Consider the following 144179-nt stretch of genomic DNA (forward strand, 5'->3'; position numbering starts at 1 on the left):
CCAAAATTGGAAAGTTCATCTTCTCTCGATTTCGATGATATATAATATCACCTATTTTGCTTACTGGAAACCCACTAAAAATCATTTTAAAAACGACCCCTCTGGTATAAAAATTATGTCTGCACATCCTTGATTTTAAATTGTCAAAAATTTAAATGAACCTAAAGCTTGGACTTCATATTAAAACCTTTTTTGAATTTAAAACCTATGGCGTGCATTCAAAAATAATAATAAAATATTATTATTTTTATCCTTCAATATTGCCATTACCCTATACTCTGGGTCAATTTGACCAACTGCCATGTGTCACTTTTTGATTGGCCAAGCCTTCTGCATCATCTGCCATGTCAGCGCCATTGAGACCCGCACCACATGGCACTTGCCCTCTTTCCTGCATTATTTATCTACCTTGCATCTTCTTTTTGTGAGAATGTAGGCACTGCAGGATCTACCACGTGGTAGCATCTTGTGCATCGATCTTAGACTGCTATTTTGCACCACCTCGCTGCCAGTCGAGACTTACTTGCCACATGGAAACAACCTGCTTTCTCACAATATTTATCTCGTGCACATCTTATTAATGTGGGGAAGCGAGCACCGTTCAATCTGCCACGTGTCTTCATCTCCTCGCATCTGGGCATCTTCACCACATTAGCATTTGCGTACATTTGATTAAAATTTTGCTTTGCCTATGCTGACGTCACTTACTTCCAGCTAGCATTTGGGTCTGGTCCCACGTGGGCTTTGCTTTGACAAAAGCCATATGCCTTATAGACATTATTATTTGTGCATGGAATTGTATTTAAATACATTAAACACCCATCACACGAAAAATATGGGATTAAACAACGTCCCCTTCTATAGCTCTATTTGATGCATGGATGACCCTGCTACATGGACTGTGATGCTATCTTGGCTCAGGCTTCTTTATGTGCAGTGGCTTGTTTTTTATTTCATCCCTTGACAGCGAGTTTTTGTGTTCAATGTGTGGTCTCTATTCTTATTTTAAGTGCAGGGTTGCTTTTTTAAAAAAATGCTAGGTTTTAAACTCCTTTTCCTCTGTACATGCCTGCAACTTGACTTAAGATGTGTTCTCTTTGCATCTATGCATGGGAAAGCTTCTTTTGTTGTGTTGCATCTTCAGCTCTTTTCAAAATTTTATTTTCTATTAATCTTTTGTCCATTCCTAATACTATGTTGATTTCACACATTGTCAATACAAGGTTAACAACTGACAAAACCTTAAGAGCTTCCATGACTTTTCCAACGCTTCTATACTCATTTACATCTGTTGTGCCTTCATTCTTCATTTAACACCCCTGTTAGAAAGGCATTTTTTTTTTTTGACTGTAGCCTCTACTTGTTAACAGTGTGTGGGAGCTTTTTTATTTGCTATGGCTTTTGGATTGGTGCACTGTTCTACTTGCAAGATCCCCTATTCATGCGTGGAGTTGCCCACTCTGTCTGACTACGGCTAATGCTTGTTTCTTAAGAATGGGGTGTTGTTGGCATTGCAAAGCTCCTCCTTCAGGATGAATTTTCTTCCTTTGAATGCATGGGTGGCTGTCATGCCCCATCATACAAGTTATGGCCTTTTTGTGTGGGAATTGCTTGACTGTTGCCATGGAACTTCCTATTCTCAATGGGGCGGCTTTTGTATATGAAAATTATGTGAGAAAGATCATTCTCAACCCCAAATTTGATTCAAGGTTCAATCTTGTGTAGAAGAAACTTGTGAACATTAGCCCAAGCACAAGAGTTGTTGTCAAATCATTGTATTGAACACAATGGGCATGACACATTTGATAGACTAATCAGGAGGGCTGAAGAGGAAAGGAAACCTTTGTTGACTGCGTGAGTTGCATGAGCTCTTCTAAGTGTGAGCTACTCTCGCTCATCTGGAGACTTTCTTGCAGTAATGAAAACCTTTTCATTTATTTAACTACCCATTTCATCCTCAATGCTTTCACATGTTTTCACGTGGGCTTTGAATTGACTCTTTCCCTTTTCCAATGCAATCCCTCCTTTAATCACACAATGAGTTGCCCCAAAGCCTCCATAAAGCATCATCTTGGTTTCAATAAGGAAGGGAAACTTAGAGAAGTCCTATAGTACAACCATACTCTAAATTGGCAAAATGCCAATCCATAACCCTCCTTTCTATTCAATCGGATGTAATTAGTCGGGTCCCCAAAGTGGGTCCGACTAGAAAAATTTTGTTTCTAAACAAGTGAATTCTAAAATTGGTCCATTGATCATCTCAAAATAATTAGAATCAGAATCAAGCATTGAACCATCAATTAAAACTGACTTTATCACTAATTTGCAAGCTATCAAATTGGTGCCAGAAGGTCAATTGATTGGCCTTAAAAATTGATCCAAACTTCTGACCAGGCTCTAAAAACTAGCACATTAAATCTCTATTTCGCACTCTTGCACCCTATCAGATTTTATCTTATGAAAAATTTTCAGTTAAAAGATATTGACTGTCAAAGTTGCCTTCCCATAATTACCTACAAGTAAACATATTAGAAAACAATAAACTGGGTTTGGATTTGGCTTGGAAAACTAGGCAAATGGACACTTCGGAAAATGAAAACTGGCATGCTTGTTCTCTGTCATGAGGACAGTATGAATCTGTGATTTGGGTTCATTATGAATAACAGGACGCAAATAGTGATCAGTCAAAGTGGGCTACTTGGATTTTGCAGATTGAAGCAATGGCAGAAAAGTGATTTTGGCAAATGGAATGGACTTGGAAAAGTGTGTATATGGATTCGTCAAGTTCTAAAAATTGGCACACTTGTAGTATTTTTAGAGGAAAATACAGGGGTACAATCCATTTGACTTGACCTATCCAAGATCTCAGGTTATAACACCACGAACAAGGGTACTGACAAATCTATAAATGCTGACACCTTGCATTTGGAATCGCATTTGAAAACTAATCAAACAGATTCATCAAGAGCTGAAAATTGAAACATAACAAGTCTATGATGTCTATAATGCAACGCAAAAGGAATTTTAGCATTGTGATCAACTGGGTCAAACTTATAGCACATCAAACATGGCTTCCCAGAATTATGTACAAATTGCAAAAGCATGAAAACAGTAACTGACCAACTTTGAGGGATTCAAAAACTAGTCAAACAGACTCAAAATGACTCAAAATCTGAAACATAGATTCTTGGGTATGGATACTAGACACTCTCAAAGTGGTGAGTCCTAAAACATTTCTGGGCATGAGATAATCAGATGCAAACATAGCCTCCCGTCACTGTTTGACACTTGGGTGAAAATGCAGATTTGACAATTTCTCAAAATGAGACTTCACCTAATGACCCGTGATATCAATTTAACACCATGGAACACTTAGACGCACTGAATGGAGGGTGTTAGAAACATTAAACACCTTAGGGGCTCAAATGGACAACCGGGTACACAAGCATTTATGGGACTTGATTTCTCAAAATTTTGAAATGGGACTAAAAAATGAAGCATGCAATTTTTCCTCCTAACATGTGGTTGATTAGGGAACACATCAGGACAAAGAATACAAATAAATTTTGACTTAAAAGAGTTGAGGATAAAATTGATAAAACTGAATCAAGGATTGAAGTTGATAGGTACTGCCCCCTTGTGATCAAAATCAAAATGAGATAGAGGAGAAACAACAAATTGATAAATTTGATCAAATTGAACAAAAGATAAAGTTCTTGATGTAAGATGAAAGATATAAGAATCATAGAACCAAGGTAGATCATCTATCATGAAATATGATGCCCCAAATTTGAATTAGAAAAAAAAAAAGGGTAAAAGAAAATAGAAGATAGAAGTTTGGAAGAGATGAAAAGAAATAGAAAGAAGAAAATAATTTTTTTCATAAGAAATAGAATGCTCCAAAATCAATCAACTGTATAAGATAGAAATTTTGATTGAGATCATGAAAAAAGATAAGGAAATGAAGATCAAAACATGACCATAGTTAATTAAAAGTCCACAATAAAGATGAAGGGAAAAACCCTTTCAAACTTATAATGCAGCCTAAAAATGCATACTAGCATGAAATCTAATAATGCAAGCTACATGAAAATAAAAAGGTGTACTTGCAAAAGAGCAACTATAACATAGGATTTGATGTTCATCATTCATTAGAGAATGTAAAGGAACTTATTCTCATCATTGGGCCATTATTAATAGGCATCAAAAAATCACACAATCATCACTATCACAAGCACAACTATGAAAATATGAATGTGATTTATATCAGATCAAAATGTGGAAGGATTCTAACATAAGCATCAAAGACATAAAGGTCAAGATGACTGCGATGTTAACTTACCCAATTTAATGTAGCAAAACCATGCTCACATCAAGGCATAGATGCCAGGATGACTGGAAGAATAGTTGTGCAAAAATAGTCAAGGATGATGCCTCAAATCTTCTAAGTGTTTCAAGGGGACAACAAGAGGCACTCTAGAGTTTCAAGACCACATCCACAAGTAGAAAACAAATAAGAACATGCCCCATGCCCCAAGTCCTCTAGCTATGCATCTCAGAGAGACCTATTAGACAAGGACACTCAACAAGAATCAATAACAGTTAGCACACAAAGAAAAGGTCATGACATAAGTCAAGCATAAAAACAAAATTTAAGTGTGTTAACTGATATTAAGTTTCGAGGATAAGGATCAAATGCATGCAAGTAGGTAAGATTGCACGACAAAATTGAGTAAGACCAAACCAATAAGTGTTGAAAAACAATCAATGATAGGGGTCCTATTGAAAAATACAATCGGGATGGTGTTGAAAAACACTGGTTGTGAGGTGTCCTAAAGACTAATGCAGCTAAGAGATCAAAGCTAACACAGTTATGCCCCTTAGACAAAGACCAATTCCAAACCAAGGCAACAAGGGCAAAGCATGATGGAGAAAGGCTAACTGTCAAGGATGCATGCTAAGAAACAAGGGTGCAAATGCCTCAAGTAGTGCTTGTTTCCAGGTTTTCACCACTTAATTTTTTTTAATTTTTTTTTTAGGACTTTTTATAATTGTTTTTTTTGTATTTTTGCTACTAAGGTGCCATTTCCAGGTTTTCACCAAGGAACTTTTTCTATTTTTTTTGTATTTTTGGAATATATAATTTTCTTTTTGGAGATACATCAAAGTGCTTATTACTAAGACGGTCATTTTTCAGGACATTTTTCAATTTTTAAAATTTTCACAATATATCATTTTTTTGTATTTTTTTAGGATCAATAAATATGTATAAATAATATACAATGCCCCTAGATAGAAACAAGGATCAAACTCTCAAGCAAGATCACATCATGCAATCCCAATGTCTAGCAAGGTGGAGGACATGAGTGATTAGCAACCTGGTGGAAGAAATGAAAGACAAGAGAATGAAGGAGAATAAAGGGAAGAAATCCTCAAGGGAAAACTCCTCAATAGTACCCAAGCTAGGAAAAAATTGTCATGTAAAGCACATTTGGACAAGAAATTAAAGGTCAAAATAAGATAATTCATGAAAGCATAATGTAAAAATGGGAAAGATGCAATCCAAAGGAGTAGACATGTCAAGAGGCTCCATAGCATCATATTTTACTCTTTTTTATTAGATCAAGATCAAAGCGGTAAATGGGAAAAGGGTAGCGAAAGACTAGAATGAATGGAGGAAAATAGATATGAAGGCTAAACATGAAAGGAATGAAAACAAGATCATCATAAGATAGCTCACAAGGTAACCAAATGTTTGTGTATAGATCATTATGTCAAGATCAAAAAAGAATGGATGAGAGATGTAGAAGAACTATGCATGATGTCTTATTGTCAAGATTTCATCATGGTACTTATCCAAGGAACCACAAGGGAGTGGTTTTCACCATAGGAAAAATTTATTTCTCTTTACTTTTGCTACCAAGGTGCCTGATTACCAGGTTTTCACCAAGGCACATTTTCATTTTTTGAAATTTTTAATTTTATTTTCAAATTTTTTCAAAAAAAAAATTTGAATTTTTTTTTGTAAGAAGTCAAGCTTTTTAGATAATTCTCCTTTTAAGTTTAAATCATGACATGCAAAGGAGTTGAAATGATATGCTCAAAGATGATAATAGGGAAAGGAAGATGGAAGACAAAAATGGAGGATATGGCTTTATGCAAAGTGAGTGAGATTAGAAGATGGAAATGAAGGCAAGATCAATGTCAAGACACACCTTGAAGGGTGAGAAAAGGATGGAGAAAACATGAATGAAGGAATATGTGAAGGAATATGGTGAGTGGCTAGAAGAGGTTGTGGTTTCGGTGCATGGAATGGAAGAATTCTTTTGGAAGAAGATGAAGTGGAATTATTTGGAAGCTTGAATGTCAAATTCAATTGTTGTTAAAAATTAGACTCTCTCAAGAGAGACTTTGGAATCCATATAGCCATAGGCCTCTTTTCATTTTTTTTTGATGATTTAGAGATAATATCTTCAATGATGAATTTTGGAACCCATACTTGTCTTATAATTTTTTTCTTAGATATCTCTTTTGACTTTATGTCCCTATGTTGATTAGAGGAGACATGGTGGTCTTCTTTTTTATATGGATTCTTGAATTGCTTTTTTTTCTTATATTGAACATTTAGGTTACTTCGAAAAGACTTGAGACTTGTGGAAGAAGAAGGATGATATGACTGGTTTAGGTAAGTGGATGGATGAAAAGGATTCAAGGATATGCATCTACGTTGATCTTGAGGAAAGATAGGAGAGGGAGGGACGTAAGGACCCAAGATGGATGATGAATTAGGAGAGTTGGGAGGGGAAAGTCAAGGGACATAAGGACCCAAGATGGAAAAAAAATGTGAAGCATTTAGTATTGGTGGGGGAGGTCCAAGGATGGATGTGGAAGATGTGAAAGGGTAATGAATAAGTTCATCAACATTTATATGACAATCAAGGACATCAACATCTTTAGAGTGAGCATTATGATTTTCAATAGGATCATGAACAACTTAAATAGGATGAACTTCTTTGATAGGAGTACTTGAAGCTTGAGAAGACTTAGAAAGAGTAGAAAGTGGAAGGGAACATGGAGTAGTAGAACAAGAAGATGGAAGACTTTGATCTTGACAAGGATCTTTGGATAGCATAAGTGTAGAGTTTTTCTCTTGATTTCTAATAGGCTCAACATTGGAAGTAACAACACCATTTTAAAAAACCTTAATGGAAGTATCATCTTTGAAAGATACAACTATATTAATGTTATTTTGATTGTCAATAAGCTCAGTGGTGTAAGCAGTAGCTTGATCTTGCTTAGGAGAAGACTTAAGAAATGGTGGAATGAATGAGGAAGGGCATGAAGGATCAAAAGGACCATGAAATGGATTAGAGACATCATGAAAATAATTGGATAACATGGAGGGTTATTGATCTTGATCTTTCTTTATATTCTTTTCTTTATCATTTTTAGAGTCCTCTTGACATGAAGCCACTCCTAAGGAGAAGGAAGCATGTTGGGATTGTATGGAAGACTTTGGAATAGATGATGAAGGACTAGCTTAAGTAGGCATTATAGCAGATGAAGGCTTAGGCTCTTTAGGTTTAGCATTATCAAAAGTATTTGCATCTAAGTGAACGTTAGCTTGAGTTTTTTTAACAGGTAGCCTTCAAGGATAACTATAGGGAACCACATGAAAAGCATTAGGATCTTTGTTGGATGAAGGATTGGTAGAAGATTTGAGAGACTTAGAATCTTTAGGGGATGTATGGATAGTAGAGGAAGTAGAAGATGGAAGGGGAGCATTAGAAGACAAAGGTTCAACATTAACATGATCTTGCTCAAGAGTGTAATCTTTATTTTTAGCATGAGGGTTCTTAGAAGAGAGACTCTATGCCATTGATGTTTTATTTTAGCACAAAAAATGCTTTCTTTTCCTCAAAAAATGTAGATTTATCATTTAGGTATTTTTCACAAAATTTATCAATACTTTTTTCAAGATTCAAGTCATATGGATTACCCTCAATATCTATCCGTGACTCATCCCCTTTAACCACAAGCATAGAACTAGGAGGACTTTTAGGACTCATAGAAATATAATAGTCATCATCATCATAATCATTGTCAATATAGGCATTATAGATAGGCATATCACAAGACTTTTCATGTTGTTCATTATGGTATGTCTTAATAAGAGGAATAAGACTCTTGGTATAAGTAGAAGAAGAATGATATCGTGAAGAAGAAGTAGGTAAAGACCTAGACAAATAATATTTAGAAGAATCATGGTAAGACTTGGAATATGAAGAATATGAATGATATTTAGAAGAATCATGGTAAGACTTGGAAGATGAAGAATTTGAATGATATTTAGAAGAATCATGATAAGACTTAGAAGATGAATAATCTGAATGATATTTAGAAGAATCATGATAAGACTTAGAAGATAAGGAATATTTGGAAGAGGGATATTGTGATATGATATTGTGTATGATCCTATCAAGAACATCTAATTTCTTTCCTTTTTTCATCATTTTTGTCACAAGGTTGGCATCCATATATCTATTGGAGTAACAACACTTCAAATTCAATCAGGAGGTTGAGTTCATCTATGCTCAAACGATGGTCCTTAAGAAGATATTGCAGATCCATGGTTCTAGAAGAAGAAGAATCAAGAATGGAAGAAGAGAAAGGATGAATAGAAGAAGGTAGACTATATGATAATATAAGGAAAAGAATCAAGAAGACATGAAGAAGAGGAAGAATGGAAATAGGAGATTAGAAAGACATGGAAGATGAAGAAGAAAGAAGACTAAGAGTCATTTTGGAAAATTTGATACCATTTAAATTCATTTGAATGTTGAGAAACATGTAATAACACTTGTAACCAACATGAAAGAAAAGGTACTAGTTGATAAGATAACCCTAAAAAATGTTAGTACCAAACTAGGATAGAAAAATCACTCACTTCTCCAAGAAAGAGATGATAAGATAAAATATTACAATAGGTGTAAACCAACACTACCACAGAGGTGCCCACAATTTTGGGTGAATACCCTAGCACATATGGACTAGGAGGAAGATTTACCAAAAATTTAATTAATTAAAATTCAATTTTGATAAAAGTGGATGGACAAGAGATTACTAAGACTCTCCAAGTGTAATATCAAAGAATCCAAGGTATATCTTTCTCAACAAGGACGATCTCTAACTCACCAACTCCAAACAAGGTCTCTTGTGAAATCAATGATTACTAATTTAAGAGGTCAAAGCACAATAACCCAAGGTGCAAACAAGCTTCTAATAATGGGGTAAGTAGCCTAATCTAAACTAGATCAACCTAGGGAGATTGCAAATAATAGAACAAAAAAGTAGTTTGATCATAAAGTCTCAACTTAGCAACTTAGATTTTGTTCATTTTAAATTTCCAACTAGGTGTATCAATAGATTTTTAATCATGAACTAGGCACACAAGATAGAAATCATGGATTTCAAGAAAATTTCTTCAAATAATAAGCAAGGGACAAAGCAACCTTGTACATGAACAAGAATAGTGTCATAGTATCAATCTAATCCCTAGAACCACTACTATGTATGTTCTCAAAATATTTTTCAATCATGCAAAAAGTCCTAAAAAAGAAAAATTGGTAGCACTATGGTTCTTAGTAATGTTCAACTTTGTAGCTTTTGCAATCTAGAGTGGGCAAAATCCAATCCCAGTGCACTAGGGTTTTGACATATTCTAAGAATTTAATCAATCAGAGATACTGAGGGGATTTGACAGCCCAAAAAAATACTACACTTGTGAAAATTTCCCCCACAAGGACATTTATATAGCGATTGCTACTACCACATCAAAAATGGCTATTACCACTTGAGGTTTTGTCCACATGGTTGACCCAATAAAGAAAATTTTGACTACAGTTTAACCCTCTCTAATCAAGGAAGACTCATAAAGTTGTACCATATGGGGACTTGATTTGGATTCAAGGGTTCTAAGTTTCTAATGTGCCCAAAAGGGAACAAAGCATACTCCTCTAGCCTCTTCACCTTACCCAAACAGAGCGAATAAGATTCTTTGACATGCTAATCTAAAATCACCTCACCAACTATTTGGAAAATCCAACAAAAAATATTATCAATCTCAAAAGAGAAAGGACTAATGGATGTTGAGGACAAATCTAAGTGGAATAGTGAGATAATAAAAAATATCCTTCCCTACTTACAAGGGGGTCTGTCATCCAAAGGAGCTTCACATATAAAGCAAGCAAATGAAGCTCAGTCTCTCAAGATTTCCCAAATAGTGTTCATAGGGCCTAATTATTTTGTAAAACATAGATGCGTGAAAGAAAATCTAAATCCAATTTTAGAGCACAAAATGAACTATGAATCTATGAAAGCATATAAAAGCACTCAAGCCAAACAAATGAGATGTTAATTTTAGTTCCAAATTTAGATGTTATAGAGATCCAAAAAAATACCTGATAGTCCTTGCAACGCATCTTATCTCTAGTGTACTTTTCATTTACGCTTGAACACTCGCTTGCAATGAACAAAGCAACAACCAAAACAAGCAAACACAAGATATGCAATATATATCCAACTTATGCAAAACTAGGGTTAGATCTAAAATTATGATTTTTAAAAGTGATAATAATCAAAAAATAACTCAAATAAAATCTCACATCATGCATTGATCCATTTTGAAAATTAAATGCAAGCTATTCATTAAATGCCATTTTTTTATTGATTTTTTGACCTAGTCATCAAGATTAGACCTATATGATATGAATTCGGATCCAAAACCCTAAATGCAAAAAATTGACCCCTATCAAAAATTAGAGAGCTCTCCAAAAGTGTAAAAATTTTGAAAATATTTTTTCATTTGTGCCCTAGGGAGTCATTTTGTCAAAATAGGCCAGTTTTTACAAATTGAATTATTGAGTCCTAATATGATCTCTAAAATCAAAACACAAAGAACCAACCCTATTTACAATTTAGAACACTTTCAAAAAATGTAGACTTTTAAAAAAAAAAATTGTTGATTTGCTCAAAATAATTTTTCATTACAAATAATTTTTTTATAAAAAATAAAAAATACCTTAGAAAAATCTAAAAATTGGACTGAAGCTTGTCTGATATGTTGCCACTTGTAAAAAAAATTTAGATCAAAATACCTAGTCATTTGGGAGATATGATCAAATCTTTCAGATTTAGGGTTTTTTGTCTCCAAACAAATCTGCACAAGGGGGTTAGATCTAAAAATGTCTAAACCCAACAACTAAAGGTGGATTGCCCCACAGTGGGTACAAAAAATGTATGCCTAAAATGTGAGCACACTTCATGGAGTGCAAGGGTTTGTAATGGAGGCCCTCAGTTTGACCTAGTTTGTGCCCATTCAAGTACACCATGAAACAAGAGATTCAAGGATCCAAAATGCATGCAAATGGAGATGAAAACTAATCTATATGATAACAATGCAAAACAATGCAAGAAAGAAAATGTAATAACAATGCAGTACAATCTATAAAAACAAATTCTAATCTATCAATGCAAGATCTAAGCTAATATGAAAATGTAAGGATGAAACCTCATGATGGAAGCCATGGATGCATGAGAGAAGAAGACAAGAAGATAGAAGTTCTCCACAAAAAGCTTTAGTATTCAAACTCCTTCAAAACTTGTCTCCAAACCTTTAGTATCTTGTATCTTGGATATTATTGTAGGATGGTCTTTGGGATGAGATCTTCTATTAGAGGTCATAGCCTAGGCCATGGTAGAGGTCATGGTCGAGGTAGAAACACTAGTGTACATGAGTCTATCTAGGAAGGGAATAAGGAAGAGCATGTCAGTGAGCATCAGGAAGAGAACCATAAAGAGCAACAGGCCAACTTTGAGAAGGTTCACCTGAGGCAGATGATCAAAACCATCATTGATCGCCTACCTCTTGTTTGTGACTAGGATGGGAAACATCAATTAGGACTTGAGCATAGACCTAGGAGCTATCGTAACTATCACAATGTCCAGTGCAATAAGAGTAATCAATATGACTGGCCATCTTGGAGCATACCTTCTTATGTCAATGGGGGTAGTGTTCATCAGTCTAGTGCACCTAGGGTGCAGAGGAGTTTTGATGGAGAGTGTTTCTCATGTGAAAAACATGGACACAAGTTGTCTTATTGCCCTCAATGGAAATCAAAATTCTCAGACCAGAGACCCGCAGCTTCAGAACCTACGATTGGAGACATGGGTAAGTCCTAGAGAGTGTTCTCAGTGGAGTTATATCCTCCTACAGGGGGAAAGGGTCCAATGGGACCCACACATTGAGTTCCTTAGTTTTACCATTCTTGTAAGCTTCTAGGAGTAAGCCTAAGTCTTCAGGGGTGGATGTAGTGCCTACCCCTAGTTTACATTTTTTTTTTTATTGCCAAACTCTTCTAGGCTAGTTATGCTTGATGGTTAGTAGCACTATTTTGTGATTATCAGATATTGTTTTATATTCAGTTGATTTTATAATGAGATTACTTGGTACTCTATACTTCATGATGCATGATGATTATTACAGTATTTTCAATTATTGATGATTATTAGTTAGATGGATTATAATGTGGGTTTCTTATCGATACTTACCCCATACTACATGTGTATGGTGTGCATGTATGTTTTCTTTATGTATGGCATTTCTAATGTATTTAAGGAAGGGAATCATAGTGACCTGCTAGTCGAGATCTACACGATGTGCCACTTCTTTCCATTGCCTATTAGGCTTAGTATATATGTGTTTGTACATGTGTGGATTTTATGCATATTGCAAGTATCGGCTATTGACTTCCTTGAATTGCCAGGATGAGCGTACCCTATTGCATTATCTCAATAATAAGAGAGGGAAGATAAATTCTTGAGTCCGAATCCTAAACCTTTAAGCCATTTGCCTAGAAAAATTAGGGCATGTATCTGAGTTAATTACCTTTATGATTGTGTCATATGACCTTAATTCATGATTATAACCCTTTAGTTTGATCTTGTATGTGTTTTTCTATGATGGGTTTTTGTATTTTATTTTATAAGTCTTTGGTGGTTTTTTTCTATTAATTAAGTCAAATTAAATTATTAAATTAATGATTTAATTTAATAGAAATTTATTATGGTATTTTTAATATTTAATTATATTACTTAATTAGGAAATTAATTAAATAAAAAGAATTAAATTTAAAGATAAAAGTTATAAGTTTAATTTTAGAATGTGATAATATTTGTTTAATTGAATAATAATATATTTAGAGTTCATTTTTAAATAAATGCTAAATACCATTATTATTTAAGTTAATAAATATTTCTTCAACTAACGTTTCAAAAATAAATTAAAAAGTGAAAAGATATTAATTTTTTAAAAAAATTAAGATTGCATGAAGTATACATGAGATTAAAATTTAATAAATTAATTGAAAAGAGAAGTCAAGTGAAAATTAAATAAAATTATTTTATAATTCAATAATTGAGCATGGAAAAGATAAAGAAAATATAATAAAGAGTAAAGTCTGGTGAGGAAGGAGTTCTCTCAGGTAATCGCACAATTAGTGCCTCAATTTTAGGAGAGAACTCCATATCACCAATTAAGGGTTCATTTTCGAAGGACCGCAAATTTCGGAAGAGGAAAGGATTTCAAAAGAGAGAAGGTTTTGGGAGGAAAAATTTCTCTCGTAATTTTCTTGGGCATCGTGATTAGCATTAGAGTCCAGGTAGATGTTTGTGATTATTTTGATAGTTTATTATGCTCTTTTCTTTCTTATCTTCATTATGACTATCAAATGGTTATTTGAATAAGTCTTGTGACAAGTGCTTTCAATATTATGAATTTCTAGTATGCATATTAATTCTTCTATATATGTAGAGATTGAAATATCTTAGAAAACCTCATCCAATAATTTTGTAAACTAGATATTAAATTGGGGAGGGTTTTGAAATTTAAAAGAAAATTTAAAGAGAAAATTCAATTGGTTGGTCATATTTTCTCTATCAAATTATTGTTGAAACTGTTATTAAAAAAAATATCTTTTATTGAAGAAAAAGGAATTTGTTTTATATAAATTTTAGATTTATAAAATTTAATAAAATAAAATAAATTAAAAAAAGGTGATATCATTTTTATACAATTTTTCAAAAATATAAAAAAATTATTGAGGGAGGGGGTTTTATCCCACCTCCCCCTTCTCGTATTCCAAGTGATCACTGTCACTAATGTAGGTACTATGACAGTGACAGTACTAAGTACTATCGTGGTCACAAGCCCTACAATAGCCACAGTGAGCTCGCGATCTACTTTAAAAGCTGACAAGCTTATATAAATGCCCAACTTATTAAAGTTTTAAATTTTATTTCATTTATTAAACTTAATCTTATTTAAAATTCTAAATTAATATTTATTATTAATTTTAAATAATTTTTTTATTAATGAAATTTATAAATAGTTTTAAATTTTAATAATTAATTAAATGTTTTTGATTAGGAAAACAGGTTTTACAGGGATCTTGAAACCCAAATTTTTACAGCATAAAACAACTTAAAGCAGAAAAGACAAAAAAAGCTGCCTCAAAAGGCTAGAAACAAAAAGGCCCGAAGCCTAAGAAACAAAGGCCAGGAACAGAGCCTGGCGGGCAGACTAGTGTCCATTCTTTTCCATTGCCTGTAGGGTTTTTGCAACGTCACTTTCCTTTCGATTGGCCTCTTCCTCCTGGATCGTGGGGAGGAAATGCATCTGGTCCCCCTGACTTTCCTAGATTCTAATCTCTTTCTAAGGATCTTCCCAGTTGGTTCTGTGCTCTGTACTCTACTCCATGTTCCCCACAATAATGACATTGGTTAGATAGTCCCCCAGATTAACAATGTTTTCATTCAAGGTATGGAGGGTATCCACAATCTGTTTAGTCACAACCTGGTGGATGGAATCTAGCCTTTGGACCTTCTGCTCAAGCCAGGTGATTCCGTCCTCCTGATTGTCTCTGGGGTCTTGGCTTCTGTCTTTTTCCTGGCTGCCCACCTAGTCTTTACTACCTCTGGCCTCATGATCTTTGACATCCCCCCTGTTGTTGGTCTGGTTGGACCTATCCTTCAGAGTCTCAATTTCTTGAAAAAGCCACTTAATGGAGCGGAAATTGTCAATCAGGTTGTTCTTTGCATTGTTGAGAAAGTTGAAACCCATTTCACGAACATTCTCAAAGAGAACCAGAAGAGTCAGGTCAAGGAGCTCGTCATAGTGGGTGCTATTGTTGAGATCCCCCAACACCTAGATTTTAGCAGGTTCTCTAACAATGCCCATACTGACACTATCCATATTGAAATTCCTCTAGGCTCTTCTCTTATTTTTCCTAATGGCCTCCCCCCCCTTTTCAACCATGATTTCTATCATCTCTTCTGGGGGCGAAATGGGGACCTCCAGGGGGGAGGTGGGCATGGTAGGACTAGGGGAAAATCACCGTGGTCACTGAGATGATCATGGGTTGGAGTTTGGTCCAATTTTCTTTTCTTGGGGTTATCCTGGGTTACCAAGGGGGTCACCTCCTTCTTGTCATTATCTTTCTCCTTGTCATCTTCCAACTCACTTTCCTTCTTTGCCACTGAATCCACCTCCTCTGACTTTGTATCTGACTCATCACTAGACTCCTTAGGATGAGGGGAAGGGGGGTTAGGGGGAGGGCACTTGGGGCTCTTCTTGCTAGGGAAGCAGGGAGAGGGATTGGCTTTTGGGGTTTCAGACCTGACAGATTTCAAACGCGCACTTCCCTTGAGTCTGAGCTAGCAGTGTCCTTCGAGGAGCCACTCGAAACCCCAATGGACTTGACTCTTGTCTGGGTTTTCAGAAACTCAAAAATGAGGAGCAGAAGACCTTCGTGAAGGGCGGGGTTCTTGACAGGACATTTCTTGTAACTCTCTATATTCTTAGTCATAGAAGTATAAATATAGAAAGGAAAGGAGATTTTCACTTTATGTCTAAAATGATTAAGCAGAATAAAATGATGGTCCTGACTCTATCAAACCTAGGCTCCAAAGTGACATACTCTATTATGATCCTTAGAACAAGCCCCCATAACTTCTTGATGGACTCAATGTCATAGTATGTGTCAATCTTTACTAGTTTTCTTTTCTCCTTGTCATTCTTGATGAAAGCATTGACAGCATTGGTGGACATCTTCGTATCCCTAAAGAAGCTCATGCCTTCCTGGGAGAAGCCTGTCACCTCCGCAATGAGACCCTATGTGATTTGGTGGGAGACACCATAAATTTTGACCTTTCCATTGTGCCAGGTTTCAACCATAATCTTGGTAACCCCCGCGTCGAAACCATGGAGCCTCTCCATGAAGCTGGTTATGCCACCCTTCTAGAGTTTTTTCCAAACCTTCCCTTTTTCTTTCTAGCTCTCCATTTCTCCCCATGGCTCTCTTCTAATCCTTTCTCCCACCATTGCAATATTGTGCCTCTCTAACCCTAAACCCTTAACAGAATTGCAGAGCTCAAAGATGAAAAAATTTCTAAGGATAAGAGCTTTAATGCACGTGTTATTGGGTTTAACTCTGGCTTTCTTCTGCTCATGTAATCTGTACACATTATTATGAAACGGTGGGAGTTCCGCATAACTCCAAATGATTCTCTTTTTAAAACATGATTTAGCATGTCTCATCATCATTAAAATATTTTGAGTTGGTACCTTGAATTTTCTCCTTTCGGATGAGCTCCATAGCCGCTGCCAGAAAATGATTATTGTTTCCTCACGTCATCATCAAATTGAATGTGACCACTATGTTTGTGAACCAATCAGCAACCACGTTAGCTTCACTGTAGACATGGCTGACGTGGTAATTTTTAAATTTTCTCAAGTCCATTTTTAGGTCCTCAATTATGCTTTCAATGGTCCATGATGGTTTGGTTACTCCTAAAATACAATTTATTATATTTAGGGAGTCTCCTTCAATCCACAGTTGTTCGATCCCTGAGTCCAGGGCCATCTTAACAGTGAGTCTGGCCACACTGGCTTCAGCCAAATCGTTGGTTTGGTGACCAATAGGGGAGGAGATAGCAGCAATGCCCCCTCCCAAGCTGTTTCTTATGATTCCACCACATCCGGCGGGACCAAGGTTCCCCTTAGCCGCTCCATCGAAATTGGCTTTATGCCAATTTTTGGGGGGGAAGGACCAAGTAGCCTATTGTCTTCTTTTGATCCTGTCTTCTTTCCTGGTCTTAATTTTCCCTCCGTCCTTTATGTTTCCATCTCTAGTTGTGGAATAGTTCTCTTTCATGAGGCCATCAATTTTCTCTGCTATAATACCCTCAGGAGCTTCTCTGTCTCTGAATATCCTATTGTTGCGCTCCTTCCAGATTCCCCAGCAAAAGTGTGGGATAATCCAGGAACTCAAAATTTGGGATTCCAGGCCTTTGTGGTTGCTACTCCACTATATGAAGAAATCCTAGATACTGGCTAGTGGGCACCAGTAGAAGTTCATGTTGGAAGTCAGAAGACTCCACACTCTAGAGGAAAAGGGGCAGTGAATGAAAATGTGATTAACCATTTCTAGGTCATGCTTACAGAGGCAGCATCTACTGGGAATAATTTGGCCTCTCTTGGCTAAATTATCCAGGGTAAGAATTTTGTCTTGCAAGAGGAGCCAAAAGAAAATGTTGATTTTGGGCGTTAATCTAGGGGTCTAGGCCTTGGCCCAAATATGTTTCTCCCTTGTGCCCACAAAGGAAAGATAGCCTGAGGCTACAGTATAATGGCCTCCAGAAGAGTCTCCCCAGACTAAGGCATCACCTATCTGGTTGATGTTGATAGCATTCAAAGAGACCATCAAAGGCTCAAGAACCTGCAAAAGCTCCGATAGATTGTGCCATTCATTCCCATTTCTATAGTTTCTAACCAACATACCATATCTTCCTATTGCCTGATTAGCCCACCTGTCAAATGAAGGATGGTTATTGAGAGGTTTCTGGAAAAGCCAGCTGTCCTGCCAAAAAAGGATTTTGTCTCCCATTTGAGCTTTCCATTTGGCCTTGGATTTAGCAAGGGGAAAAGCCTTCAAGATACCATTCCAAATGTTAGAACCCAACGGTAGCTCAGCCCCCTGGAAAATGGAGGAGAGAGACAGGCCTCCCAAGTACTTCTCAGCCAAGATGTCCTTCCAAACCCCTATGCCTTAGAAGATGTGCCAAGGGATTTTAGCTAAGAGGGATTGATTAAGGTGAGAAATTTTCTTGATTCCAAGACCTCCCTAGCTTTTGGGAAAGCAAACCTGGTCCCAAGCTACCAGGTGGTATCTCTTGTAGTCATCAGTTCCAGTCCAGAGAAAATCCCTTTGAATCCTCTCCATTCTGGCTGCAAACCTAACTAGAATCCCAAAGAGACTGAGGGCATAGGTGGGGAGGTTCTGGAGAATCGAGTTAACCAGGGTGCATTTACTTGCCTGACTGAGGGTGGCCCCTTTCCAACCAGCAAGTTTCTTGATTAAGTTGTCGATAATGCTTGTCCAAAAGGAGTCCAGGGGTTTGGAACCTAGAGGAAGCCCAAGATAAGTTGCCGGCAGGGACCCAATGCCACAACATTTAATAATTAATTAAATGTTATTTATATAGTTATTTTATATATACTTATTAATTAGTTTAATTAAAATAAATTTGATTAATCTATTTAATAATGAAAATTATTTTAATAATTTAATTAAATAAAGGATTATCTTTCGAGTATTTTAGGGAAATTGACTTAAAATATAATGGGGGTAATTCTACATTTTATTCAAATAAATGAATGGGTTAACTTGTAGGGTAAACTAAGAATCTCTTTACTTGAAACATACATTGAACGAAAACTAAAAACCTTACACTTAACTCATCATTATGTTTTCAAAATCAAACCAAACAATGAAACCTACACTTTGTTTATATTTATGTTGTCTATGTTTTGGGGCTTTGGGGTTTGACCTAGTTTTAACTAGTCTTAGGATGTTACTAGAGGCTCAAGAGTTCTATTTTTGTGATGTCATGATAATGTATTGATCTTGATCTTTTAAACCCAACCATGGTAATTTGTTTGGCATACTCTATGATGAGTTTGTATTTATTGTTTGTTATTTCTTTCTAGTGTTCTCGTGTGAAGCCGAGGTGAATGTTATGACATACTTGACTTAACCTTTTTGATTCCTCGATCAGTTATATTTGGATTGCTTTCTAATCACTTTTATAGGACTTAGGTGTTTGGTATGATTTTTTATTGGTTATGTCATGTTATGACATATTAGACTTAACCATTTTGAATCTTCGATCAGTATTTTGGGATGATTTTCAATTGCTCATAGAGAATTGATGTGTTATTGTGAATTATCTTTTGATGCTTTCCAGTCACTTGTATAGGACTAAGGTGATTTTATATGATTCTTTGATTTATACTTTTATGAGCCTATGGTAGCTTATCTATATGTAATGTTGGGAAGTGGCTTGCAATGGAGGTCAGGCCCTAAGTGGCTACCAAGGTAACCCATTGTAAGTTGTTTAATAAGTGAAAAAACTACACCAAATGAGAGTAAAATGAACCTAATAAGAGTCTTTGTATGTTCTCACACATGTCTTGAGTGCTAGTACAGACTAGGATGTGAGTAGAGAGAATGCTTGGTTTCGACCATGCATCATTAGTATGCTTTGTCAGTACAAGAGGATACTAGTGCCACATATGGATCACTTGGGGGCCAGGGTCTTGAGAGACTGCCATGGTAACTCTAGCATTGATTCATGTGATGGCACTTGCCTTCTTACATAGTAGGTTTCCTACATGTCTTTGTGTGCCTCTGGGTCTAGATGTCGAGTTTTTTTGTAACCTTTGAGTTAGATTACTTTTAGGATTTCCTAGACTTAGAGAGTACTTTTGATTTTTGTATTGATATCTTTTTTGGGACTTGAGACTATCTCCTTAGCACGGTGGGAGTGGGCCTTTTTGGGTTACCATGCTGTCGGGTGGTAGTGCTTTTTATTCTTACCATTGAGATCCATCCGTTGATATTGTGGTTGGAGTTTCCTTATCTGCATTTCCTTTCATTCTATCTTTGCATCATTATTATGGATGGTTATATCTTTTATGATGGATAGTTTCATTTATTATATTGTACTTTGTATCATGGATCCGAGGAGGATGATGTAATTCTATTATTTTATAAATGTATATTCTTTTAGCCTTTCATACCCTATGACATGTATAGTGGATGATTGAGCATTCATAATTTTATTTGCCAAGTGGCATTTGGAACAAATGTATATTATTTTAATGGACTTTGGACTTTTAATTATTCTTTCATATGGATGTAGTATTTATTAGACTTATTATTAATTAAATTTAAATGTGATTCAACATCTTGGGATCCTTAAGGAATGTAACTTGTTATGCATGTTTATAGATGATTGTATGTTATTGCTTCCACTACTTTATGTTTGATGTGTATCTTATTCTTTCCTTCTTCTTTTTTAAATGTTTGGCAAGCTTAGCAAGACTTTAGGTTAATTATTTTGGATGCCTTGTCGAGACTTTACACTATTACCTTTCATAATGTTTATAAAGGAGCATTGCATGGAGTTATTAACCCACTCTTTGAAGAATACATTGAATTTTTGGATTTGGTTGGTCTTGATTTCAATGATGATACATTATCATACTACTATGGGAGATTAGATTGCTTTTCTTCTAGATATGACAATGATTATGATGAGGATGTGGGATTTGATGAGTTTGATAATGAAATATTTGATGAATTGATTGTTGATGATCAACCAACACTTTGTAATAAGTTTAATGGTTTTTTCTCTCATGAGATTGCTAATCAGCTATTTGATTGTAAAGATACATTGGAAGATCTTGAATTTTTTTTTGACTTTGATGTTGATGACATTTGTGAATACAAGTTTGATTTCTTATTTGAATGCCAACCGGTTGCACATAAAAAGACACAAATTCAAGGCATGTGTGATGTCCTTCATCAAGTAGAGTATGAATACTTATCTTTCAAGATTGATAGCATGAATGAATCACATTATGAAGATGATTCTTAGTTTGGGTATAAGTTTTTAGAGCATGTTGATCCACTTATTCATAGTGAGCATTATGTTGAAGTTTGTATATGCACTATGACAATGAAGATGATGGTTATGTTTGGCCTAATATGCTGGGTAAAAATGTTGATATGGTTGGTGAAACTAATATGGATGATACTTTTAGCTCACCTCAGAAATAAAGAAATGAAAACTAGGTGTTTGACAGTGATAAGAAGTTTCTTTGAAGTTTTGGTGGCCTTGGGCCATCATTTGTATAGTTAAAAGTAGTGGTTTCTTGCTTTCAATAAAGTTGTTCAAAGCAAGTTTGTTGGAGTGCATTTCTTCATCTAAATATATGAATCCTTGTCATGCCCACAAGGGACATGCATCCCTAGATAGAGCCACTATTGGGACTCAAAAATTTCCATAGGATTTTGAGTACCATTTTGTGATTTTTTCTAAATTGAGGCCCTATAAATGCTTGGCATGCATATGTACCTAGCTATCATTTCAAGGTCTAGGAGGTTTTTTAGTTATCCCACACCATTAATTAAGTATATGCATGTGTTCCATGATGGTAAGTTGAAATTCTAGGTCATTTGGTGCAGTGTTGTTTTGAGCACTTACCAAATCTGCCTTTTCCTTCTAAGTGTCAAACAAAGGTCAGAAGGCTAGTTTGCATCTAAAATATCTTACACCTGGTTGAGTGTCATGATTTTCCACTTTGGGATTGTCTAGTATGCATATTAGAGAGTCAATATTTTAGATTTCAAGTCATTTCAAAATGTTTTGATAAGGTTTTGAGTTCCCCGAAGTTGGTTGTTTACTATAATCCCATCGAGGCACATTATTTAGAATTCTAGGAAGCCATGTTTGACAACAAATATTTTGTCACCTAAGTATTTTGGACAAATGGTCATACCACCATGGTATAGTCATAAATGAAATCCTATGTTTGCAAATTTAAGGTCTGATGATTTTTTTTGATGAGTTTCCCAAGTTGATTCCATTTGCAAACATTCAAAATTGCTCAGTTGTCTTTTATGACAGTTTATGAGTAGCCATGTTTGACTGATCATAACTTTGACCTAGTTGACCATATTGAGAAAAATATTTTCCCGTTGTATTCTAGGGGTTAGAGACATTTTATGTTTAATATTTGAGAGAATGAAAATCTGTTTGATTAGTTTTCAAACATGATTCCAAATGCATTTTTTAAGGTTTTAATAATGTTTAGTTTCACAAATTGATAGGTAGCCCTATTCAGGATGCTATAACTTTAAAACCATGATAGATGTGACCAAATGGATTTCACCACTATGTTTTAGACTAAAAATAATTCAAGTATGCCAATTTTCAAGTCTTGACAAATTTGTGTGCACACTTTCCCAGACTCATTCCCTTTGTAAAAATTACTTTTCTACTATTGTACCTAGTTCCATAATTCTTAGAAGCCAACTTTGCATGCCAGCCAAATTCACCTAGTTATTCATCTTGAGCCCAAAATTCACATTCTTATTCTCCATGTGAGAATGAATCAATACCCTAGACCTAATTTCCCCAAGTTTCCATTTGACTCATCTTTGAAGTTGATTGTAGATGTGATTTCCTTATTTCTAACAAGTTGTTTGCAAGATAAATGTAAATGTGCAACTTTAGATATTGATATCTTTTGATTGGAGAATTTTCATGAGATGAGAATTTGCACAATATATGATTGGGGAAAAATAATGACTATGCCAAGTGTCGGCTCTTGATCATGTGTTTTTGTCAATTTTTGAAGATAATTTTGAGGCCTCTAGACACAAAAATGATAGTTTACAGAAAAGGTAAAAAAGTGGTTTTAAATGACCAATCGGTTATCAATTTTTAATCCACTTAGTATGAGGAATGCTATGGATCTATTTGACTTCCACTTGTTTGAATTTGAAAAAAAAATTTAAGGTCGGGTCACTTGGTGATCAGACTTGACTTACTACAATAGGTCCTTCTTATAAAGAATATTGCATCTTATCATTTAAATCATCTCAATTTGAATAATAAGTATTGTAGTTAAGTAAAGTTAGGTTTTGAAAAGGGGTAAATTTTCTTTTGAGATTTCATGGATTGGTCAATTTAGGTAGTAAATGGAAGGAAATCCCAATTTTGAACACTATGAAGTAATATAGAAACCACGAGTGACTTGTGGGCTTGTTAGTAAACTCATAGACCAAGGATTTTTCTAATCTTGGACTTGTAGTTTTTCACTCAGGACAATCCAAGAATCAGGCACAGATCATCTAATATTGGGATGTAATGCACTTGTATAACTGACATATTATTTTATCCTCATATTGGAAATCTTAGTGACGACAAAAAAATCATGAGTTTAAACACTTTTTGAATAAGAAATATGGATTTATCAAATGATAGGAAGATCTCACTGAAACAGTTTACAAAGATGAGGAGATCAATTTGAACGTAAATAGAATCAAAGTGCAAGTGCCCATGTTAAACCATTACAATGTTTGCACTTTCCAGCATTTCAGAGGTGGGAACCATTCTAGAGAATTTGGTTTTCATAGTCAATATAGATTGGATTGGGTACTTGTTGAGTTTTCATTTTGCATGATACTTAATGGTAGGAATCCTTTCAAACTCCTCTCTTGAAAATTTTATCTAGGACCAACTCCAAGGTTTTGAGCAATCTTGTGACCTACTAGAATTTGCTCAGTTGAAGATAAATGTATTTGTTCACAAAGAGGCCCTTTCTAGTTTGTACCAATTCTAGAAAAGATGATCAATCTGCTTCTTGTTTCAAAATTAACCACACAAAAAAAGAGATATGTTTTTTAGTATTTTCTTTTTTCAAATGAATGCAATCTAACAATGCAACTATATGAATTTCTAACTTAACCAAGGGTTAGCAAAGTAAAAAACAAAGATAAAGTAATGAGAGATGAAAGTAAATAGCATAAAAGGGAAATTCCTAATGGACATACACTATGGTAACAATATGTCTGTTGGAAAATGAAGATGGGGTAACTGAGAGGGGAGGGGTGAATCAGTTACCACAAAAACATTTTCTAAAGTCCCAAAGATGCCTTAAACTTAGTTGCTGCTTCTACTCGATAAACACAAAAATTACTGCTTAAAACTTGATAGATGTTTAGTTAATTTATGAAGCATTTACTAAAATAAGCGACTATACAAAAGAAAGTAATCATTAACACAGTAGACACCAGATTTACGTGGAAACCCAATATGGGAAAAACCACCAACAACTAGTCACCAATTTTCACTCTTCTAAAGTGAGCCCTGTTAGGAGCCAACCCTGTTAAAGGTTACAAAACACACTGTTAGGTGTGACCCTGTTAGAGGATTTAATCACCCTGTTAGGAGTGGCCTTGTAAGAGGTCTTTTGAACAATTCAACTGAATTGCCACCCTGTTAAAGGATTTATGAAATGGCTGTTAAACCAACTCTGTTAGGAGATTTTGGAATCACTATTACAATGGTTAGAAAGCAACAATGAATGATCTGAAAATACATGCAACTTATCTTGCTGAATACAGATCTTAGTTTAGCTCCACAAGATCCTTACTGATCAAATATATCTCTGCAGCTCCAAGATTTCCCTCTGCTCAATTCTGCTTAGGCACACGCAAGTCTCTTCCTTGCACTTCCTTGCACTTTTCGTACATACTCTCAATCCTCTCTTTTTTTTGCATCTTGAGCACCTCTTTATATATTATTCATAATACTAGGTCGGCCCAACCAACTTGTCAAAACAATTCCAAAGTCGGCTAGCCCAACCAACTTGACGAAACATATTCCAAAGTCGGCTTGAACTAAAAACAAAATTCTTCATTGGCCGACGTTGTTCGGTCAATACAGAACAAAAAATTCCTTCCTGTTTTAACCGGCAGAACTCGATAAAAACTACAATTACCGGGGAATTCGATAAACCTGCCACTTCCTTTGGAAACCGACTGGACTTGGTAAAAGCTGTCTTCGACTACCGAGTGAGCTCGGTGAAAACTCAGCTTTCCTTAGCTTACCGTGCGAACTCGGTTAACACTAACCGTTCGCTACAAAATCCTTTGATACCCGAGTGATCTTGGTAAGAACTAAACTTTCCTTAGCTTACCGAGTGAACTCGGTTAACACTAACTCACTGTGTGACATACAGGAACGCTCGGTATACACTGCAAAAGGCTTTTACTGACCGACTGAGCTCGGTAGACTTTGTAAACTGTTTTCCTGGTTGATAGAACTCGGTAGACTCTGTCTGATAACTGATATGACATTTGTGTAACATCAAAGACAATACAAAATTATTTAATTGTATCCAACAATCTCCCTCTTTGGCATTGATGGCAACACAACATGTCATAGCAGAAATAAAATTTGAAAGCAAGTCTACTGCAACACAACACAATTAACAATTCTCCCTCTAAGATAGAGAACTCTCCCTCTTACAGTAATCTCCCTTTGTGAAGAAATTACTTAATCAAATTTCAGATTTCGGAAAAGATATGACAGTAAAACTCTCCCTCTTTGACAACACATGCTAAAGACCATCTAATTTCAAATGAATTTCATTGTACCTTTAGTACTGATTCATATGCAATATTTCCTTGATTTGCTGCATCAACTGATGATTGTTCAATTTTGTAAGAGCTGATGCATCACTAAAACTTATTTTAGTGAACTTCAAATAGGGGAATAACCCCTAACTTACCTCTGAGATACAAAAATGCATCCTTAGGTAAAGGCTTTGTGAATATGTCAGCAATCTGTTCCTTTGTATGTACATATTCCAATTTGATTTCCTTGTCCTGCACCAATTCTCTGACAAAGTGATACTTGATTGCAATGTGCTTAGTCTTAGAATGCATTACTGGATTTTTAGATATATTGATTGCACTTGTGTTATCACAAAACATGACGACTGGTTCCTTGATTTCCATCTTCATGCCTTGTAGCAATTGCTTGAACCAAACAATATTAGAACAGTTTACTGCTGCAACAACATACTCTGCCTCTGCTGTTGATTGAGCTGTACAGTTTTGCTTTTTGCTTATCCAAGAAACCAACCTCTTTCCAAGAAAGAATGCACCTCCACTTGTGCTTTTTCTGTCGTCAAGGTTTCCTGCCCAATCAGCATCAGTAAACACTTTTAAGTCTAGGTTTCCTCCAAGTTTATACCATAATCCATAATCTTCAGTTCCTTTCAGATATCTCATTATTCTCTTGATTGCCATCATGTGATTTTCTCTTGGTTTGGCTGAAAATCTTGCCACAATTCCAACTGCAAGAGCAATATCTGGCCTAGTATGAACTACATATTGCAACTTTCCAATCATAGATCTGTACAATGTCTGATCTATTTCCTTTGAATCATCTTCTTTGGTAAGTTTTAGTCCAGTACACATGGGAGTTCCAACTGGTTTACAGTCTTCCATACCAAACTTTTTCAATATCTCTTTGATATATTTTGCTTGAGTGATGTAGATGCCATTCTTGTTCTGCTGAATTTGAAGTCCCACAAAGAATTTGATTTTACTGAACATTGACATTTCAAATTCCTTGCTCATTTGTTCTAAAAATTCTTTGCAAAGATCATCATTCCCTGTGAAAATAGTATCATCTACAAATATTTCTGCCAGGACAATCTTATTTTCTGGTCCTTCCTTGATATACAAACTACTGTTATCATTATTTCTTTGAAATCCAATTTGAATAAGATAGCTATGCAATCTTTCATACCATGCTCTAGGGGCTTGTTTCAGACCATACAATGCCTTGTGCAATTTGCAAACCATGTTCTTTTTATCTGGATCAATAAAACCTTCAGGTTGTTCAATGTAGACCTCTTCATCCAGTATACCATTTAGAAATGCTGACTTGACATCCATCTGATAAACTTTAAATCCTTTGTAGGCAGCATATGCTAATAAGGTTCTAACACCTTCCATTCTAGCAATGGGAGCAAAAGTTTCTCCATAATCTATGCCTTCTTCTTGAGAATATCCTTTGCACACTAATCTAGCTTTGTTTCTTGATACTTTACCATTTTCATCCAACTTATTTCTGAAAACCCACTTTGTACCGATTACATTTTTGTCTTTAGGCCTGGGTATAAGAGTCCATGTTTTGTTTTTCTCTATCTGCTCTATTTCTTCATTCATTGCTTCAATCCAATTATCATTTCCTAATGCATCTTTGACAGTTCTAGGTTCAAAATCAGCAAGTAAACAAGTACCTTTCAACTTATTTCTTGTGATGGTTCCATCAGATTTATTTCCAATGATCTGATCTGCTGAATGATGTCTCTTGACATATTTGGCTAGAACAGGTTCTTTTTCTTTTGGATGAATTTTTTCGTTATCTTCTTGCATTTCTCCTCCTTGCTTGGTTTGGTCTGGCTCGGTATCAACTGGCACGGTATGTACCTGCTCGGTTACCTCAGGCTCGGTAATCTCTAACTTGATATTTTCTGACTCGGTAGACGTTGGCTCGGTAGATGTTGGCTCGGTAGATGTTTCCTGCAACTCGGTTAGTGATGACTTGGTAGAAGAAGATTTTTGATTCTCAGATGCAGTTGATATTATAGCTGAATCACTGAAGATGAATCTTTTGTAATCTTCTGGTTCTTTTTTTCTTTCTTCTTCAGTCTTTTCTGCAAATTCATCAACTTTCACATGTATACTTTCTATGACTTTGTGAGTAGATAAGTTCAAGCATCTATATGCTTTACTCTTGCATGAGTATCCAAGAAATATACCTTCATCACCTTTTACATCAAATTTACCTTTTCTAGATTCTTTCAAGATATAACATTTGCTTCCAAATACTTTCAGATAACTTACATTGGGTTTATAGCCATACCATATTTCGTAGGGAGTTTTGAATGAGTCCTTTTTTAACTGTACTCGGTTTAAGGTATGAACTGCTATACTGATAGCCTCCTTCCAGTATTTGATAGCAACATTCTTTTCTATCATCAAGGTTCTTGCACAATCCATGATGGATCTGTTCCTTCTTTCAGCTATGCCATTTTGTTCAGGAGTACCTGGTGCTGAAACCTATCTTTTGATTCCTCTTTCAATACAAAAGTTATTAAATTCATGTGAAATAAATTCACCACCTCTGTCTGACCTTAGGCATTTCAATCTTTTCCCTGTTTCTTTCTCTACTCTTGCCAAATACCATTTGAACTTTTCAAATGCTTCTGATTTGTTCCTTAGGTACATGATGGTCATCATTCTTGAATAATCATCAACAAAAAGAATAAAATATTTTTCACCAGTATAGCTTTCAGTTTCCATAGGTCCACATAAGTCAGTATGCACAATTTCTAATAAATCTTCAGACTGATAATTTTTGCTTTTGAAACTAGACTTACCCATCTTTCCAATTTGACAATTCTTGCATAAACCGACCTCTGGTTTCTTTAAATCAAGAATGCCTCTCACTTTCTTGAATTTGCTTATCTTTACCAGATTGTCAAAATTCACATGACATAATCTTTTATACCATAACCAACTCTCTTCTATTTGAACAATAAAACATGAATGTTCATCAAGTTCAAGATAGAACAAGTTACCTTTAGTTTGAATACCAGATCCAATCAGCTTTCCTTTACCGTTCCGCAGTCTTGCTTTGCCTTGGATGAATTCTACTTTGAGTCCATTGTTGAGTAACTGTGCCACACTCAATAAATTGTGTTTTAGTCCTTCTACCCAATAAGCATTATCACATACAAGTTCCTGGGTTAGAGTGATTCTTCCTTTTCCTTTGATGCAACAAGGTTCATTGTTTCCAAATCTTACACTGCCACCATCATACTCTTCAAATTGATCAAACTTTGTTTTATCTCCAGTCATATGATGTGAGCAGCCACTATCAATGATCCATGTATCATTCTTACTTATGTGAGAGATGAGTGCCATTTCTTCATTGTCAGATTCATCTTTTACAGCAATGTAAACAATCTCATCCTCTTCTTCATCATTAGAATCATTAGAATCTTTAGCCATAAAACATGATTTCTTACTTTTATCCTTAAATGATTTGAAATCTTTCTTACTGTTCCATTTATTATCTTTCTTTTCATCTTTATCTTTCTTGTTTGGACACCTTGCAGCAATATGACCAACTTCTTCACATGAAAAGCAGATTAGAGGTACTTTACCTCTGTATTTACCTCTTCCTCTTGAATATTTCTTTGCAAGTAGGGCTTCAATTACTTCAAGGTCACTGTCAGAGCTCTGATCTGATTGATCTTCACTCTCTGACTGAGATTCCTTCTTCTTTTTGCCTTTGTCCTTGAGTGAAAGCCTGGCTTCAAATACAGACTCAATGTTCTTTGCAGCTGGAACATAATTATCAAAATTATCTAATTCAAATGCTGTCAATCTTCCAACTATGGCCTCTAGGTTTATCTTGTGATTGGCCTCACACCTTCTTTCTTGAATGGCTGATACCCTGATGGCATAAATTGAAAGTAGAGTTCTAAGAACTTTACTTATGACTGTCTCTTCACTGATACTTCCTCTAGAAGCTTTGATAGCACTAACACATGCTTTAATTCTTTCAACATATTTGGCAATATTTTCATCTTCTTTCATTTTCATCTAATCGAACTGTCCTCTTAGACTTTCAGCTTTGGCTCTTCTGACATTGTCATCTCCACCATAGATCTCTTTCAATCTTTTCCACATTTCATAGGCAGTAGTGCAGTCCTTGACATCATCAAACTATTCATAACTCAAGGCAGATGCAATATCAATCATCATAATGTTATGAGTCTTCTTTATAGCAATGTCATTGACTGATAATGTACCTGATGGTTCTACATATTTCTCATCAAGATATTTCAGACCAGTGTTACCAATGGAAGCTAGATGAAGTCTCATTAATCCCTGCCATGCTGAGAAGTTGTTTCGGTTAAGCCTTGGGATTTCCCTCTTATAAGACATCTTGATCTTTGGCTTAGATCTTTGAAATCTTCTCCTGCAAGCACCAAAAGCTCTGATACCAATTGTTGGAAAATGAAGATGGGGTAACTGAGAGGGGAGGGGTGAATCAGTTACCACAAAAACATTTTCTAAAGTCCCAAAGATGCCTTAAACTTAGTTGCTGCTTCTACTCGATAAACACAAAAATTACTGCTTAAAACTTGATAGATGTTTAGTTAATTTATGAAGCATTTACTGAAATAAGAGACTATGCAAAAGAAAGTAATCATTAACACAGTAGACACCAAATTTACGTGGAAACCCAATATGGGAAAAACCACCAGCAACTAGTCACCAATTTTCACTCTTCTGAAGTGAGCCCTGTTAGGAGCCAACCCTGTTAAAGGTTACAAAACACACTGTTAGGTGTGACCCTGTTAGAGGATTTAATCACCCTATTAGGAGTGGCCTTGTAAGAGGTCTTTTGAACAATTCAACTGAATTGCCACCCTGTTAAAGGATTTATGAAATGGCTGTTAAACCAACTCTGTTAGGAGATTTTGGAATCACTGTTACAATGGTTAGAAAGCAACAATGAATGATCTGAAAATACATGCAACTTATCTTGCTAAATACAGATCTCAGTTTAGCTCCACAAGATCCTTATTGATCAAATATATCTCTACAGCTCCAAGATTTCCCTCTGCTCAATTCTGCTTAGGCACACGCAAGTCTCTTCCTTGCACTTCCTTGCACTTTTCGTACATACTCTCAATCCTCTTTTTTTTTCGCATCTTGAGCACCTCTTTATATATTATTCATAATACCAGGTCGGCCCAACCAACTTGTCAAAACAATTCCAAAGTCGGCTAGCCCAACCAACTTGATGAAACATATTCCAAAGTCGGCTTGAACTAAAAACAAAATTCTTCACTGGCCGACGCTATTCGGTCAATACAGAACAAAAACTTCCTTCCTGTGTTAACCGGTAGAACTTGGTAAAAAATATAATTACCGAGGAATTCGATAAACCTACCACTTCCTTTGAAAACCAACTGGACTCGGTAAAAGCTATCTTCGACTACCGAGTGAGCTCGGTGAAAACTCAACTTTCCTTAGCTTACCGTGCGAACTCGGTTAACACTAACCGTTCGCTACAAAATCCTTTGATACCCGAGTGATCTTGGTAAGAACTAAACTTTCCTTAGCTTACCGAGTGAACTCGGTTAACACTAACTCACTGTGTGACATACAGGAACGCTCGGTATACACTGCAAAAGGCTTTTACTGACCGACTGAGCTCGGTAGACTCTGTAAACTGTTTTCCTGGTTGATAGAACTCGGTAGACTCTGTTTGATAACTGATATGATATTTGTGTAACATCAAAGACAATACACAATTATTTAATTGTATCCAACAATGTCTACGAGTTAAATCATTGAAAACATCAGGTAGGAAACCACTGAAAGTAGTAGTGCTTCTTCAAATCCACTGATGTAGTTGTCAATGAAATTTAGTAAAAAATGAAAGATGTTTCAGTCCTTATTAAATTGCAAGGCCACGAAAAGTGTGCTCATGTGAGACGAGAAGGTATATAGGAACAAAAGGGCATTGATCTCTTCTCCAACTCTATATGTCAGTGGAATTTGTTAACACGTGGAAAACACCAAAACTAAAATATTGCACAAACAAATCAACACAATAAAAATATTGGCTCCATTATTATCATGAACAAGAATCCACAAAAATAACACACTCTAGCAAGAATAACTACACTCAAAATGAGAGCACCAAAATCATATATTATTTCATCAAAATAATGGCTTGGAATACATGTTACATTCCTCAATTTGTGTTGAGAGTGAGGGATCTCTTCATGCAAATATGTGCTCCAAAACTAATAAAAAAAATCTAATTATGTACAAATTGACTCTCTAAATCGTGCTAAAATAGGATTCTATCCTTGTTTATATCAATTAATGGATGCATGAGCTTTTACATGTCTTAAAACAAAGAAATAAGTAGTAGATAAGAAGAAGGAAGTTGTAAGAGGATCTAGGAGTCACTGGAAGTTCTAAAAATGGAAGCTTGGCCTTCTTTGAATGTTTCTATGAGTTAAACTATCATCAAAATGCATTTTCAGTGCATGGAAAGCTTTGAATTTGGAACTGGCAGATAACTATCATTGCACCTCTGAATTCTTCAAAAAATTTGATGTGCCTCAGAAGCAATGCACTTGCATAGCAGGTTCAAAAAATCCAAAAAATTTCTAAGTGTCAAAACTTCTAGCTTCTAGGTTTTCTTCCCCTTTATACTAGAGCGATGTCTGAATGTTTGCTCTTGAATTTCTCTATAATCTCCATCACTTGGGAATATTTTGGAATATATAAAGCCTCATATTTATACCTGACTATTTGCCAATAGTTTCTATTATCCATTTGAGTTTCTGCAAAATCATCAAGTCTACCATCAAGTCTCAACAATACCTCTTTAGTCTTGAATGCTTACCAAATATCTTCATCAAATGAAGCATCCTCAAAAGTTCTTTAGAATTTTTTAACTACATCTTGTACTGACTTGAGCTTCATATTCAACTCATCTTCAAATATCTCAAGGGAAATAACATCATAATACGTATCTAAATCCAAAATTTGCTCCTAAGACTGGCCCTTTAACTTCTGAATATCTTAATGAAGTCCTTCCATGACTTTATTTCCAATAGCTATCTTCTCAATCCAATCTTCAAGTTTATCAATCTCATCAATTGTATACACTTTTGCGAGTATATGATACCTTTGACCTTTTATTGTTTGGAGTTCTTGAAGGTCTTTTCCCCAGGTATGTACATCATCCATAAGCCCAAAATCCTAGACTACTACAGATACTAGTTTCTCTACACTAGAATTAACATTATGCAATAGGTTCAAATTGGCTTGTGTTATCTCTACACCCTTCTACTCAAAATTGTCATGTCATTGCTGACATGCTCCCAAAAATGAATCAACTTAGATACTCCCCTTATCTCTCCTTTCTAATGTCATAGTGAGAGTAACCTTTGGGTGGTCTTGATCCAATGGACCTATAATTCCATGTAGATATCCTCTTAATATCTCATTTTCTCTATGCAACTTTAGTAATTCATTTTCATTATCATCAAAATGCATGAACACCTCCCTAGCAATTGTAGTGACCATTATTTTAGCTGCATCTATTGTGGGCTTTTCTAATAGGACTTTTGTAATCAAATAGTCCTTAGGAATCAAATATTTAGTTGTAGCATGTGGAGGAGGAATGACTATGTGAGCAAGTAGGTCTTGATATCTATTGTTCATTATGAAGGTCAATTTTTATGCATCACCCATAGGTGGCTCACACCTCTTGATGACTTCTACAAGTGCATCCATACTCTCCTCTTCATTCAGGTTCAACTATTACTATTTTGAAACCATGACTTCCCTTTTCAACCACACTAGTACAGTGCCCATTAGAGACATATATTTGGTTGACAAGGATGATTTCCCTATAGGCCCTTTTCCCTTGTCCCTCCTTTATGGAGTCTTCTCCTTCTACCAGAGATCTAAATTTGGTGTCCCTATATTTGTTGTGTCAAAATTCCTAGCCTGTATATCCTAAGAAGTTTTCTAAGGTTCTTCAGGTATCTATCCATCCTCAGATACTTCATCATCTAGTCTCTTATTAATCTCTTCTTCATGCACTTATCTCTCTTCTTTAGTGATAGGAGGGAGGGGAGTGGCTGATCCTTTCTCCAAAAATGAAAAATCCTACAATGGTGGTGTCGAGGTATGCAAAGATCCTTGTGGTAGAGGTGACATTTGATTCCAATCCTCTCCCAAAGGTTGGTTTGTGGGTGTATCTCATATTTTATCACCCACCATTTTAGTCCCTACTAGCATAAAGTCAAAATCAAACATCTTGAAAATATCATATCTCTCCCTCTCTTTTTCATCCATCCATTGCCATTGCTCATCCTCTAAAGTTGTAACCTCAATAGGCTACCTAGGAATAGATGGCAGCATAATGGTTGACCTTTTCCTCCTCTCTTCCTAAATGACCCTTGCCAAGAATTTTCTTCGACTCAATGGGAGATTATCTTCTTTATCCTCTTTAGAGATGGTTTCAGGGACTAGAGGAAAAGGTATAAACCTTCTTTGTATCTTCTTACTTCTAAGCCTTTTGACAGCACAGGTCCAACTATAGCTTTCTTAGCTAATGAAGGAGAAGCTTGTTCTTTTGGAGTAGGTGATGACACCTCCTGCAGTTCCTTTTCTAGCAGAGGCACTTGTGAAATATCCTAAGTTTGAGCCACTCCTTCATTTTGAGGCTCTTGGTTCTCATGTGCTTGAGCTACCTCTTGGGCTTGAGTCACCTCTTGTTGTTGCAATTCTTTAGCTTTAGGATTAGCTTGCTTGGGAGAAGCTCTTTTCCTCTTATTCATCCCATTTTTCACCTTAAAGTAACCAACTTCCCTGTCATGCTTATATATCATTTCCAACCTTATTGGAGATTATCCAGGGAAAGTTGGTACTATTACTTTTGCACCTTTACCCTTAATTGGGTGTGTTTTTTCTTAGAGGGTGATTATCTTAGGAACTTGGTCTAACTTAAAGGGCTTCTTGATCCAATCTCTTGTTAGTTGAATTGCATGTCTTTCCCTATGATTGATATATGCATTATCTTCCCTATCCACCTCTGCATTCATAATCAGTCTATCAAATATCTTATCCTGATTGTACAAGGAATCTAAGACCTCTTGAGTTCCTTGTTGAATGACCTTTAGTGGGATATTTATCTTCAAGGCACTTCCTACTAGATATAGAGTCATCCTAAAATAATCCCTAATTTGGATATTGTAGTCATCTATTACATTTATCCAATGATCCTCTACTACATCTTCATGAACAAATTGTGTTCCTGCTAAAGTTTAACTCTACTAATATTGTCAAAGAATGGGTAAGGGTAGTTGTAATCTTCCAAGGGATATTAATCCCATTCTATATCAAAGGTCATGATATCCTATTTTTTCTCAGCTTCAAATGGACCTATATTGATAGGCCACACCAAGGTCTTCTGATGATATTTCCTCACTCTGTCATATGAAGATGTGAGTTGTCTTGCAATCTCTAGTAAAATGAGCCTATTTAATGGATATCTTGGGAGTTTCTTTGGATTCACTATTGTACCTACTACCCTTAGGTAGGTGGATGTCTTGAATTGCATGTTGCAGGCACCCATCTCTGCAATCTTGCCGCTACATCTATTAACATCCTCTTGGCATAATCACCCTCAATGAACTAGATGATTGCAAAAATGAAAGAATCATTCATTATTATGTACTCCTTGCTCTGATCTAAGAGCTTCTTCTTCACAAGTTGGGGATATACCACATAAGGTCAAGTGTTAGCATCTTGCATGCTTCCATTCTTATACAATCCTAGATAGTTGGTTGCCCTTGCCGCCAATAAATACACTAAGTATGATGTCATGTAGAACTTGGGATTGGCTTTGACTCCTACCAATTTCTCATATAAGTTTTCACTTATTATTGTGGCCCAATCAATTGGCATTTTAGTTGTTCTGATGGTCTTGATGAAATGTACCATCTAGATATTCAAGTGCCTAGTTGCTGGTAGACCTGTTACCCTACTCAAAAGCACAATGAAGTATCCAATATCATCCTTCATATATCCTTTGGTCATATCTTCCTTGCCTTCTCTCCTTCCCACTAGTGTTCTCTCAGTAAAGAATGATGATTGCATGATATCTTTAGCTTCCTATTCATGTTCCCTATGCCATCTTTCAGCTTGATGATAAGTAATTTACACATATTGATCTACTCTTGAAATATGGAAGACTTTCTCAATGTTCTTTGGTCTTAAGTTCAGGACTATATCCCCTATTATAGTATTCACAACTCTTTCTTCTGAAGCATAGTTCTCTACCAAGGCCATCATCAGCTTTGAAGATTGCATTGATGTGGGAGGTGAGGCTGCACTAACCAAGCTTTATTTGATAAGTGATGAGACCATCAGGGACCTCTCCTTCATCTTGTTGTAAAGTACCAAGAACACATTCCAATCTATATGTCCCAACTTAATATGTCTAACCTCTGAATGTGCATTTTGAAATCGTAATTTGTTTGGTACACCTTGAAACTTGAAAATGACTAGTTTTGGAGCCATCTTCTCCACAAGTGAGGATGAGGAGGAAGCCATTTTATCTACACAAAATATACATACATTAGTCTAGAGAGGTGAAAATTAATCCCTAACAAAACCATAATTTCTAAAAAACTAGACCCAAAACTCAATACCTCGCAAAACTAGTCAAATCACTCTCTTTTAACTTTGTTTATGCAATTTAGCATACTAGCACACCTTGATAGGTGCACTAAGTGTGCTAAATGACTCAAGAGTATTCATTAAGAATGGTTGTGCACCATGTAGGTGTGTACCTAGATAGGGTGCACACATATTCATATGCACTACTATGTAAGTGCACACCCATATAGGGTGCATACATGCACATGTGTGCGACTATGCACATTTCATGTGCAATGAGACTTGGTCAAATTTTTTAGGATATGCACCTAAACACCTTAATGGGATGCACATATGCACATCCTTACCTATGTTTTGGTTGAAAGGTCAAAAAATGGTGCGCATATGCACACCTTGACTAGGTGTACATATGTACACTATTGCCTAGGTTCTTAGTTTAGGTTTTGTGAAAGGTGTGCACTTGTGCCCCTTGGATAGATGTGCACCTTTCCCTAAGGAGTTAGTGCTTTTTAAGTTTTTTAAGATGCAAATAAAGGTTCACACCTGTGCACCTGCATACCTTTCTTATGCAGGAGAGGAGGAATTTAGCACACCTATATAGGTGTGAAGGTGCACTCACAAACACTCTATGGAGAAAAATGAATAAGGATAGTGGTGGTCTTAGGTATTTATAGACCCAAGACCATGCACACCTCTATGGATGTGTGTACCTATGAAAGTGTGTAGGTTTGTACTTGTGTACCCATGATAGGTGCACTAGTAAGTACCTTAACCTCTTAAACACATTTATGGTCCAAATAACTTAAATCTGACAACTGGGTTTTTCAGGTAGAGGACCAAGCATGACCCACACTCTAGGTAGAGTCCCAAAAATGACTTAGACCCTAGACTAGGGGTTCGGGAAAGCAAATAATTTTCTAGGGGGTCCCCATTTCTTCTAGAAATGGAGCATACATTATGAAACCATAGCAGTACTACAATATTTTTCCCACTCTCAAACAATATCATTAAATCCATATGTCATAAAAGGCTTATGTTGGAATTGCAACATTACAAAACTGAGGCATACCTAAGAATTTATCCTCTTATCTAGAGATTTATATCTCATAAAGGGTGTGTAGATATGAAGGAGGATTTTAAGAACATGTGGGAGTTTCCCAAGGATCATGCAAGTGTTTTCCATCCTTACCAATGATCTTTCCTCAAATTATTGCATAAATATTTTCTCCTAAAATAATATAGTTTGTGTTATTCTCTAGTTGGGCAAGATTTGAATCCACAAGGTGTATTTAGCATGTGTGGATTGGGGAGATGTGATGTAAAATTCTTGAGTGGATGTTAGATGAGATGGAGAAAGGGACATGATGAGGTGAATAGATTTGATGACAAATGGAAGGGTGCCATGTGGCACAAGGAGTAGAGGCAAATGTGACTTCACAAGTGAGTATGCACAGTTAGGTGAGATGGTTGTTATCTCATGCACAAGTAGATGAATAGTTAAGTGTGACATTGCTAATTAAAGAAGAAGTTAGAGGAAGAGGTTTGTGAGGTTTCAATTAAGTCAATGTGTGACATCTTAGAATTTCTTAGAGGTTAGTGGCTAGTAGTTGAGATGTCGAGACTAACTACTAGTGGTTAGTCACAAGATCTATGCAATTTTATGAAGCTTAGCGATAGGTTGTTCAAAGTCGCATGGTAGTGACATGTGGCATGTGGGTCCCACATGATGATGATGTGGAAAATAATGGAAATTCAAGAGCCAATTAGATTGTGACAAGTGGAGCTCACAAGGAGATTTACCAAATGAGTAAATAAAAGGGAAAGTATGTTAAGTTGAAAATTAATATTCTCCCTCATGAGTTTCAACGTGCACACTTGGAGAGAAGTTTTAATAAAATTGCAGTATGTTATAAAGTTGAAACTTTACAATAAAGTGATTTTTTTTTCAAATATTTTAAATTCTCTATTCATTCTAAAGGCCTATAACTTAAGATGGGCACCTAGGGCACCACTTTTGGCCAAAGTGGAAAGAATCCTATACTATTGGAAAGATCTTGAGATGAAATTTCTATTTTTACAATTAGATTGTGTGCGGGTCCAACTAGACAATAGTTATTCACAATTTTGCAAAACAGGGGCATTCTAAAAAAAACTATCTCATTTTTACCTCGGAGGTTTGGTTTTAGTTTCTAGGCAAACCATCAAATGGGTTTCTTCTTCCAAATTTGGCATGGATGACTCTAGTAGTTATGTTTTGTTATTGAAGTTGTTTAGTGAGCTTTTTTTAGAAATTTTGAATACTAGGGGGGGGGTTGTGAATCAGTAATCTACAAACTTTTTTTGCCAACTAGATATTATTTATTACTTTGAACCATGCATAAGAAAGTAAACAAGTAATGTTGAACAGTAAAAGTAACCATGCATAGAGAGAACTCATAACACAATTTTTTTTTAACTAGGGAAACCCTGGCCAAGGAAAAACCTCAGTGGGGATGATACCCACAAGATGATGTATTAACATAAATGTTCCTTGTTATAGGATGGACCCTGTTAGGAGTCTATAAACTCATTTAGTATATATGAGTCCCTATTAGGAGACTTTGAATCCCTCTTAGGAGATTCCAACCCTATTAGGAGTTGTGGTACAATGTATGCAAGAAGAGCTCACTACCCAAACAAGTAATTAAAGTTCCTTGAATACATAAGTATGGATGCTATACCTTCTTTCATCTGATCTCTAGCCTCAACTCAATCTCAGATCACAAAATTAGGTTATCAAAATTTGCTTCTACATATGATACAAAACTTCACATACACAACTTTTACATGTTACAAAATCACTTCACAATAATCTCGTAACATGTCTTTCCATAAATAGCATGTCTTTTCCAACTTAGAGTAAACATATAGGATGTTGGCCCTAATTTGTCAAGTAATTATTTTGTAAACAAAATAATTCCTTTACCTTCTATTCTAATGTTTTGTACATATTAGATATCTCTTTTTTGTACTATCCATAATGATGTCTAAGGTTATACACATCATCATCAATGTGTATATTGTTTCCATATATCTTCTCTCTCAAGAATAGCATCATATAAACAAGTTATACATTAAAAAATACACTATTGTAAACCATTTCCATACTTAGACATTTTTTTGAGTACCAAAAAGCTAAGAATATTTCTAAGGTTTACTACAAGTATGTACATCATGTGTTGTCATTAATGACAATATTTACATATCTACATATAGGCAATTGTCAATAGTTTTTTTATCAAGGGTTCAGCAACAAATTTTTCTTTTGAAAGAAGTTGGTTTTCTTCATCATTGAGAAGTTTCAGGTGTACTTTTAAAATGATGGGGATTTTATTTTTAGTTGGAAGAGGAAATATGAGAGATACTTTACATAAAAATATGGATAAGATTCAAGTGGAAAAGTGGAAACTTTAGATCAGATCCGATATTCTTCCTCTTCTATATCTTTCTTCTTTCTTCTATTGTATGGGGTTGGCTGGTTCCAATCTATGGAGCAAGGCTCTAGTTGTTATTCTACCATTCTCTCAGTATTATCTCTTGCATGAACAACAATAATGAAGTCATATTGGTTAGTTCTTATCTATTATGTGTTTTATGAGTTGTGTTTGTGCATCTTGATTGTATTTGCTTCAAAGAAATGAATACAAAGGTAACAAGTGAATAGTCTCATTCTGACTCTTGTATAGTATCTTTTTTGTTTGTAACTTTTTATATTTATGGACAAAGAACATAGATCTTAGTTTTAACTCATTTTGGGTTATATATTTTGATGTGTTTTTGCATTGATTCAAAGAACCAAGTAAGTGTTTGATGTATCTTGATATGGTTGCAGATTTCATGGAAGGATTTGATGAGCATGAGATTTAGTTTGAACATAGATGTTTGATTCACAAAGTGAATGGACCAATCACTAATATCTTTATGTATGTTGTGATTTTTGGAATACACAATGGATAGGGTGCTAATTAGTCATAGGATCTATATGCTTCTTATTGTTTCATATGTGGGTTATGCTGGTATCAATTTATAGTCAACATCATTTTTCCTTTCATGTTGTAGATCTAAAAAGGATACTCCCACTTAGCTTGTAAATTTCAATGGTTGTATTAGTAGTCATGTCATTCCTTTTTCATTTCACAAGTGTAGAAGAATTTGTGGTTTTCATCTTCTTAATATATATAGATTATGATTTATGGTTTTTGTAGTGTTAACATACAAGAATCTATGGCCCACTCGCTTAGGTTTTGCAAACCCTGAAGTGAAGAAAGAGTTTAGCCGTATAGTTGGCCCCAATTTTTAAATAGGTTTGTCAAATATGGGAAGTAGCTACACCCTAGATGTGTTTTTTCTTATCATTGGGTTATTTAAAATCAATTAAATACAGAGCCAACACACTCAATATGATTATTTTTAGTTTCTACACTATTCATTCTTGGTTGAGGGTATGTGCAGGATCATGGTGTACCAAACTATGGCCTTAAGTGGCAGTGAAAAACCAGAAAATTAGGGTTATGTAAACTTGACACATAATTTAGAGTGGTTCTAGAATTTATATCAAAAAGTTGTAAGAATATAATCTGTAGGAAATTGAATCTAGCTTCTAAACTTCAAGGCCTTATCTAGAGAAAACATTATTTGATTGGTCAAAAGTTTGGATTTTAATGCAGTACTACAAAAATTTCAGGGCGAAAATAAAAAGTAGGTGTATGTCTGACCACCTTAATCATAATCAAATGATAATATTTTTAAATATAATTTTAGATATAAAAAGTATACTCGTGCCTGGATGTGACGCATATTTTTGGGAATTTTTATTCCAAATAAATAATTAATTATGAATTTTCTACTATACTATTTCCAGAATTAAAAAACTCTCGTGTCTGACCACATTAACTAGTTCAAAAAAAATCAAAATTAAGTTTTTTTTTTTTTTTCTTATACTAGTCAAAGCATAGAAGGTGACGCATCTCTTGGATTTCACAAATATTATACGGTTTGAAAGTTATAGCTATTTTTGAACCAGTATGTCAATCAGCACTTTGTAGCTAACTCCATTAGAAAATAAGTAATAATTACTTACTGAACTCATAATTTGACAAACCTTATATTTATGAAAAGCTATGAACATTCTTAAGAAACCCTTTTCATTACATCAAATTTTGGTTTTAAAAAAGTCGTCAGCTACATGCTTGAAGTAAAAAACACATAAGAACATGCGAAAAACACATTTTTGGGATGTTTTAAAGATGACCATATAAGGTTGGTATCGAAAGATATAGTAGGAATTATAAAGGTATTAATTTTTTTCATTTAGTATCAAGATGGGTGGTAAAAAGGTTGGAATAGATTTTAAAATTCTTTGAGGCATTTCAGAACTACATATTTTTCAGATCGCCACTTTTTGGCACACCATGATCCTGCACATACCCTTGAATTGAATGCCAAAATTTAAGAGCCATATAGAGTTATTAGATTGAGAAAAGGAAGTCTATATCTTTTTATGAAAAATAAACTTGCATGTTGTAAGGGTACATTGGTGTATTAATTAATGCTACATTTTAATTTATTATGGACAATGGTGATGTGACTCTAAGGCCGATTACAAATATAAGGCCCTAGAATGTTTCTTGTAGCATGAAATAGGTACACTTATTTATGTTGTTTTCTCCATATTTTAATAATATTGTCTAGGAGGACCTATTCCAAATTTTTTTTAAAGTTTTCCTTTTTTTGGTTTGGGGCGATGGGCTTATATTGACTCTAGCCAAGTCAAGATGGTGAATAAGTTAGGAGTTGTTAGGTAGAAGTGTGTGGTGGGTTTTTAAGTTTTGGTTTGTAGTTTAAAAGGCATAGGTATAGGAACTTGAGAAGTGTAAAGAAGGTGTTAATTTAATCCACCTTTTTCATAAATGGTGTGATTTCAAGCTCTTTATGGATAAGGACTCATAGGATGTCATGGAGGAGTTAGGAAGTGAAAAGATGTAAAAGATGTCAAGTCGTGCAACATTTGTGAAAGTTGTCCAACATGCACAATGGCCTTAAAACATGAGTGTTAGTATTTTAGGGTTACGCTCATGTGTTTGCATCAATTTTGACTCAATCTAGATTGGTCAAGGAGAAAATTTGCTCACAAAATCCAAAGTTGTCAAGTTTCAAAAGTTGCTTGACAATTTTTTTGGGTAAAAAGTTACAAAGCGCAAGTTTGAACTTGGTAGTTATGCCAACCTCCTACAACCTCTTTAGGAGATTATATATCCATCTTACAAACACATCCCAAGGGTTGGGAATTGTAATAAGTTACATTGAGCAAGTGAATGCATGTGTTTCTAGACAATTTTTTGTATTTACATTACTTGTACACAAAATTGGATTGACCTGATCAATCTAGTGTTGGATTTGGTTTATTCATTCTTGTAAATTACTTTTCTCTTTAATTTTCTTGATTGTAAGTTTTCATCTACTAGGGTTTTTAAAATCTTTTCTAATTAGGTAGTGTGTTGTCCTAGTTTTGTGTTTTTGAGCAAAAATGGCTTTCACATGAATTTATACCATCAGCTCCTAATGGTTTCAAGAGGCATGGTAGAATACCCTATGTACATAATTTATTTTAGGTTTTGGGCCTTGAGAAGCATAGAAAATATTTTTAAGATGATGGCCTAGGCAAGTATGTGCACTTGGTTAGGAGATCATAGATTAAGAAGAGAAGTTTTGAGGTTTGAAAGTGTGTGGATACTTCAAATCTATTGGTGCAAAAGGAGGAGGAATTTGTTAGGTAAAATCCTACTAATGAAAAAGTTTCTAAGATTATTTTTTGAGGGTGAAATATCATACCCCATCTAGGTCAGTCAACATTGTCTTGAAACCCTTTAAAGTAGGCTAAAAAGTTTATTTTGTGTGTATAGATACCTTGAGGATCACATATCAACAAAATCTTCAATTTTTCCCAAAAGGGTATCTGAATATCCAATTTTTTTGCCACCTCCTTTGGAGCAATTTGGAGATAAAGTCCAAAAACTTAGTTTGGAGGGGTAATTCTAGTAGCCTTGGTTTGAGTGATTTTGAATTGTAGGTAAGAAACTTGGTTCCAACTTGCAATTTTAGTGTCCAAAATTTTAAGGGGAGTCAAAGACCATTGATGAAAATCATCATACTACATGGATGGAAGATTTGGTCAGGGAACCAGATGAGAAAGATGAGCAATGAGGTGTAAAGAAGTATTTGTGTAAGCAAATAAACCTAACTATTGGTGTGACTAGATTGGAGTATGATTGGATGATAGAATAAAGGTCCTCTAGGGATTAGGGCATCAATGAACCCTAATAGGCTAGTGATAAGCCTGAGTGAAACTTCAAAAAGTGAAGAACTTGGTAGCAAGACCTAGTTTTACATCAAAATAGGTTTCATTCAATCCAATTGAATTTGTTAGGGTATTTTAGTGTTTACCAATTAAATTTTTTAGGCTATTTTACTATTTACCAATCATTTGATCAAATTAAATTTGTTAGAGTATTTATCTATTTATCATATGAATTGGATTTTTGAGGTTTGTGTGATTTCTCTTAGATCAAACCTTAATTTTGTAGAAATTTTCTTTAAGGTAATTATTTGCTAAGAATGAATTTGTAGAAATGGGAGCTACTCTGATTATTTTGAAGATCTTGGAGGTCATAGTACTAAATTTAGTTCATTATAAGCAAATTGTACGCATTTCATTTGAGAAAGTAGAAATTTGAATGTTCTTATATTTCAAATCATTGATTCCTTTGATTTCTATAGAAATTACCTCATTCTGTGACTATAATAGTCTTGAGTTTCATTGCACATAAATTGTGCATGTTACATTTGGGAAACTAGAAATTTTAATTTTTTTTATATTTCAAATCATTGATTACTTTGATTGTTGCCAAAATTCTCTCACTTTGTGACTGTAATATTCTTGAGTTTGAAAGTGTTACCTTTTTCTACATTTGCATTGTCAATATAAAAAAGGAAATAAGTTTAGAATGCCACCATAAAATAAATAAAATGAACATAAAATTAAAAAAATAGTACTAAAATGTTAGTTAGAAAAATTAAAATTTATGACACATATTCATTGTTTTACATTAAAATAATAATTTCAGCAATCAACATCTTGTAAGAAGATATCGATATCACTGACATAAAATGATTTAAGAAGATTAGAAGAACTACAAATTATTAGAAAATCCACAGATAATTCCATATGAATTTGAATAAAAGTAGGCTTCATATCTACCTCTACAAATGCAAAAATTTGTTTCAAAGTGGAAATTTCCAATTTAGTATGTTTTATCATTGTATCCCACAACTTTGTATCCTCTTCCTTGTAGTCATTTTATTCATGCAAAAGAAGGGACAAGTAGACTTAGCTCTTCTTCTTTGATCTCTTGGATTTTACTTGCATAGTCCAAGTTCATATTCTAAAACTAATTAATCTAAAAAGGCATTTTTTGTGTGTTGGTTTTTCCTAGATGCAATTTCTTTGGTTTTTTCATACCTTTAACCAATCCCTTTGGGAATCAGCCCTAAATTTGAATTGGTACAAACTAGACTTGGATTAGAGGAAAGTGAACTACAAATTAGTAAAAAGGATTTAGGTATAATCCATTGGTGAAGTACATTTTGATCCTAGATGAATCTCAAACAAATGTTGTGATGGATCATGTAGCCTAAGAAATGAAAATAAATCCTAAGAAAATGTAAGAAATAGAGAAAATTTGTAGTTGTCTTAGTCACTGTTAGGAACCTAATGAATATTTATAGACTTCCAATTATAATATTTTCAATCTCTGTTTAAAAAGAAAAAAATGTTAAGAAAAAAAGAGAAATTATTACTTTAATTTTTCTCAATATTTTATGACATTGAAATCCTGATGCAAAGGTAAAACACAACAAAAGCAAACACAATAGAAATAGGAACCTGCACTAGCAAGCGATAGACAATAAATTTTTTTTATTTAATTTATCAAATGAATAATATATAAACTGACTCTCTTGCAAATTTCTTTTCCCCATAATTTTGTATCCAGAAACTTCATTCTCAAACTTGACCTAAACCTAAACCTAAAATTCTATTTAAACTTGCTAAGACTGTCTATGGAACATTCTAGATTATTATAGAAGAAAACTAAACCAGAAAAATCTAAATCCTTATCTCTTGCCAAAACAACTTATAGATTGTTCCAAAACAATATAGAATATGGTAAATTGACCCCACAAGGGCCTATACAAATCCCAAGATAAAATCTTTCAGTTGGCATTTTTATTTGGGTGCTTCTGCACCATACTCCCAGGGACAATAAATCCAAGTCCCTTGGATTGGCCTTCCTCTTTTGTGTCTTCCAATTCTTTGGTATTTGTTGTTTGTACTCTTGACTAGTATCCAAATTAGCTGTCATATGTGCATAAACTTTTTCCATATTCAGATAGGACTCTTGCAAACCTACAATGAATGGATTAGATGTAACCTCATTAAATATGACTTCACCAATTTGGGTTATTGTAGGAACTATTGCATCCTTTGCTATGATGTCTTTATGCTACAATATCTCCATGCCTGGAGACAAATTCATCACTATTGGAGCCTCCTCTATCCTCTTAGCTTCATCACAAGTCTTCTTCCTTGCTACTAGTATCCTTTTGATAGGCCAGACCACCTTCTTCCCTAACTTCAAATGCCATTTCTTTGTTGCATTAAGGACCATCACATACAACTCTTTATGAACCATTTCATCACAATGCTCATCAACCATTTCAACCTCTTTTCTATCTTCAAGAACTTATGTATCATAAGTTTCATCAAAAACATGTTGTTTCTCACCTTGTATATCTGCTTCACTATGTTCATTTGGTATGTCAGCATCGATCTGTTTATCTGGTATATTAGCATCAATGTGATTAGGTTGTTCTTTCAATGAACAACTCTTCTCTTCCAATGTCTCAGTACAAGCTTCTGTAATTTGAATTGGTTGATGCTCCAGATTTGTATTTTCTTTTTCCATATTTTTCTGCAATTCCTCTTTTAGTTGCACTAAATTTTCTTTGTGCTTTCTCAGTTCTTGCATTAGGAATTCCATTCATTCTTTTATCTCTTGATCTATTATGGCTGCCTCTTCTCTTTTCTTCCTTTTATCTTCCACTCTTTTCCTTGCTTCTTCCTTCTTCTTGTTCTGAAAATCTCAATATGAAACCCATGCATTGAATAGTATCTTCTGATCATGAGATAAATCTCCTCTTGTGACCGTTGTCTCCTGTCTAGGTTCTCTCCACTCAACCTAGTCTTTTGGTCACACTTACAGATTCTTTTCTCAACTTGTCACAAAATCCAATTCACCTTAGAAGCTAAAAGCTTTCCCTAAGCTTTTCCCAAGCTTTTTCCAAGCACCTTAGGATCTTCCCCAATCTCTAATACCAAAAATGATGCAGTGGTAAAACACAATGGAAGCAAACCCAATAGAAATAGGAACCAACACTAGCAAGAGATAGACAATAAAATTCTTCTATTTAATTTATCAAATGAACAATACATACAGTGTCTCTCCTGCAAATTTCTTCTCCCCATAATTTTGTATCCAAAAACTTCATTCTCAAACTTGACCTAAACATAAACCTAAAATTCTTTTTAAACTTGCTAAGATGGTCTATGGAACATTCTAGATTATAACAGAAGAAAAACTAAACCAGAAAAATCTAAATCCTTATCTCTTGCCAAAAAAACTTATAGATTATTCCAAAATAATATAGAATAGGGTAAACTGACCCCACAAGGACCTATACAAATCCCAAGATAAAATCTTCCAGTCGGCATTTTTTATTTGGGTGCTTCTACACCAAATCCTCATTCAAAAAAGATTAGTAGTAGATGCATACTAGTGTACAAATTGCCTCAAAAAAAACTTTAAAACATCAAATGAAACAAAAGAGATTAACCTAACATTCATCTCTAAAAGTAGAATGCTCTATCATCAATATATACTAAAGATGAAAATATAGGAGAAACTTGTTTACTTGTCCTTCTAATGGTGCTTGGAGAAATAGTATAAGATTGTCATACTTGTTTAATATTTGGTAGAAAGAAATTGTCTTTGTCATAGTTTTCCACATTGAAATAACATTAACATCATTACATTTATAAAGAGGAGGGCTAATGTGGACCCCTCTAATAGTAGTATGAAAAGAACTTTTAGGTTGGATGCCATGTATTTATTTCCTTAGATTTTTTTTGTGTCACCTATTTTCTTATCTATGTTAATTGCTCAATGGCCTTATTCTTTTTTATTTTATATGCATAGATGAAGATCTTTGATGTATTCTTTCTAGCATTCATGCATTTGATCATGGACACATAGTATTTTTATATGAATTTCATAATAATGCTCTTTTCATCTAGCTTCTTGACAATGCTTTAGATGTTGGCAGTAGGGCAGGTCTCTAGCTAAGGTGAAATTATTCTACGAATCCTCACTCAACATCTTGGTGTTACTTACATGTTCTTTGAGATTTAGGAGGCAACTTACTTTATTCTAGTTTACTTTAGCAATATAGGAATGATATCCTTCATAAGGAGGTTGAGGGAAAGCAACATTAATGCCAAGGATGTTATTTTATTGCAAACAAGAGTATAAGCTGAAAATGGGGTGTGCAAACCAAAAAGAGGTACATTAGTTTGTGGTAGAGAACATTTGCATATAATGAGAAGGAAAAATGGATTATGCAATTCTTTCAACTAATGAAGAGATGTGCATATTACACTTCTCATTGTACCTTATTCAACTTTGGATGTGATTTGACTATTCCTAAGCATAGAAAATAGCTACACATCTTGCATTTGGGATCATAAAAAATTGGTTTTTGTTAATTTTGGTAGAATTATCAAAGAACTAGTACTTAAAATATAATGAATCAAAAAATCTACAGTCTTGTTTATTTTCCTATATTGAAATAATTCACTTAATTAGAGATTCAGTTTAGAGTGGTTCCAATGATATAGGATCTGATACTCTAATCTAAGGAATCCTATATAAAGATTTAATTTATAGTGTGTAGTGGAATGAGATATAGAGTAAAAGGCAACAAAACAAGCATATTTTTTGTTGAATTAGAAAATTTTATTGATTATGTCAATGCATGAGTTTAAACAATTTACTATATTAAAGAGTTAGTTTAGATTGGTTCCTGTAATATCGGATCTAATATTCTAATCTAAGGAAACCTATATAAGGATTTAATTAGTATTGTGTAGTGAAATGAGATATAGCCTAAAAGATGAGGAAGGAAGCCTTATTTTGAGTTGAATCATACAATTGTATTGATTATGTCAATGGATGAAAGTTAAACTTGATAAAACTTTCAAACAAATGGTGAATCATCCCTTTCTCAGTTATACCCACAATATTTTTTCTCTTTTGTAGATTGTTACTATTAGAAAACTTGATTAGATGCATAAAATTCAACACAAATTAATGGTTCCTTCCTCATTTTTTTTTCATATCTCATTCCACTACAAAATACAAATTAAATCCATATATAGGATTATTTTGATTAGATCCTATATTATAGGAACCACTCTAAATTAACTCTCTAATTTATTAAATTATTTCAACAATTAAAGAAAAAAACAAGATAACAAATAAAATAACCCAATTATTGTACTAATAACTATGGTAATGATGAAATATTCCCAATAGCTACAAAAACTTAGAGTTATTGATGCAAAAAACTTTCATTTACTTGCTAAAAAAAAGTAGACATTCTTTACATCATTTTGAATCTTATGGTGTGTCTATCCAAGAAAATATAACAATAAATTACACTCAAACAAATCTTTTGTAAGCTTCTCATTTACTCTCCGAAGATCTAAATTCAATCATGTTAATGTTAAACTCTATGGCTCTCAGCTACAAAAGGGATGAAATGATCTAGGGGGACAATTCCAATGGAAACTACTCTGTTACTTCAGGTTATATGGCTCTTTGGAGCTTAAAAGAGAAGCCTCCATGGTTGAGATCTTGGTTCCTTGGCCTCATACCAAAAATCAATATATTTTATTGGCTGACCCTACAAAATAAAATCCTCACTTAGGATAACCTTATTAAAAGAGGACAGATTATGCCAAGCATATGTATTTTATGTAAGAACCAGCTAGAAACAAGCAACCACTTGTTCATTCACTATTCCTACTCAAGGGAGATTTGGGATTTCCTTACCCAAGACTTAGGGATTAGTTGGTGCATGCCAGATAATCTCCTAGATTTTTTCAGCCAATGGAAAAATTTGTTCAATTTGTCTATTTTGCAAGAATTAAGTACCTAGATCTTACCTCACTACTATTGGAGCTTATGGAAGGAGAGGAATAATAGAATCTTTAGAGACAGAGAGGAGTTGGCCATAGTGCTCAAGAAGAATATTTAGAAAAATATAAAGGAAAACTACCTAGTAAGGAAGGGGGGAGATATCAAAGTGGGTGTTAGAAAAATTGAGAAGGAAAAAGATAGAATGTTAAAAAGACAGGAAGCCAAGTGGCTTCTCCCCCAAGAAGGATGGCATGAAGCCAATTTTTATGGGGCCTCCAAGGGAAATCCTAGCTCCTCGGGAAGTGGAGGCATAATAAAGAATGAATTTGGTGAGGGAGTAGTGGCCTTCTCTCTCCCATTGGGCTTCCAAACTAATCACTTTGCAGAAGTAAGTGTGGCTTGCCATGTGGTAAAATTGGCTTTTGAAGTTCAAGTTACTAATCTCTGGCTTGAAGGGGATTTGAATAACATTATTAAATGTATTAATGGAAACTTTCATTATTCATGGTTGATTACAAATCTAATTGAAGAGACACATGAGACTCTTGCCAAATTTAATAGAGTCCATGTCACTCACATTTTTCAAGAAGCAAACCTAGTGGCAGATTGGTTCACAAATAAAGGTGTCAAATCTTACCAAAAGATGACCTGGCAATTGGGAAAGAGTTTTCTAGTGGATGTTAAGAGCCTAATAGAGCTAGATAAGATCCAAGGGAGTACGAAGGAGATCAATTTACAATTATGACTAGGAATGGTTTTTGTGGAAAGGGTATGATTCATAAAGGTTGTATTGGAAAGTGCAAGAGGTGGAATTTGTTACAGTTTATTCAACACACTTTATGGATCATTTTTTGCATATGCAACCTATGCTACTATAAGGTTAATTTCTTTGGATTTTTTCTTAAACACAAAGGTCCTCATTAGGTGGTGAAGTTATAGTGTGTTGTGCTTATGAGAATTGTGGGAGTGCAAAGTGCTGAAATGGTGGGTGAAAGGTGCATAAAAGATTTGGTGGGAAAGATGGAAAAAATGGAAAAGTAGGGACAAAGTGTGGGAGAAGTTGGATTGCAAGATATATCATGAAGCTACATGGTTTTGATCAAGATGTGACTGACAACATGGTCAGATCTTGGAAGGACGATAGAGTCAAGGTGAATGGGGTTTCATTTCTGATAATAGAGGAGGTGATTTTGACTTTAACTGAGATTCTGATGGAGAGTTTTAAGTTCTTCAAGGAAAAAATGCTCTTGGCCAATGCAATGAAGGACTTCGTTGAGAACACTAAGGAGCTAAATGCCCTGAAAAAGAGTGATACATTCTATGATCCAGATTCCATAATGAAACTATGGAGGTATGTTCTGTGTGCTGTCATCGAGTACATTACTCCCAATGCTAGGTTTGATCATGTTCGCATCCACCATTTCATTCTTTTGAATCATTTTTGGCATGATAGTAAAGTTTCATTTCCTTTCTATTTGTTGACTTCCATGAGCAAGGCGGTGTCTAGCTTCAAAAAGAAGCCCACTATTAACCCCACTTTGCATGAGGGGTTGTTATTGCTTATCTACAAGCACTTTAAGGCTTAGACAATAAGTAACATCCCCTCATTGGCTAGGAAAGAGGAAAATGGTAGCTCAAGCTACTCCTCTAACTCGAATGATATTCAGAGCATTAGCTCTAAGGAAGGGGGGTTAACTTTCTCTGGTAAAAAAGTTACACCACATGATAAGAAGTCACCCTCTCCCATTACCCCTAGTAGAAAAATCCCTAGGGGCCATGGTCAAAAGATGCTTGGGAATGAGGAGAAGGACTATAGTGATGAAGAGGAGGACATGGACACTAAAGATGAGGACAAGGATAAACAGGAGAATAAAAAGGAAGACAAGGGTAGGAAGAAACACAAGTGGGTGGGATTGGAGGATGAGAGGACGCAGTGGGAATCAGATATGTCTTCACTACCTCTCTCCCCTATCCATCCTCAAGCCCATCTAGATGATAAAAAAAAGGATACTATTGGAGATGAGGGGGGGAAGTGCTGGCCAAAGATAGGAGGAAAGCCTGGAGGAATTTTAATGTGAGGACAATGAAAATGGGTATTTTCAAAAAAGTGATGAATCCCTAGATTTTTGTGGAGAACCAAGAGGAGCCATAGCTTCAAGAGTTAATTAACCTAGCGATTGTAGCAATCTCTAATAATACCAAGGAAACTGGGATGAACCTTTTGAACAATGCTCGCAATAGCATGATTGAGAATTTTAGGTTAATCAAGTGGCTTTTTCATGAGTTGGAGGATGTTAAGGAGAAGGTGGGTCATATGGAAGGAGCCAAGAATCTGACGGGTCTTGAGAAAGGGACTGACTAGGATAAAAGAATTAGCTTGGTGAAAAGGAGGATTTTCAACCTAGAAAATTACAACCACAATCTATTGAACTAGATGATCTCACTATTCAACTCGATAAATGATAATATCCTGTCTTTAATTGGTTTTCTTAAAGATAGAGGAATGATGGGGGATGAGGAAGGAAAAGATAAGGGAAAAGCTAGAACTAATGATGAAACTACCACAGGTATCACTTACACTTTTCTGGACTAGGATGTTCATAGGACTCATCAGCAGGAGGCTGAGGAGAACCAAATGGCGTACGAGGCTGCCTAGGTCATGCAAGAGCTAAAAAGAAAGAACAAGGATTAGCTCTTTTCTGTCCTTTTGTTTCTAGCTATTCCTTTTTTTCTAGCTTTTTGTCCTGCCTTTTGTCTATTTCTTTTTTCAAAAAATAGTGTGGCCTTTCCTTTGGCCTTTGTTGTTCGACTGGGCCTAGTGCTTATTATCAGCCTTGTTTATGTTTTAACTCTTGGGTTTTAGGGTCCCTGTAAAACCTATTTATCTTATATAAAATAAGTGCAACTTCAAAGGGAAGATCTTAGTACAACAAAAATATTTAAGACATCATGTATGTCATCTTTTCCATTTCATTGTGAACAAACAAGCATTGAGACTTGGGCAACAGTCGGTACACATGAATATTTTTACACATAGAGGAAGACTGGCAATGTATATTGTGCTTATTTGAAAATCACTAAAAGAATATATATTCTATAAATTCAATATATTGAATAGCACTTGAGTCTACAAATTTGTATCATGGTATAGTTTGTATGTTTGAGAGACATTAAATGTCTTGGATAGAAGTCTTCTTAAATTTATTTCCCTTTTGTGGGAGAGATCTTTAGGGAATATTTCTGCCTTACTAATGACCACAAATATTTTTACCAACCTTATTATTTCAAAAAATAAATTTGGATATCCTCTTTTTACGCAAGGTGTCTTACTCATCTCTTCCTACACAACACTCCTTACTTCCCCTCTTTATCCAGAAGGCAGGGACTCAAGATCCATGGAGCCCTTATTTATTTAATTTTTTAATCTTTCTTAGAGGAAAGAGTTTCATTTTGTCCTATGTTTTTGTTGTTGCATAGTTGTATAGTTATCTCAAGGACAATCAACTACCCAGGTCTTATGGAGTCAGTAGGAGAGTTGAGAATGCCATAGAGGATGTTGATGTTGTTTTTGTTTCTAAGGACTAGAAGTGGACTCTTGAATGCCCAAATTAAAAAACCATTATTCCTTATATTTTTGCATTAATGGGTAAGATTTACTTAGAGATATGAACAAAAATGACTATTTATAGATGTTATTTCTTATTTCTTCTTCAATTTCAGTTGCCTTATCTTTTTGTTAGGTATAGTTATCTTCTTTAAAGCTAGTTTCCTTTTCCTTTTGGTAGGTATAGTTTTTGAGCTCTCCACAATTGGAATTTTGTATTCTACTTTTTATTTAAGGTTGTAAGTCTTTTGATTAGAGTGTTTTGGTAATTGTTTAGGTTTGGGTCTTTTAGTTGTGTATGTGGAGATGTGTAGTTCAATTAGGTTGAGAAGCACAACAATTGACGTAAACTATGGATGGATCAAGGAATTCTATGTAGTTATCTACTCTAGAGAATTATTCATGAACAAATTATGAGACCCTTATAAGAAATCTAGACTCTTTACCTGTCACCATGTGCTCATTGGTTTATAAAATTGAGGTTTTCTTATGTAGTGTGTTTTTCTTTTTTTAAATCGTGATACGACCAATGCCCTACTAGCCAAATTTCAAAACCTTTGGATGTTTAGGCTAGTGCCTCCCATTCCTCTCATTTTTGGCTTAATATTTTGGAGGGGTCCAAATGATATCTATGTATTTGTAAATTTTTAAAATTATTCATGAAAATCCTGCTACTTTGGAGCAGTCAATATGTTTTATTTTCTTTTTTATGAATGTAAAACAATATATTTTGTTTATTTATTTTTTCATTTCCATAATCAATTCACCATAATTGTGCATTATATATTTTGGGCTGAAAGGAATTTTCAAAAAAAGACTGTGACAAGTGAATCAAATTTTTAATCAGAAAATGAATAAAACAAAAAAATTGTGTAACCCTAATTAGATAAATAAATAGAATAACATCAATTAAGATTTATCATTTAATTAAATTTAGCGTAAATTTAATTATGTTTGTGTGTGTGTGTGTGTGTGTGTGTGTGTGTGTGTGTGTGTGTGTGTGTGTGTGTACATACACATATATACAAATACATATACATATACATATATATACATATATACAAATATAGTAAAATGTTTGAATGTAAATAACTTTTTGATGTTTTTAGTTAACCATGTTACATGTCAATTTGTTGTATTGCTCAAAATGTAATATAATCATAAATTGTTAATGTTTAAAGATTACACATCATATAAACATCAAATATTATAATAACTTATCTAAACATCAAAGATACCTTCATCTGTTGGATCAAAAAAGTTCAATGGTTTAATTCAAGCCAAAATTGGGAACACAAATTATTTTTTCATACTTCCTCTAAAAAATGTTATGTGTAATAGTGTCATCAAATTAAATACTTTATTTAAACATCTTATAAACATAAAAGATAGACTTTGTTCGTTGGATGAGAAAGGATCAATAGTTCACGATGTATTTTGAGCCAAAGAAGAATTATTTTTTCATACTTCCTTCAAAAATTTGACATGTATCAAGGTTATTAAATTAAGTAATTTTTTTATTTATAAACTTAGCTACATGTCACCTTAGGTTGATTTTGGGGCATAGGGAAAATGACATCCACTTTTTCGAACTTGCTCCCAAAATGAGACATGTGTCCACTATTAATTTATTTGCACTTTATTTAACTAGTATAACAATCTTATGCACTTATTTTGGAACCACTAATGATTGGATGATGATGTGTTAGGTGAATTTTCCTAGGGAAGCTATCAATGGGTATCAATAACCATCTAATGAGAATATATCAATGGCCTAAGGTGTATTTTAGGACAAATTTGAGAACAAAACCATTTTTTTTCCAAATTTCCCCAATAAATAAGGCATGTGTCCTATAATAAATATTAAATTGTAAACTTTAAGTTAGAAATATAATAAAATAAAAGTGGCATATCACACATGTTAGAGTGGCATGTCACATGTTAGTTTTCAAAAAGAAGTAAATAGTAATTAATAAGAATTAACTTCTAATTCTAACCAGATTGTTCAATATTTTCTATTTATTTTTATGTTTTCTAACTTTACAAGGGATTTGAATATATTTTATGTGTTTGAAATTTCTAACTCATATTGAGATATTTAGAAACAAGTTCTACATTGTAGCCTTCTACTTTGAGGAATGCTCATTACAACATGGTTTATCTACCCAATAATAGTTTGCTCAATTGAAATTCCAAGTAAAAACTAGAATACCAATTCATGCATTTTATAATTTTCAATCTTTTTGGTTTACTATTAAGGTTGTAGAACTAGAATTAAGGCTTTGCCATTCATCTTAAAAGTTGAGGACAAGGTTTTTTGGGCCTATAAGAGTTAATAACTTAATTCTCGGTAGTAGTTGTGACATATCTAGCATTAATTTAATCATTGTAGAGGGAAACAATTAAAATTAGTAATTATTAGAGATGGGAAAAATAAAAAAGTGTGTATGAAAAAAAGTAAAAGCCATGAGAATGAGAAAATGGACTTAATAAAACTGGTTAAACTAGTAGGTTTCAATGAACAATACCATAAGATTTATGATCCTATTACCTATGGAAAAAAGGTCACCATTGAACTTAGATATTCATTTTATAGTAAGTGGAGAGATCCACAGAAGGAGACAAAATATGTTGATTTTTAAAAGTCAAGAAATGTACACATAAATAAACTTGCAATGTGGGTTTGGAAGGGCATGCATGGCATTACTTCAAGTACTCCTTTTCCCTAAACTTGTCATGATTTGTGAAAAAGATTATGATGAAGATAGAAAATAAATTATCAATAAAAATACTCAAGAAGAAAATTTATCCATAATTGTGAGCGAGTTTCCTCATTTGTTGGACCTAGAGTTTGAAGAACAAATCTCAAACATCTACATTGAAGAGGGGTAGTCGAAAAAGGCTTAGGAGATACAACAAATTGATTATAAATATTCATCTATTAGAGCTCTAATACATCAAAGTATTAAATTGGATTATACTCATAAGCTTCCTTATTATTATAATATTTTTGTATAATGGGTTAACGATACTATTTTCTTTCTAGCATTTTCCCTGGGATTAGAAAACAATACTGAAATGGGTGCCAACATTCTTGAAATGGTTCTCATATCTAGTGTGTAAGTGAACTAGAAAGATATAATTTTATCGATTGCATCATTTAATCCACACAAGAATAATTAAATAATGATTAAAAGAGGTTTTTGTAAGACATTTAGATTCACAACCTACTTGTACTATCTTCTTCTAGAAAACATCATGGAATATTTGAGACCAATGAGGTTTGCATTCAAGTCTATAAGTTTGATGAGAAAATAAACTTAGAAAAAAATAGAGTTCCTAATAAATGAATTTTCACTAAGATAAGAATACTTGATAACATAAGGAACTATAACCATTTTGTAGATTTATTTTTGGCACCAATATATCATAAGACTACAATCACTCCAATGTCAAATTGTATGTATCTTGTAGACATTGCATTCAACTCAAAAATCAAATATAGTTGGCTAACTAGTACTTGATAGAAGAATAAATTGTCTAAGTTTATACAATTCAACAATTGAAGCCTAAAAACTATTAGCACAACTCATGAAGTGATGATAGGTGGTGTTCAATGGTATCATGATTATAATATGGTTGCATGATGATCAGTTATTGTGTTGTCATTGATGTCAACTATTGACCTAGCATTATATCAGTATGTTACCAAGCATAAATATGATGAACAAGGTGTTCATGAGAATTTTAGTGGTAGTGATCATCATAAGGGAATTGAGAATGTCTCTGAAGGTTCATGGTATAATCACTACTATTAAAGTGAAGAAAGGTATGAATAGGTGAATCAATAGTGCAACTACTAGAATAATTGGTGACAAGTGATACATTATTTGATTGGTTCATAAAATATATGATGATTCAAGTGGATAGATAATATAATATGGTAAAAAAACAATTCATATTCCATAGTGGCATAGAGCCATTTGACCTACCAAGCCTCTTATAAAAGACTCCAAAATTAGCCCAATAACTCACAAGGTTTCCAAATTTATTCACTAGGTTTCTTTTGTACAAATATGGTTCTAACAACTCAAAACCCCCAAGAATTCCTAGGGTCTTATTTGACTTGCCCCAACTAGATTCATAAACTTTAATGCAAAACTGCTCTATTTTAGGCCTATTTGGCAATTAGCCCTCAAGTTGTTGTTTTCCCCATTTTCATCTCACTTCTTCCAAATAAATCTTCAAAATAAAAATATTTATAGATACCATTTATGGAGTTGTAAAAAATATCTAAAACTAAGATATTTGTGTTTTAGAGAATATGTACATAATTTAGCAAATTGACAATTTTTAAGGCCTAATTAAGCATGTTTTGCAAAGAAACCCCTTTCAATACTTATCCCCTAACTTCATAACTTTGGAAAGTATCTAATCATGTTGAAAATAGAAAGATTCTATTATTGGGCTGACTATCCACCCTTCTTAGATAGGAAAATCACAAAACCCTCACTATTTTACCATTAAAACTAGGGCCTCTTCAAAACCACATCAAATCAAAATTTGTAAATTGACCCTACACCTTGTCTTCAATATAGATGAATTAATTCATATTAGCCCCAACTAATCATGTTGAATATAAGTGGGACAATGTATGTGGAATATTTATATTCTATTGTCATTGATGTTGATGACTTGTATTTTTACCTTTCAATTTTTTTTTTTAAATACTATGAAAATAAGGTGAAAGTATACAATTAGGGCTTTCATGTTTTCTATTACAGATATTTTAGTAGAAAATCCCTAAATATCTTAACCTATGCCCTAGCTTGGGTTAAGATAAATTAAGTTATCCTACATAACTTAGGGTTATGATAAAAAATGTTTAAACCATATCATACACCTAGCAAAAAAATTATCCTCTGATTTACATTTTAGTTCTCCTAAGACTTATGTTTGAACATGAAGGTGTAAGTCATAATAAGTATATTCCATGTTCTTCCCTGATCTCATGACTAAGTGTGAGTATAGAATTGAAAAGGCATGTGTTCAAGTGTTCTGACCTTACACCTAAAACTCGAATGTATCATTGTAATTGTGTTTTGGTAAAGTTGCAAAAGTGTCCTGACTTTACATTTAGATCTTGAGTGTAAAGTCATAAGTTGGTCTTCATAAAGGTGAAAGTATGTTCCAATCTTAAGCTTATGGTTTTGAGCGTAAGGTCATAGCTCTATTTTGTGAAGTTGAAAATTTTTACCCAAACATGCATTCCAAGAGTTGAGTGTAATATTGTAAGAAAAAGTCCTTAAGTCCTAAAATGAGTCATGATTATATGTTCCAAATGAAAATAAAAGTGCACAAGTTATATTTAAACATTCTTTAGGTTATATCCTTAGGTCATGAGCATAAGTGTGTAAAAGGTATTCTCATTAGGGTGTGAAGTCTCCCAATCTTACATTTCAAAGGAAAGAGTAGAGTTGTAGGTGAGTTATAAAGGTTATTCAATGTTATGAATAAAGGCTGAATGTGAGATTATAAGATTTATTTTATTACTTTCTAAAGTTATGACTAAAGGTGAACATAAGATGGGAGGTCTATTCTCAAATTTTTTGATGCTACAATGAAGTGATGCTAATAGATAGCATAAGTTCATGGTTTAAAAGGAGTTTGACTATTAAATATCTTGAATATGCCATATACTGTAGAGTATAGGATTAGAGGTCTTTGACAATAGGGTTCACAGAGTTATGAAGAAAGGAAAAATCCACTAGAGCATAAAATTAGAAACCATAATAAGACAAAGATACATAAAGTGATTTTGCAGAATATGAAAAAGACAAGGGTTTTTAACCAATCATAATTTTTGGCATAAAATAAGAATGCTTAGTTGGTTGATCAATGTCACCAAAATTATGAAGTGATACTCCAACTATAAATCTTCAATCCTTGTGCATGTAGACATTTAATGGAATAAATTAAGTTGATGGAGCACGATCTTACATAAAGAGATTCTCTAGGATCAAGAAAAGTACTAGTTACTAGAGATGACAAATTATTGAGTTATAGAGTGCTTGAGATTTCAAGCTGCTAAATTATTTCTTTAGAATTTTAGAATCTACGTCTATTTGTAGAGAGAAAATTTCTTAAATAGGAGGTGATGAGGGACAATCCAAGGATGTAGATATTATTCAAGCATCGACATCAAAAATGGGCAAAACCAGGTAGAAAAATCCAAATAAATATGTAGATGAATGGGCTCAACTTTTGCTAGGATCATCAAATGTAATTTCATAAATGATCACAATTTCAATGATTCATACATGTATTGCAGAGATGCCATTTTCCAAGATACAAATGGGTACAAGCTATTCATGTTTTTCTATTGCAATAGATTTCAGAAGCCACCAACGTCAAACCCATGGAGTGTAAATTTTGTAAAGCCCATCTTCTCTTAAGTATATGTTGATGTGGACTTACTGAGAGCCCTCATAGCATCATATAACCCTATAACCAAATCCTTCCACAAGTAGGATAGGAGTTTATTATGTACACAAGTCCATCCTTCTTCCATTGAAGCTTTTGGGCTTGAAGGGAAAATGAGTGTAGAGGTGGATATCAAAGACATTCAAGAGAAAATTGAGAGGAATAACAAGTTTCATACTGGCAAGATGATGATCCACCACATTACATATGAGTTAAAATTAGTTGAAGACATTCCTAATAAAGTGAATACAATGCTCCCTCTGAACAAGTTAACAAATTATATGCGTGACACAATCTATGGTTTTTGCAAGTCACTTAGAAGTGATGGTTATGATATGGTATATGGAGGACCTTACCTCATGGCCCTAAATATTCAACACCCTTTCACAAACATTGAATATGATTATGTGAAGTACATTATTGAGAAAAGGCAAGAACAAATTGTTGCTGCCCAAAGGGGAGAATTTTGAAACTTCAAATTTCATCACTATTCTTTGTTGATGCATTTGATTTTGTACAAGAGTATTGGCTACTTCAATACATATTTTATTGATCAAACTTCAGACCTTGATGGAGATCTTCAAGTACAACTCTGAGCCTGACTATGGGATATACACTACCCTTACTCTAGCTTTGTGTCTTTTTTAAATAATTTTAGCTCTATTTTTATGAAAATTCTACGGGCCCAACAAGATAGAATTCTCAAAATTATAAGGAGAGTATTGAGGCCTATATTATTAAAGGATGATGCTAAGTTAGATCACAATTAGGGAGATGCCTTTTTATTCCAAAATATTTTAGTCATGATAGTTTATGATTTCCCGCAACCCCCACACATACGACCAAGATATGTACCTACTAGGTTGGGAATAATGGAGTTCTTATTGAAACTCATTATGATGGATAGCGAATACCTAGGCCCTGAGTTACAGTAGGGAACCTCTTTGTGTAGATATTTTAAGATTGGTTACTTCACAATTGGAAAAGAATCTATTCTCAAACATGTCTATTCTCAAACAGTTATGATGCTACGATCAAGTGGTACTAATAGTTAGTGTAAGTTCATGATTTAAAAGGAGTTTGATGGTTAATGTTACTAGCTATGTGATATACTATAGAGCATAGGATTAAAGGTCTCTAGAAGTAGGGTTCATAGAGTTACAAAGAAAGGAAAGATCTAGTGTAGCATAAAATTGAAAGCCATAAAAAGACAAAGATGCATAAAGTAATTTCACATAATATAAAAATGACAAGGGTTTCTAGCCAATAAGAATTTTTGGCATGAAATAAGAATTCTTAGTTGGCTGATCAACATCACCAAAATTCTTAAGTGACACTCTAACTATAAAATTTGAATCCTTGTGCACACAAAAATTAAATGGAATAGATGAAGTTTATGGAGTGCACTCTTACATAAAGACATTTTCTGTGATCAAGAAAAGTACCAATTGCCAAAGTTGAAAAATTATTGAGTTGTAGAGTGCTCAAGCTTTCAAGATACTAAATTATTTCTTGAGAATTTAAGAATCTAGGGTCTATTTGCAAAGAGAAAATGTCTACAATAGGAGGTGATGAGGAGAAATACAAGGATGCAGAGATTGTTCAAGCATCAACATCAAAAATGGGCAAAACCAGATAGAGAAAGCTAAATAAATATGTAGATGAATGGACTTGGCTCCCACAAGGATAATCAAATCCAATTTTGGAAAATTATCACAGTTTCAGTGATCCATACATGTATTGTAGAGATTCCATTTTCCAAGATACAAATGGGTATGAGCTATTCATGTTTTTCTATAGTATCAGATTTAAGAAGTTGTCAGCCTTGAAACCATGGATGAGAAATTTGGTGAAGCTCATCTTCCCTAAAGTATATGTTAGTGTGGACTTACTAAAATCCCTCATAGCATCATATAACCCTAAAAAAAATCCTTCCACATAAAGGATAGGAGTGTATTATGTATACTAGGCCATCCTTCTTTCATTGAAGCTTGAAGGGCTTGAAGGGAAAATGAGTCCAATGGTGGATATCCAAAGACTTTTAGGAGAAATTTAAGGGGAATGTCAAGTTTTATTCTAGAAGGGTGATGATACATGACATTACATATGAGCTAAAATTAGTTGGAGACATCCCTAAGAAAGTGGATAAGATGCTCCTAGTGAATAAGTTCAAAAATTATATGCAAGACACAATCTATGGTTTGCACAAGGAACTTGGGAGTGATGGTTCTCATATGGTATAATGTAGGACCTTACCTCATAGCCCTAAATATTCAAGACACTTTTATGAACATTGAATATAATTATGTGAAGTACATTATTGAGAATATGTAAGAACATATTTATGTTGCCCAAAGGGGAGAATTTGGAAACTTCAAATTCCATCACTATTCTCTATTGATGCATCTAATTCTATACAAGAATATTGGCTACTTTAGTATAGATTTTATTGATCAAACTTCAAACCTTGATGGAGATCTTCCAATATAGCTCTAGACCCAAATATGGGATAGACACAACCCTTACTCTAGCTCTATGTCTTTTTTCAACAATTTTAGCTCTATTGTTATGAACATGTTAGGGGCCTAACAAGATAGAATTCCTAAAATGATAAGGAGAGTCTTGAGGCCTATAGTATTAAAGGATGATGATGAGTTAGATCAAAATTGGGGAGATGCCTTTTTATTCCAAAATATTCATCCATGAGAGTTTATGCTTTCCCTAACCCCCACACATACTACCAATATATATACCTACTAGGTTGGGAATAATGGAGTTCTTATGGCAACTCATTATGATGGATAGGGAATACCTAGGCCCTCAGCTACACAAGGGAACATTTTTGTGTAGATGTCTTAAGATTGGTGACTTTAAAATTAGAAGATAATTTATTGATAAAATCCATGAATTTTTGAGGCACTACAATTTTTCTTGTGTTCCCTATAGAATATAAGATCCTAAGAGTGTGGTAAAAAATTGTCATGCCCCAAAATTCTACAAGGAAAAAACACAACTAATTTTTTTTTTAAAGAAGAGAAATAGAAGGTAAGATACATGATCTATCCCAAACATGGAGGTGATGAGACAAGATGATGAAATGAAGCTGGTTATACTTGAAATCAGAATTTCAAGTTTCCTTATGGGGTCGACACCTAGTTGCTATTACTGAAAGAAAAACTACATTGAGATGTTATGGTTATGAGCCCTTATTCTTCCCCACTCAAATTTTGACAATCTGATGTGCAAGTGAGATTTAAATATTGTGTTAATGTAGTTGTAAAAGTTATAAGGATTGTGATGAGAAGATGTTTAATAATAGACCTAAGTGCTTCATCTACAAGTTGTCCTACCCAACCACACTTACCCCATTAACCATCCATTTCATTATTTTCATAAAAACATCTCCTTAATGAAATTCATATCTTTTATTTTTTTCCACTTCAACCATTTTGATGATTACTAACTGGACACTACTAACCAGGCCCCAACATTATTTATTCAATAGTTTCATTATTTCATTTAAATTATTTATTTTATTACTATTATTATCTTTACATATTCATACCTCTCTATACTAGGACCTATAGGTGAGTTAGTTAATTTACTAAATTTACTATACCATTATTGCTTTATAATTTTATCAATAAATTCTAATAATACTAATTCAATAGAAGGCATTCCCACTAGTTCCTTCTATATAGCATACATTATTAGTTAGTCATAAGAACTTCAACATCTTACATTTATATTATACTTAATCCTAGAATTACCCATATCTAACACAAATTAATAATACCAATATATATATATATATATATATATATATATATATATATATATATATATATATATATATATATATATATATATATATATATATATATATATATATATATATATATATATATATGTTGAAGGAAAATTTTATATTACTAACTATTTCTAAGTCCCACCCATTTATTAATACTATGAAACTAAAAATCTTATTCCCATAGAATAAGATTTTTTTTTTTTTAAATTCAACTCTTTCATAATATTCTCATTCTTAATTCTCTTCTTACTTCCATAAAATGATTTCCACAAGAATGAACATAAGGTGGTGATTCTATATTAGATCTACACATGAAAAGAAAAGAAACTTGCTACAACACATAATTAATTCACAATTCCTTTCTTACAATATGGTACACAACACAATAGAGATCTTTCCACCACTAAATAAACACGAATTACAAGAAGGGAATTACTTACTTTATCACATCACAAATGACATATCTTCTTCTTCTTCAATGCAAGGAAGGTTCTAATAGCTCCATGAATCCAAGAGCACAACCTAAAATAAAAATGACAAGGAACCATGGAGGCTCACCTCCCAACCTAGGCCTCAAGGAGGCCACCGACCGAGCTTGGGGAAACAAGGCACAAATGATTTCACACTTCAAGCTCACATACCATGCATAACCATAATAACACATTTCAACACAATACAATACAACCCATCCCAAGGCTTTCACAAAGATTCAACAATTGAACCAAGTTATAGGGTGAAGGTGGGCTCTCTCCATGAGGAGGATTTCCAAACTATGATTCACAATATGCACATATTCTCATTCTCAACATTCTCTTTCAAGGCTTACAATGACATCCCTCTTCACACACCTCCTTATACCTCCCAAAATGCAAGTAACAAGAAGTTCATATTCCATTGAACACATAAAAATTATCTCCACACATGGGAGAGTTCCTCAACTACATGAGTGAGCCCAACTAACCCCTTCACCCAAGCATCTCTTCCCTCCCAAGGGTGAGTGATGCTTCACACCCATTACACAACACAAAACATGAAACAAAACAAGATTCAAGGAAGAAATCACATAAACTTCTCACATGCAGCACTCAAACAAAAGATCCTTTTCACAAACCACATCTACAATACACCAAATTTACCATGAAATGAAGAACACCATATCAACTCTATGTAAAAATGAAGATCACCATGGATCATGGATACCAACCTCACTCCAAGCAATGGAAAATAAAAATTTGTAGTAGAGCTCCTTATCCTCTTCCTCCAAACCCTAGTTGTCTCTAAAGATAGAGAGTGGCCAAGTGAGTTCTAATTTGGCCATGCCTCTATATATCACTCTCATTTTCGGATTAAATATAAAATATATTCTTTCTGGGGTCTCCTAGGTCTTCTAGGCACCCTAGGGGTCACTATTAGCCTCCTAACTTAAAGTATTATCATGGGTAGGGTTTATTTTCATCACAAATTCACCTTAGAGCTACTTTTTGGCCTTCACAATCCTAGGTAAGTTCAAATTTAAAATTTCCTGTGGTGGTAACCTTGTTCTCTTTACGAATTTAAGGCAATAAATCAAATTTCTCAAGTAAGGTATTCAACTCAAGATAAGGTGGCCACATGATCCATCATCAAAGAATATATCATTTTCACATTACAAGTTCAAGTGTCAAGTGACACACACAAAATTCACTATACATGACACATTTAGAATCTACAAATGAAATACATACCACACACATGCATCTCACATTTACAAAATAAACACATCACAACGAGGTTTATGAATCTTGTAAAGATTCACCTTGGTAGTTTCATATTTACATGTGTTTATACCTTGTTTCCCCATTAAGTTTACATGGTTCCTTTCCTACACACTAAACTTGAACATTAGTAGTCCAATGAAAAGTCGCATATAAAATACATATGAAAGTAAGGGTATATAATAATTTTTTTATTCCACCATTCACATATCACACATTCCATAATTAACTTCCTATTCTCCACCATTTACATATAACATTTAATGATTAGTCTTCAAAAAATGTACATTACTAACTTCCTTAACAGGATCACATTAAGCATTAGAATCACATTAAAAATCCATTTCTAACATTATAATGAAGTACTGAATAAATATCCTTTAATTCATTGACTATTCCAAATTATGTTCTAATACATATCATAATGGAAAGTCACAAGATAAATATCATTGTTTAAGTAGCAACATTTACTGCCCATCAAGTATCAAAATATATGTTGAGATATCCAGTCCTAGGTGACAAAATGGAAATACAATATCTATGCTATGACAGGTCGAGGTGAGGCCTCACAGAAATGCTTTGAAAGAAATAATAAATTATACTCTCCAAAATAATAAAGAGTTACCTAAAGAAGATATAATCAGAAACAATTTGATTGAGAGTGATGAGAAGGATAGGTTGAGGAAATTTGAAGATATTCAAAGAGTGGAGATGGAGATGAAGAAAAATGATATTATTTTTTAGGGTTTTTGTTTACGAATTGCCTATCCATTTAAGCTTGAAAAATTGTTGCAAAATTATCATCACATTATGTCACAATTGCCACAAGATCTAGGAGAGGAAGATAGAGCAAACCCAAATTCTCCAAAACTAGATGCAGAGTTAGTAGAAGAAGAAGATCAACATGAGACATCTGCATGGGTGGCTAAGGGGAACAAGAGACAAAAAATTGTCCATATGCTTGAGAAGATTAAGGAGAGGAAATGGAAATTAATAACTAGTAGGAGCCAATATTTTTCTGATATAAGGCAAAGCATTGTACAAGAGAGGTTCAAAGTAGCTGAAAGGTCCTTAACACACTTTCAATTAACTACAACAAGGCTAGATGATAGGATCTTTTAAGAAGAAAAGTTTGTAGAAGATGATGAGTTCATAAGAAAAAAAGAATTTAAAAGCTACCTATATAAGACCAAATAGAGTGAATTAACATTGATGTTAAAACTAGGAGAGAGTGAGCTAAAGATCTCATAGAGAATCTCTTAGCCTATGATCTAGATAGTGAGACAATAACAGTAAGTGAGGCTTGAGATCTAGTGTAGAGAAGTGGTATGTTGTTGGTGCCTAGATGGGATTTGGGAATACCCTTTGTTCCAGATCAAATTAGGAAATAAGACAAGGGAAATTATATTGAATCCTTTAAAGCACAAGGTCTATAAAGAGGTTGAAATTTTAACATTGACAATGAAAAATTAGTTGTGTGGACTTTTTCTTCTGAAACAAATAAGCCCTAGTTAATGGATGTTCAAGACATAGCCCAAGGTAGTGCTATTTTATGGACATTAGATTTAACTATGGAAAGTGAAATATCAAGTGTTTTGAAGCTTTTTTTTCATAAATGAGGCCAATGTTAGGAAAATTGAAGATTAGCTTGCACTCACCTTCAAAGAATATGTTGACACTAGGAAGTTATATGCAGAGGAGCTTAGGAAGAGTTATATATTAGAATAGAGGCTAAAAGAGCTAGAAAAAAAACACAAAATTTAGAAAATAAAATTTCCACTTTGAAAGAACAAATCAAAATTATGGAGGAAAGTAAAAGTGAAATGAGAACTAATGAGTGAGAAAGAGCTAGTAAGAAAATTGCTCCCATGATAGAAGACAAAGCGAGTTAAACTGAGAAAGTATTTTCTATGGTGGAGACTAAAGCTCCAAGTCAGAATGATCAGATGAGAATATATTCTCTAAAATGGATGCTATGTCACATGATAGAGGTATTGAAAAGAGTATCCTAGCATGTTCACGATATTTTTATTTCTTTACAAAGTGTAGAATATGTATGCAAGGAAGCTCTGACATGGCTCTCCCCTGTCTTTAATCAATGGGGCCCATATATTCCTTTCTTTGATAAATTAGTTATTTTGATGGCTAAGAATCCATAACTGCCTAACAAAATCTTCATAGTAAAAGAAGCCTTAGAAATGGTGAAGGAACGTCTTGACAAGTCACAAGTAATCTAAGTTAAGGTGAAGGTAATGAATGAAGGCACTGATATTGTTATTCCCCTCATCTTCGATAGTGAAAATAAGTTGAAGGATTGGCAAGAGTGGTCAACATCATTTGACCATATCATGGCAATTAAAAAGGTTGCAACTATTTTGATGTGGATGTTGATGATAACTTGTTCTATGATTTGATTGATTCTTTGTTCAAAATTGAAGTGGACATGAAAAATTTGTAATAGAGTCAAAGGTTATCACAAATGCTTGACGGAAATTTTTTTTTAATGATTTGTAGACTGTTAGAGGAACTAAGTTACCAACAAAGAGAGGGATTTATGTATGGGAGGTAGTTGATGAGATCAATAATTTGCCCATAGGAAGTAGTTAGAGAATATATTATGAGGATAGATGAAGAAAAAATAGAGGAAGGATGGGAATTATACTAGGATATCTTATCTTTTCATGTACTTTCTCTAGTTACACTTGTACTACAAATGAAGACTATACCAGAACATGAAGATGCCAGCTATCAAATTTTGAGCTACTCCCCACTTCTCTCTAGTTGCAAAGAATGTTTGTAACTATTTTTTTCTTCTCTATAACTTTTTTTAAGTCATGTGTTCACATGTGTCCTCCTAATCTGAAGATTTTTGAAATCCTTATTCTTTGATGGATTTCTAAGATTGAGAATGAGGGTCTGAATTCTAACTTTGTGATGAAACATATCATTTGAGTCAATCCATGATTTTATGTTGAGCATTTGATGTATTTAGCTTGTTTTCTAAAGAATTTTGTAGTTAATGGAAGTCTTTCTCTAAACAACTATGTATCACTCTCAAAGAGATTAATACAAGAAGTATTGTAGGATATCTATGTTTCAAAATTATATCTCAATTTTCACGCTTTTATGATTTTGAGAATGAATGAACAAGTTTCATTTTATTCAAATGCAATTTAATGAGTTGTATGTCATTTTAGAGTTACTTTTAGTTCAAAGAATTAAGTGGATGCTTCTATGGGATGATGGGGTCATTTAGGGTATGAAAGGGACATGATAAGTATAGAATTTGGAGGTCAATAGCTGATACATTTAATTGCAAGTCAATTAAATAGATCTATTAATAGTAACTAATATGACTTTATTTTGGAAATGGAATAAGGCGTTGGTCTTTTGGTTGAAGAATCAAGAAAATCAGTCTTATCTTAGCATGAACACATTTTTATAAATCAAAAATCATTAAGAATTGTTGTTAGAATGGAATATAATATTTTTCATCACTTTTTGCAACAATTTTTCAAGTTTATTATTGGCTATTATTGACTTGTCATTAGTTTTACAATTTCAAGAAGCTTTAAGGCCAAAATATACTATAGAGGATTTGTAAACGAAAGTATATCTAAGAAGTGTCACATCCTTAGTTTGACCCACCTTGGTTTAGTAGAGCTTAAAGAGTAGAAAGCATATGTGCTTTGTTCAGTTTTTCTAGGCCCAAATAGGATATACCAAACGTGGGAAGTAGCTAAACCCTAGGTATTATGTTATTTTTTGTCTCCCTAGTATTATGTAAATTGTAACATATCATGCTAATTTGGTAATGTTCGAAATCATCTGAAAGATGAAGTTTTGGTTGAATCATGAAGAAAATAGAATTGAAGAAAGTATTGATAAGTTTGAGATAAATTTCAATAGGAACTTGATGAGTTAGAATTTGGAAACGTAAATTTAATTTTATTATTTTAGAATATTTTATTAAAATTTTAGATGATACACAAGAAATATACTTTGGTTGGTAAAGAAGGAAAAAAATTATGAAGTGGAAAGACAAAGAAATAGTGAGTCACACTAAGCTAGACAGTGAGGTTGATAAATGAAAGACTAATGGTGACCAAGCACATGTTTAGTAAGTGAAGAATGAATAATGTTGAATCTAAAAATATAGCGTTAACCACAATTGGTATTGAATGATGAGTGTCATGTTAACCAAGCAAGGGAAAGATGAAGACTTTCTAGAAGAATCAATTGAAAGTTGACATTTGTTGAAAATATGGATTGATCGATAAGTTTCTAAGATAAGGATGAAGTTTTTTTATAGAGATCTACAACTAGAAAAATTCAAAGAATATCTAATGGTGGAGATTCAAAAATCTAAAAAGGAGTTTAAAGTTAAAAGATAAACCATGTTGACCAATGTCTAGATTCAATGTATTTGAGATAGAAGATGATTAGATGATGATGATAAAGTGAAAAATAAATAAAGAATCTGATAAAGAATAAATAATATATTTTATATTTAAGGGATGAACGAGATGTTTATAGATTCCTATAAAAGTCATTTATGAAGATGAAGATAGAAGGTAACACCAAGTAGAACTATATTGCTAGATCAAGCAAGTAAAGTGCTAAGTTGATGTGTGTGAGTGGATCAGCTAAAGTGGAACAAAGAATGAGAAAAATAGAGATCTAAAATGCCAAAGGTAATTGCATTATTTATTATATCATTTCATTGTTACTTTATAGAAATTATAGCATAAAATCTCTTAACTAAGTGGACTTAACAATCTTATTTGTAAATCCTTTTCAAGGTGATATTCCATTGAATATTTGTAAGCCCTTTAGAATAGGCCACTAAATTGAGGAGTGACAAGGTCTAGATGATCTTTATTGTAAATCCCCTAATAGGATAACATTAACAATGTGCATACAGTCTTTAAAAATGTTGGCTCCTATTTGAGCTCACTTTAGAAGAGTGAAATTTTTGGTTACCATTCCTAGCTAGTTTTTCCCTTGACAAGATTCCCACGTTAAAAATATTTGTGTCAAAATGTGTTGATGACTATATAACATGTTATTTCATGTTTATTATATTTTTACTATTGATTTTTGTAAGTTGGTTAATGAATTTTATAGTTAACAGTCGATTGATCTAGTAGTCAATATAAGCTAATAGTTTACTAGTAAAGATTGAATTGGATATTACTATGAAGTTTAGATCTGTTACTGATCTTATTTATTATAATTTTAAATTTTTAAGTTTTTGAAACTAGATTTAAGGACCTAAAGGTAACTAATTCACCCCCACCTCTAAGTTATCTAGCAATTGGTATTAGAACTAAGTGCTCGAAGAAGAAAGTTTAAAGGGTTGAAGCTAAACATTTGAAGATGTATAAGAGAGAGGTTCCTAAGTTGAAAGATAATTTTTCATCATAGAAAAGAAGGATGAGATTATACCTATCCAAAATTAGAGACTACACATTGTACTACTAGATAACTAGTACACTTCATACTACTTAGATGTATGTGTGGACACTCAAAAATGGTTCACATCTATGGTTTCATCACCTTCTCACACTAACTCATCCTATTTTTTGATTTCACTAATTCTGATCTTTTGGCCAACTTGACTATATCTCAATAATGTCCATCACTCATATCCCCATTTGCATCATTTGCACATCATCAGAATCATATCAAATCAACTCAAAATCATATCAAATCAACCCAAAATCACCCCAAATATACCCAAAATCAACCATAACCAACCAAAAGTATGTCAAATACCTTAAATCAATCATCATCTATCCAATCCTAGGCATTTTTGTGGCTTTTAGTACCTCAGAAACCTATCAATCTATCAAACTTATCAATCTGACCTTAGTATTATCACGATTCTTAGTGTTAGGTCAAACTATCATTCTTGTCATTCAATCATTGACATTTTTGAGTCCCTCGGTGTCAAATCATGAAATAATCAAACCATTTTAATAAAATTTACGATGTTCATTGATGTTATTATGATCAACCATATCAATAAATCTCATTCCTGTAGCATTTACGATATTAGTTAAATGTTATGTGTCCTTAATTCATGTCATATGTCATTGGCATATTATCAATTTTAATTAGTCAATCAATTTGACCATGGTTTTGGTCTACTCATCATCATATTAGTCAATCCACATTTTCATCAAAGGATATTGTTGCACTTATTTAATCAAATTGGCCAATCATCTACTAATTTTCTCTATAGGATTAAATAACCCATAATTTAATCCTAAGTCATTTCACTATTTATTCTTCCTCACTAACATCCTCAGTTAGTTAATTTTATTAATTAATTGATTCATCATTCATAAACCATGGGAATTCACAATTTCCTAAGTCATATTTTCCACAATTAATTTCCAAATTCTTAATTTCTATTTGTGTGGATATATGGATTTTTAATTTAGATACTTCACATAATATTGACACAATATTGACATCACCATGACACATGGGCATGATACATCATGGATTCTTCATTTACACTTGGCTAAGATATATCATAATCCATATATTCTTATTCCCTTATGCATGTCTATATTTGGCTTCCATTGTCATAGATTCTTGGCTTTAAATGGGTTTGAGGTGTCACATGATGTGTCAGAGATCTTCTTCCATTTTTCACCATGTTTGACTTCCAAGCATCATAAAATCCTACATTTGGTGTCTTGTGTCATATGTGTCATGGGTTCTCAAAGGAATCTCTTGCCAAGTCATATATCCAAGGTGACAAGTCCAATGCTCTCACCTTGCATGTTAATTTTAAATTGAGCATTCTTCCTCTCATTTCTGATCCTTCAAGTCCCTTGATTCTTAACCTCCAAGCCCTAACCTTTTAGTCTCTTTATGCTTCAAAACACTTCTTCTAGTACTCTTATATCATTATCATATAGTTTTTCTTCCTAATTGTGTGCATTATAGGCAACTGGAGCTACATCATATGGAGAAGAAAGAAGGACATGGGAGCTACAAATGAAAGAGGGGGTTTTTAACACTATGTTACGTTCTTTGTTTATTTGGCTTTCATGGTAGACTAGAGGGTGTTAATGTATGTCTATTGAGTTTGTGGTTTGCTCATAGTATGTTAGATGTTAGCCTATTTTTTGGTCCTATAGTATGATAGTTGAGCATGTGAGGGAAAAGAAAGTACATAATACCTTGATGATAGAGATTGCTTCTTCACTTTGTAGTGCCTACCCCTAGTTTTCTTTTTATTATATTGTCAAATTATTTTAGGCCAACTTTTTATGGTTGTGCGATTTGATTTAGTGGTAATTGGTTACCTAATTTGGTTGATGTTATTTCATACTTAGCTATTTATATAATGAGCTACTTGATACTAGGTTATATCATGTGTTCATGGTTGTTCTTTTGATGATGATGTTTTATATTTTCATATAGTTGTTTTAGTTATTTCATGATGATAGTTAGATGGATGATTTATTTATGGTTTTATGTTTACTTACCCCATCATTTCATGTCTATGGTGTACATGTATGTTTTACTTTATGTTTAACATTTTTATGTGGTTGAGGGAAACAATCATAGCCACTTGCTACTTAGGATCTACATGATGTACCACTCCTCACCATTGCCTATTTAGTTTAGATTTATATGCATCTATACATGTTCATCTTTTTTATGCAGATTCCAAGTATTGGGCATTGACTTCCCTGAATTGCCAAGATGAGCATGCCCTATTGAAGTATCTCAATTTGGTAAAGAGGGGAGATAGTTCTTGAGTCCAAATCCTAAACTTGAGCCAATTATATCTGAGTTATTTACCTTTTTGAATTCGTTAAGTGACATGAATTCAAGATTTTTGACTTTTGAGTTTGAATTCGTACTTTGTCTTTTAGATGGTTTTTTTATTCATTTTGTGGTTCTATTGTAATTCTATGTTATAATTAAATCAAATAAAGATATTATTAAATGATTTAATTTAAAGAAAAAATTATAAAGAAAAAACAAATTTTAATTATATTTAATTAATTGAGAAATAAATTAAAATAGAAAAATTAAATTTAAAGATTTAATTAAAATTCCAAATTTGGCATAATTATATTTATTTAATTTAATAATAATTAATTTAGAAGTTTCATTTTAATAATGAACTCTAAATATTATTATTAGTTAAATTAATAAATATACTTTTTATATTGAAATTGTTTACAAATCTTGTGCTTATTCAAGCAACAATATGAGAATTACAAACTTGTTCAAGCTCCTTTTGAGAAACCACATTATAAACAATACTTGAAAGGCCAAGAATCACAACTTAGAATTTCACAAAGATGTCCATCTTGGGACTTGAACCAGGGTCTCCACAATGAGAACTCATAGCTTCAACCAACTAAGCTAAACCCCTTGGACTTAATAAATATACTTTATAATTACATTTATTCTCTAATAAAATCAAAGTGATAATAATTTAAATAAACTTTATTTAAATTAAAATACAAAAATTATCCTCAAAGAATTAAATCAATTAAAATAATAAAAGAGAAGGCTTTTGCATGTTCATAAAACCAAACCCTAAGTTGAGAAATTATTTATGAGGAGATTAGAGCTCATTTCTCCACATAGGTTTTGGGGAGAAAAATTTGGAATTAGAACAAAAGAATTGTTGAAAGTTTCAGAGGGTTTGGATTTGCATTCATTCATAGGTTTTCTCATATTTTAGCTATTATTTTGAGGTGGGGTTTGAAAACCCATTGTAAAATTTTCTTGAAAGATCTTTCTACTTCATGTCTACCTGGGTGCTTAAATAATGCTTATTAATTTATTGTATTAATTTGTGAATAAATAATTATGTTGTAGATTTTGAAAAGGAAAACCTATTAATCAAAAAAAGGTGACTAGAGAAAATTGTAGAAAAAAAAAGAAAATTATTATGATTGTATTCTTTTAAAACCCTTTCTAATTTGATTATAGAAAATTGGAAGAAACCAATAAATTGAACAATTAGGGTTTGAACTTTAAATTTTTCATGCAATTATCAAGAGTTTTTTAAATAAAGATAAATATTCTTCTTATATCTAAAATAATTTAATTGCAAAATTTATTAGAAAAGAAAAAGATTAATTGAGAGGAAATCATGTTGTAGCTAAACTTATACATGTGTGTGAAAGAAAATATACTAAATATAGAAAACTAAGTATATTATGGTTGCATGATTTGAGAGATCAAAGGCATGCAAAAATACTAATTGAATATTTATTTTTAAATTATAATTTAATTTCTTTTGGGTTCCCTAGTGGGATGTTACACACTTAATGATGTTAAATTTGATGATGTTAGTGACTATGCTACTACAAAAGAAATGTGAAATAAGATTGCACTTGTTCATGGAGAAGATTAGAATGTGCTGAGGGAAAAATTTGAGAGTTTGAATGGAAAAACTAATATGTAGATGAAAGAAGGAGAGAACATTGCACAATACAGTAACCAAATCAAGGAAGTAGTTAGTGTTATTAAAGTTTCTAAAGGAATCATATGTTATGAAGATGTTGTAAGTGAAGTACTAATAACTTTTTTTCTTATCTATTCTATTAGAGTTTCAACTATTCAAGAATTGAGCTATTCTTGGTAATTTCCTTACTCTTGATGCTTTGGTCAGTAGATTGACTTCTTTTAAGTTGAGTAACTTTGATAACAATTAACCTAAGGTAGCAAATGCTTTTAAGTCATCTCTAACTATTGGAATTTCAAGGAAAGATAAGAGTTCTCACCATAGCATAGATGAAATTAAGTCTAACTCAACTTAGAAAGAACAAGATAAGATAGAAGTATTGATGAATAGGAGGCTACCAAGGGAAAAGAAAAGTCCAACAGAGGATTTTTTTTAGTAGCTAATATTTACCAATTGGCTAATTTTAGAAAAAATTGGCTAATAATATAGATCTTAAAAATATAAAATCACCACATTTTTACAAAATTTAGTTATAAAAGTATTTAAATAATGTAAGATTTTCCAATAAAATAATAGATTTTGATTTTATTTTTTGAAGTAATGTAATATTTGCCACTATTTTTATATCTTTTTTTAGAGGGGATTGCTTAAAGTTTACCCTGGTCCAAAGGTAAATTGTCCTTCATATGTTTCAAATGTCATCAAGTTGGTCATATTGCATCTAGATGTCTTGACAAGTCTAACAATGACAAGAGTGACAAGAGAGAGAGAGAGAGAGAGAGAGAGAGAGAGAGAGAGAGAGAGAGAGAGAGAGAGAGAGAGAGAGAGAGAGAGAGAGAGAGAGAGAGAGAGAGAACAAATACCAAAGGGACAAGGATTATAAAGATAAGTAAAATAAATCATGTTACCTAGCTAAGGAAGAACATACCAAGCCAAAATTTAATGATGAAAATGAAGGTGAGGAAGTTGTGTATGTTTTTGTGAAAGAGTATTTAGAGGAGCAAAGGTATGAAGAATAAATTTACTTTATAACTCATGTTAGTAAGATTGATACTTGGATTATTGATGGTGGTTGTTAACATCATATGACTGGTGATATTGATAAGTTTGATAAACTAGAAGTGTATGATGGTGGATTTCCTAATCTTGGAAATGATGTTACCATGTCCTATAAAAGAAAAGGTTCACTAATGTTGAATGAAAATATTAGGTGTGATGATTCTTATTGGGTTCAAGGTCTAAAACATAATCTCTTGAGTGTTGCACAATTGAATAGCATATGTCATTGACTGAAGTTTCAAAATAGAAAGGTGAAAATCTTTGATGTTGATGGAGAATTGATTGGGACTAGTGATCAAACAAGAGTTAACCTATTTTACTTGGATTCCATAGTAAATACATTCTTGTTTGATAGAGTTGAAAATTATTGGCTATGGCATAAGAGGCTCTATCATGTGAACCTTGATAACATGGTTAAAGTTAGTAGTAAGAAGAAAGTGAAAGGTTTAATAAACTTGCAAAAGCTTGATAATGCTATGTGTAAAGAATGTCAACTTGGAGGAAATGAATTAAGGTGTAAGTCATTTTTTGATGAAAATGAGGAAAGATTTTTAAATGTCAATGTTTGGAAAGATAAAAAAAATTATTGGTTTTCAATTTCACCAAGCTAAAGGTGGAATATGTTACTTAGCCCAAAGACATCAAAGTGATACTAATTTTTTTTGGTATGGATGAGTCAAAGCCAATAGGCACACTAATGGTCATTGGATGTAAATTATCTAAGGAATAGAACTCAATATAAGTGAATAAGGCACTATATAAATCTATGATTGGGAAGTTGCAGTATTTAGTTTATAACATACCTAATATTGTACATGCAATTGGAATATTAGCAATATTTTTAGCCAGTCTCAAGGAGAAACATATGACTGTAGCGAAAAGTGTCTTTGATATATGAAAGGAATTGAAGATTATGGATTATGGTATAAGAAAGATGGATATTTTGAGCCAAGAGTCTACAAATGTTGACTAGGTAGGAAATGTTGATGATAGAAAGAGTGCTAGTAGAGGATCTTTCTTTTTAGTAGAGAGATTGGTGAAATGAATCAATAAGAAGAAAAGTGGTATGTAACAATCCACTCCTAAAGCTGAATATTTTGCAACTGCAATAAAATTTTCAAATATTGTATGAATAAAAAAATTGTTGGAAGGTATAAAAGAGGAAGTCACAAAACCTATAAAAATCTATTGTCACAATACTAGTGTTATTAACATATCAAAGAATCTAGTGATACATGCAAAGATAAAGAATATATCAATTAAGTATCACTATTTGAGAGATAAATTTTAAGAAAAATATGTTAGAATAGAGTATGTCAAGTCTGTAGTGCCTACCCTTGGTTTGCATTTTGTTATCATTGTCGAACTCTTTTAGGGCTAGTTTTATGTTGATGGTTAGTAGCATTGTTTTGAGACTTTCAGAGATTATGTTATGGATTCAGTTAATATGTGATGAGATTTCTTAGACTCTACATTTCATGTATGCATGATGATTATTACATTATTTTCAATTATTGATTAGTTAGATGGTTTATTATCACATGTGCTTTCTTATGAATACTTACCCCATATTTGCATGTGTATGGTGTGCGTGTTTGTTCTTATGTATGGCGTGTCTGATGTGGTTAAGGAAGGGAGTCATAGTCACCTGCTAGTCAGGATCTACACGATGCACCACTTCCTTCCATTGCCTGTTTAACTTAGCATATATATATATATATATATAGTATGTACATGCATGGTTTTTTATGCAGGTTGCAGGTACGAGGTATCGACTTTCCTGAATTGCCAGGATGAGTGTACCCTATCACACTATCTCAATGATAAGAGAGGGGAGATATATTCTCAAGTCCAAATCCCAACCCTTTAAGCCATTTGTCCTAATTGAAAATTAAGACAAGTATCTGAGTTGAGTGCCCTCCGAATGCATTGGATGACGGTTTGATTTTGTATGTATTTTGGCTATGATGGGTTTTCGTATTTTTTTACCTTGTGAGTCTTTCGAGTATTTTCTATTAATTAAGCCTAATTAAAATATTTAATTAATGGTTTAATTTAATGAAAAATTAATATGATATTTTAATATTTATTTTATTAAATTAATTAAGAAATTAATTAAATAAAATAATTAAATTTGAAGATAAAAGTTATAATTTTAAAATTGAAATGTGGTAATATTTATAAATATTTTAGCAATTAAGTCTCGAAAATAAATGTAAAAGTGGAAAATATATTAAAATTATTAAAAGATTCTAGATTTCATGTGATTAAAATATAAATATATTAAGGTTAAACAAGTGGAGATATTAAAGTTAGTGCATGAGATTTAAAAATAATAAATAAATTTAATTGGATAGAGTAAAGTAAATATTATATTAATTAATGTGCATTATTTTAATATTTGCTCACATAGGAGTTTGCAAATTCTCGAGAGTTGTCATGTAGAAAACACAAGAGTTTGCACTCTAAGAATGCACAAGTTGTCTACACTTAGAAGTTAGCATATTATTTGAGCACATGGTGTCTACAACCTTATGACTCATCTAGAACAATGGAGAAGACTCATGCTTAGTTGTCATGCTTATCTTGTAGTTCTTTCTAGACACATTCTAGATGCATCTTAGAGGCCTTTAAAATAGAGGCTCTCCTAGTGTGTTTGGACAAGCTTCAAAGCTTACATGCATTTGAGAAGCTCATATGCTTCTACATGCTCATATGCTTCTACAAGCACTTCTAGTCACGTGGGAATTTCGGTTGGCTTGGATCTTGGAGGAATGGCGAATGTTGGAGAAGGAAGGGATTTTCTATGGACTTCTAAGGCATGGCAAATTAGCATCAGTGTCCAGGTGCACTCGTGATTTTTGCATATTCTATTTGTATTATTTCTCTTCCTGTCTTCATCGTGTCTGTTATATGTGTCTGAATATACTCCATGAATGAATATTCAATTTTGAAATTGGAATCTAGATATGTATGTTAATTTTTATTTGGTTACAAAGAAACATTAGGAAACCTTAGTTTTATTTATGAGGGAAATTCATCACAAACTGCCCTGTCGTTGCCCCTTACATAGACCTGAACTCGAATATTCATAACTTTTTATCTAGACCAAATTTATTCGATCGCTTCAATCAAATTTGGCATAACTTGGCCCTCTGCAACATATTTCAAATTTGGCTCGATCCAACAATTCATTTGGGAGATATGGCCTTTGTACTGGGACTATTTTATTCAATGACAGTCATTTTCCATTTTCCATAACCAAGAGTTCTTTGTGCTTAAACTTCATAAAAATAATCTATCAAAGCATAAAATGAATTAAAATATTATTGCAATCTTCCCTTAGTAGAATCAAGATTTGAAAATTGTTTCGGGTTTGGGTTCAAATTAAAATAAAATCTTATTTTTATGCATTATTTTTATATGGTTTATTAACTAATCTAATTAAATTTAATTAAGATTAGTTAATAGTAGAAGAAGTGTAATTAATTATTAGTCAATTTAAGTAAATAGATTTTTTAATGAGGAAAAATTAAAAGAAAAGAGATATTAATAAATGGAATTAAATAATTAAGAAGATTGATTTTACTTAAAATCAATGAAGATTATTTTATATAAATGATTGTCCTTGAAGTGTTTAAAGGAAATCGTAAACTAATTATTTGAAAGTTGATAAGTATTATTCTAATGTTTTAAATAACGTGAATGATTTTATCTAAAAGTCAATGGGAACTAGTTCAATAATTTAAATAAGTAATTATCTTATGGTTATTCTTAGAATGTAATTTTATATAATGGAAGGATAACGCTATCGAAGGAACAAATGGGTTGACTTGTACGTCAAATGATAAATCTTATACTCTTGAAAGTATACTTGCAAACAGAAACTGAAACCTTCACACTTAATTCAACTATGTGATTTTAGTAAACCAAAACATGTGTTTGCATTGTGTTTTCTCTATGCTTCTTGTTTTGGGTTTTTGGGTTGACTAGTGTTGACCAGTCTTAGGTTGTTATCAGAGGCTTGAGGGGTTATGAGATGTGATGGCATGTTGATCTTATTTGGTCTCAATCTTTCTAAACCCAACCATGGTAATGTGATGGTATGCTCTATGAGATGTTTGTATTTATTGAATGTTATTGTTTATCAGTCTTCTTGAGTGGAGCTGAGATATATGTATCTGAGACAATTGACTTAACCATTTTTGAGTCATCGATCAGTTATCCTTGGATTACTTTCCAGTCGCCATGATGAGACTGAAATATTGATTTATTTCTTGATGATGTCATGTTGTGACATGTTTTGACTCAACCATTTTGAAGTCTTCAATCAGTATGATTTGAGATATATTTTGGTTATTGAGAATCAATGGATATTTTTGATTATCAGTGATGCCTTCAGTTTCTAATAGAGAACTGTTGTGGTCATGATTTTCTATGGATGCTTTTCAGATGCTCATGGAGATTTGATACTTTTATTGTGGATATTTGATGATTCTTATTATGGATTGTCTTTTGGTATTTCTTTCCAGTTGCTTGTATAGGATTGGGGTGATTTTATGATTCCATGAGCTTAGGGTAGGTTATCTACTTGTAGTGTCAGGAAGTGGCTTGCAATGGGAGTCAGGGCCCTAAGTGGCTGCCAAGGTAACTCATTGTAAGTTTTGTTAATAAGTGATAATATTTACACTAAATGGGGATTAAATGAACCTAAAAACATAATTGTTTTGGCTCTTGCCCATGCCTCGAGTGCTTGTACAGACTAGGATGGGAGTAGAGAGAACACTTGGTTGCAACCTTGCATTCCATAGTATGCCTTGTTAGTATGAGAGGATACTAGTGGCTACATGAGGATCAGTAGGGACCCATGGAGTTTAGCTAACTGCTAGGGTAACTTCTACATGATATATGCGATGACACTTTCCTACTTGCATAGTAGGCTTCTTACATGTCATTGTGTGCCTCTAGGATTAGATGTCAGTTTTCTGATTGGAATCTTTGAGTTAGTATACTTTTAGGATTATTGGACTTAGAGAGTACTTTTGTTATGTGATTTGATATCCTGTTTGGGACTTGAGATTATCTCCTCAGCACGATGGGAGTGGACCACTTAGGTTCCACGCGGTCGGGTGGTAGTATTTCTCCACTCTTATCATTTGAGATCCGTCCGAGAGACTGTGGCTAGAGAATTCTTGGTTGGTATTTATCTTCATTTTGTTCTTGGATCATTATGATAGATGATATACCCTATGATGGATGTATTTATCTGGTATATTTCTTATATTGATGATTTGAATATGTTAGATGATGTTATCTAATGTTTTACTTTGCATGTTAGATTACTTTCTGCATATGATGTAGTATGTTTTAGGAGTGACATTTCTACTATGTTAATACCGATGATCTCGTCGGTGATTTGGAATGTTATGCACGGAGGGATGGCTAGGATCCACGATGGTCTAATGATGCTATTTATGGTTGGGAGGAACCGTGCATTTAGATTAGATTTTTTTAATGATTCATGGCTATCTTTTATGATGGATGTTTATATCTTTATGACAATGATGTATCATGTATGACATGTGGTTTCATTTACTTTAATTGCATCATGGATTAATATTGGATGATGATGTACTTTATTTACATGGATGTTTACTCTTTCAAGCCTTTCATACCCTGTGACATGTATAGTGGATGATTGAGCAATCTAAAATGTAATTACAAAAAGAATACTTGTATAATGTTTAAAAATGTAGGAATTTTCATTATGTGGATGTAGTATTAGATGGAACATAATTAGTTATGTTAGATGTGATTCAACGTTAAGGGATCCTTAAATAATGTAACTTGTTATGTATGTTATGTTTAGTTGAATTGATGCTAATGCTTCTGTTACTATGTATAAGTTGTGAATGGTTTATCTTTCATGTTTTAAAAAAAAAAATTTGTTGGCAAACTTAGTGAAATTTTAGATTAATTCTTTGGATCTCTTTGTGGGGAATTACAGAGTCCAATGAGAAGATATAAGATATATTCACCAATCCATTACCTAAGGATGCATTTGATTATCTAAGAGGTAAGGTAGGGGTCCTTTCCCCTATCCAATATTTACTAGAATAGTATGCAATCATAACATTAAATCATAGTTTAATAGAAAATATTTATGGAGTTGATGTAAGAGCTCACTCTTTAGGATGTCCTAATAGTTTTATAGGTTTCTAACTAAATCTTATAATTACCTTTAGTATTATTGTTAAAGGGGGAGATATTTATATGAAATAAGTTGTACAAAGGGATAGATCCCCTAAGAGTGATTTCCTATGGGAGATATGCCTTTGAGAACACAGAGGGGGAGAGAATAAGTAAAGGAGGAGAATATGTGTGATGAATTATAAGAAAGAGTAATATGATGAGATACTATAGAGGATGGTGCTAAATAGTGAATTAAGTATATCCTAAGGGGCAATATATGGAGAATAGGAATGGATTTGCAAGTCATAGACCAATTAGAGAACCTAATGAAGATAAAACTAAAGGTAGAAGATCATGATGGACAAATTTGTACTTCTAAAGATGTTGATGTTTTGGTATTATTTGATTTATTTCATAATGTGTTTTCGTAAATTCCTAAGGGGGATATTGTTATCCCCAACTAATCATGTTGAAGATAAGGGAGATAATGTATGTAGATTAGTTAGATCAATTATTATGTTTCCATTTATGTTAGGCCAAAAAATGTAACACATTATGCTAATTCAACAAGGGGCCAAATCATCTGAAGGATGTAGTGTTGGTTGAAACATGAAGAAGAAAATAAAATAGAATCAAAGAAAGTATTTGATAAGTATGTGAATTTCAATGGGAACTTGATGATTTAGACTTTGGAAAGGTAATATTTATTTGATTATTTTAAAATATTTTATTAAGTGTTGAGATGATACATAAGAGAGATACTTTGTTTGGTAAAGAAGGAAAGTTATGAAGTGGAAAGACAAAGAAACATGGAGTTATATTGAGCTAGAAAGTGAGGTTAGTAAATGAAGTACTAAATGTTACAAAGCACATGTTAAGTAAGTGAAGAATGAACAATATTTACCAAGCAAATATAGTGTTAACCAGCTTAGTATTGAGTGACTAAGTGTCATGTTAACCAAATAAGGGAAAGATAAATAGTTTCTAGAAGAATCAATCGAAGGCTGACATTTGATTAAAATATGGATTGATTGGGAATTTTCTAGGATAAAGATGAATTTTATTATAGAGATATATGAATGTCCTAAATCCAAAGAAGATCTAAATGTGGAGATTCAATTATTTAAAAAGAAGTTTGAAGTTCAGGGATAAAATATGTTGACTAAATGTCTAGATTCATTGTATCCAAGCTAGAAGATGATCAAATCATGATGATTAAGAGGATTTTTTTCAATAATATGTCTATTTAAGGGATAAATAAGATGTTCATAGATTTTTATCAAATTCACATGTGAAGGTGAATATAGAAGGTGACACCAAGTAGAGATGTATTACTAGATCAAGAAAGTGAAGTGCTAAGTTGATGTGTGTAAGTGGATCATCCAAAGTGGGACACAAAATGAGAGAAATGAAGATATGAAACAAAAAAATTAGTTTCATTATTTTCCACATCATATCACCATTACTCTCTAGCAATTATAGAAGAAAATCTATTAACTGAGTGGACTTAATAGTCTTATTTGTAAATACTTTTTCAGGTGAAATTCCATTGAATGTTTGTAAGCCCTTTAGAGTAGGTCACTCAATTGAGGAGTTATAAGGTCTTAGATGATCTTTGGTATAAATATTATAATAGATTCATATTAATAATGTACACTTAGCCTTTAACAAGGTTGGCTCCTAGTCAAGAGCTCTTCAGAAGAGTGAAAAGTGTGGGTTACCAATCCCAAGTGGTTTTACCCTTAACAAGGTTTCCACATTGAAAATATTTGTGTCAAAATGTGTAGATGATTGTGTTACATATTATTTAATTTTTGTTATACTTTTAGTATTGATTTTTTCAATTTGGTTGATGAATTTTATAGTTAACAATCAATTGCTTTGATAGTCAATATAAGCTAATAGTTCATAAGAAAAGATTGAATTGGAGATTATTGTGAACTTTTAGATCTATTACCGAGCTTATTTATTGGAATTTTAAATTTTTTAGTTTCTAAAATTGAAATTAAGGACCTAAGGATAAATGATTCAACCCCCCCTAGTTATATAACACTTCCAACATCAAAACATCCACTTGTTAAGGCCAACTAGTCACTATTATAACCATGACACAGTTTCCTTAAATATTTTAGCATTGTGCTCATGGTGTACACCTTTGTTTCGAACATTTTATGAAAAAATATGTAATTCATTCAATATAAAATTAGTAGGGGCCCATTCTATGATACTTAGAACCTTTAGTCATAAAATGACCCTCAAATCTTTCTAAACCAAAAACTATGACAAGAAAACTACACTTTTGAAGGGTCTATTAACACCAAATTTTTTTTTTTTTAAACTTAGTTAATCCATTGAAATGAAATGTAGGATGTATAAAGACCCCTTTAATTCAATCCCAAATTATGTATCACAATGATCTAATTGAAAAAAAAAATCAAAACAATATGTCAATCATGAAGAAACAATAAAATAAGAACCTTTTATTGATAACTAGTTTGTACAATTATTGTTTGATCTTCAATCTACATTATAATTCCTCTAGGATTCTTATTATAAAATTATTCCAACTTCCTAAACCAAACAATATTTATTAGGTTCCTTAAAACTCGACTAATCATTCATTTTAGGCTTTCTTGACCAAAGCCAACTAACTGTTGGTGTTTAAAATTTTGAATTATAAAACCTATTTAATTAAATTCTTATTAACTAAAATTTTTTTGGTCATTTTGTGACCTTATTACAATGTATATACCCTTAGACTCTTAGTTGACATTTTTTGGAATCATCTTGCCACATTTTGATATTTTGGTTTGAGGGTCCTTATCAAGACTCTTAGAGCATTTCACCATTATATCAAATTTATCATAGTTAAAAGCCACCATTGTCTTTAAGACATCCAAATTCAACCTTGGTTCTTCCATAATGCCTCCTTCATGTCTTTGACCCTTCATTGGTCTCCATCCTTTTTCAAGTGCTCCTACACAATGCTCCCACTGTATAAAAGCTCTTGTCCATAGAGGAAAGAGGGATGGTCTTTATGCCACTCATTGTTGGAAATATTTAGAATAACTAAGAGGGAGGGTGAATCAGTTATCCAAGGTCTAGATGTATAAACAAAACTTTTCACAGCTTAGTGAACCCATAAAACATTTATCATCATGCATGCATCCATAAGATTATGCAATGACTTAAAACTTGTAGGTTACTGTCAAATCAATTTGCAAAAATGTAAATATGAAACATAACAGATTCAACAACACACTTTACATAATGACTTGTGTGGAAAGCCAATTTGGGAAAAACCACTAGTAACATACTACTCTTTTTCACTCGTCTTAAGTGATGCCCTATGAAAGGCCAACCTTGTTAAAGGTTACAATTCATATTGTTAAATGTGACCCTGTAAAAGGATATTAATCACCCTATCAGGAGTGAGCCTTGTTAGAGGATTTTAGACCATTCACTTGGAATGTCACCTAGTTAAAGGATTTACAAATTACTATTAGGTCAACCTTAATCCAAAGAATTTACCCTAGATTGATATAATTGTTAGAGAGTAACAGTAAGGCTTGATCTGATAACAACTTACAACTCCATTTGCAGATTATAGATCTATGTTTTAGTCCTCCATTTTTCTTGGCTTTCACACATTTTCGCTCTGATAGCTTGTTCACCCTTCAAGCATCCATATCCTTAAGCCTTCTTGATTAACATTCCAATTCAGACTCTTAATTAGGTGACTGAATGAAGCAATACCCTTGAATCCTTGTCTTTCTTAGGTTCTCACACATAATAACCCTTATTTATGACCAGCCATCCCTTTAAATAGAGAATTAAGATATTTTTTTATTCATTCTCCATCATCCAATTTAGTGTTAGGGAAGATTAGGTAGGATTCCATGAATCTACCCCTCATTTCATATCACTTCTAGAAACTTCTTTAATCCTTTTTGAATTTGCCTCAAAATAGTTTACCATGAATCATGTCAATCTTGTCTTCCACCTAGGTCACACAATCCAAGAAAAAAAACTTGTCAGCTTGGATCTATCAAATTCATGATCTTTCTAATAATATTTACACTTGGCATTAACTTTCTTATGATGCTCAACACTTACTGCAATGCTCAACATCCTTTATAAAATCACTCAGCATGAACTAAAGTTTACTGGTTCTTGGCATCAACTAAACTTTACTTGGCATCCATTGTTTTGCTCGGCATACACTAAAATAGACTTTTACTCAGCTCCAACTATTTTTTTGCTCAACTTGCACTAACTTTTCTCAACACCTACTATCCATTTGATCAAGCTTGGAAAAAAAACTCTGTTTAACTTGTTCTTCTAAACTTTCTTAGTGTAACCAACCTTTTCAATGTTACATAGATTATCAATGCACTATGATATTATTGTCTTGATTGATTCTTGTACTCTTTTATATCATAACTCAACCTTTCCTCTAGGTGTTATTGTTACATCTTTTGATCAAATCCTCTTCATCAATCAAATAAGTAATAGTACTTAAATCATATAAGCAGTTGTCTTATCAGCAAAATACTAGGTTTGACATCAGTCAAAAAATAATGATTGAAATACATTTATCATACCCATATCAATCTCTTTTCAACAATCTCCTTCTTCAACAATCTCCCTCTTTGGCATTGATGGCAAACCAAACTAATCAACCAAACTGACTCGGTCAAAACAGTAAGACCAACAAAATACCAAACAAAAAATAATTCTTTGTATTAAAATGTCTCCCTCTGTTAGCAACTTTCATCCTCTGAATAGGTTAAAAATCTTTGTTGTGTCATCCTTATGACTCCCTCTGAATTACTTCTTATATCTCTCTCTACATTATCTTCCTCTTGCTAGGTAGATGTAATCAATAGATATACTATCTATTTCATTAGTCAAAATTTCTCCCTCATACTATGAGTTAGGATTTCTCCATCTTTATTTCCTTTCCTATATTATATATATCCCTCTTAGTTGTATATCTCCCATTCTTTAATCTCCCTCTTTCTGTAATATCTCCCTTTTTTATAACAATGCCAAAGACTTGTCATCTTAATATGCATATATGAACTTCTTTAGTTTCTCCCTCTATCACCTTGCTTGTGACTGATTTGTAGTTCTAGCTCTTTGATTACTTTAGGTAGCTCCTAAAGTAAGATTCACTACATCAATTTGTAACATATAGAAATTAGCTTGTTTGATGCAAGGCACTCCTTTTGTTACTTAGATAGCCTTTGATAGGGTTAGATACTCATGAGCATCCTTAGGTAATTCTTTTGTGAAAATATCAGCAATTTTCCCTTTGTGTTAACATATTCCATCTTCACCTCTTTATCTTGAACTAATTCTCTCAAGTAATGATACTTGATTGCAATGTCCTTAGTCTTTGTGTGCATCACAATATTCTCTGATATATTTATAGCACTTGTATTATAACAATAAAGTATCAATTGTTTAGTGATCTCTTCCTTCATATCTTTGAGTAGTTATTTGATCCATATAATGTTTGTACAATTTACAATAGCAACAACATATTCAGCTTCAGCAATAGATTTTCTAGTGTAGTTTTATTTCTTGCTAGTCCATGTAACTTGCCTCTTACCTAAGAAAAATACTCCTCCACTAGTGCTCTTTCTGTCATCAATGTTTTCAGCCCAATCAACATCCGTATAGGCTCTTAATTTAAATTTTTCATTTTTCTTGTAGTATAGACCATGTTCCTCTATTCCTTTTAGATATCTCATTAATCTCTTTGCAACAATCAAATGATTCTCTTTATGATTAGTAGAGAATCTAGAAGCTATCCCTATAGATGATGCAATATCAAGTCTGATATGTACTACATATTGTAATTTTCCAATCATAGACATATATAATGTTTAATTTACCTCAATTGAATCATCATTCTTTGACAATTTATGTCCTGTCACCATAGGTGTACTTACTAGTTTGGAATCCTCCAATCCAAAATTTTTCAGTATCTCCTTGACATACTTTAACTAAGTGATGTATATACCATCACCTAATGTACTTACAAACCCACAAAGAGCTTGATCTCTCCAAACATAGAGATCTCCAATTCCTGGTTCAATTCATTTTCAAAAGCCTTACATAAAGCATCTTGACCTCCAAATATGATACCATCACTAAAATGTTTAGATAACAAAATATGTTTGCCTTTCTCTATCTACATGTACAAAGTATTGTTATCATCAGTCCTTTCAAATCCAATCTTCACAAGAAAATTATGAAGTCTCTCATACCATGCTCTTGGTGCTTGGGTCAAACCATATAAAACTTTGTGTAATCTACATACCATGTTCTTATTGTTAACATCAAAAAATCTTTCTAATTGTTCTATGTAAACTTCTTCTTCTAATATGTCATTTAGAAATACAAATTTAACATCCATTTGATAAACTTTGAGACCTTTGTATTCAGAATAAGCAAGCAGAGTTCTTACTTCTTCCAATCTAGCAATAGGAGCAAATGTTTCTCCATGGTCAATTCCTTCTTCTTGTGCATATTATTTGTAGACTAATCTTGCCTTGTTCCTTGTGACTTCACCATTTTTATCTAGCTTATTTCTTTATACCCACTTTTTTCCAATCACATTTTTTTCTTCTGGTCTAGGAACTAGAGTCCATGTCTTGTTCTTCTCAATTTATTCAATCTCTTCTTCCATGGATTTACTCTAGTCCACATCTTTTAAGGCATATTTCACTGTTTTGGGTTCTTTCATGTTTAGTAAACATGTATATTTTCTCAATTTGTTCCTTGTCATTGATCTAGCATATTTATCTCCAATGATTTTTGCAAAAGGATGATGTCTCTTGACATATTTGGACAATCTTGGTTCAACTCTAGTTTCTTCATTTGGTCTATCTACTTAAGAGTCACTATGTACATCTATGTCAACTAGTTCAACATCTCTCTCATGTACACTAATCTTAGAATCAGAATGTGCCTCAACTTCATTATGTAACTCAACATCTAAATGTATCTCAGTTCCTGAATGCAACTCAACATTCATAGTATGTGACTTGGCAGTCACTGAAACCTACTTTTGGTTTTTAGTTTGATTTGTAGCATCTTCTTCAACAAGCATACCTTCATAAAAGTATAGAAATGATTTTTATTCTTCTAGTTCTTTCATAGGTTCAACCTCATGTACTTCTATATATTAATCAAATTTCACATTTGCACTTTCCACAACTTTCTTAGTGTTAGTATTTAAACACTTATAAGCTTTAATTCTTGTGAAATAACCTAGGAATATACCTTCTTCACTTTTTGTAACTAGTTTACCATTCCTAAAATCTTTGAGAATAAATAATTTTCTTCCAAATACCTTAAAATATTTTACATTGGGTGAGTATCCATACCATAGTTCAAAAGGTGTTGAATGAGTACCTTTCTTGACTTATACATGGTTCAAGGTATAGAAAGTTGTACTTATAGCTTCTCTCTAGTATTTCAAAGTAACATTTTTCTCCATCATGAGTGTCTTAGCATAGCCCATTATTGGCATGTTCCTCCTTTTAGAAAATCTATTTTGTGGAGAGGTTTTAGGAGCAGATGTTTGTCTTTTGATTCCTTTTGTCATTACAGAATATCTCAAACTCATTTGATGTAAATTCTCCTCCTCTATCATATCTCAAATAATTTAGACTTTTATCTTTTTCCTTCTCAACTCTTGCTAAGTACCACTTAAACATTTAGAAAATATCATATTCTTATTTCAAAAACATAACTATCATCATTTTAGAATAATCATCAAGTAGCATAATGTACTTATCTTCTTTGTAGCTTTTCACTTTAATTGATCGATACAAGTTAGTATGAACAATCTCTAGTATTTCTTTAGAGGTATGAGTTTTACTCTTAAAACTTGACTTTTTCATTTTGCCTAACTATTATTGTTTGCACATTATATTATCAAGCTTCTTCAACTTAGGAAAACCTCTAACTTTTCTCATGTTACTGATACTAACCAAGTTATCAAAATTAACATGACATAACCTTTTGTGCCATATACACATATCATCAAATTTTACAATTAGATAAGTAGCATCCTCTACATCAAGGTATAATAGATTACTCCTAGTTTGATCACCCTTTCCAATCAATTTTCCATCAATATCATATATCTTAGCAATCTTGTTTTCAAACTCAACCTTACATCTTAAATTATTCAATTGTGACACACTCAATAGATTATAGTTAAGTCCTTCAACATATTATGCATTGTCACATAAACTCTTTTCTGTGAGTTTGATAGAACCTTTTCCAAATCTTACACCATTACCAAATCTTACACCATTTCTATCATAAAAATTTAAGGTAATGATCTTACTTTTATCTCCAATCATGTGATGTCAACACCCACTGTAAATGATCCATCTATCATTCTTGTTCACACAAGACACAAGTGTGGTTGCCTCATCTTCATCAAATTCATCCTTCATTGAAACATACACCACTTCATCATCATGTTTATCAGGTTCATCTTTTGTTTCCTCTTCATCAATGTAACAAGACTTCTTTCCTTTTTCTGTGTAATCCTTGATGTCTTCATCTCTTCTACTTTTGTACTTGTCACCACCTTTGTAGTTCTTCTTCTCTGGACATCTAGCAGCAATATGACCAACTTCATTGCAATTGAAACAAATGATAAGTAATTTACCTTTAAATTTGCATTTACCTCTATAAAATCTCCTTGACAGTAGTGCTTCACATTGATCTACATCCTCCACATCTATATCACTATCATTAGACACATACTCTATCTTTATCTTCTTCTTCTTCTCATTGGGTTCCTTCAATGAAAACTTAGCTATAATTTCAGGTTTGTAATTATCAAAGTTAGATAGCTCAAAAGTAGTGAGCCTACCTACCAGACCTTTAAGAAATAGAGTATTCCCTGGTATACATCTCATTTCTTGTATTGCAAAAAGACTAATAAAATATATAGGCAATAGTTTTCTTAAAACTTTGCTTAGTATAGAATCATCATCTATTATACTAGTAGCTCCTCTTATTGCATTAGCAACATCTTTTATCCTTGAGTAATATTGAGCAATATTTCCACCTTCTTGTATTCTTATATCATCAAACTTACCTCTAAGACTCAAATTTGGCTTTTAGAATATTCTTGTCTTCTCCATATATGGTGTATAAATAATCCAACATTTTCTTTGCACTATCAAGACTTTGTTTATCATCAAATTCAGCATAGTTTAGGGCAGAGGCAATCTCCAACATTGCATGGTTGTGTTCTTCCTTCTTTTCCAGATCTTTAGTAGTTAGAGCTCTAGTAGGATCAACATGCTCAGTAGTAATGGTAGATTGTGCATGATCTCCAAGTCCTCCAAGGTGTAGCTTCATCAAACTTTTCCACGTAGGAAAGTTATCTTTATTAAGCTTGGGTAAATCTCTTTTTGACATCTTGATCTTTGTACTTCTAGTACCTTAAAAATAGTCCTCTTAAGCATATGGATTTTATACCAATTTTTGGAATTCTTTAGAATAACTGAGAGGGGGAGGTGAATCTATAAGAATTTTCCTAAGGGAAAAATTCACCCAAGAATTAAGAACTCAAACACAAGCACACAGTAGACCAAAGAGAGAGAGTATGATTAGAATGACAATGTCATAATTAATGCAATGTAAAAGTACACTAGGAGTGGCTGTATAGAAAGGCCTTTGAGATGCATTTAGAATGCCTTGTAATTAGCACCATGATGTGTCATACAACCAAGCACATGTCCATCAGATATGGGTTATCCTCCATTAAGCACGAAAGTATGTGCGATGATGTGAGGATAAGCCTACAAGGGTGTGACACGCAAAACAATGTTATAGACACCATGTGCTAAAATAGAGTTACATACTCCTATGTTGTCTACATGACAACTCAAAAAGGTGCGCAAACTCCTAAGTGTCTCACAAATAAAAATAATAAAATAATGCAAAATTATTAAATAATGCATAAGCCTAAGTAAACTTAAGTAAGTGTAATATGTAAATACTTATTTACACCAACACCCCCCCTTAAATGCAACTTGGGGGAATTCCCTTAAGCTTACGAAGCTAGGATGAAGATGCATAATGGGTCTCGGCTACAAGGCCATGTTAGGTACCCATGTACATAATGAAGATGCAATCTCCCATTAAGTGGGGAAAGAGGGAAAACCTCATGGAAAAAATGCTCCCCCAAAAAGAGAGATAAATAAGGATGCACCGATGGATGGAGTAATCCAGACCCCCCCATTATGACATACATCTAGTATATACATAAGAGAATGAGAGAAGGAAGAGAGATATAATAGGCTCCTCCCCCCCCCCCCCCCCCAAAAGAAGAATGCCAACTAGTGAAAGCTGCTTTGATGAAGAAGCTGGTCCAAGAATGCAGAATGGTGTTCCTCCCCTTAGGAAGAAACAATGCCAAAGGTACACTCCTAAAGATGTGTGCTGGTCCTAAAACCTACTCAAGTATCCCTGTACTGATGCTAAAGTTCACCCCTTCCAATTGTGCTATAAAGAATGAATACAGATCTAGCAAGGATGTTTGTCGAACCTGTTCCACTGAACCATTTGTCTCCTCAACTGACAAAGAGACCTCAACTAATTTCTATTCATAAGGATCCACAATCACACCAAGCTGTGAAGATTGATTATCTAGAGAATGGACATGAGGGTCAGAGTGAGCCCTCACAACATTTGTAGAAGAATCATCATCAATGAGAAGATGTAAGTCCCCAAGTTTGTCTCCTAAGTCAACTGAAGCTGGAGCTAGAAGACAAGATGTACCATGTTGAGATGGACCTTTCACTATGGCAATATAAGCACGTGGACTAGACTGATGTGACCTCTCACTGCAACTGTCGATAGAACCCTGCATGTCTGAACCTATTGAAGCACTATCTTTGGTGTCACTATCAGTTTCCACCATGTACGATATGCGGAGAGGAGTAGAGGACAAGCTGGGAGAACTTTCCTCAAAGTGAACATCCTTCTCCACAAATATCTCATGAGTCTCTAGATCCATCAGTCTATAAGCCTTCACATTATCTTCATACCTGATAAAGGTATAAGGCCTAGGTGTCAGTGCCTTGCAACTCCTAGAAGATAGGTTTGCCCATGCTGGACAACTGAAGACTCTAAGGTGACTCACAACCAGTTTTCTACCACACCATGCCTCAAAAGGAGTCATGACATCTAAGGCTAGATGAGGAGACCTATTAATTATGTGAGTAGCACTACTAATGGCTTCAACTTCAAGTGTAGGATCAAGAGACTTGGTCTTTATCATGCAACTTGCCATGGTCTTGAGAGTCCTAATCCTCATAGCTACAACATATGTCTTGTGTGGACTAAATGTTTGTGAATTCTAAAGATCAATCCCCTCAATTCTGCAAATTTTCTTAACTCTTCTATCAACATATCTATTCTCATTGTCCACCCTTAGTACTTTGATGGCTTTCCTTGACTTGTGTTTAACATGAGTCTTAAAGTCTTGAAGCTTATGAACCAATTCATTCTTGTGATGAAAGAAGAAGACCCAAGTGAATCTCGAAAAGTCATCAACAAATGTGAGTATGTAGCGGCCTTGGCTAACTGAAGTCACTGTAAAGTGTCATGCTAATACCATGTGAACTAGCTGAAGAACAACTGGAGCACAAGAAGACTTCCCTTTATCATACTTCTCCTTGAGATTAATATCCACTAAACAAGATGAACATTCTCCCTTAGAAAATCTGATATTAGGTAGACCTTTGACCATGAGTTTGGAGTAAAGTTGTTGAAGAGAGTGGAAGTCAAGGTGACCAAACTGCTCATGCCATAAGTTGATCTATGAAGTAGAGTGAGTTAACAAGGCTTGGGAAGGACTCTTAGGAAAAAAGTGGGAGAAGGAATATAACCTCTTGTCATCATTGACTTTCCCCACTGCTACCAATGAATCATCTTTGAGACTACGCACCATCACTGAATCTGGAAGGAACTCAACCTTATGACCATCTCCAAGGTGAGTGATTTGGTAAACTAATAGGAGATTGGAGCTTAGATTTGGAATATAGAGAACATCTTTGAATTCCCCATTTTCCATTTCTACATGTCCTTTCCCTTCAACTTCCATCTTAGTCTCATCTCCCATGAAGATGTGTGGTACCTTTGACTACTTCAATGAAGAAAAGTCTTCCCTTGAAGAACCCATATGGTAGGAGGCACCTGAGTCAAGTATCCATTCTGAAGAACTTGTGTTTTCCATAAGTGCCTGACCTTTACCCTTCAAAGAGGTAGGAGTTGAATCCTTGGAAGTACCTAGCACTTGAATCTTGTTCTTCTTGAGTAGATTTTCTAACTCATCGATTCTTTTTGTTTTACAATGATGCTCATCATGATTTGGATTTTTGCAGTATGCACAAAAGAGTTTGTCATTCTTTTCATTACTTCCCTTTTTATTTGAAGAAGAACCACCTTGTTGAGAGGAGGATTGTTGTGTCTCAGATTGTGTTTTCTGCTTCCACTGCTTCTTCTTCTTCTTGTTCTTCTCTCCTTGACTTGATTTGGGATCATCACTAGCCACCAAGGCTTTGGTCTTAGATGACTTGAGAAGTCCAAAATCTAGCAAGTGAGATTGTTCAACAATCAACATGTTTGCAAATCCATCAAAGGAAGGCTTTTGGTAAGAAGATACCATGGTTAACCTGTGAGTATTGAAACTCGAAACAAAGTTAGCATACTCAGAAGGTAGCCTCTTTAGGATACGATGAATCAACCTATCATCCTTCATGGGATTTCCACAATCTTTTAGAAGTGCCCTATACTCATTGACTTTAATGATATAATCTTGAATTGTGTCATAATTCTTAGGGTCCAAGAGAAGTAGATCATCTTCAATCTGAAATCCTTTTTCTTCATCCACTTTACCATACAATTGTTCAAGTTTATCCCAAGCTTCTTTAGATTCTGAACAATTTTTAATGTGAAAGAGAAGATCCAGTCTTGATTTTTCCAATCAATGAGTTCTTTAGCATCAGTAGGTTTGGTAATTGTACCATCAACATAAAGACTATATCCTTTTTCCATTAATCTAATCCATGCAATATCTTTCCATGTAGAATAGTTGCATGAAGTTAGAGGATGACATTTAAAACCCATGATGCAGAAATGAAAAGAGCACAAGACAGAGACACAAGAACATAGTACACACCCCCCTTTTTCACTCAATCAAAAGACCCCCCCAAAAGAGATGCTTTTGGAACTTTACAAGTAGTGTGTTTACAATGGGCCACTTGTCAAAATGAACAAAGTGGATTTTCTGATTTTTCTGTTACAACTACCTTATGAGGCTGAAATCTATCACTTAAGCACTGAAGTTTACTTTTACAACAATTCTGAAAAAGAACCAAAGCTTTACAATGCTGAAAAAGCCTAATTCTGAAAGTGAAAAATTGGTGCACACAACCCTAGAATCTAACTTTAGATCTAGAAAGTAGACAAAAAAAATGCACTTTCAAAAAAAATAGAACCTGAAAAAGTGACCAGATGTGCCCGTACAGAGCTTCTGAAGTTGAAAAATGTAAGATTATGCAGTACAATCGCCAAAAGATGCAATTTTTGCAAAAATTGTGTACCAAAACTAGAAAAAAACACCACCACAAGAAAATTTAGGAAATTTTACCCAATTTCAAAAAAAATTACACCTAAATCGGAGTCTAGATGTCCAAGTTATCGGCTTGCAAAGTTAGGCTGCCAAATTGAAAAGCAATCTGGAGAGGGGTCTAGAAGGAAAATAGTGAGTCTAAATTTGATGATCAAATGGCCATCACTGTAGTTGTAAAAGTCTTGGGAATTATGGTCCAACAACCATCAATTTTAACCTCGACAAAAGATGATGTTAGCAAAAATACACGCCATTGGGTGACGTGGCAGGCTGAGTGGATGCTGGCTCAAATTTTTGTACTCTACAAAAATTACACATATCTGGCCATCTAATGATGTGTTAATGGTTTGAGTTCCATGTGGTGACGTAGTAATCTCAGCTTATTTATACATGTGGCTCTATGTGGCAGCTGAGTCAGAAGCTGACTGGAGCAGACTAGGACACTACGTGTGATACACATGGTAGTGTTAAATCTCATCACATGTCCAAGAAAATGGACACAGGCCAAAGGGATCTCAACTATCGAAAAACCCTATCGCATGGGCGAGAATGTTTAACAAAAATCCCACATTGATAGTGGTTGCGCTAACTGCGCTGAATAAAAACTTAAATGCCACAAATAGTAAAACAAAGAGCCACGGGTGGTATGGTGTTGGCTTGGGCTGTCGGCAAAGTATGTAGCCAAATTTCTGTCGAATCTCTATGATTGTTGTATGGTCTAGAATATTTAGAGGCAAAATTTGTACTACCCTGCTACGTGAAAACAAATACCCCTGCGAACAAATAAAATACCTCCAAAAATGGTAGATTCGAGGTGTCACTGCCCAATTTTGCTTAAAAAATTTCTCTGTCAGAAATTAAATCCGAAAAATGCTGATAAAAATATAACAAAGAAAATAAAAATTATAGATCTAGAAATAATCAATAAGATCTACAAAAGACCATACCCATACAAAAAATTGGGGCCTCCAGGTTCAGATTTGCAAAAACAATTTGCCTCACGGTCGACTTTAGGCCAAGGTAGCCAAGTTTATAGTCAATTTTCACCAGTTTAGCATTTTGAATGCAATGGCGAGGTCAGATCTAGCTCTAGAGGCTCCCAATTTTTGCAGCACTCTAGATTTAGGCTGAGGTGATGAAGCAAGCGTGGTCTTGAATGGCTATGTGATGAGAAAATCTCCAAGTTGCTCTGATACCATATAAGAATTTGCCTAAGGGCAAAATTTACCTAGGAACTAAGAACTCAAACACAAGCACACAGTAGACCAAAGAGAGAGAGTATGATTAGAATGACAATGTTATAATTAATGCAATGTAAAAGTACACTAGGAGTGCCTATATATAAAGTCCTCTAAGATACATCTAGAATGCCTCATAATCAGCACCATGATGTGTCATACAACCAAGCACATGTCCACTAGATATGGGTTATCCTCCATTAAGCACGAAAGTATGTGCGATGATGATGTGTCATACAACCAAGCACATGTCCACTAGATATGGGTTATCCTCCATTAAACATGAAAGTATGTGCGATGATGTGAAGATAAGCCTACAAGGGTGTGACACGCAAAACATTGTTGTAGACACCGTGTGCTAAAATAGAGTTGCATACTCCTGTGTTGTCTACATGACAACTCAAAAAGGTGCGCAAACTCCTAAATGTCTCACAAATAAAAATAATAAAATAATGCAAAATAATTAAATAATGCATAAGCCTAAGTAAACTTAAGTAAGTGTAATAAGTAAATACTTATTTACACCAACAGAATCAATTATCCAAGATCCAGATGTATAAATAAAAAATTTTACAGCTTAGTGAACCCATAAAACGTTTACCATCATGCATGCATCCATAAGATTATGCAATGACTTAAAACTTGTAGGTTACTATCAAATCAATTTGTAGAAAGTAAACATGAAACATAACATATTCAACAACACACTTGACATAATGATTTATGTGGAAACCCAATTTGGGAAAGACTAACAGTAACATGCTACTCTTTTTCACTCTTCTTAAGTGATGCCTTGTGAAAGGCCAACCCTTTTAAAGGTTACAATACACATTGTTGAATGTAACCCTATAAAAGGATTTCAATCACCCTGTTAGGAGTGATCCTTGTTAGAGGACTTTAGACCATTCACTTAGAATGTCACCCAGTTAAAAGATTTACAAATGACTATTAGGTCAACCTTAATCCAAAGGATTTACCCTAGACTGATATAATTATTAGAGAGTAATAGTAAGGCTTGATCTGATAACAACTTACAAATCCATTTGCAAATTAAAAATCTCTATTTCACTCCTCCATTTTGCTTGGATTTCACACATTTCAGCTCTAATAGCTTGTTCACCCTTCAAGCATCCATACCCTTAAGCCTTCTTGCTTAACATCTCAATGCAGACTCTTAATTACGTCATTGAATGAAGCACTACCCTTGACTCCTTGTCTTTCTTAGGTTCTCACACATGACAACCCTTGCTTCTGACTAGCCATCCCTTTAAATAGAGAATTAAGATCTATTGTTGTTCATTCTTCATCTTCCAATTTAGGATTAGATTAGATTAGGTAGCATTCAATGAATCTACCCCTCATTTCATATCACTTCTAGAAACTTCTCCTTCAATCCTCTTTGAATTCACTGCAAATCAATTTACCATGAATTTTGTGTCACCAGCTCATCAATCTTATCTTCCACCTGGTTCACATAATCCAAGAAAATAAACTTGTTAGCTTAGATCCATCGAATTCATAATCTTTTTAATAATGTTGACACTCAACATTAACTTGCTTCTGATGCTTGGAACATACTATGTTGCTTGGCATCCTCTGTAAAATCACTCAACATGAATTAAAGTTTACTGGTACTCTACATGAACTAAACTTTACTTAGCATCCACTATTTTTCTCAGCATACACTAAAATATACTTTTACTTGGCTCCAAATAATTTTTTGCTCAACTTGCACTAACTTTTCTTAGCACCTACTATCCATTTGGTCATGCTTGGCAGACAAACTTTGTTTGAATTTTTCTTCTAAACTTGCTTAGTGTAACCAACCTTTGCAACCTTAAATAGATTATTAATGCATTATGATATCACTATCTTAGCTAATTCTTGTATTCCTTTTTATATTATAACTCAACCTCTCCTTTAGGTGCTATTGTCACATCTTTTGATCAAATCCTCTTCATCAATCAAATAAGTGATAGTACTTAAATCATTGTTGCCCCATTTTTCATCATGTAGCAAAGTGGAAGATGATCTTGTGTCTTAGTTTAGTCTAGTTGTGTCCAAGTCTAGTTCTTTCCCCTCAAGTGAAAAGTTTCTCCATCAGGTTTTTTTCATCTTTTATGTTCCCCCGCATTACATAACTGGGTGGGTTGTCCTTATTGTCGTAAGTTTGTGGGTAGTCTAGAACCTAATTTGATGGAGATTCTTGGGTCGTATAGTGATTTTCACAAAGTTATTTTTGAGGATGAACTTGTTTGTGGTTTATCATAGTTGCAAAATAAAGAAAATGAAGTTTTCAGAAAACCCAACATTGCCTTCTCCTCGGCGGGTTTTCAACATGTGAAGGTGATTTTTTGCAGAGATCAACAAATGAGGTTTACAAGTAGAAGCAAGGAAGAAATGAGTTGTCTTATGGATAGGTCACCCTTGCATTATAGTATTCCATCTTGGGAGTCACTCAGAATTCATCATAGTGCTCAGAATCATAGCTAGCGAAAAACTTTGAAGTAACTTCTCCACGATGCACTTTCAACCCATGAAGTCATTTTTTTGGCAAAGGAATTTATGAGAGAGAAAAGCAAGTAAATAGGTTTCTTTTTCACTTTCATAGCCCTTTTGAGATTTTTCAAAGCTTAGTGGCACATTGACTTAGAGGGTAAAGTGAAAATAAAGGTAAGCAACCCTAGAAAGTGATTTTTTGCATCTATGGAAAAATCACTTTTGCAAGAATGTTGGCCTCATAGATAAATCACAAGATGTTTTAAAATGGTATTGGAAGCAAGTTAATCACATTTGGGAAGGTATCTTAAGCAAAATCTAGCTGAGCATATTTTTCCTTACGGAGTACTCCATTCTTAATTTTCCAGAACTTGGTGAAAAATGGGAAAGTAAGTCTATAATAAAAGAAAATTACCATTGGGCCAACAAAAATAGTGAAAAGACATGGAAAAATCTGCTAGAAACCCCCACATTTACTAACCTAATGGATTTATCCTTTAATTCACTCGTGTGGTGCAGATCTTGAAGATTAACAAGTGAATTAGGATTTCTATATAGAGATGAACATAACAAATTTTCTAAGTATCGTTTTCTTTATTGAACTATTATGTTGTTGAATTGAATAGTGATTTCAAAGCTCTCACAGTTTTCAAGTTTTACTCTCTACACTACTCTCAATCTTAAGACTTTAATTCATCTCTATCTCAGATTAAATGGCAACTAGATTCATTGGTTTTGATGGGCTGAATGGAATTAAGTCAACATTGCAGAGTGTTATAGATGCCTCGCTTTGTATACTTGACATGCAAGATTTCTAAAGGAGGTTGAGGACAAAACCAATTCACCCTATAATAGAAAAGCTCCAACGAAGTGGACTAGTGGAGGCATCTCAATTTCTAGTGGAAGTTCAAGGTCCCGAGCTGATTGTTGAATGTATAAACCACTAGAATCTAGACACTAAACAAATTTTGTTGTCTAACCATACAGTTTTGATCTCAATTGACCAGAAAACTATTGTAAATTGCCTTTGGATTCCAAAGCGAGAATAATTTTCTAAATTGACAATAGGAGGAGCCATGGCTAAGTTCTCTTTGAAGAAAATGGTGTGGCAAAAGGACATAATGAGGTCCTAGTTCCAAAACCCACAGGGAGCTAATAGTAAGGTTCCTAAGACTCTTTTCAGCACTAATCTCAAGCCAAAGATTTTAGACATCCTAGTTCTTTTACATCGATTGAAAGGTGAGGTAGAAGCACTCAAATTTTTTGAATAGTATTTCCTTTTGGTACAAATCATCTATTTAGATACACATTATGTTGACTAGGCATATGAGGTGAGTGAGCACTAGTCTAGAGCCCTTAGTGCTACAAAATTCTACAATACCTTCTACATGTCTTCTTTTCTGATTTATATGTTAGCTTCACTACAATTGTTGCTAGGCCTTCCAAGAATAGAGAATTTCCCTGATGATGTGAAAAGTTATGAATTTTACCCATGCTTTTAGTTATAGAATATCTATGTAGAATATGTCAGAGTTAATGACTCATTTACAATGAGGATTTGCAAGGAACTCGAAGGATGCCCAAAGAGGAGGTTTAGCCTAGAAGTGATGGCGGCCATCAATTGGTTTGGTAGCTACTTTATTCAATTCTCATTGTTTTTATATTTGTGTCTTGCAGCTTTTGATAGATTTCCTTTGAAGCTTCCCAGATACTCAAGTGACATGATTGTGCTGATAGAGATCGTAAGACAAGCTATCTAGGTAAATGTGTTGAGCACTAGTTTAAAGAAGAAGGGGTATGAATTCCCTATGAAGGTTGGAGAGTACAGTTGTGAGTCTCAGTCTGATGCCAAAAACATGTTCAAGGCATTCAAGAATAAGTACAAATTGGTGGAATATGAGGTTGTGAGACCCATGTTCGATCCAAATAGATATGTGAGAGAGGTGCTACAAGTTGGGAGTGTGATCAGGCATTTTACCGCTATAGAGGATTATTGGGAAAATTGCAAGGATGAGTTGGAGAGTCAAGATCATGCTTTCACTAGGCTAATGGTGGAACAAATAAAGACATATGGTATTGATCTCAATGTCGAAGGATTAGAGGATGATGGTCAGAATATGTATAGCAATACATATTTGACCAAGTTGAGGGGGATTTCTATCAATTCTAAATCATATGTATATGTGGAAGAGAATCTTGATATCATGGTGGCTAGGATCATCAAAAGAATGGGGAAATTGATTGAGTGGACAAACACGAAAATTCAAAGAAAGGGTGCAACCACTCAAGCTTCTTCAGTAGCTACAATGCCTACTTCATCTTAGAGTGCTATAGTTGATGTGACCATAGCTTCCACCCAAGGGAAAGCTCAGCCTTCAGGTAGAGGTGATCAACCTCCAAAAAAGAATTTCCTATCACCCAGACCTATCATGATGGTTCTCTCCCAGTTATAGGAACCCAGGTTGGTATTGTGGAGAAGAAAATAGAGGAACAAAAGGATAGTGTCTCCACTCCAGTCCCATCCTCTCATGCTACTCCAGTTCCATCCCCTCACACTACCCATGTTCCTTCTTCACATACCACTCCAATCCCATCTCCTCACCATAGCCCTATTCCATCAACAAGTGCTGCACTTTTGAATCCAAGTAGTTCTCCTATATAGACAGTAGACCTAGGGGATGGAAAGAGTAGTAGCAGGGAGTCTACTGAGTTAGATGAGGAGATGAAGAAGACTTAAAAAATAGAGAAAGGTTAGACTTCTTCCAGATTCATCTCTAAGGATTCAAAAAATCCTTTCTCTTCAACTGCTATAACAATGACTCCAGTGAAGAATAAGATGTTCAATATTGAATCACTTGAAACAGCTTCCAAAGTGATAGGAATAGATTCCTAGTTGGAAGATACTTTGGAAAGGAAGAGAAAGAGAAATGATGAAATTATTTCTACAAAATACATTGTATCTCTCACAGTTTGTTCAAGGAATGCATTGAAAAAGGTTAAGAAGCAAAAGACTTTGTCAATACTTGGGCAAGATCCAGAAACAGGGAACTTGACAATGGAAATAGCTAAGCCAAAAAAAGGAGGGAGAATCAAAGATATGATGCCTGATGATTTTACTCCACATTCAATCGATCTTGGAGAGGCCAGACATGATGCAAAAGTTGGCTTGTGGAAATCATGCAATGAAGTAATAGAGGGACAATTAGAAAGTCTTAAGTTATCAAAGATCAAGATGAAAGCCAAGATAGAAGAATTGAACAAATTTATCAGGCAACTAGTCACTCCACTAGAAACTATCTCTAGTATGTCTATGACCCAAACTCCTAGTGCAGCTGAAGTGCAAGCCCTCATTTCCCAACTCCAAGAAGATAGGCATTATGGATAGATTGGTAAAGAATGGATTGAGAGACTTAAATCAAAAGGACTTTCTCTCATAGATCAAATTGAAAATGTTATCCTCAGATTGGAGACATAAAAGGACAACATCTTGTCTAATAATAATACTCTGGGCAGAGAAAGGGTCGAAAAGTGATGACTACATCTCCCTTTTAAAGATGATCATTCAGATGAAAGTGAAAGAAGTAGTCGAAGAAAAGATTTTGAAGAAAGGAAATGAACCTCTATTTGAATGGCTCCAAAGTATGCAGTTCAAGCTAGAAATGATCTAGGTAGTTGAGAAAGGACTCAAGGAAATGGAGAATAAAGTAAAGAAGACTCAAGATAGAGGATTTGAACTTATGAGAGGGCTACACATTGATTCACAAACTAGTGGTCAAGGAAAGGATCTCATTGGAGTAGATGTAATGAAAAGTAACTTCTCTCTTTTTGGATAATCTATCAGGAGTGACTTCTAGTAGTAAAAATAGAATTGTAGAACTCCAGATGCTCAATGGTTGTATACATGTGGTCGTGGAGGAGTTGTCAGATTAGTTGAATGATGTAAAGGAGCTAGCAAGGGAACATTCAAAATGGCTATTGAGATTCACTAATATACACTTGCCTAACCACGAGGAGCTAATCCCAATAATAGTTATTGCAAAGGCATATAGGGTGAGAACAAAAAAGGGGAAGCAGTCTAAATGATTCATATTATCCTCCTTTTTTGTTTTTCTTTTGTAATTTTGTAATATGAAAAATTGGTAGCTTGCCATTTTTCATTCTCAGAATATGAACCAATTAAGCTTCCATTGTAATGGTCATCTCAAAAACTCTATACGTATGAAATTAAAATATTAATTAAGGGTCGACAAATTTTTGGTGTGAAGTACTCTTTTTTGTAGAAACAATTAAATGGTATTTTATGTCAATCATTTTCTATTCCAATTGATGTTATACTTAGTTTACATTTTATCTTTTGTTTGAATCGAAAGAAGGGAAGAACAGAGTTTTACCTCCCCTATTTTGAGGCAACTGGTGAATGTAATAGGTGTTGTTATCATTCATTCAAAGAGAAATCCCTTTAGAATTTTCTTTAAAAATTTGTTAATTACAGTTCATATTCAAATTTGCTTTGTTCAATATCCACTATCACGTAGATAGGTTTTATGAATTCATAAGATGTGTGAGTGCATAAAGCCATTTTGGAATTGAGAAACTTCTATTTGCCTAAGTTAGATTCTAGTTAGGTCTGGCTTGGTTTTACCTCTTCTATTCTAAGGTTAAGAACATACCCCCAAAGTAGTTTAGCAAGAAAAACATAATTCATTACAAATCCATTCTAGGGAGTTGTACCTACCAATTCAGAGGAAAGCCAAATCGTCCACAAGTGGCTTTCCAACTATTTGTGATTAGATATTGTTCTAAGTTGGGCATTTAAGATTAATAATTTGAAAGAACAAATCTGTTTACCAATAGATTTTTGGTGACTCTGTTGGGGAGACGAATAGTCACTTGACTAAAAAGCCTATGTCATGAGGGAAAATGGTACTACCTCATGAAAACATTATTCCAATGCTCCAACCTAATCTTGGTTTTCAAGATGATGAAGAGGACATAATTTCATCCCTCAACACATTTTCTTGGAGACATAGGAGGAATGTTGAACATTATAGGAATTCTAGCCAGGTATTGGACGAGAAAGAAAGAAGAGTTAAAGCCTTAGAGAGAATTTTTCAAAGGAGAAACATTCAAAGAGCAGAAAGACAATTGAGACAAGAAGCTCAGAGATAAACCTAACCTAGCATCCTAGAATGATTTAGGCTCCTCGAAAGTACCAAGGAACGGGGTGGGTAAGACCTTATCTTTGATAAGCTTATAGAGCTTGATTTTCCTATCTTAGATCTTCCAAAGAAAAAAAGTGAAAGCATAAGCTACAGCAGGCCACCTTCCCCTATTATGAATCAAGACACTAGCACTGCACATTCTACTTGTCAGGTGTTAGCACTTTATGGAGCTACTGCTCCTCCATTTTTTAATTTCTTGCCATATACTGCCTAGACAATCATGGCTTCTCCATGGGCCATGGCAATAGGATCATTAGTGCTAAATGTTTATCATCTACTCCTGGATGGTTCAAGGAAGAATTTCCCTAAATTCTTAGGTGATGGGAAACTCACTATAAATGAACACATTAAAGCTTTCTTTGCAGCCACTCATATCCTAGGGGTTGTACATGAAGATGTTTTTGTAAGGTTGTTCATAGAGACCCTCACGGATAGTACTGTAGACTAATTTTATCATCTAGTTGATGACTCAATAAATGATTGGGATACATTAAGAATGGCCTTTGAGACAAGGTTCAAAATTGTAGAAGATGAGCATGCTTTGTTAACACAGTTGACCTTAATTAAGAAGCAACCCACTATGAGTATGAGAGATTTTGTTTCCAAGTTCAATAAGATTATCAGCAGAATTCCAACCGCCAATAGACCCACACCTGGTAATTTGAAAACTTACTTTATTAGTGCAATGCCTCCTGATGTCAATTATGATTTAAGGAGAGCACATCCCATGGATCTAGTTGATGCACAAAATAAAGTGATTGAATGTGAGGATGATTTGATTTTTGCAAGAAAATGGAAATGAGAACTTCAAACTAAAGGAAGTTCCAGTAATACCACATCATCTGAGGAGATGATTTAGAAATTGTCAAATGAGCTAGTAGTGATAAAGAAGTAGATACCCAAATTCAATCATTCCTATCAATGAAATTAACAAAATTCATCAAGAAAGAACAACAAGTGTAGATTCCCATAGCTTACAGTTCACAACCCAAGTTGCAAATTGAGGCAGCACCAAAAAAATGAAATATGTGCGTCTTTCATTTTACCATAGATCATGATAGTGAGAGTTGTCTGGAGACTACCCACATGATGCAATTGTTATCTACTGATGAATTGAATACTATAACCCCTTGTTCAAAGCCTGATTCTTATTCAAATGGCAACTCTAGAAATCTATTTTTAGAATACGAATCGAATTCTGAGTCAAAAGGTCAATGTTATGCAACCATCGATGGAACTTCATACACAGTGCTTACCCGGGGCCAAAGGATGAAGAATCAATCCTCTAGTCACACACAAAAATGACTCCAGTCCTTCGACAAGTAATGTACATATTGATCAAGGAGCATCTACTTCACAAAAAGGTAACGACAAAACATCCTTTGACTTCATTCAATTCTATGAGGAATCAAAAATTCAAATTTCCACTATTGATTATTTAAAGTCACATCCTTCTGAGCTAAAAAGACTGGTAGACTGGTGTAAAGGAAACACATTAGATTTGAATTATAATGTGACTATTGAAAAAGAAGATGAAATCTTGACATCTGGTCTATTTAGTCAAGAAGATTCTATAGTATTAGCAACATCTCTAGGGAAAAAGCATGATCCTTTTTATATCTCATTATATATCAATGGATGTAAACTTAGTAATTGTATAATAGATTCGGGTGCGTCAGACAATGTTATACCTTATTTCGTAGCCAAAGCCTTGGGTCTCAATATCACTAAAGTGCATGGGAGATGCTATTCAATTGATGCTAAACAAGTTCCCTTGTGCAGATTAAAGATGCTCAGGTAACCTTAGCTTTGCATCCAGAAAAGAAGCTCCTATTGACTATTTTGGTAGCTGACATTCCAACGAGCTATGGACTTCTTTTAAGTAGAATTCTTTATTGAGACTTAGGAGGAGAAATAAAGCTAGACTGGTCTCAAGTAGTGATACCTATTGGGAATATGAAAGTCAAATTAGAACCTAAAGAAAAGACAAGTTCACAATCATGAAATTAGATGATCCTAAAGCTCAGATTCTATATCAAGAGCTAGAATTCAACAACTCTATGTTGTTTACTAAAGAAGGCCCAGATGAACAAATAGATGAGAGTCAAAATGAGAAAGTTTCTAATGAAAACAAAGATGCATCAAGCATATGGACACTTGAATTTGATGGGAGTTGTGCCTCTTCAAGATATGGAGCAGGTGTAGTATTGATATCCCTAGAAGGAGAAACTGAACCCATGGCTTTCAAATTAGAATTTGGGAATATGAATAATACTGTAGAATATGAGGCCTTATTATTGGGATAATAATAGCAAAAGGAAGAGGGATAAAGATCCTAAAAGCTCAGGCAATACAAAGCTTGTTGTGAAACAAGTAAAAGGACAATATGCCATGAAAAATCACAAGCTAATGAATTATAGAAATAGAGTTTAGGGCGAGATAGAAGGCCTAGATGCCTTATCTATAGAAATAGTTCCAAGGGAGATGAAAACTAAGGCTGATTCCCTTGTAGTCTTTGCCTCCCTATTACTTCCTCATCCATATTTCAAAGACAAAAAATATCAAATTGAAATTATGTATCAGTCTATTGTTCCAGATAACATGAAATCCTAGCAAGTCTTCAATGATGATAAGAGTTTGCAAATGTTCCTAGAAAATGATAAGTCTAGTTTTGAACATGAATCCAATGGAAGTGATCGTGAGAGCTCTAGTGTAAATAAGAAACAAAATCAAAATGAAGAAGTTCAGTTGAAAGGTAATATTATTCCCCCATATTTTGTGGCTTTGGAAAAACTATTTAATGGACATGATGCTTACATAAAGCAAAAGAGACCAGAAAAGGTGCCTACTATGGGTGAATATGAGGGAGTAAACATTGGAGGTATTATAATCCCAGAATGATTAATATTGGGAAGTGTTGTTCACCTGAAGAAAAAGAAGTTGAAAGAAATCTATTCATAGAATATAAAGATGTTTTTGCCTAGAGTTATGAAGATTTGAAAAGTTATAGAGATGGGAAGGTAAAACGTCAAATTCCACTAAAGCCTAATCTAGTTCCTTTATGGTAGAAACAAAGGAATTACAATCCTAAAGTCAAAGATGCCATCTTTTGAGAGGTAGATAAAATGTTAAAAGTGAGGATCATCTATCCCATTCATCATTCCACCTAGATAGCCAATATAGTACTCGTCAAAAAGAAGAACGGAGAGATAAGAATCTATGTTGATTTTTGCAACCTGAACCAAGCATCTCTAAAAGACAACTTCACTCTTCCTAATATGGATTACCTACTACAAACAGTGGTGGGATTTGAAATGATGTCCATGCTCAACGGTTTCTCAAGTTATAACCATGTATGAGCAAGACATTCACCAATCTAAAGGATCAAATCATAGTTATATACCTAGATGATCTCACCATATTCTCGAACAAGAGAAAAGATCATATGGAAGATTTGAGAAAAGTTTTACAAAGATGTCAAGAGCATAGGAATTCTCTCAATCCCAAGAAATCAGTTTTCCTAGGTCATATAGTGTCCCCAAAAGGCATTAGAATTTACCCTAAATAGGAGGAAGCCATTCAAAGATTAAGCTTTCCTTCAAATAAAACAGGAGTCAAGTCTTTCTTCAGGCAGGTGAATTTCCTCAAAAGGTTTGTGTCTAATTTTGTGGTAACCACTAAGCATATAGTAGATATCGTGAAAGGGAATTCAAATTTCAAATGGAATGAGGCGAGAAAGTGGGCTTTTCAATATGTAAAGACTACTATTGCTAATGCCCTGGTTTTGTGTCACCCAAATTATAAGCGAGATTTTATCATTTATTGTTACACTTCTAAGCATACTCTATTGACGATATTTATGCAAGAAAATGATGAAGGTATACAAGCCCCAATAGCTTTTATGAGCATACCTTTAAAGAATCATGAACTAAAATATTCAGAGATTGAAAAGCATGCTTTTGCAGTGGTTAAGGCCTTCAAAAAATTTCAATTGTATATCCTGCATTCACATTCTATAGTCTTTGTCCCAGATGCAGCAGTGAAGAGTGTATTGACATAGCAGGATGTGGGTTGTAATATCAGAGGAGCATGGGTGGCAAAGATACAGTATTATGATATAAAAATAAAACCTACCAAGCTAGTAAGGGTAAATGCTATATGCAAGGTGATTGTAGAAAACAAGATAACTGAAGAATCAAAAGAATGGGGAGAGAAGCAGTTGGTGTTAGCTATGGGCCTCTATGATTCATGGTTTGATAATATTTCTTATCTACTAACATATGGTGAATGTCCAGAGGGTATAACTACAAAACAAAGAAGAGATCTTAAACTAAAAGAAGCAAAGTATGTGATTTGGGATGGTAAATTATTTAAGAAAGCCATTGATGGCACTTTCCTCAGGTGTGTAGACAAGTAATAGAAAGAAAAAAATTTAAGAACATTTCATGATGAAGCTTGTAGAGGACATTTCTCATCTTTAGTCATAGCTTTTAAAATACTAAGGTAGTTTTATTACTGGCCTAGAATGTTTAAAGATGTCTATGCATGGGTAGAAAAATGCAAGAAGTGCAAGATGTTCTTTGGATGACCTCAATTAGCTACTCTGTCGTTGAGACTTGTCATCATCGAACAACCTTTTTAACAATGGGGACTCAACTTCATTGACCTGATTAGCCCTACATCTAGTGTTGTTCACCAATACATGATAACTACAACCGATTACTTCACTAAGTGTGTAGAAGCTAAAGCTACCAAGAATTCTACTTCCGAAATGGTATGTAAATTCATAAAGGAGAACATAGTGGTCAAGTTCAGCATTCCCATTAAATTAGTGATGGATAATGCATCTTTTTTTTTCAATTGAAATTACCAATTTTAGCTTTGAGTATGGGATCACCATTAGTCATTCATCTGATTATTTCCCTCTGGGAAATGGTCAAGTTGAATCTAGTAACAATAACTTGATCAATATTGTTAAGAAATTGGTTTTAGATAATCAAAATACTTGGCACAAAAAGATCCATGGAGTGCTTTGGGCAGATAGAGTGGCATGTAAGAGGGAAATTGGCATATCTCCTTTTGAATTGGTGTATGGGACTAAAGCTAATCTCCCCTTACCTCTGGAATTAGCCACAAATAAACTCAGAATAGTGATCAACGATGATGTTTATAAAGATGGTCTAGAGAAAAGGATCCTATACCTAAGAAAACTTGAAGAAGAAAGGGAGGAAATTGTAGATCACGTTACATAGCATTAGATGCAAGTGAAGGATATATTTGATAAGAAAGCAAGACCACAGAAATTTATGGTAGGAGACAGTGTGCTACTCAGGGATAAGTGAAGTGCTTTGAAAGGAATGCATAAGAAGTTTGATACTTTATGGAAAGGCCCATTCATAATTTATCAAGCATTTGAAAATAATTCTTTCAAGTTGGCATATGAAGATGGTGAAGTACTACCCCTGACCTATAATGGTTAGGATCTAAAGCTTTATCAAATTGCTAATTAAGAACAAGTAACCCCTGTATTATATTATAGTTAAGTCTAGTGTCTTTTGTGTTTCCTAGTTAGTCTTTTTCATTTGCTTTTGTTTTCCTATTCTTTGCCTCATTTGTGTTTTTTTGTGTTGCCACCTTTTACCTTCTTTTTTTGAAACTAGAGATTTTGAGTTCCTTGCTTGGGTATGCTCAACCCAAGCCCCCAGTCAGAGCCAGCTATTGCCCAACTTTTCATCATGTACCCATTTTGCAAAGTGGAAAATAATCTTGTGTCTTAGTTTAGTCTAGTTATGTCCAAGTCTAGTTCTTTCTCCTCAAGTGAAAAGTTTCTCCATCGGGTTTTTTTCATCTTTTATATTCCCCTGCATTACATAACCAGATGGGTTGTCCTTGATGTCATGAGTTTGTGGGTAGTCTAGAACCTAATTCGATGGAGATTCTTGGGTCATGTAGTGATTTTCATAAAGTTATTTCCAAGGATGAACTTGTCTATGGCTTATCATAGTTGGCACATAAAGAAAATGAAGTTTGCAGAAAACCCAACATTGCCTTCTCCTCGGCGGGTTTTTGACCCATGAAGGCAATTTTCTACAGAGATCAACAAATGAGGTTTACAAGCTAAAGCAAGGAAGAAATGAGTTTTCTTATGGATAGAATGTCATTGCATTACAGTATTCCATCTTGGGAGTCACTCAGAATTCATCATAGTGCTCAAAATCACAACTAACGAAAAACTCTGAAGTAACTTTTCCATGGCGGGCTTTTGACCCATGGAGTCATTTTTTCGAAAAAGGCATTTATGAGAGAGAAAAGCAAGAAAATAGGTTTCTTTTTCACTTTTTCAGCCCTTTTGAGATTTTTTGAAGCTTAGAGGCACATTGACTTAGAGGGTAAGGCAAAAATAAAGGCAAGGGTGGAAAAACAAAAGTTGCTTTCTCTTTGGCGGGTTTTCAACCCTGGAAAGTGATTTTTTGCATCTATGGAAAAATCATTTCTGCAAGCATGTTGGGCCCATAGATCAATCACAAGATGTTTTAAAATGGTATTGGAAGAATGGTATTCACATTTGGGAAGGTATCTTAAGCAAAATCTAGCTGAGCAGATTTTTCCTTATGAAGTACTCCATTCTTAATTTTTTGAAACTTGGTGAAAAATGAGAAAGTAAGTCCATAATAAAATAAAGTTACTATTGGGCCAATGGAAATAGTGAAAAGACATGGAAAAATCCTTTAGAAACCCCTACATTTACTAACCTAACGGATTTATCCTTTAATTCACTCGTGTGGTGCAAATCTTGAAGATTAATAGGTGAACTTGGATTTCTATATAGAGATGAAAATAATAGATTTTAAAATTACTAATTTCTTTATTGAACTATTATGTTGTTGAATTGAATAGTGATTTCAAAGCTCTCAAAGTTGCCAAGTTCTACTCTCTAATCTACTCTCAATCTTAAGACTTTAATTCATCTCTATCTTAGATTAAATGGAAACTAGATTCACTGGGTTTGACAGACTAAATGGAATTAAGTCAAAATTGCAGAGTGTTATAGACACCTCACTTCATTTCTTTGACATGCAAGATTTCCAAAGGAGGCTGAGGACGAAGCCAATTCACCCTATAATAGAAAAGCTCTGGGGAAGCAGACTAGTGGAGGCATCCAGATTTCTAGTGGTAGTTCAAGCTCCTGAGCTGATTGTTGAATGTATAAACCACTACAATCCAGACACTAAAAAAAATTCCTACCTATTCATATAGTTTTCATCTCAATTAACTGGCAAACTGTAGTAAATTGCCTCTGGATTTTAGAGCGAGAAGAATTTTCTAAATTGACAATAAGAGAAGCCATGTTCGAGTTCTCTTTGAAGAAAGTGGTGTGGCGAAATGAAATCATGAGGTCCTAGTTCCAAAAGCCATAGAGAGCTGATGCAGGAGCATCCAAAGGTATAAGAGAAATCCTGTGTCACCCAAAAAAATGTACTTAGGCTTAGTTTCTATTTCATGTGTTTTCATTTTTGGATACTCATTTAGGTCAAATAAAGGTTCCAACTCTCATAGTTCCACTATTAGTGTTCTAGGATAAAGTATTTGAACACCTTGGGATATGTGTAAATGCCAAAAAAATAGGAGTATGTAATTGAGCCATCATTTTGGTGAACTAGGAGGTGTAAATTGGCTAGATAAATGTAATTGTAATTTAGAGCATTCCAGAAAAAGAATTAGGTCAAAAGGCCCCACGGTTTGAAAGATATTGCAGTTTTTCAATTTTTGGAGACCTCCTAAGAATGCTTCAAAGTTAGGTTAGGGGCATTAAATGACCTCAAAAAGGGTTTAAAATAGGGGACAAGTGAATCTTTTCCATAGGGCTATAGAGCGCTTCAAGAGCTTTCTGAAAATGTAAATGGTTCGTCAATCAGAGCTACGGTTCAAAAGTTATGCCTCCCAAAAGTTTGGTTGCCATTTTTGGATTCTTCTAGATTTGCACCAACTTCTAATGTGGCTTTTGGAGCCTTCTACTAGGTTGGTGGATGCCTACTAGCACTTTCTAGAATGTACTCCTAGTCCTTAACCCTCCAAGGTCTATTTAAGGATTTTTTTTGGCATTGTAAAAGGCAGTTCGGAGTGGAATCTGAGAGGAGGTACCAAAAGGAGAAATTATCTCCAGTTTTGTGCTATTGTAAGCCCTTAGGGCATGTTTTGAAGTCTATTTTCTCTGTACTGAATGTACTAGCTTATTTTCACAGTTAATACAATTTCCCTTTTCCTGTTGTGTCCCCGTCAAGAGCTAAGAGTAAGGTTCCTAAGACTCTTTTCGACACTAATCCCAAGCCAGAGATCGTAGACATACTAGTTCTGTTACATTGATTGAAAGGTGAGGTAGAAGCACTCAATTTTGTTGAACAATATTTCTTTTTGGTACAAACCATCTATTTAGATACACATTATGTTGACTGGGCATATGAGATAAGTGAGCATCTGTCTAGAGCCCTCAGTGCCATGAAATTCTAAAATACCTTCTACATGTCTTCTTTCTTGATTTATATGTTAGCTTCTCTACAATTGTGGTTAGGCCTTCCCAGAATAGAGAATTTCCCTAATGATGTGAAAAGTTATGAATTTTACCCATGCTTGCAGTTACAAAATAGCTATGTAGAATATGTCAGAGTTAATGACTCATTTACAATGAGGATTTGTAGGGAACTCCAATGATGCCTAGAGAGGAGGTTTAGCTTAGAAGCAATGGCATCCATCAGTCAGTTTGGTAGCTACTTTATTCAATTCTCATCCTTTTCATATTTGTGTCTTGTAGCTTTTGATGAATTTCCTTTGAAGCTGCCCAAATAGCCAAGCAACATGATTGTGCTGATAGAGATTGTGAGACAAGCTATCCAGGTGAACATGCTAAGCACCAGTTTAAAGAAGAATGGGTATGAATTCCCTATGAAGGTAGGAGTGTATAGTTGTGAGTCTCATTCTAATGCCAAAAACATGCTCAAGGCATTCGAGAATAAGTACAAATTGGAAGAATATGAGGTTGTGAGACCCATGTTCGATCTGAATGGATATGTAAGAGAGCTGCTACAAATTGGGAGTGTGATCAAGCATGTCACCACTATAGAGGATTATTGGGTAGATTGCAAGGATGAGTTGGAGAGCCAAGATCATGCTTTCACCAAGCTCATGGTGGAACAAATAAAGACATATGGTATTGATCTCAATGTCAAAGGATTGGAAGATGATGGTTAGAATATGTATAGCAATACATATTTGACCAAGTTGAGGGGGATTCCTATAAATTCTGAACCATATGTAGATGTGGAAGAGAATCTTGATATCATGGTGGCTAGAATCATCAAAAGAATGAGGAAATGGGTTGAGTGGACAACCAAGAAAAGTCAAAGCAAGGGTGCAGCCACTCAAGTTTCTCCAAAAGCTGCAATGCCTACTTCATCTCAGAGTGCTATAGTTGGTGTGACCATAGCTTCCACCCAAGGGCCAGCTCAGCCTTCAGGCAGAGGTGATCAACCTCCGAACAAGAATATTCCTATCAACTAGACCTGTCATGATGGTTCTCTCCTAGTTATAGGAACCTAGGCTAGTACTAAGGAGAAGAAAATAGAGGAACCAAAGGACAGTGTCTCCACTCCAGTCCCATCCCCTCATGCTACTCTAGTTCCATCTCCTCACACTACCTTATTCCTTCTCCACATACCACTCCAATCCCATATCCTCACCATAGCCTCATTCCATCAGCAAGTGCTTCACTTTTGAAGCCAAGTAGTTCCCCTATACAAATAGTAGACCTAGGGGATGGAAAGAGTAGCAGCAACAAGTCTACTGAGTCAAATGAGGAGACAAAGAAGACTTCAAAAATAGAGAAAGGTCAGACTTCTTCCAAATTCGTCTCTAAGGATTCAAAAAATCCTTTCTCTTCAACTACTGTAATAATGAATCCAGTAAAGAAGAAGATGTTCAGTATTAAATCACTCAGAATAGCTTCCAAAGTGATACTTCCAAAGTGATAGGAATAGATTCCTAGTTGGAAGATACTTTGGAAAAGAAGAGAAAGAGAAAAGATGAAAGTATTTTTACAAAAGACATTGTATCTCTCCCAGTTCATTCTGGGACTGCATTGACAAAGGCTAAGAAGCAAAAGACTTTGTCAATACTTGGGAAAGATCCATAAATAGGGCACTTGACAATGGAAATAGCTAAGCCAAACAAAGGAGGGAGAATTAAAGATATGATGCCTGATGATTTTACTCCTCATTCAATCAATCTTGGAGAGGCCAGACATGATACAAAAGTTGGCTTGTGGAGATCAAGCAATGAAGTAATAGAGGGACAATTAGAAAGTTTTACATTATCAAAGATCAAGATGAAAGCTAAGATAGAATAATTGAACAAATTTATCAGGCAACTAGTCACTCCACTAGCAACTATCTTTGGTATGTCTTTGACCCAAACTCCTAGTGTAGCTGAAGTGCAAGCCCTCATTTCCCAGCTCCAGGAAGATAGGCATTATGGCCAAATTGGTAAAGAATGGATTGAGAGACTTAAATCAGAAGGATTTTGTCTCATAGATCAAATTGGAAATGTTATCCTTAGATTGGAGATAGAAAATGAAAACATCTTGTCTAATAATAATACTCTGGCTGGAGAAAGGGTTAGATGTGATGACTGCATCTCCCTTTTAAATATGATCATTCAGATGAACGCAAAAGAAGTAGTTGAAGCAAAGATTTTGAAGAAAGGAAATGAACCTCTATTTGAATGGCTTCAAAGTATGTAGTTCAAGTTAGAAATGATCCAAGTAGCTAAGAAGGGACTCAAGGAAATGGAGAATAAAGTAAAGAAGACTCAAGATAGAGGATTCAAACTTATGAGAGGCTACACACTAATTCACAAACTAGTGGTAAAGGAAAGGCTCTCATCAGAGTAGATGTAATGAAAAGTAAATTCTCTACATTTTTGGATAATCTGTCTAGAGTGGCTTCTAGTAGTCAAAATAGAATTGCAGAACTCTAGACGCTTAGTGGTTGTATACATGTGGGCGTGGAGGAGTTGATAGATCAGTTGAATGTTTTAAAGGAGCTAGCAAGGGAATATTCAAAATGGCTCTTGAGATTCACTAATATACATGTACCTAACCATGTGGAGCTAATCCCAATAATAGTTGCTACTAAGACATATAGGGCGAGAACAGAAAAGGGGAAGAAGTCTAAATGATTCATATTATCCCCCTTTTTCATTTTTCTTTTGTAATTTTGTAATACGACAAACTGGCACGTTGCCATTTGTCATTCTCAGAAGATGAACTGATTAAGCTTCCATTGTATGGTCTTCTCAAAAACTCTATATGTATGAAATTAAAAGACTAATGAAGGGTCTGCAAATTTTTGGTGTGAAGTACTCTTTGTTGCAGAGACAATTAAATGATATTTTATGTCAATCATTTTCTATTCTAGTTGATGTTATACTTAGTTTACATTTTCTCTTTTGTTTGAATTGAAACAAGGGAAGAACAGAGTTTTATCTCCCCTATTTTGAGGCAACGGGTGAATGTAATAGCTATTCTTATCATTCATTCAAAGAGAAATCCCTTTAGCATTTTTTTTTAAAAAAATCGTTAATCATAGTTTAGATTCAAATTTGCTTTGTTTAGTATCCACTATCACGTAGATAGGTTTTATGAATTCATAAGATGTGTGAGTGCATAAATTTGTTTTTGGATTGAAAAACTTCCATTTGTTTTAGTTAGATTCTAGTTAGTTTTGGCTTGGTTTTACCTCTTCAGTTCTCAATTTAAGAACATACCCCTAATGTAGTTTAGGAAGAAAAAATATAATTCATCACAAATCCATTCTAGGGAGCTATACCTACCAATTCAGAGGAACTCCTAATTGTCCACAAGTGGCTTTCCAACTATTTATGATCAAATATTGTTTTGATTTGGGCATTTAAGAGTAATAATCTAAAAGAACAAATATGTTTACCAGCAATCATATAAGAAGTTGTCTTACCAAAAAATAGCTAGTTTGACATCAATGACAACAATGATTGAAACACACTTATCATACTTGTATCAATTTGTTTTCAAAAATCTCCTTCTTAAACACTCATCCTTTTAGATAGTTCTCTTTTTCTCAATTATTTTCTATGCATCTTGTTGGGACTCAAAATTGAAGCCTTGATTTTGAGTACCATTCTAAATTTTGAGTCAAATTGAGCCCCTATAAGAACTTTTTATGCATGTATACTCTATTATCATTTTGAGGCCTATGAAGTGTTTCATATTTCTAAAACTTTTCATTCAATATATGCATGTTTCTAATGATGATAAATTTCCATTCCAAGTCATTCTGTGAAGTTTCATTTTGAGGATTGCTTAAATCTACATTTTTGCCTAAGTGTTAAACAACGATAGGAAGCCTAGTTTGCAATTGAATATGTTGCACTCGGTTAAGTTTCATGTCTCACTACTTTGAGAGTGTTTATTATGCATATCAAAGAGACAATATTTCATATTTCAAGTAATTTCAATTTGTTTTGACTGGGTTTTGAATCCCTCAAAGTTGGTTGTTCATTGTTGTCTTGCTGATGCATTTTTCTTAGAATTCTGCGAAGCTCTGTTTGATGAGTTATAACTTTGACCCAGTTGACCAAAATGAGGGAAAAAAATTACATTATATTTTAGGGGTCATACACTTTCTATGTTCCAAATTTTAACCTATGATGAATCAATTTGACTAGTTTTGAAACGTGATTCCTAATGCAATTTATGAAGTTTTACTGGTGTCAAAAGGCGCAGATTGATCAATAGCCCTATTCGAGATGTCACAACCCTAAATCTATGATAGATGAGACCAAATATATTGTACCAATGTGTTCTAGACTAAAAATACTTTAATTTTTCCAATTTTCAAGTCTTAATGAATCCATCTACACACTTTCCTAAGTCCATTCCGTTTGTTAAATCATTGTTCTGCGAATGTTCTCATTTTTGTAAATCCAAGTTCCCAACTTTGCATGCTTGATAAATTTTCTCGGATATTCACAATGATACCTAATCAAAAATTTATACTTTCCCTATGATAGTAAACTAATGCCCCAATTTTTCTCCCCTCAAGTGTTTGTTTGACCTATTTTCAAAGCCAAAACCAAATGCACTTTATTGTTTTCTAACATGTTTATTTGCAAGCAATTTCAAGTAAGAAACTTTGACAGTCAATATCTTTGACAGTCAATATCTTTTGATCCAAATTTATTTATAAAATGAAACATGATAGGGTACAAGAATGTGGAACAAAGAATTAGTATGCTTATTTTTAGGGTTAGATTGTTTGATTTAGTCAATTTTTAAAGCCAACTCATAGGCTTTCTAGGCAGAAAATATCAGTTTGTAGGAAGTGGTAAAGTGAGTTTCAAATGATGAAGTAATGATTGAATTGGAATCTAATCAGAGCCAGGTGATAGGCAGATCACTTTAAAGAATTAGGTGTTTAAGATGCAAAAAAAATTAGTCAAACTCACTTTGAGGCCCGATTGGCTTCATTAGGATGATGAGGTGGGGTGTGAATATTTTAAAGGATGTTGTAATGATTCAAATAATTATAATATGTCACATAATTCATTTGAGATCAAATAGATTTGTGACATTATGAAAAAGCACCCAAACTTTCTATAGCTTATATGAAAAAGGATGTGACAAAATGTTTGTGCAAGTGGGTTAAAAGATCATTACACTTGTAAAATTATTTCTTCCAATATGTTCAAAGGTCTCCATTTCAATATATTAACTCTAATTGTTACCATTTTGATATTTGGTTTATGTGAAGCATCATATTTCTAAGTGTGATTTGGAGCATAAAGATACCCATATTGAAGATAACTATGACTGAATCCTTCACCATTTGCAATATAAAAATGGAGCCCTGCCTACAATATGGAGATCTCATGCTTTGAATGAGAGTAATGTCATTCTTTTAAATCCTCTTGTCATTTCAAATCAGTATTCCTCAGAGCAGGCATAGAGTATAGAAAAATGTGGATTGTTCCGAACTTGCAGTTTGCAAATAGGTATATTAGGAAATCATCATTGTAGTAGCTTCCTTACTACTCCTAACTCACAATTGTTATTATTATTATTAAAATCATTCACTCACTCAATTATTTTAATGAAAAAGGAAGAACCTTATGAAGGGAAAAAGCTTACCACATGCTTGTGCTAATTTCCTACCAAAACATAAATATCTTACAAATTATATGTGAAGGCTTTTGTGGGGAGCTTATCTACCACTGAAGAATCATTTTGCATAGAAAGACCCTTTTTTTTTCTACATACCTGGATAAATAAATCCTCAAATCGTCTTGATGCTCTCTATGTCTAGCTTTGTAGACCTATAACTCTGGAATGCACATATCCAACCTACCTAAAGATCAATTTGTTCAATGGGGATTGAAGAATGGAGAGGATTAGCTTTCTTTTCTTTGAGATTGTAGATTAGTAGATGGAACTATTATTATAGTAATGGAGGTAATTTGGTGTTCCCTTTTCCTCTTGAAACAGATGAAGATCTCCACACATTGGAGATAAATGGGTTTTTCTTTTGTCAATGCCCTTCCAATCATATCCAATGCATTGGCACACTACCATCGTTGGGTGTAGATTAGTTTGGGATATGTCAAAAAATCATCTTTGGCATCTTCATATGTTTTTTCCCCCTCATTTGGCTTTGAAACTAGTAATGGTGGATTAGTCCATACCTCTTCCCATTATTTTGAAAGGAATTCGCAAGCTCCACTTTGGTTTGACTAGAACATGTTAACCTAAAGGAACCATTGAAAATTATTTGAAAACTAATGCTTTGGAGATGATGTGTTCAAATTCCTCCACTCAAAGGCCTGGAATGTTGATAGGATTGGTGATTTGTAAGAAACTCAAATAATAACAAGTGTGTCTGTATAGAGGAGAAGCCTTCCTGCATTGTCCCACATGTACTATGGGGACATTTTCTTTGCAATTTTTATATGCTAGCACTTCAAAATTAAGTGTCTTAAAAGAGAAAATGCTTTTGGATGCAAGGCTTTTTCATGCATGGTAGGGTCACAAACAGTTGGATGGACATGAGACTCAGTTTTGACCAAGTGCATGTGATCTTTGAGATGGTGATGTGGTGCATTCTAAAAGTCATTCATAAATTTGAGATGCAAAGGACTGAGCCTTATAAATTCATGCCAAGCATAAGTTTGGGAAAGCCAAAGTTTGAGAGATATGAAGCTGCAAAAATAGTGAGATCGAGAGACTCAAAATATCAAGTTTCGAGGATACAAATGCTCAAAATATGAAGTTCTAAGGATAAGAGTTTCATATGATCGAAAGGCTTCAAATGGATAGTCACGAAGCTATGACAATCGTGAGATCAAGAATTCCATGATATAGGTGTTGCGATAAGAATTTCAGTCTTTTGGAGTTACATTGTTGTGTGGGTCCCACTCAGGTGGTAGATTCAACCAAGGATGGTTTGACACGTGGTGCCCAATGGCACCCAAGTGGTAGGAGGAATAAGGTAAAATAATAAAATGAGATATTAAAATTTAAATGTTTCCCTGGTTGAGCACTCACATTCAAAGTTAAAAATTTGAAATAAAATTGACTATATTGTATAGTCCAAACTATATAAAATTTTAAATTTTTTAACCTTTAAAAGTGTTTTGTTCATGGCCAAGGGCCAGAATCTTCAAACATACACCAAGGGCCCTATTTTTTGCCAAAATGTGAAGTGTAATATTCTATTGGAAAGGGGAGAAGATAATGTTTTTGAATCTGTAGTCACAATATCAGCAAGTCGTCAGTGGTAGAAGTTATAAGAAAATTTGTGAAAATAGGGGCATTCTCAACTGAACATTCATTTTTCATGATGGAGTTTCAGAATTAGTTGAAAAGAAAACAAAGAAGTTTGTTGGCACCAGATTTGGGGGAAATGTTCCTAGGAATGTTTATTTTCTTTTTAAAACCATTTGGAATGAGTTTTACTAGCAGTTTTGTGTCTTCTTGCAAATCAGTTGTGTTCTCCATCATTTTGAAGATATTTTGATCACATTGAAGAAATTGTTAGATTGTGGTGACTAATCAAGGAAGTAATGTACATACTCCATAATTCCTATGATGAGTAAAAATTTTGGGCCCTATTTTATCAGGATTTTGGGTTAACATGTAATTATTAATTATAACCCTAAAGTGGTAAAAATACTTGTATAAAAGGGATTAGGGTTAGTGATTATTTCAATGTTGTGATGCAAGAATTGGTTCTTGTGGCAGTATTGAGCTGTAAGGGATTATAGATTGTAATCAAGTTGTAATCACTAAATTGTAATAATATCAGACTTGTTTGGTGGATGTAGCCCAGGGATTGGGTAAACCACATTAAATCTTGGTGTCTTGTGTTCTTTTTTGTGTGATCTATTATTTTCTGATATTGTTTATATCTACATGTAATTGTTATTTATGTCCATGGTTTAATCCTAATAGAAATAGAATGAAAAGTTTGAGAGAAGTTTTACATCAACAAGTGGAAGTTCTTCAAGTGGACAAATGATAGCATCATAGCAAATCTAGGATTGCTTCCTTTTTATTTAGTCTCTTCTCTTCTCTTTCTTTACAGTTGTTGATGGTCAGTTGTTTGTCCATACTATTGAGTAGAGCTCTAGCTATGATCACACCATTCATGCCTAGCATTTTCTCTTTGAATATGAATAGTATTAATGGATTTTTATAGATAGTTTTGGTCAATTTAGTTATTTCATGAGTTATTTTCATACATCCTCATGTATTTGTTTTAAGGAAATGAATAAAATACAACAATAATTTTATCTTCAGTCTGATTCTTGTCTCCTATTTATGTTGTTTGTAATCTTCTGTGGGTTTTGAGCAAAGAGCATAGATCCGGTTGCAATCTATTTTAGGTTGTATATTTTGGTATATTTTTCTTATGATTCAAGGAGTCATGTAAATGCTTGATTTACCATAATGGGGTTGCAGATTTCATGAAAGGATAAGTCAAGTATGAGATTCAATCTTGATGAAAATGTTTAATTCACAAAGTGATAAGATAGATCTAGAGTCTTGATATATGAGATGCATCATTGATATCAAAGGATGTATGTTTGTAGTTTATGGAATTTCCCAATAGATAAGGAACTGATCAACTATAGGATCTATATGTTTTTTTGTGCATATCTTGGTTATGCTGAAATCAACATATTAATCAAATTATTTTCCCTTTTATGTTGAAGAGCTAAAAGTATTTACCCTCACTTAGCTTGTCAATTTTATAGGTCATGTTCTTTAGCTATTTCATGTCTATGTTGTTTTCATAAGCAATAGGAGTATTAGGGTTTTTGATACACTTTATCCATATTTAGATATATGTTTTGGCAACTGGTACCATATGAATGAATCTGAGGTTCACCCACCTAGGTCTTGCAGAGCCTAAAGAAGAAGGAGTATAGACTTATAGTTGGCCCCAATGTTTGAATAGGTATGTTGAACATGGGAATTATCTACCCCTAGATGTATTTGTTCCTATCATTGGGTTATTGAAAAGTTGTTAATTCAGGAGCCAACACATCTCAATGTTAGTTGGCATTATACTTGAAAGCATCTCACACAAATTATTAGTTTTCAAAAATACATTTTCTTTTTATCTAGCATAATAGTCCTTGTCACCCTAGTGTTGCAATTTTAGTTTTGCACTAATTTTGCCTTCTTGATTCCTTGTCATCTTCTTTATCAAAAGAACTTTTTTCTCATTACCCTGTACAACCAAATGATACATTATTCTTCCCATAATAATAATGTGATCAAAATTTCTATAGGATTGGTCTATCCTCCTCACCTCGTCATTTTCAACCTTCTTAACATCATATCTCTTCTCTTTCTCTCCAATCTACAAGTTCAAGGATACCTTATCCCAAAAACAAATATTCATATGATCGTGTAGCTTAATATCTTTAAGAAGTATAAGCATAAATATGTTATTGCCTTCATGCACCACATATGCATTTTTCAAACTATTATGAAATGTTATTTTGAAATCCTTTGAGGGTCTTCTTTATATGATGTGACAACAAGATATGCGGAATACATCAAAAACAATTCTATCTTGATAGTCCACTATCAAGAAATCTGCATATGCTTGTTCTCTTATAACAATTCATTGCTCCTAATTAACCCTTGTTTCTTGATGAGGTCAATTATGGGGCATCTTTTGTTAACTCACATTATATACCATTTTACAAGTTAGAAGACTATCATGAGATCCAAGATCCACTATTACTTTACAAATATTACCTTTACTCTTGCATTGGGTAAAAAATATGGTTGATCTTGGTAATGCATTCCCTCTTCCAAACATGAGAAACTATCCTTCAAGTTCTAGATCTACACTCTTTGATGCTTCTTTTTCTTCTTATTTATCTTCTTCCACTAGTTTTATCCTCTTGTCTTTCCTTTTGTTTCTCTAATAATTCAATGAGAATCATGGTGCTCTATGTCCCAACTCATTACAATTGGAACATCTCCCTGTAAAGACTCCTCTACCTATACCAAACCTTCCACATCCTCTATATCCCTTATTATAATTAGTTATAGGATCCTCCTTTTCATTACTTATTTATCCTTGATTTTTAGTTGGAGCTTTCCTACCCCTCCCTCTTCCTTTGCTGCTCTTACAACCCTATGTTTCTTGTCTTTTCCTTATCTTTTCCTTGACCTTTATTGCCAAATTATATAAATTTTCCTCTCATCTTGGTTTAGAGAGGTTTAAAACATCTTGAATTTTGAATCTAGGCCCTGTAAGTACATTTCCATCTTCTCCACTATATCTTCCTCTCTTAGAACCCTTATGTCAAGTTTATGGAATTCCTCGATGTACTTTTGGACATCCATGTCCTTTTTCTTTAGCCCTTGAGGCTTCTTATACAACTAAACCTTGTAATCCTTAGGTAATAATCTCTCCTTCATTTTTCCATCATCACAAGCCATGAAGTGATCTTGGCCTTCCTATTTCTCCATCTCTCTGCCTAAACACAATCCCACCATAAGAGAGCATGACTATTTAGTCTTGACTTGGCAATATTAATTTTTGGTTGTCTTGAATAAGCTAATACTCAAACAAGTTATTTATGTCACTAAACCAATCAATTAACTAATCATCATCCATACATTGGTAGGTCAATTTTTCTTTTGTGTCACAAACTCTAACAAACTTTAAAAGCTTTTCCATCCTTGCATCCTTAGGATCCAAATCTTCCTCTTGCTAAGGGGATTGTATTTTCACCCTATCTTCTTTATTATCATTATCTTCATCCTCATCATGTCTTGCTCTCTTTCTTTCCTTTGCCTTTATGACTTTCATCCTTTCTCTTATGGATTTCAATTCCCTAGGAACAATAACAATCATTCTTGGAGGCATTTTTTCCTTCTCTCACCAGCAATGACTTAATCCCTTTCTCTGATATGACTTTGGTCCAAAGCCCCTTGACCTAACAAACCTTTGATAAAAAAGACTCCATTGTTAGCATAATAACCCACAAGATTTTGTAAAGTATTCAATTGGTTTCTTTTGCCCAAATATGGTTATAAAAAAATAAAACCCCCAAGACCTTCCCCAAGCCTTCCTAGGGTCTTATCTGACTTAACCCAACTAGGTTCAGCAATTTTCAATTTTTTTGTGTTTCACTTTGCATCGCAACACCAAAATTCTATGTTTTTGGCCTATTTTGCAATTACCTCTCTAGTGCCTATTTTCCCCAATTTACTCCCACTTCTTCCAAATAAATATTAAAAATAAAAATATTTATATATACCCTTTGAAGAGTTATAAAAATATCTAAAAACCAAATATTAGTGTTTTAGATTATATGTACAAAGTTTAGTAAATTGACAATTTGTAGAGCCTAATTAGGATTTTTTGGAAAAAAAATACATTCAATACTTATCCCATGAATCCAAAAAATAAAATCTAATTATGTTTCAAATATAAATATCTAGGAATTGGTTTGACTAGCCATCCTTCGTAAATAGGAAAAATCACAAAACCCTCACTATTTTACCCTTAAACTAGGAATCTTAAAAAGAACATCAAATATCACTTCCAAAATTTTTAAGTTGATCCTACAACTTGTATTGAACATACTTGAATGAAAACCAACATAAAACACCTATTTTGTAAGGCTAATCAATGACTGCTATAAGCATGGTACACTTTCCTTAAATATTTCAGCATCTTGTTCATAGTGTACACCTTTATTTCCAACTTTCACTTTAAAATTATGTTAGAAATTCATAATGAGAATTAGTAGGAGTCCATTATGTGATAAAAAAAACCTAAATTCATATAATGGCCCTCAAATCCATTTAAACCAAAAACTGTAACAAGAAAACTACACTTTATAGGGGTTTGTCAACACAAATTTACATAACAGACTTGGTTAATCCCTTGCAGTAAATTATAGGTCGTATAAAGACCCCCTTAATTCAAACCTTAATCATGTATCAAATTTACCTAATCAAAATCAAATCAAAGGAATATGCCAATTATGAAGAAACAATAAAACATGAACCTGTTATTACTATCCAGTCTATATAATTATTGTCTAGTCTTCAATATGCATTGCAATGCCTCTAAGAGGCTTCTTATAACATTCTTTTAACTTATTGAACAAAAAAATATGTATTAGGTTCCGTAAAACTCAACTAATGCTTCATTTTAGGCTTCCCTACTCAAAACCAACTAACCATTTGTGTTTTAAAATTTGAATTATAAAACCTATTTAATTATACTCATGTTAATTCCAAACTTTTTGATTGGTCATTTTGTGACCTTATTACAATGTATAGACCCTTAGAATCCCAATTGACTCATTTTGGCATCATCTTGCCACATTTTGACTTTTTTTCCTAGGGCCCTTATCAAGACCCTTAGGACATTTCACCATTACGTTAAATTTATCATATTTAAAAGCCATTATTGGCTTCAATAAATTTAAAGTCAAATTTGATGCTCCCTTACTAACTTCTTCATTTTTTTGACCCTTCATTGGTCTTCATCCTTGATCAGGTGCTCCTACACCATACAACTATAATCATAACTCATCAGTGGGATTTGTGAAAGGATAGGTAATCGATAAACAATGACAAAGTTGTTGAAAAATAAAATTATCTTGCGTTCTTGAGTGGCAATTAGAAAATTGATGATTGGTGATCAATGCTGAAGTTCTAGTAAGGTTAGTTAAGTTATTCATGATATTGCTATGTACCATCATGATTGAAGGTGATAATTTGACATTGTATTGATCGATGATAGCATATGGAGAAGAGTCTAGAGAAAGAAAGTGTTTGTTCAAAATGTGTTTAACCACTTAAAACATAATTCTATGTAAATTAGTTGATAGGATGGTGTAGTATGTAAAATATATTTTTTGGTTTGATATTTCCTTATGGTGTGTTGGATGTGAATGAGATATTTGAGATTCATATCAATCAAAATTAGGGTGTTATTAAGGTGGTGGACTTGAAATTCCAATATATATTGGTGAAAAATTAAAAAATTATGTTGTTGGTCATGGTTGAACTATTATAGTGAAGGGTAAGAGTTTTGATTAAGCTTGGGTAGAGTTGAGTATGTTGTGAAGAGTACTTTAACTTCAATAGATTTGATCAAGTAGAGGTAGTGTGATTCCACTAATCAATCTTTCTATTGTTCCCTAATTATTGTATCTATAAATTCCCTTAACCAAATATATCCTAATAGGCCTTTTATTTTAAATCCTTTAACATGGTGGAACTTTTATTAGTGTTGAGATTCCTTTAACTAGGATACTCCTAATAGGGCAAAACTCTTAACAATGCTAGAGTTAAATCCCCTAACTAGGTGACACTTAATAGTAAATTTACAAATTCTAACCTGGTCAGTCTCCTCATAGAGTGTACTTTAGAAGAGTACATAATTTGTTGGTACTAATCCCCACCATGATTTTCACCTAGTTTGGGTTTCCACAATACCAAATCTACATGTCAATTTTGTGGATGTATTTATTGTGTAGAGTGCATAACCAAAAGAGTATTTTATGGGTTGGTTCCTATTGAAGGATTTAGGAATCATAAAGTGCATATCCCTAACCTTAATTTCCCAAGTGCCATGAAATTCCAATAATGAAATGTCAATTTAGGGATCCATCTTTGCCAAACCTTAATTTTAAGAGGGTTTTAGAGATGTATGTGCAAAAATGACTAGATCTCCCTCTAATGACCACCAAACTAAATCAAACTAAGTTCTTATGACAAATAAATCAACCTACTATCTTCCAATGTAGTTTTATCTAACACAACAATTTGTAAGGTCACACAATACAAGAAGATAAAGAATAATGGACAAGAATTCATAGTTATTTTATTCAATAACCATTAATTCTATACAAAATCCACCCTATAACCTCATGTATAGGTTATTTATGATTATTTAGCACCTTTCCAATGATCACAATTGATTTTTGAAAACTTGTAACTGTTTGGGAACCAAATACAACTTCTCGAGAAACTTTTCAAGAAGTTGTTTGATAACATTTTTTATTTTTTCAAAACATGAATTTTTTTTTTTGTTTTTCTTCTAAACCCTAATTATTTACTCATGCATTTTTTAGGACCTTTTATAATGCCATTATTAGACAAAATATCACCTAAACTCATATGACACTCTATTTGGACCTCTACCAAGTCTTATTGGTTGAATGAGATCCAAGGCTTATAATGAACCATTGGGACTCTTAGCCTTACAAAGTGAACCAAATGAATTCAATTCATAGGTTGATCTAAAGAATCCAACCATTTAATTACATTTTATTACCCTCCTAGATTCCAATTTTTCATGAAGGTCCCTAGACCATACTCCTCTGGCCAAATAGAACACAAGTCTCTTGAGATGGAAGATTTGCAAGTTTTTCTCTTATCTTTTCAATAAATTATAATGTCATCCATGTGGCATATTAAAAAGGTCTATTCTATTGGAAAAAGGTGATACATTGATACTATTATTGGACACAAGTGATGATGATAAATGAAAAGGAGAGATTGTTGGATAAAAGAAATAGTGATGAAGGACAAGGTTAGATAAAAGAGCTATAAAGTATATGTAAAAGAGTTAGATCAGTTGTTATGTTGTCACTAATGTTAAGTAGTTCTACATATCACTAATTCATCTAAGTTTCAATCATCTAAAATATGTTATATTGAATAGATAAGTGAAAGGAAAAATATGAAGATGAGATGTTAAGTATGGGATTAATTGAGCAACTTATGAATTGGCCTATGATAGTATAATGTTGATTTGATTAATTTACATGATTTCTCTAAGTGTTAAGATAATGTACAAGTAAGTTAGTTTGGTTGGTAAAGGAAGGAATGAAGCTCACGAGTAAAGTTGTAAGGAATCAACAAGTTACACTGAGCTAGAGATAGCAGTTAGTAAATAAAGGAGAAAGTTGAAGGCTAAGTAAGGAAAGAGTTAACTAAGTAGAATAGTATAGAAATTTTATTATTAACTAAGCATAGTATTAATCGAGTGATGAGGTGTTCTCTGAAAGAAGAACACAATTGGGTAAAAGAATAACAGTTTTAAAAGATCGAGTAAAGGCTAATATAAAAGCAAAGATATGGACTATTATAGAATATTCTAAGATATGGAAAAATTTAGTTAGCAAGATTAATGCCTAGAATAATTGAGGAAATATTAGATGATGGAGATTTGAAGTTTTTTTTAAATCTAAGGAGAATTTCAAAGTTCAAGGTGAAATCATGTCTAGATTCAAAGTATTTAAGCTAGAGAATGATCGAATAATTGGGATTAAGTAGAAAAACCCTAAGGAATGTTATGAAGTTGCAAAAACCTATCTATATGAGAGATAAGTGAGAAGGAATTCACTATTGGTTTTTTGGCTGGTCAAGTTGGTGAAGTTGATGAAGGAGATCATACCAAGAAGATTTGTAGTGCAAGTTGAAGTGGAGTGAAGAGTGTATATGATGACTAGTTAGTAAGCAAGAGTTATAGGTAGAATGGAGATCTAAGAAAGAAATGAAAGTTGTATACTTATTATATCATTTCACTATCACTCTTTAACCATTATCGTAGGAAATATCTTAACTCAGCAAACTTAATAATCTTTTATTTTTAAATCCTTTTGTAAGGTGACATTCCATTGAATGTTTGGAATTCCTTTAGATAGGCCACTCATTGAAGGGTGACAAGGTCTAGATGATATTTGGTGAAAATTCCCTAAAAGGGTCACACTTAGCAGTGCCCTTCTAATATTTAATAAGGTTAGCTCTTAATCGAGCTCACTTTATAAGAGTAAAATTATTTTCAATGACTAGTCGTAGGTATTTTTTTCCCTAACTGGGTTTCCATGTTACAATTCATGATGTTAATTTATTGATGAATTTTTTGAATGTTATTTCTTGTTTACTATTAAAAAATTTATTGTTAGTGCAATCCAATATAAATAAAGTTGATACTAGGTATATGTAGTTGAATTCTATTTACTACATAAATTTAATTAAGTTTATTGTGTTTATTGACTTGATTAAATGATAAGTTAAAGTTGGTATAATATTGGTGAATTTTTTATAAGGGTCTAAGGGTAACTACTTCACCCTCCTCTCAATTATCTAACAATTAGTATCATAGACTTGGTGCTTGGAGGACCATGTTTGAAATACTTAAGCTAAAGATCTAAAGATGTATAAGAGAGAGGTATCAAAGTTGGACAAGGAGAAATTTCCATCATGGAAAAATAGAATGGGGCTATAGTTATCTATTATTGGAGACTCAACATTTTATTACTTGGACAATGAGTACCCACCTCCACCCCATAGACCTATGACAATTGTACATATGAGAGAAAAATAAGAATACAACTCTCTAATGATTGAGATTACTTCTTTCTTGAATGTAGTTGAATTTGATGATATCAAAGATTATTCTACTACTAAGGAGATGTGAGAAAAAACATACATGGAGGAGATAAAAAAATTCTAAGGGAAAAGACTAAAATGTTAAGAGGTAAGCTTGATGATATGAAGATTAAGGATGGTGAAAACATTGTGCAATAGAATAACAAAATCAAGGAAGTAGTTAATTCTATTAGAGGATCCAAGGGAGTCATAAGTGATGAATTTGTGGTAATAAAATTTCTTAGAACTCTTTTACCTATCTATGCTATTAGATTTTCTACTATTTAGGAGTTGGGATCTATACTTGGAAATGATATTACAATTGATTATTTGGTTGGTAGGTTGACTTCTTTTGAGCTTAATAACTTTAATAAGTGTTTTTTTTCTAAGATTGAATCTACTTTAAAGTCATATCTAAGTATTGGTAATTCAAGGAAGTAAAAGAGTTATCACTACAATTTCAAGATGATAATGTATGAATTAGATGATGATGATCTATAAGAGCTTGAGGCACTATTTGCAAAGAGGCTACAAAGAGTCAAAGGAGAGCATAAAGGTAAACTAACTTTGATTTATTTTAAATATAACAAGTTTGGTCATATTTCAGCCAGATGTCCAAACAAGAACATAAATGAAAAAAGTGACAAAAGGGAGAATAAATAAAGAAGAAACAAAGATTACAAATAATAAGGAAAGAAGGCATGTTATGTAGTTGAGGAGGAAGACACCCAGTATGAAACTATTGATCAATAAGATGATGAGAAAGTTTTCTATGTTGTGATGAAGGATGATTCAAAAGGAGAAGAAAGGTACAAACATCAAAGAACTCTCATTTCTAAAGTAAGTAAGAATGATACATATATTACTTATAGTGGATGTATACATCATATGACTAGTGATATTGCAAAATTATGCTCCATGTCCTGTCAAAGGGAAAGGTTCTAATATATTGAATGAAAGGATTAGATGTGATAATGCATATTGGGTATAAGGACTAAAAGATAACTTGTTGGTGTAGCTCAGTTTAATTGTTCAGAGTAGCTCAGTTTAACAACACATGTCACCAAGTGGAGTTTCAAAATAGAAAGGTGAAGATATACTATGATGTTAGAAATTTTATTAACACTAGTGAACAAACAAGAGGTAACCTTTTCTATCTAGATATTGTTGAAAATTAATGTTTGATTACAAGGAATGGAGATATTTGGTTATGGTACAAGAGGTTATTTCATGTGAATTTTGATACCATAGTCAAGGTTAGTAGAAAGAGAAAAGTGAGATTTTTACCAATATTAAGAAAACCTAATAAAGTAATGTGTAAGAAATGTTAAATTAGGAAAATGACTAACTCAAGCTTCAAAAGTAAGTCTTACTCATCTAGTGATGTATTAGAATTTTTTCACATCAATCTATGTGTTCCTATCAAAGTACAAAGGTACGATGGTGATAAATACTATTTCTTATCTATTGATTTCTCAAGAATGATATCTACCATGTTCTTGAGAGATAAATATGACACATTTCAAATGTTCAAATGGTATAATGAAAGAGTTGAGAAAGATATAGGAAAGAAACTAAAATGTTTAAGATTTGATAGAGGTGTTGAATTCATTTATCATGAGTTTACTATCTTTTGCAATGAGAATGGAATCAAGAGACAATTTTCTACACCAAGGCCAACATAGAAAAATGGAATAGCTAAAAAAAAATAGATCTATTGTTGACTTTGCTAAAATGTTATTGATTGAGAAGGAGGTTACACATATATACTTGAGAGAGGCCATTGGCACTAATGTCTATATAATAAACTGAGTACAATTGAATAAAGTTACAAACAAAAAGACCTTATGAACACTTGTGTAAACGTACACCAAATGTAAGTTATTTTAAGATCTTTGGAAGTAGGGGTTATATTCTAAAAGATGCTAGAAATGTGAAATTTGACTCTAAAGGTGATGAAGGTATATTCCTAGGTTACTCTATTAGAAGAAAGGTATATAAATTTTTGAACAAGGCTAATAACAAAATGGTTGAAAGTGAAAATGTGAGAATTGACAAGTTTTCAAAAAAGAATGATGAAGAATGAAAGAAAGAACATATGCTTTATTAGAGGGTTTTATATGTACAAGAAGGAGAACTCACTACATTATCCAAGAAAGAGCCATTAGTTACCAAGAAACAAGATGCATTACCTAAGAAACAACAACCTACAACCAAGTAACATGTTAAGTCCCCATCGAGTGGAAAAAATTTAGAAAAACAAAGAACCAAGCCTACTTTACCAAAGTATATTAGAAGGAATGATTTACTAAACTAGATAATTGGATACAAGGATGCCAGAGTTAATAAAAGAAGTAATTTGAGAGATGATACATGTTTGATTTGTGAATTTTACCCTAGAATAGTTAAAGATGTAGCAGCGAATGAGGATTTGATTAATGATATGAATGAAGAGATTGAACAAATAGAGAAAAATAACACATGGACCTTGGTACTTAGAACCAACTATAAGAATTTATTGGTAAAAGTAAATTTAAGGAAATAATTTGAATGAAAATAAAGAATTAACAAGAAATAAAGCAAGATTAGTCTGTAGGAGATATGCACAAGAAGAAGGTATTGACTATGGTGAAACATTTTCACCTATTCCTAGACTAGAAGTAGTAAGGATATTACTTTCATATGCCACATTTAAAGGATTCAAGGTTTATCAAATGGATGTCAATTCTTCATTTCTAAATAGAATTCTAGAGAAGGAAGTCTTGTTGGTTGAATTCCTATGAGTCTTTCCAAGTCAATTTTTAGAATTACAACACAATCTTAGTCAATGTCACAAATTGAATCTTAATTGTTCAATCTCCGCACTTTAGTCTCTATGAACCTAGAAGAGTGTACCTTTATCTTAACCCTTGAAATAAGTCAAGTCTTGCTAATGAAAACTTTATGATTAATACTCTTGAGTTGGAAAGTATCTTCTCAAGGAGAAATTAAATGCTTGAATATTGAGTTTGTATAAAATTTGTTAAATATAAAGTATAACAAATGAAATATATAATATAATGTATGCAGATGAATGTGATATACAAAATTGTACTTATCTTTAGAAATAAAAGAATACCAATGCTTTTTCATTGGGAAAATAGAGTCAATTTTAATATTAACTATAAATATCAAACTTCCTAGAGATGAATGTTCTACCATCAATCACTGGATGGAGAACTTGGAGTCTAGAAACCCTAGTTAATTGAATTGAACTTCAAATGATGAAGACCAATCAAAAAAAACATACATAAGAATATGAGTTTCACTTTATTCAAAGGTTTGCACCAATTTCAATCTATCCACAACAATGTTAATCCAAGAGGAAAATTCACATATATCAATATTGATGATAAATTCCTAGACTTTGGAATAGAAATAGAGTATCTTTATTGATTGAAAAAGAAGGGTCCACTTAGGTTGTGACTAGTTTCAATATATATCCTATACAGCATACATATATTCACCATTTTCTTTTATATCTATATTTTTTTTCTTTTTATCACAATATCTTACTATCTCCCTATATCCCTATCCTGTTGTCCTAGTACCCTTTCTTATAGAAAAAAATAAGGATGTGAGAGGCTTCAAACCTTTACAAAAATCTAACTAATAACTAATTGCAACCATTCACCAAAATTTACAATAAAAAATATATAAAACCCACAAGAATTATAATTCTTGTATCATATCCAAAATTTCATCAAAATGTTGATGCCCTAGAGGATCCTAAAACCCTACAAGAATCTCTTGAGCCTTGGCCTTTTTCTCACTAGTACAAAAACAACAATATACAACAAAATATACTAATAAAAATTGTAGCTATATGACCAATTTTTATCACCCAACCATTGGTAGTTTATTGACGGTCATTAATATTGCAACCAAATTTATGACTAAAATATTTTAATCATTAATTTGCTCATTGATTTGATAATTGACTTGGTTGTTGATTTTTATTTAATAGTAGTTTATTTGGTAGTATATTCGATACATTTGGTAGTTGATTTGGTAGTTAATTTGATAGTATATTTGGTAGTATATTTAGTAATTGATTTGGTAGTTGATTTGGTAGTTGATTTGAAGGTTGATTTAATAGTTTATTTAATTATTAATTTATTCATATTTGGGCATGATGGAATCAAACCACCATCCTCCTATTTTTAAATTAGGTGCTCTTCTATTAAGCTAGTAACCTTTAAAAAATAATTTTAAAAAAATGCCAAATAGTTCATTAGACTCTTGTTTGAATCTAGGAGCTTTGCTAATTTTAATGTTATTAAATTTGATATAGTGTACATACTTTTGTCTAATCAATATAAGATAGGACTATCTATATGAATGCAACACAACTACTTTAAATCAAGAGATAATGTAGCAGGAACCAACTAGAATTGTGACTTTGACAAGAGAATGCCTAATTAGTTTTTGAGATGCCAAGGATAAAAAATAGTAAAGTCTTAAGATTTGAAACAATGATTCTAGTAAGGGAAGATAATACATATAATATGTTTCCATCAGAGAACAACCAAAGGTAGAAATCATATGATAATAATGCATATGAAAACAATACATATGATTGTTGGAAATATAAGAGGAGTAACTGAGAGGGGAGGGGTAAATCAGTTACTACAAAATAAATCCCAGATCTCTTAGTAAAAAATGCAAACAAATAACTGAATATTGTTGAAGCTTGGTAAATACACAGAATGTTGCAACTTGGTAATGACTAGATTAGCTTGGTAATGGATTAACATATAAACGATTAGATGTTATCTATGATTACCATTACTTTAACTTAGTTGCAAACACATAAAGAAAATAGCATGAACACATTTGACACCAGGATTTAACATAGAAACCCAATTTGGGAAAAAACACCAAGAGAAACTACTTACTGATTTTCACTCTTCTGAAGTGAGTCCTATTAGGAGCCAACCCTGTTAAAGGTTACAAAACACACTCTTAGGTGTGACCCTATTAAAGGATTTAATCACCCTATTAGGAGTGGCCTTGTTAGAGGTCTTGAGAACAATTCAATGGAATTGCCACCTTGTTAGAGGATTTGCAAATAGTTGTTAAGCTAACTTTGTGAGGAGATTTAGATCATTGCTGCAATGGTTAGAGAGTAACAATGAGATGACCTGATTTGACTGCAACTAATTTTCTAATTTCAAATCTCTATTTTGGCTTGCACTTGATCCTTCCTAATGAATATGGCTTTGTTGCACCATAAGGATATTCTACTTATCCTTCAAATTTGCTTCCTCTGTTCATCAATAGATCTTCAATCACATTATCATAATTCACACATTTTCTTTTTCACACACTTGAAATCACAACTTGACCTTATACTTATACCTTCCATTTTGTCAAGTTGGCACAAATACAACTTAAAATAATCAATATTCATCACCTTAGTCGGCTGGAATCAATAGATTAGTCAATTAAGCTTAATACAACAAAATAAAAAAATGCTTCATTAGAAAACCTTGCTCAGTAGAAACTAACTCTAAAACAATTTCCTTTGTTAACCAATAGAAGCTTGGTTAACACTGCAAAGTTACGAAAATCCTTTGGCAACTGAGTGAGCTTAGTTAGCATTGGTTCCATCCAACTTTCCTTCATTACCCAAGTGAGCTTGATTAACACTTGCTTTTTGCAACTTTTCCTTCAACACCCAAGTGAACTCAGTAGACACTACCTTCTAAACTAAGCAAATATAGGAATTCTCGGTAGACACTAAGAACTGTCTTCACTACTTGAGTGAGCTTGAAATATACCGACTGATAATGATTATGACATTTTTGTAACATCAAAGATAATACACAATTAGTCAATTGATGGAAACACAACATGTCATAACACAATGAAATTTTGGATATTTGATTTAAGAACTCCCTCTATCAGTATGAGCTCTTTCTTTCACTAGATTCTATCTACAACAGCTGCTACCAAGTTCATTCAAAATATCCTCCCTCTTTTAGCATACTTCATCTTTAGAAGACTTCTCCCTCTCTAGTTTCTAACTTTATTTTGGTTCCAAAAATTTCTCAGAGATATGATAGTAAACTTCTCCCTCTTTGACAACACATGCCAAAGACAATAACTCTATAAATTCCAATGTACCTTAGGTATTGATTCATCTGCAATATGCCCTTGCCAATTTTGCACCAATTGATTGATCTTCAATAGGTTTTGGTTGATGTATTCACTAAACTTCATTTAGTGACTTTTAGATAGGGGAATGACCCCTATCTTACCTCTTAGATATAGAAATGCATCCTTAGATAATGGCTTGGTGAATATGTTTGTAATTTGTTCCTTTGTATTCACATATTCCAATCTAAATTCTTTATCTTGCACCAACTCTCTTAAGAAGTGATATTTTATAGAAACATAATTTTTTTTAGAATGTATTACTAGATTCTTTGATATGTTGATTGCACTGGTGTTATCACAATATATGACAAATGGATCTTTGATCTTTACCTTCATTCCTCCCATCAGTTGTTTGAACAAAACAAAGTTAGAGCAATTGACTGCTACTACTACATATTCTGCCTCTGTTGTGGATTGAGATGTACAATTTTTCTTATTGCTTGTCCAAGATACTAGTCTTTTGCCAAGAAAGAATGCTCCACCACTAGTGCTTTTTCTATCATCAAGACTTCTTTCCCAATCAGCATCAGTAAATACTATCAAGTCCAAATTGCCTCCAAGTTTGTACTATAAACCATAGTTTTCAATACCTTTCAGATACCTCATGATTCTCTTGATTGCCATCATGTGATTTTCCTTGGGATTTTCTGAGAATCTTGCCACTATTCCAACTACTAGAGCAATATCAGGCCTTCTGTGTACTACATACTGCAATTTTCCAATCATTGATCTATAAGTGGTTTTATCTACTTCTTTGGAATCATCATTTTTGGAAAGCTTAAGTCTAGTAGACGTAGGTGTTCCAACTAGTCTTGAATCTTCCATTCCAAAAAAAATTAGTATCTCCTTGATATATTTAGATTGAGTGATGTAGATACCATTCTTGTTCTGTTGTATTTGTAATCCAACAAAGAATTGTATTTCTCCAAACATGGACATCTCAAATTCTTTACTCATTTCTTCTGAGAATGCTTTGCATAAATCATCAATTCTTGTAAATAGAGTATCATCAACAAATATTTTTGCTAATACAATCTTCTTATCTAGTCCTTCCTTGATATATAGACTATTGCTATCATTAGTCCTTTAAAAAATAATATGTACCAAGTAATTATGGAGTCTTTCATACCAAGCTCTGGGAGGTTTCTTAAGACCATATAATGCTTTGTGTAGTTTTCAAACCATATCTCCTTTTCTAGGATCTACAAAACCTTCTAGTTGCTTAATGTAAACTTCTTCATCAAGAATGTAGATTTAACATCCATCCAATATACTTTAAATCCTCTATGTGTTGCATATGCTGGCAAATTTATAACACCTTCAAGTCTTTCTATAGGAGCAAAAGTCTCACCATAGTCAACACCTTCTTCTTGAGAGTAACCTTTACATACCAATCTAGCTTTTTTTCTTGATACCTTTCCATCTTCATTCAGCTTATTTCTAAATACCCACTTTGTACCAATTACATTTTTATCCTTGGGTCTAGGAACAAAGTCCATGTTTTGTTCTTTTCTATCTGTTCTATCTCTTCATTCATTGCTTCAATCCAAATTTCATTTTCTAGAGCATCTTTAACACTTCTAGGTTCAAATTTAGCATGTAAACATGTACCTTTTAATTTTCTTCTTGTCATTGTTCCACTGACTGATTTGTCTCCAATGATCTAATCAGGTGCATGATGTCTTCTGACATATCTTTCTAACACTAGCTCCTTGGTCTTTGAATGAGTTCCATTATCTTCTTCTTGAATTTTAGTTTCAATCTTAGGTCCTTCTATATATGACTTAGGTCCATCAAGCTCAGTTTCAACTAGCTTGGTAGCCTCTGATTGTGACTCGGGTCCTTGCAACTCAGGTACTATTAGAGTTTTTGGAGACTAGAGAGTTGAAGCTTATTTTCTTTCAAATAGATTTGGTAGAGTATCAAGTTTGTAGTAAATGAATCTTTTATAGTCTTGAGGTTCCTTATTGCTTTCTTCTTCACTCTTTTCTACATATTCATCAATTCTGACATGTGCACTTTCTATAATTTTGTGAGTAGACAAATTCAAACATTTGTATGCTTTACTTCTGCAGGAGTATCCTAGAAATATACCTTCATCACCTTTTACATCAAATTTTCCTTTTCTAGATTCTTTTAGTATGTAACATTTGTTTCCAAATACTTTCAAGTAACTTACATTAGGTTTGTAGCCATACCATAGTTGATAAGGTGTCTAGTTTGAATATTTCCTTAACTAAACTCTGTTTAAGGTATGAATTGCAGTGTTGATAGCTTCCTTCCAGTATTTGAGAGAAACATTCTTTTCAAACATCAGGGTTTTTGCACAATCCATGATAGATCTATTTCTTCTTTCTACTATACCATTTTGTTGTGGTGTACCAAGGGTAGATACTTATCTTTTGATTCCTCTTTCAATGCAGAAATTGTTGAATTCATGGGAGATGAATTCACCACCTCTATCTAATTTTAGGCATTTCAACTTCTTTCTAGTTTCTTTTTCTACTCTTTCTAGATACCACTTGAATTTTTGAAAGGCTTTTATTTTTCTTTTAGATACATTACTATCATCATTCTAGAGTAGTCATCAACAAAGAGAATAAAAAAAATTTCTCCACTATAACTCTCTATTCCAATAGGTCCACATAAGTTCATATGAAAAATTTCCAAGACTTCTTCTGACTAATAGTCTTTTCTTTTGAATCTTTTCTTTCCCATCTTACCAATTTGGCAATTCTTGGATAGACCCATGTCAGGCTTCTTCAAACTAGGAATACCTCTTACTCTTTTATGTTTTCTTAGCTTAACTAGATTATCAAAATTTACATGACATTACCTTTTGTTCCATAACCAGCTTTCCTCTACTTGAGCAATAAAACATGAACAATTGTTGAGATCAAGATAAAATAGATTACCTTTTGTTTGCTTTCCAAAACCAACCAAATTTCCTTTCCCATCTAGCAATTTGTCCTATCCATTCATGAATTCTACCTTGAATCAAATGTTATTTAGTTGTGCCACACTTAGTAGATTATTCTTTAGTCCTTCAACCCAATAAGCATTATCACATGCAAGTTTTTTAGTCAACGAGGTACATCCTTTTCCTTTTATGTTACAGAGTTCACTGTTTCCAAATCTTACACTACCTCCATCATAATATTCCATATGCTCAAATTTTTTTTTGTCACCACTCATATGATGTGAGCAGCTACTATCAATAATCCATATATAATTTTTGCTAACATGAGAGATAAGCACCATTTTATCTCCTTCATCATAAAATTCATCTTTCATAGCTATATATACCATTTCATCTTCATTGTTATCAGAATCTTTAGCTATGAAACAAGATTTCTTACCTTTGTCCTTGAAGCTCTTGTTGTCCTTGGAGTCCTTCTTGCCTTTATGCTAATTGCTTTTCTTCTCATCCTTAATTTCCTTGTTTGGAACCTAGCAGAAATGTGACCAATTTCTTCACAAGAAAAGCAGAGTAGAGGAACTTTACCTTTGTACTTCCCTCTTCCTTTGGAATACTTCCTTGCAAGCAAGACTTCAACAACTTCAAGATCACTATTTGAACTTTCTTCTAATGATCCATCTTCTTCACTTCTTGATTGATTGGATTTTAACTTTTTACCCATTTCTTTGTGTGAAAGCTTATCTTTAATTGTAGATTCAATATTCTTTGAAGTAGGAACATAGTTATCATAATTGTCTAACTCAAAAGTTGTTAATCTTCCAACTAGAGCATCCAAACCTATCTTGTTATTTGGATCACATCTAATTTCTTGAATAGAAGATACTCTAATTGCATAAATGGGAAGAAGAATTCTAAGTACTTTACTTACAACAATTTCCTCCTTGATGTCTCCTCCAAATGCTTTGATTGCACTTACACTAGCCTTGATCCTTTCCAAATATTTTACAATGTTTTCATCTTCTCTCATTTTTATTTGATCAAATTTTCCTCTAAGGCTTTCTGCTTTGGCTCTTCTTACATTTTCATCTCCTCCATAGATATCTTTCAGTTTGTTCCACATTGCAAAAGCAATTTTGCAATCTATTACCTCATCAAATTCAGCATAATTAAAAGCAGATGCAATATCAATCATCATGATATTATGATTCTTCTTTTCAACAATGTCTTCAACTGATAATGTTCCAGTGGGAGTCTTTTATTTAGTATCAAGATACTTGCAACTTGGATCACTGATGGCAGCCATATGTAATCTCATAAGTCCTTGCCATGCTACAAAATTGTCTCAGTTCAACTTAGGAATCTCTCTTTTTTAAGACATCCTGATCTTTAGCTTAGGTCCTTGAAACCTTTTTTGCAAGCACCAAATGCTATGATACCAATTGTTGGAAATATAAGAGGAGTAACTAAGAGGGGAGGGGTGAATTAGTTACTACAAACTAAATCCTAAATCCCTTAAATGTTAGTACAAAATACAAACAAATAATTGAATACTACTAAAGCTTGGTAAATACATAGAATGTTGCAACTCGGTAATGACTGGATTAGCTTGGTAAAAGATTAACATATAAACCATTAGATGTTATCTATTATTAATATTACTTTAACCTAGTTGCAAACACATAAAGAAAATAGCATGAACACATTTGACACTAGGATTTAACATGGAAACCCAATTTGGGAAAAACCTCCAATAGCAACTAGTTACTAATTTTCAATCTTTTGAAGTGAGCTATATTAGGATCCAACCCCATTAAAGGTTACAAAACACACTGCTAGGTGTGACTATATTAAAGGATTTAATCACCCTATTAGGAGTGGCCTTGTTAGAGGTCTTGAGAACAATTCAATGGAATTGCCACCTTGTTTGAGGATTTTCATTTAGATGTAAGCTAACTCTGTTAGAAGTTTCAGATCACTGCTACAATGGTTAGAGAGTAACAATGAGATGACTTGATTTGACTCCAACTAATTTTTTGATTTTAGATCTTGGTTTTGGCTTGTACTTGATCCTTTCTAATTGAATATGGCTTTACTATACCATAAGGATAATCTACTTATCCTTTAAATTTGCTTCCTCTGCTCATCAATAGATCTTTAATCACATCATCATAATTTTCACATTCTCTTTTTCACACACTTGAAATCAAAACTTATACTTATACCTTCCATTTTGTCAAGTCAGCTCAAATACAACTTACAATAATCAATATTCATCACCTTAGTCAGCTGGAATCAATAGATCAGTCAATTAAGCTTAATACAATAAAATAAGAAAATCCTTTTTTAGTCGACCCTACTCGATAGAAAGTAACTCTGAAATAATTTCCACTGTTAACCAATAGAAGCTTGGTTAACATTGCAAACTTACATAAATCCTTGGCAATCGAGTGAAATTGGTTAGCATTAGTTCCATCCAACTTTTCTTCATTAGCTTGGTTAGGACGGGCCTTGGTAGATGCTCATGTGAGAGTACACACTCTTGTGCATAGCCTAGTGTTTTCTCATGTGAGAAAGTGTTGGCTTGTGCCACTAGGTACTCTCTCACATGGCTAAATGAGTCACTCATGTGAAGGAGTGTTTCCTCACATGAAGGATATTTTCCTCACATGATGGTGAATATCCTCATGTGGGGCATGATACTTTCTCACATGAACATGTTTTCACTTGCACAAGTCTATATTTTGTACTTCCTCACATGGAAGACAAGGAGCCTTTTCATGCACCTTTAGGAAGTGTGTTTAGGTGTCTTGGATACCCTATTCAATTACACACCTCCCTAGATCTTAACAAATCTAAGATTAAGGGTTTCTTTTTTTCTTAAACTTTCATAGATGGTTATGGAATGTGTTTGTAATTAATGACACTTGGAGATCATTGGTTGCTCGGATTGCTTGCTTAAGTCTTATTTTGCAATGTTTTGATCGGTTGCATGTTGATGTCATTTAAATCTATGCTTTATACTTAAAAAATTGTATTGGTTTTTATTTATCCTTGTTCCAAGGATCTTTGGGTGGGGCATTACATCTGGCATTAGAGCCCATGTTGCAACATTAGGATCTCTATGTTATGCTCCCGCTATGATAGTGGCTATTGAATTACTTATGTGTGGATATTATACTTAAGGTTTTTGATTTGATATTCTTGCACGCTTTATTTAGTATCTGATTCTTGTCTTGTTATCCCTTAAAGGATGCTTTTTGCATGTAGATTGGTTGGTCAGAGGGATACCTAACAAAATAGTCATGGTGAGAAACATAATGAAGAACACCACGAAGAGGAAAGTCAGGAAGAAAGGGAAAGATAGGGAAATAATCTGGGTGGAATTGAGGCATTGGTGTCTCTACTACAAGATCTTATAACTTGGTTGGGACCTCAAGTTGAGGAAAAATGACATGATCATGGCTAGGAAGAGGGATCGCACCATGGAGACTCCCACATGTCAGAGCATAGAGGTGGAGAATAGAATGGGCATTAATGTGAGTGTTCTCGCACACCACCTGGTGATGGATTTTACCGTAGGAGAGGCTATGGTTAAGATGATGGCCATTCCATCTAAATGGATATTATGAGAGACCTTTAGAGATCTAAACCACCACTATTTGATGGTCTAGGAAGAGGTCTCAAGGATGAGAAATGGTTACTAGATATGGGGCGTTGCCTATCCTTGCATCCTTATGAAAGTAATGTGAAGGCCCATTGTGTTGTTACATAGTTGAGAGGCCATGGATCTATATAATGGGATATGGAGAGTGAGAAGCTCTAGATTAGTATAATAGATCTTACTTAGGAGATCTTTGAGGAGAGGTTTAGGGAAAAATTTCTATCTCCATAGTATGAATAGTCTCATGCCGATGAGTTCCATGAGCTCAAATAGGGGAACATGTCAGTGGATTAGTATGAGAGGTGGTTCTTTGGGCTAAGGGAGTACTCTAGCTACTGTTATGATGAGGTACTCCCCACACAACATTTTTTAGGGTTCTTAAGGACTCTATCATTAGGGATGTGTGTCTTCACTAGCCTAGGATACTGGCAATTACCGCCAAAAAGGAAAGAATTGTTGAGAGCAATTTGACTAGGGGGCTTAGTGTTAGATCAAGCTCTCAAAGCCACAATACATGATCCATAAGGTAGAGTGTATCAACCCCTCAAATTTAGTTCATAAAGCAGGGCCAATCCCAGTCAGCACCTTCACAAGGTGGTAGAGGTCGTCAAAATCAATGATGCCACCAGTATTAGCAAAAGGGTGGGAAGGATTCTGGTGCCATAGGGGGGAAGGGATGTGACTAGAGTTAGGGTCATCAATCCTATTAAATTCATCCATATTAGGGTATTTAGTAGGACTCTAGCAGAGGGAGTGCACCATATTCTTGTGCTCCACATAATGGACATGGACCTAGTTCTAGTTTTAGAGGAGAATGTTTTTCATGTGGTCATCCCAACCATAAATCAATGGAGTGTATTCAAAATACATCTTCAAGACCTAAATGAGGTGCAACCATATCTAAACCCAACATGGATGATGTAGAAAGATCTCACAAATTTTTTGTGGTGGTTAAGAATAGTCAAGTTGAGCACTAGGGTACCATAGTCAAGTCTACAGGTACATTACATGGTAATTCTTCTATAGTATTAATTGATTCAAGTGCTTTAGATTCTTTTATTTCACTATTCCTTATTTAGTGATGTGGGCTAGTGGTTGCATGATGGGTTGATAGGTGGTAGGTTGAGTTAACTATAGGTTCCAAGGTGACTGTAGATTCCATAGTCAATGGTTGTGTGTTGGATTTGGGTATCTTCACTACCATAGTTAATCTTTGAATCCTACCCTTAGGATCTTATGATATCATGTGGGTATGGATTGGTTATGTCCACATCAGGAAATTTTAGATTGTCAACATAAGTTGGTACAGTATGTTGATGATATAGGTGAATAGGTAGAGCTTGTAGGGGTTCTAAGGCTAGTCTCACTTCAGATGATGTTAGATGTTTGTGGTCTCTTTTAGTGACCTTGAGGAGGTTGAGAGCCATGAGGTGATGTTGGATGATCACCACTCCTTCGTGAGTATGAAGACACATTCCTTAATGAGATATTATGTATGTTGTCAAAAGATGACACTAATTTTGTATTGATCTCATTCTAGGAGTGGAGCCTATTTCATGGGCTCCTTACCGTATGACAACTTAGGAGTTGAGTCAGATCAGATTACAGTTGGAGGAATTATTGGCCAAGGTCTATATTTGTCCTAGTGTATCCCCATGGGGTACACTACTCATCTTTGTGAAGAAGAAAGATGGGTCATTACATTTATGCATTGATTATTGACAACTAAATAAGGTGACGGTGAAGAATCGG

This window comes from Cupressus sempervirens, chromosome 4 (assembly GCF_028749045.1).
Source record: "Cupressus sempervirens isolate cs-2001-9-10 chromosome 4, ASM2874904v1, whole genome shotgun sequence".
Lineage (NCBI taxonomy): Eukaryota > Viridiplantae > Streptophyta > Pinopsida > Cupressales > Cupressaceae > Cupressus > Cupressus sempervirens.